Here is a 117,897-nt window from a genome sequence, read left to right as displayed (position 1 = left end):
GTCCCTCAGGGCAGCGTTTTCACCAATTGCACTCTCCAACCGACCATTCAAATCCTTGACTTTATCATCAAGATGGTAAATGGTGGATTGATCCCTCCGAGCAGCCTCCAAATTGCCTCCCCAAGCTTGAGATAGGGCACAAACCAACCTACCAAGAAGAAAGGGCAAAAAATGAGGAAAGAGGACTGCACGGGAAAAAACAATCTTATACAGAAGCCACATACCTAGTCATTATATCTTGAGTCCGGGTGGGTCCAATTTTTTGAAGAAACTGTTGGTCGGTAGGAAGAAGTACTGCCGGCAACCATGCCTTAGCAACTTCAGTGCCATCAGTTGTATTGTTCAAAACATAAGATCCAGCTTTCAAAGGTCCACTGGAAGGAATGTCAGCAATTTGAGTGCTCGGGGTATCCTCACGAGGAACAGAAGGGGAGGCACCAGCATCTACTTCAAACCCTGCAGCAACCTTTTTCTTGTTCGGCCTGGGAGGCCCAACAGGCACATCAGCCGATCTCTTCGGGCTTGATTGCACTTGTTTCTTTTTATCCGACCGAACACGATCAGACTTGGTAGGGATACGGGCTTCAGCCTCTTCCATATCCTCATCAGCTGCCCGGGAACAGGCTGCCCGATTAAGCATCACTGGGAAAAGATAAAAAGTTAACCCCGATCAATACAAGATGGCTACAAAATGAACATCTACAAACTATACCAACAACCAAAGATACTCACCAGGAAGGAACCCCCAATAACGTAGTATATTGGGATATTCCGGACAATGGCCGTGAACGGCATACATGTTCTTATCTTCGGAAGGAAGCCGAAGATTCTTCTCCCTAGCACGTTGCTCGGCTCCAGATAAAGTAGGGATGTCATTGGAACCTGTAGTCGGTCCACAAACCCAGAAAATGGGAAATGAAGGTTTGGACGGCGGCCGAACAAAGAAATATTTGGGACGCCAACCCTTGGTATTGGAAGGCAGAGTCCCCGTCCCGACAAAGTTACCCTCCCAACCACATTGGGAGAAGGTACATTTAGATAGGTAAAACCAACCGTCCTGCTCCTGCCTCTTCGCCATAAAGAAATGGAGGAACAAAGCCAGGGATGGTCGAACTCCTACCCTTTGGCAAAAACCCCAAAAGCAAATGAAATTGCGCCAACTGTTCGGCACAAACATTCCCGGACACATTTTAAAATGTACCATTATGCCTACAAACAGGGGGTGTACGGGAAGACAAAAACCACTCTTCAGAGCATCCTCATAAAGGGCAAATTCGCCCGGGGAAGGAGAGTTGGCACGCTCATATATGGTCGGTACACGTATTCTATGATCTGAAGGAATTTCATACTTTACTCTAAGGTACTCTAGACGTTCCTCTGTCATTTGGGAAGGTATGAAGTCGGGACCAGACGAATAGGGGTCATAGTCAATGTGATCGGGAGTCAACTCCTTGATCTGTTCGAGCTTATACTCCTCAAGGGTCAAACTATCTTTCCACCGTTGTCGCTCAGCCTTGAAACGAGCTCGAGCACTTTGACCGACTATAACAGGACGGGACTCCACTGCCTCCTCACCATCCCTGTTACGATTCTCTCGACCAATAGAGACCTCGGGTACATCTTCGGACCTACCATCATGGCTAAGGTCGGGATCTACAGGGTGATCAGGAGTTTCAGAACAAGAGGGTCCTTCTTCTAAGTCTCTCCTATGTTTCAAAATGGCAGAACTCCTCTTCACTATTACCATGATTCTTTAAAATAAAGGGAATATGAAGAAAAAAGGAGAAAAGACAGACAGAGAACAGAGAAAAAACAACACAAAGGAGCATATAAGACTCTGGCAAAAACGAACCATGCCTTCGAAATGCAGAGATAAAAATGAAGTTGACAGAAGACACTTACTTGTTTCAAGCAGACGAACGAGGAGATGGAGCAAAGAAGGCTAGAAGCTTTTAACCCAACTCTCGTATCTCAAACAAAGGAAGAAACTTCAAACACAACTCTCCAACTCCAAACAGTTGCAGAGAAAAAGAAGATGCAGACGAATACACAGAGAAGCAAAAAACAGAGATAAGTAATGAAAAGAAGGAAGGAAGGAAGAAGAAATAGTACTTATGAAAATTCGCAGATTCTAATCTAACGAATACGATAAGTCATCAGCTATGATAGGAATTTCAAAAGACTAAAAATTCCTATCTGACGGCCAAGGAGAACACTCAGATGAACGGTAGAAGATGAAGAGTCTCTTCATCATAATGACGAACATTTATTGTGAAACGACAGCTATGACACGTGTCACACACGTACAAACTTCGAAGGTCGTGCGTCGATATGTGTGCGTAAAAGACGGCTATGCAGGAGCAGGACGTTACAGATTTCGAGGAAAAATGTGTTGGTCGAACCGACCATACACCCTCTAAATGAAAAAAATACTCCCTTGAGCCGAGCACATAGTTCTCGACCACAATGGACTAGGGGGCTTATGTTAATGACTAAAATGGTCATTCTATATCCCCGGTTTGAACCGGTGGTTGCACGATCCGACCATGTGTGCAACCTAACAAGACCCGGCCAGGTGGTTCATGGTAGGACCGACCACACTAATAAGTCCATCCTTTGATAGATTCTACCCGTTGCTCGTCTTCTTCCTGACTTGTTTCTTGTTTTTCAACAATGAAGTCTTCCAGGGATTGAGCTTTGATGCTTGGTCGGGGTTTGAATTCTATTTGATGTTCGCTCAATTCCACTGCCCATGTCACCATCCTTCCTGCCAGGTCTGGTCGGTGAAGGATTTTTTTGAGTGGTAAATTCGTCAGCACTATAATGGGATGAGATTGAAAATACGGACGGAGTTTTCTGGCCGCTATAACCAGTGCCAGGGCTTGTTTGTCCACTTCTGGGTAGCGAGTTTCAGCATCATTCAGGACATGACTGACATAGTAGACAGGTTGTTGTATGTTACCCTCTTCTTGTACGAGGACTGCATTAACCGCTACCGACGAAGCAGCTAAATATAGTTGTAGCTCCTTCTTTCTGGTCGGCATAACAAGCAAGGGTGGTCGGGATAGTTTGTCTTTTAGGTCTTCAAATGCTCCCTGGCATTCATCATTCCAGATGTTTCCTTTCTGACCTGCTACCTGCTTTAAAATTTTGAAAAATGGCAGACATTTCTCCCCTGATCTAGAAATAAATCTATTCAGTGCTGCCACCCTACCAGTTAGGCATTGGATTTCTCTAATGGTTTTGGGTGCTTTCATATCCAAAATTGCCCTGATTTTCTCAGGATTGGCTTCGATTCCTCTTTGGGATACCATGAACCCGAGGAATTTACCGGAAGATACCCCGAAAGCACACTTTTCAGGATTGAGCTTCATCTTGTATTTTCGGAGTACTTTGAATACTTCTGCCAAGTCAGTTAGATGATTTTCTTTTGAGATGCTTTTCACCAGCATGTCGTCCACATACACTTCCATATTCCGACCAATTTGATGTTTGAAAATTTTATTTACCGCTCTTTGGTATGTCGCTCCCGCATTTTTTAGACCGAAAGGCATTACTTTATAGTAATAGCTGTCCCTATCAGTCATGAATGCCGTATGCTTTTCGTCATCAGGATGCATAAGGATCTGATTGTATCCTGAATATGCATCCATGAAACTGAGCATTTCGTGTCCTGCCATTGCATCTATAAGAAGGTCGATTCTTGGTAGTGGATAGTGGTCCTTTGGGCAGGCTTTGTTGAGATTTGTGTAATCAGTACACATCCGCCATTTCCCGTTTGCTTTTTTGACCATTACAACATTAGCTAGCCATTGCGGGTGGTCTGTGCGTTTTATAAAGCCAGATTGTTTTAGCTTTTGCACTTCAATTCGAATGGCTTCATGTTTTTCAATGGCGAAGTTTCTTCTTTTCTGAACAACCGGGATTGCCTGTGGATCAATACAGAGTTTATGCTCAGCCACCTCCCTGTCGATCCCTGGCATGTCTTCAGCCGACCAAGCGAAAACATCGTAATTTTTTTTAGAAACTCGGTGAGCTCGATTTGAATTCTCGCTTCTTGCTCGGAACCAATCATGGTACCTTGCTCCTTCTGGTCGGGATTGAAGTGGATTCTTTCTAGTTTTTCCACTGGTTCAGCTCTTTGCAAGGTTTCTTCATCGCGGTCGTCCCTAACTTCAATGGTCATGGTCGACTTCGTCCTTTTCTTTTTCCGCATGTAGATGTTATAACTTTGTCGGCTACTTTTCTGGTCGGCTACACATTCTCCAATTCCCTCAGTGGTCGGGAATTTCATTTTCATGTGTAGCGAGGAGACCACTGCTTCAAGTGCACAGAGGGTTGGTCGTCCTATGATTGCATTGTATGCTGATAAATCTCGTACGACCATAAAATTAGTCTGTATGATTCTATCTCGTGGGTGTTCTCCAATCCATAGCTCTAATCGTATCGTTCCTTCTGCTCGGGTTGATGATCCCGTGAAACCATAAAGCTGGGTTTCGCATGGGACGAGCATGCTTTCTTTTAGCTTCATCTTTTTGAACGCATCTAAAGATAATATGTCCGCTGACGATCCAGTATCCACCAGCACTCTATGAATTTCAGTTCCTTCCAGGAGAATTTTGACTACTAAGGCATCATCATGAGGGATTGCGATATCCCGTAGATCCTCGGAAGAGAAAATTATTGGCTCAGTAGATATATTTTTATGGGTTTCAGTATTCCCAATATATCGTACTTTTCTTTTTGCTTGTCGATTTGATTCTTCTGTCGGACCACCAAATACAGTATAGACTGGAGATCTTTTTCTTTGTTTTTCATCCACCTCAGGTTGGCGTTTGGCCGGACTTCTTCTTTCTTCTCTGTGGCTCGACCTTTCTCTCTTCGGGATAGGGTTGTCCTGTGGTCGGCCATCTTCTTTAGATTGGATATACTTTTTTAAGCGTCCTCGGGAGATTAAGTTTTCTATCTCCGTCTTTAGATTTTTGCAATCGTCCGTCCAATGGCCGTGATCTTTGTGATATTCACAATATTTTCGTTTATCACGTTTTCCTGGCGGTGCTCGGATTTTATCCGGCCACTTCATATGCCCTTGATTTTTGATTTGCATCAAGATTTCAGATATTCTTGTATTCAGTGGTGGAAGATTACTAATCTCCTACTTTTTTGGAGATTCTGCTCGACCTTTCTTGGTCGAGCTTATCCCTAACATCCTGGTCAGTTGAGCCCTTTCTCGAATGCTTCTTCTTTCGGCCCTTGGTTCTCTTTTTCGAGATTCTATGGTTTCCGAAATCTCTGCTTGTTTGTGACATCTTTCATTCAGTTCCGCATATGTTTTTGACATATCTTGGAGCAGTCGCTCTAGCAATCCTTCATGAGTAATTCCTTGGTATAACGCATGAAAGGCAATTTTCTCGTCCATGCTTTCAATTTGCATGGTAAGATTATTGAATCTCTGAAGGAAACTTCGGATAGATTCCGTTCTACCTTGTTTTATAGAAAACAAAGTATCTTCTCTTTTCTTCAATCCGACTCCTCCCTGGAAGCGCAGCACAAACACTCGTCCTAGTTGATCGAAACTCATAATCGAACCGCTTGGCAGTGCCAAGAACCAGTCCAATGCGGAACCGGTTAAAGAGGCTGCAAAACTTTGGCACATGGCTGCCTTATTATGCTTATAAATTGACATGGTCGATCTGTAGCGAGTGATGTGATGTTTTGGACATTGTGATCCATCAAACAGTATGAAAGTTGGGCATTTGAAACTCTTTGGTATTTCCGCCTCAGAGATAGCTTGGATGAAAGGATCCTCTTTTAGAAAAGCATATAGCTCTTCTTTCTTTGGATCGTTTAACTTGTTTACCTTCTCGTCTAACTCTTTGATTTGTTTGCTCAAACGATCTTCCCGCTTGTTCGGTCCGGACTCAGCCCTCTTGTTTTTTGGTTCTTTGAGAGGATCGTTGCTACTTCCTCGATTATGATCTTCATTGAACAGAGGATCTTAATTTGGAATTTCTTTCTCAGATGCCCGGGATTTTTCGCCTACCTTCTCTTTTGACTTCTGTCCGTCTTCTAGAGATGGTCGAGGCGTTCGATCAGGAAGGACCAAGTGGTTATTCTTGCTTCCCTCAAATATTTTTTGAGTATTTTTAGGATCTGCATTAGGGGCAATTATATGACCCACGGCCATCCTGAGTAGTTCATTCATGGAGGATAATTCCTCCCGAAGCTTTGTTTGTTCCTTCTGGAGTGTCTCAACTTGATTTGCTAATGCTCCATGATTCGGGTGTTCGGGGTTTTTCTCCCCTTGATCGGTATTTTTCTCCACCTGGTCGGAATTAATTTCCACCTGGTCGGGAATTACCGATTTTTCAGGTTGAGGAATTCCCTTCGAAGCATCATCCTCCACCTCCTTCTGATTTACAGCCTTCACTTTCGATCGCACCATGACTTTTTGATGCAATTCCCACAGACGGCGCCAATTGTTGATACGGAATCTCGCTCATCCTTCCCTGTCAAGAACCTGCAAGATACGAGCTCGACCTTGGAGGGTCGAGGTACGTCTCCGACGAACAAGTCAGTACCAATAATATGATCTCAACTACTCAATAGAGAATTCAAGTAATTGATCACAAGAAGTATGAATACCTACCTCTTAGTGTTTACTAGAGGTCTTTATATAGTGTATGGTGATGGAGTTATATTCGGAATAACCCTGATATGAGTTGTTATAGGAAAGTAACTCTTTTAGAAGAGTCCTTTTACCTATCTAACTCTCTTCTCCAGTTATTGGGTGGTAGGAGTCTATCTTCATGAGGCCATCTCATACAGTTATTCGGATGGACTTATTAGTGTGGTCGGTCCTACCATGAACCACCTGGCCGGGTCTTGTTAGGTTGCACACATGGTCGGATCGTGCAACCACCGGTTCAAACCGGGGATATAGAATGACCATTTTAGTCATTAACAATTATAAAATCAACTAAAGCTTTTTTAATGTTTAAGTTTGAAATTAAAGATGTAGGTTAAGGTAATGTGATTTTGGGGATCAAGATAATCAGAAGAGAAAATGAAATAGTTTTATCTCAAGCCGATTATGTAGAGAACCTTCTAAATGTAGTTATATTAATGAGATTTTTTTTTTGTTTTTTTTGTTGCCAACCCCGATTTCCAAGGCTTTGCCCCTGACTAATCCGGTGTTCGACCCGGGTCACACACCTGACTGTGGTGGGTGAGTCTCCCAACGGGGATTTTTTGCATCCACAAGGTTTCAATACCGGAACCTTGCTTAAGCGGACCAAGCTGCTAACCACTTGGACCAACCCCCGTTGGTTAATGAGAAGTTTTTAACAATTACATTAATGTTGAGTGGTATTCTATGAAAGATTGAGGGGGAACCAATTGCACAAAAGAAGCATCCACAAATAATAAAAAAGTAGTAATTCAGAGGGGTAACAGAAATTTCATAAAAAGTAGGCTCTTTTAGTAATAAAGCTATAATACAAGGGCAATAGTAATTATCCCCCTTTTTTTTTCTTTCTTTTTTCTTTTTTTTTCATTTTTTGTCCCTTGTGTGTTTTATTCATCTATGTTATGTTTTTTAAACTTGTGGAGGAATTGTTGGCTTTGGAAGGAAAAATAAAATTTCAAAAAGCATAATTGGTTGGTTGATGATGATGTGCATGGCTTGATTGCGCCTTATGATAAGCAATTAAGCATATCCATTTATTAAATGTATGGATAGTTAAATGAGTTGATCCATTTAGCTGACTAGATAGGATACGGGCTGATCCATTTATAATCCATATCCATTGGGTTCCAACCCAAGAAAGGTGTCACTTTGAGACCAATGGGTAGTGGGCACCTTTGGTGTCCTTGGCTAAGAGATGTCTCGTGGGGAAGACAAGTCTCTTCCACCAAGTGGTGCACCCTCCTAAGAGGTTTCATTCCTTTATAAATGGAGGGTCTTTCTAAGGATTCATAGTGGATTTTTTGTCTATACTTCTTCTCTCTCTCTCTCAATTTTCATCAAGCTACTAACCTAATGTTGTTTTTGTTACGATTTGAGCTCTCTCTCAATTTTCATCAAGCTACTAATGTTATATTGTTTTTGTTACGATTTGAGCACTAACTTTATTAGGCGTGATAAAGATGATTTTTCATCTTTTCCCTAATTGTCTCTAATTTGAATTCTTTCTATATCATTTCATCCTCTCATTTGAATTCTTTCCATATCATTTCATCTTCTCATTTGAATTCTTTCCATTCATAACTCCTCTCATTTGAATTCCTTCCATTCATCATTCTTTACATTTGAATTATTTCCATACCATATCATCTTTTCATTTCATCAATATCCTAATTTGGCTTTGGTTTAATTAGGTTTCTCTATTAAATTATTTCCATACAAACATTTCCATGTATTATATTTACATACAAACATTTCCATGTATTGTATTTTTACGTTTTATATATTTCTTTTATTGTTCATAGTTACCTAACAGCATGTGATGTATGTTGTCTATATATTTGAGGTTCTCTCATATGAAATCATTTAACTATTTTTCCCATTGAGATTGTTTCTTTATAAACTTAAAAAACTCGTAAAGAACTAATAGTAGCCGAAGTGCCCATTTACATTAGGAGGCTATAAAGGCTGTAGTATCGTGGAGGCCAATTTGCATTCAACCTGAAAGCACTAGTAGGAGCGTCTATGGTCTTAAGAAAGTGTCCGTTGGCATACCTCAGCCTATCATCTTGTCACTTCCTTAAACACTTCCATAACACATTTCTACAGTAAGATTTGATCTCATTTTCCCTCATTTATGAACAATATTCAATGATTTACTTATCAGAAAATAACCATCCCTAATTTCATGAGTTTCTAAAACCTTCAGCAGATAATGTTTCAGGAAAACATTGACTACCAATGCCATAATACCTTGAGGGTGGATACTCTTCGATTTATGCACAAAAAACAATAATCAAAACAAAGATGAAGTACCCGTTGCCCAGTATCAACAGTGTCATCGGTTTGGTTTGGAGTGGTTGATCTGGGCTAAGTGGTTTAGCTAAAAGCACCAAGCTCAAAGACGCCCGATTTGCAAAACAATGGTTTCGGTTTGGGTTCGAGTTGACTAAAGATTTGGTTTTGAGTTAGAGCAGTTTAGGATTATTACTAACCCGTTTTAACTTATTTCAAATTAAAATTCATATGGGTCTTGAAGCTTACCGCTTTGGCTTAAGGTCCAAACAAAGACTTTATTTTTATGAGAACAAATATTAGCATTAATAAAAGTAGTTATATACCCTAATCCCTAGTCTGTACATATAACCTGGACTAGCGTTTCTCACTCAGTCATCTAAAAACACTAAGAACACATGTGAATTCTAGAGATGGAACTGGGTAATCATGTTTTGCTATCCACTTCTTTTAATCATATTTATTTATTTTTAATTAGTCGATAATGTATAACAAGCTTGAGTAGATAAACCTTACGGCATTCGTAGGAATAATAACTTTTGTTTATCTCTTTGTTTTTTTTCTTCTTTTTTATAAAGTTTATAACGAAAAATCACAAGCCACAAACGGGTTGGCTCAAACCAGCCCGAATCATCGGTTTTTGACCCCTCAGCCCGTGGTGTGGGCCGTTCCAGTTCGATGGTCTAGTCTACAAACTGACTTCCCGACCTAAGATAAAATACTAAGAAAAATGGTGCCGACGTGGTTAAAATGCCTCGTCTATTAACACTTTTTCGTTAAGAAAAATCCTAAAAGAAGATGCTTTAGTTGTACGTCCGACATGGTGGTGCATGTGGTGTCCACTGTCAGATGCAGAGTTCGGATTGTCTCCCCTGACCGTTGTTGATCACAAATTACAAGGAGCCCACAGGGTTAGGTAATGGGGTTTATTTTTTTTAAATATATTATTATTTTTATTTGTGGGCCCCACATAATTTGTGGTTGTAACGTTGTCGGGGGAGATGATCCACACTCTCAATGCATGCTACATGTATTCTATTCAATTTCATCCATTCAAAATATGAATTGGTTCACTTTAAAAAAACGTTTTTGTATCACATAAGCCAGTCGTACGTGCACATAGTATTTTGCGCAGTTAACATTTAATAAAATAAGCAAGGCATGAATCTAAGTTTGGGCATCACCATGTCAGGCACATCATTGAAGCAAGATCCCTAAAAGAATTATCTTTTTGGGTGTAGAACCCATTCCGTAGGAAATGGGCCCCCACCCTATATCTACTGGGAATCTATCATCCTCCCTCCCTTTAGAATAGTAAATTTTGACTCCTAATATGATACTTTCTATGGGAAAAGAGCGATACTATATCTAGACATAGGAATCACACCAGTCACTCGACTATTGGGTAAGGCCGTAAGGGTGTCAATTCATATCATATGTTTTTTTGAAACTGGAGCTTTTTATATATTGGGGGGGGGGGGATTATATGCCGTCTGCAAGGATTGAACCATGACATCTTCATTGAAAAGTATGAATTTTATCACTCTATCAACTCTACATTAGCATCAATTCATATTATATAGCATATACTAAAACTAAAACCATGCCACTTATATAACACCATACCTAGCAAGTAAATATGGTACATTGTTGGTATGAGATAGTTATACCCAGGGGCAGACCTATGAAGGGGCCAGGGGGGTCATGCCCCCCCACCCCCCGGATTTTTTAAATTTTTATATAAATTCTCTTAATTCCCTTAATTTTGCCAGTTTTTTCTCTTTCAACATGTGAAATGTCGCTGTTTGCCCCCCCCCCCACCCCCCCAATATCGAGAACAATCTTTAAAGGTAAAATGATGGATATAAATGTCATTCCTGATTAAAAACTAATTCCTGAATCCCTATATATTCTCCCCTCTCTTTTCTCTCATCTTTTCTTCATATTTATTCTCTTTTGTTTCTATAAACGTGGGTTAAAGGAAATTTTTGAAAAAAAATCTTATTAGGTTTTCAAAAATCAAAATGTCATTCCTAATTAGAAACTAACTCTTCAATCCCTATTTATTCTCCTCTATTCTCTCTCTTCTTTTCTTCCTATTTATTCTCTTCCCTTTCTATTATAAGCCTGGGTTAAGAAAATTTGAAAAAAGATCTATTCTACAATTAAATACTCTTTCTATTTCTCAATTTATTTATCGTTTCTCCTTTTCTTTTTCTTTTTCTTTTTCTTTTTTTTTTTTTTGTTATTTTTTATTTTGTTATTTTTTATTTGATTTTATATTAAATGTTTCTTTATTTCTTCTGCAGTTTTTGTCATTGGATTTTGTATTGTGAATAAAATGTTTATTAACTAACTATCATTGGTTTGCATCTCTTACGTAAAAAAAAAAAAATTGGTTTACATCTTTTACCAAAGAAAATTTTGGCTTGCATCTAGCTTTTTAGGGTTGAAGTCATGTGTATATATATTTTTTTATATTGTTGCTTTAATTTTACCTATATTTTGTCAAAAAAAATATCATTAACAATAATTTTTCAAATATATGTAGGTCCCACAAAATATATGTGGAAAAAACGTTAGTGTTTCTTCAACCGGAAGGTTATCTGGATTTCATTCTTCGGCCCCCCCAATATTCCATCCTGGGTCCGCCCCTGGTTATACCATATGATAAAAGGCATGAAAAAATTTATATAAATGAATTTTACTGCACTAGTACGTTCACGAGATTAAAATCATTTTGTATCAAATAAATATATTATGATAATGGTTACCAAAAAAAATGATAGAATAATGGCATGACATACATAATACCTTTTTTTTGGGTAAGAAGTTAAACACTGCATTCATAAACTTGAAAGAAACTACAGAGACACATAGCAAACAAAAGAAAGAAACATAAAAGATAGATGCATGAAATCACAAGGTTCGATCCGAACCAAGGATTGGAAATTAACCAGATTGTCATACATGCAATAGACAGGGTCATCCAAGCTAAGGGATGGGTCGAGCCCAAAAAACCCTTAAAATAATGGTTGTAGCAGCCATAGTACCAATCAACGTCTGCGGCGACATATCACAAAGGCGGACACAGACACAGACACGCAGAGATACAACAACACGCCACAAGGGCGGACATACATAATACCGTTTGGTATTCGATACAATAATGAATTTAAGGTAATTTCAATTGATAGTATACCGATATTGTATTGAGTTGACACCCTTCTCATTGAGCATTATTTTTCCTAATTAATAAATATTACACTTGTTCACCTACAGGCTGCAGGGTTCCTCCTCTACCACCACAAAAGTTTCCATACAGAAGAATTCTTTCAATTTCAAATAGGGGTGTAAATGGACCGAATTCGGATCGAATATTGGTGATACCATATCTGCATCCTATTATATTCGGACGGATTCAGATAGGGATAATTAATATTCCCTCATGTACTTTGATTTTATTACTATTGTATCCCCTATACTTTTCAAAATTACTAATCCAACCTTTAACATTGTCTACAATTACTAATGTCCCCCTACCGTTAAGTGCCGTTAGTTTACTGATGATGTAGCATCTTTATATTTTCTCAAAAACCCCAAAATACCTTTATACTTATCTCTTTACTTATTTACCCTTTTGTCAAGTTACAATAGTACCCTTAATTAACTTGGATAAAACAGTAACTATAATCCGTTTTGTTCTTAAAAAAACAAAACCACCAGATATAGAAAAAATGATTGAATAAAACTCAAATAGAAACCGAAGAGGAAGGAAGATCGAATTCAACTCAAATTGAAAACTGAATATCACCTAAAATATTTTCAATTTAATCGTTAACTTCACTCACTTCGTTAATTCCTTCTCTCGCAAGATTGCAACAACCTATGTAGGCTTCGCTTGAATGAAAAAGACGAAGATGAGAAGGTGGAAACCAAATTGGATTTGAATTTTGCCCGTTTCTTTAATTCAAAATAAATGAAGTTTAGTGAAGGTGGGAAACCAAATCGGATTTGGATTTTGCTCATTTCTTTAATTCAAAATAAATGAAGTTTAGGGTAAATTTGAGATTTAATCTGGTTTTTATAAATGGGGTAGCATCATCTTTTGATTTCTTAGTTTTAATGAAGGACAAAGTAGACATTACATATTCAAACTTAACAGCTACTTAACTCAGTACTAAGGAAGGGGGCAACATTAATTTTGTAAAGAATGGGGTTTTATTAGTAATAAAATCAAAGTACAGAGGGGCAATAATAATTATCCCATTCGGATAATATCCTATCGATTTTCAGACGGATTCAGTCAGATTCGGAAGATAATCGGAGAGTTATTTTCTTAAGTAGATTCTTCTAAATGGGCATGAATACAAATCGAATGCAAGTTTTCGATGACCTGATTACATTTTTACCATTTTATTTATAAGGCTAGGTTTGAAATTTAAGAATTTAGTAGCTTTGATAGCTATTTTAGTAGAAAGCTAGATAAATATTCAGATATTATAGGTAAAACAATTATAAAATTAAGAAAAATAAATTTAAATAAGTAACTTAATCAGATAATTTTATCAGACGGATAATAATCGGTAAGAAAAGGGTAAATATCATATCCGCATCCTATTAGTAATCGAACGGATTCGGATACCCTAAATGGATGCAGATGCGAATTTGTTAACGGATTACACCCCTAATTCCAAATGCCATAATTTGGAAAGAAAAAAAAATGGAGGGTCTCTCTCAACCGTTTGATCTAATTCCAACGTTTTGGATGGAAGCCGTCATCCGTTAGTGTACTTCCTTTGGGCTTTTGGGGTTGGGTAGAATTGGTAAATTACATATTGATATCACGTAATAAGTATTTTGTGCTTGTCGAAAGTTCACATTTTCTTCCTGTACATAAAATAGAATATAAAGGTGCCTCTTGAAACTTATAAACTTACAGCTTGTGTTGCTTTTCTTCTTATTTTTCTTTCTTTCTTTAGTGGGTAAGATAAGTTGGGAATCTTTTTGATGGTTTGAGATGGAGTGGCACAACGAAGTTGCACTGGGTGGTAGAGATAAGAAATTTCTTATTTGGTGCAAATTGTTCGGTAAATTCAACTAATATTTTAAGATTCTCAAATGGTAATATTTGAAATTAAAATTTTGTTCATTTTTTTTATTGCAATTTCTTTTTGTTTCAGTCTATCAAAATAAAGATTAAATTTGCGATATTGGAGTCAATTGAAATGCTGTTGCTTATAGTATGAACATTTCACGTAAGTTTTTTCTAATTCTATAACAATATGAACACAATTAGATTATTTATTTGCATGAGTTGAATAATTGTCCAAAATCTTTAGGGTATGTTTGGTTACATGAATTCAGTATTTGAAATGAAAAAAATCTATGGATTCATAGTTTAATAAATTAACTAATTGATTAGCTTCAAATCTATCAAAGTTCGTAGAGTTCTATCCGGTTACTCCGCGTGAATTCGCAAATTTCATTCATTTTATATTTAAGGTAGAATTCATAGATTTCACCCAATACTCATGAATGGGTTAATTCACGTTCTTAGACAAAAAAGTGAAATTATTGAATTTCATGAATTAAAAGGGCAAATTGCATATAGACTCACTAGAGTTGCAATCAATTACATCTACTCCTCTCGAGAAAAAATCAATTACAAATGCCCCATACTACTAAGAATTGGGTTAAGTGATGATATCACTATTAAATAAAAATTCAAAAGGCCAATTTTACCCTTATTTGGTCAGGCATTTCTAATAATAGCAATTTTAACTCTAACAATAAATGACTAAAAATGTACTCAAAGATTAGTAAAGATTATTAGTGCAACACTAAAAAATTCTTAACCCGCTAACATGGAGAAAAAATAGTACTCAAAAGCCATCTTGCTCATAAATTTGAAATTTGATCATAATTAAAATATTTTACAGTTCATTGAAAAAGTAAGAAGAAAAACATAATTTACCAAAAATTGTTGTCGAAGTTGAACATTTATTATACAATCCCCAATAATGAGACTAAGTATGTACAATTCCCAATTTGGAGAATACTATAAAATTCTCAAATCATTAACGTGGAGAATAAATAGTACAAAAAATTATCCCACTGATAAATTTGAAATTATAACCTGTGATCATAATTAAAGTATTTTACAATCAATGCAAAAGCAAGAAGAAAAACATAATTTATCAATCATTATTGCCGAAGTTGAACATTTATTATACAATCTCCAATGATGAAATTAAGTACAATCCCCAATTTGGTTAAGGTTTATTTTCTCAAATTACTTCAACTTCATGTAACTCAGCACGGAGCCTCTGATCTTGAACTATTAATAGTCTCGAATTTCTCAAGGACTTTAGATCCTAGAAAAGCCATAAGGAGGATTGAATCAATCAAGAAATTAGATTAGAAAAATAAAATATTCATTAAATTTTATTAATTTAATCAAAATATTTCTTTAGATTCTAAATTAAATGTGTTCAATATTATAAATCATTTTAAAAGATTCAATACGAAACATTTAAGGTGTATAGAATGTAATTTTTTTAACACATTAACACTTAATGTTACCTCTTTCTAATTTGTTATTTAACTAATCTTCTCTTTCTGTTAGATTTGATGAATAACATTTTTAAGGTACAACAGTTACTTGAAAAACGATTCCACTTTTTACTAAAAATTACAAACACATGAGAACATGACAAACTAAAACAGATCTGTATAAAAAACATAATTCTATACCTTAATCCATTTTACTAGCTTAGGCATCTCTTAGGTCATATCATACTTCTGCAAGCCAATTAAGCACAAATCATAAGTAATATTAGTTTGTAGGAAATGAGCATGCTCAAAATTTGGTAAAGTTATATTATTGAAGTTAACTTGTCGAATTCGGTCTCATGCATGTCTAGAAGAGTTCAGAAACAAGGGACACCATGAAGATGCAATTATCTATCTTACAGAGACACTACCAAAAGAAGAGGATGAACTGTACAAAACCATCATTGGTGGTCTTTATCTACTCAATGAGGGGGATAATTAATTTAGAATTTCCTTGATATTGGACTACTCTAGTCTTTAAAGTTTACTTTTGGCACTTGTGTAAATTATATACTAAGGGATGAATCGGATTTGGATGAACCAAAGCGTTTCAGGCTGTATTGTTCTTTGAAGCGACCATCAATTTCTGAATTCTGAAGAGATCAACTTCTTATGCAGTCAAGCCTCATCCGGAGGATAGTATTGACCAACAAAAAATATTCATGCTAGTTTATGTTTATGTTGACCCTTGCTTCTTGAGTTGACAATGGGATTCATATATTCAATACAAAATATAAGTTCCGAATTTTCAGACGTGGATGTTTCATTAATGTTACCTTAGTCTAATTATATGGTAACTTCCTTTCGCTTAATAATGTGAAGCACTTAAACCAGATCAAGGAAATTTACCAACAATAACTAACCCATACTCTTCTTAAATCGCATATGAATCATGTGCATTTGCATGTGACATTTTTGTAGTAAATAAATAAAAGTAAAATGTTTGGTTTGTATCAGCGATTATAATAAACTCAAGTTTGAAGGAAATAATGACTTACCAATAGTATTCGTAGCCTTTATTAGTGAGTATGGACTCCAAGACAAGTGTCCCTGATCAAAAGTAGCTCTTTGAGTACATCCTTTATATCCATTCGATCCCATGGTGATTCAACTGGGCAGGTAATTCCAATTCTGATAATAGAAATAAGGCATTTTTGAACTCTATTCTTGATGAACGCTTGATTTCCAATGACATTTACTATCCCTGTTGCTTCCTCTCTTTCATCTTCTATTGAAAGAAGTGATTGATCAACGATGGTCATCACCTGATCATGCAAAGCCATCTCAGCCCAAGAATGAAGATTAAAGTTATCTTTGAACATTTCATGAGTAGGCTGCTTTCCTGTGAACATCTCTAACAAGAGAATCCCATAGCTGTAGACATCACCATGCGTTGAAACATCAACACCTACACCATACTCTATAACTAATGTATCTAAAGTTAGTATTTTCATGCCTAGTAGAAAAAAAAAAGAGAGTAAAGTTCATCAAACTTTATATATATAAGGCAAATATTAGATTAATTGTAACAAGTGAAGCTTAGTCACAATAAGAGAAATATATTTTCTTAGGTCAAGAAAAATTGTACCTTACCTGGTGGAATGTATCCAATAGAGCCCTTGAGTCCAATTGAGCTTGTGCAATTATAAGATTTACTTGTGGCTTTTGAAAGAATTCTTGAAATCCCAAAATTACCCAAACGTGCAATTAAATCACCATCAAGAAGAATGTTGCTTGGCTTAATTGCAAAATTACCCAAACGTGCAATTAAATCACCATCAAGAAGTATATGACAATGGTGATGAAGATAATCCAATGCCATTGCAATGTCGATGGAAATATTCAACCTTTGCACAAGGTTCAAGTGCTTTGGCTCATCATGTATGCCATTTGCATGTGGATGTAACCAGCTCTCCAAATTCCCACTTGGCATGAACTCATATACCAAAGCCCTAAAATCATTGCCTTCATAATCTATGCTTGAGCAACACGTTAAGATTTTTACAAGATTACGATGCCTGATCTTACTTAAGGATTCACATTCTACCATGAAACTCTTAGAAGTACCACTTTGTCTAATGTTGAATACCTTTACTGCGACTATTGTTTTCCCATCATTGAGAACTCCTTTGTACACTGAACAAAACTCCCATGTCCAATCAATTTTGAAGAGGAAAATCCATTGGTAGCTTTAAGGAGTTGGGCATAAGAGACATTAAAATGCCGATCCTCTATACATAATAAAGTGGATTTTTCTGTTTCATTTTTTCTTCAGTAGATAAAGAAAAAAATGATCATACAAATTAAACATAGAGAGCCCCAAAAACCACATATGATGGCTATCGGCTTGAAAACACGAGCTTTATCATGTGCTTCAGATTTTTTATACTGACATGTTGGTAGATGATGCTCTGGTATGCCTCCGCATAGCTTATTGTTTCCAATGATCGAAAATGCACTCAGATTTAAGTTTTGTACAAACTTAAATGATAAATTTAAGTTTTGTAAAAACTTAAATGTTCCCAAATATTTCGGGATAGAACCAGAGATATTGTTGTATGAAAGTTCTAATTCTTGAAGGCCTTTTAGAGAACTTAGAGAAAATGGTATTGATCCTTGAAGTAAGTTACTCTCCATATAAAGGCGTTCCAGGCTTATACAATCACCAAGGGTACTGGGAATTTCTCCAGATAAATTGTTCTCAGAAACATCCAAGGTTTCAAGATTAGTCAGCCGACCCACTTCCATAGGTAGAGAACCAATGAAAGAATTTGTGCCCAAGCCTAGTGCTACTAATGGGAAAACACCAAATATCTCTGTAGGGATGGTGCCATTGAAACTATTACCAGAAAAGAGTGAGGCCAACAAGTATTTGCAATTTCCAATACTATGAGGTATTTTTCCCTCCAAGTGATTGTCATGTAAAGCGAGTTCAACCAATGCTGTCAAGTTTCCAATAGAATAAGGGATTGGCCCTGTGAATCTATTCCCAAATAAATGAAGTCCATTTAGCGCTGCTAATCTTCCAATAGAAGTTGGAATATTTCCATGGAGTAAGTTTTGAGACTGTGCTAAGAATTGTAAGCTTACAAGGTTCCCAATCTCAACCGGAATATCTCCACATATATGATTATATGACACATACAACTCTATTAATTGGGTTGATAAGTTTGCAATGGACTTGGGGAGAATGCCAACAAACTGATTATAACCAAACTCCAAATGTATTAGCCTACTGCAATTAGTCATTGTGTTGACAAAAGTCTAGTCATCAACCCTTCCACTTCCCAAATGGTTGTAGCTCATTGAAACCAAACTGAGTTTTGATAGGCTTCCAAAATCGGTACCCGGTAAGATTATTTTTATGAAGGAAATGTATTTCAAGATTTGACAATATTGGAGATAGAAATTGGAACCGATCCATGAAATTGGTTTTGTTCAATCATAAGCTTCTGTAGATTAGGAAGACTGAAACTTATATTTGATGGAAGACTCCCTTGAAGTTGATTCATTCCAACATCAAAAATGCCAAGTAAGGAAAGATTATACATTTTGGGAGGGATCGTACCAAATAACTTATTGATACTAAGCCCAACAAATATTAATCTCGTCATTTGGCTAAAGGTATAGGAATATTTCCACTCAATTCATTGTCTGAAGCAGCAGAAATGTTTTGGAGTGATGAAAGATTCTCAAAAGAAGCTGGGATATGTCCTGTCAACATATTCTTATGCCAGGAAAAGGTGTTGAAGCTTTGACAAGGAACCAAGTTCTACTGGGATTTTTCCTACAAGATTGTTGTAACCCAAACTGAGCTGAATAAGGTTGGAGCACTGTGGTATATTGGATGGGATTTCCCCTTCAAATGAGTTGTTGGATAGGATCAAATAACGGAGACCTGACAAAGAGCTTAGTTCATAAGGGATCTCACCTTTGAAGCTATTGTTGTAGAGTAAAATCTCTCGAAGAAAACTGAGGTTTCCTATTTCTGGAGCCACGGATCCCACCAACCCACTGGACTGTAAACGCATGGCTCTAATCCTGCTTGGATGTCGGCGACCGCTGCATATGACGCCCGTCCAGTCACAATAGGGGATGGAGTCATTCCAGGACCTAATGACATGAAAAGGATCACTGGTTATCCGAGCCTTGAAAGCCAACAAGGCTAGGTGATCTGTTTCATTTGATCCTTTTGGCTGTGAGAGCACCAAACTCATGCAGCCGCAACACCAGAGAAGGAGAACAAAGAAAACCACCAAGATAAAACCCATTGATCTACTTTACTGATTCAGCTATTTGAACTTATTAAAATCTAGAGATGTAGATGATGCAGGAGCTAGGAGAATGAAGTTGAACTTTCCAATACGGACGTGGTGGTCGTTACCCAAAAAAAGGACAGATGGTCGGCAATAGGGTCAACATCGTAGGACATTTTTTATTAGATCTTGATTGGTGCTTCTGTTGATTTGAATTATTATTGTCCACATTCAATCTCGATCTCTCACATGTACACTGCGCACACCCCGTAACATATCATTTTATCATCTAAAACTTATGATTAATAGATAGTACCTATTAATATATCGAAAACTGACTCCTTGATTTCGAAGTGGGACAAGAGGAAAAACACACATTAAAATATAAAATAAGGATGAAAACACTTTAATTAATTTTAATTATTCCAAAAATCAGATCCATTAAAATTACAGTAACTCATCCCATCTCATGAGTGCAAAGTTAAAACTGCCGTGTGAGATGGGGTCAACAGCGTAGGTGGATTTCTTGTCATTAGGATCTATCGAGATTGCTTCGTGAATGTCCTATTGGTTCTTATTTCTAATTCCACCATTGCAAAAACCATGCAATAGGATTTTCAGATTCACCAAATCTTGGTTTTTGGCTGGTTTTTTAATTTCATTTTGTGAGGTTATTATTCGGGTCATCATTTGTAAATTTCAAAACTTTTTTTTAGTTGAACCGATATAATTACTATATTACTGTTGAATACCAACAAAAGTTAGCTAATTAAAGAAGGGGTTCTTGATGGATAACAATCAAGGTTTAAAGTATCAGTGTTGAGTATTGTATCGATCGAGTAATTTTAATTGATGTATCATCTAATATTGAGAACTGTTTAGGGCTAATCCTGTATATATTCTTCTATAATCCAACATGTGTCTTTTTAAAAAAGAAAAAGAGAAAAGCTGAACGAGTATACATCATATCAACTAGTCCCATTACAGGAGAGGAGTGAGACCCAGCAGTCATTTTGAGAATTAAGGTGGGAAGAAAAAAGAGAGGTAAGGTAAAGATTGGTTGAGGGTGAAAGAATACTCCCTTATTTGATCAGAATTTTTGACTTGTGCAATCGTTGCATTTCGCACCCAAATATTGTAGATGTGTGGTTCTAGGATTGATGCAAAAGCTAGCTGGTTGCTGGGCTGTTCTACCCATGTGTCGAACCAAAAATATGTTTCTCGTCTATTACCGATTTTTCTTGCCACCAAATTCTTACGGCTAGGTAGAGTGCTAGAGATGTTGTTCCAAGTCCAAGAACCCTTTTTTGATTGAACCTTCGGGTCAAACAAAGATGAGTTTGGAAAATATTTAGCCTTTAGAGTTTGGACCCATAGGGCGTCTTGATTGGCGAGAAGTCTCCAACCCTGTTTCAGAAGAATTGCGGTATTGACATCCTTCATTTTTTTGAATCTTAGTCCTCCATGCTCTTTGGGAAGGCAGCATTGGTTCCATGATATGAGTGTGAGCTGCTTTTGTTTATCAGGATACCCGAGCCAGAATTTTTGACACAGAGAATCAATTTTCCTGCAAAAGTTAATAAGAAATTTGAAAAATTGCGTGTGATAGAGTGGGTGCGAGTGGAGGACGGATTGAATGAGGACTCCCCTGCCAGCAAAGACAGATTTGATGCTTTCCAAGAGGCCATTTTATTTTTTATTTTGTGAAGGATGAAATGCAAAGATTTGGATTTTGCTCTTCCAGGAAAGAGGTTTGTTCCTAGATAGAGTGCCTCCTTATTCATTTCTTTGATGCCAAGAGTGGAAAGGAGGAATTGCTTTTGTTATTGTGGGACGTTCCTGCTGAGAAAGCTTCACTTTTGGCGAGATTAATTTCTTGACCCGTAATATCATAAAATAAGTCTAGAATTGCTTTAAGGGTCAGAGTGTCTTCAGTTTCTACACGACAAAACAGGAGAATATCATCAGAAAAAAACAAGTGAGAAATTTCTGGAGCCCTTCTCGGAATTTCTATTCCTTTGAAGAGTTTAAGAGATCTGTACTCGTTGAGCAATCTCGAGAGGATCTCCATAATTAAGATGAAAAGATAAGGGCTTAGAGGACATCCCTGTCGGAGTCCACGGGATCCAGAGAAACAAAGGTAAGGGCTACCATTGAGTTTAATGGAGAAGGAAGAGGTGGAGATCAAGGAGTGGATGAGGTCACACCATTTTTTATTGAAGCCAAGATATTGGAACAACTTAGTTAAGACTCCCCATTCAACTCTATCAAAGACCTTGGACATATCAAGTTTGAGGGCTATATAGCCAGTTTTTTTCCTTGTATTTCTCATGAAATGAAAATTTTCTTGCGCCAAGAAAATGTTGTCGGAAATTTGTCTATTGGGCACAAAAGCTCCTTGGTTCGGTGAAATGACATCCCTAAGTAGAGGTTTGAGCCTAGAGGCTAGAAGTTTAGCGAAGATTTTGTAACTAACATTACAAAGGTTGATGGGTCTGAAGTCAGTAACACACTTAGGCAGCTCTTTCTTAGGGATGAAACAGAGGATGGTGTGATTGACTCCAAAGGGTAGAGAGCACGAAGTAAAGAAGGAAAGAACAAAGTTAAACAAATCATTTTTTATAAGGTCCCAGTGATTACGATAAAACCAAGTGGTAAACCCATCAAAACCAAGGGCTTTGTGCAGACCTAAGGAGAAAACCATTTTTTTTAATTCATCAAATGAAGGGGGGATCGAGATTCTAGATAAAGGTTCAGATAAGGGCAATCTCGAGAATAGACACTCAATGGTCCAGGGGATTGCTAGAAGTGAATAAATTTTGCATGAACAAGGAAAAGGCTCCAGCAATTTCAGAGGGAGAAGAGATTTACTTCCCATTATGCTCCAGAGATTCTATCTTTCTTTTGCGAATATGAATTTTAGAAGACAGATGATAGAATCTAGTGTTACTTCAAAGTCTTTGAAGTAAGAACGCCACTTGTTAAGGATAGAAGGGCAAGAGGAGCATTTAGTTTCACAGAAGAAGACATGATTGGGTTTATGTTTTCTTAGGATCTTGGCAATACATTGCAGTGTGAATTTTCCATTTAATCCACGGACATTACAAGAAAGGATATTATCATTACAAGCCAAGGGAGAAGCACAAATAAAATGACAAGGATATCACTAGTGCAAAGTAAGAAAAGGTATACAAGATTAAAGAAAGAAACTATGAAAGATAATATTATAAGCATAAGAAAAAAAAGGGAAATAAAAGCTTAAGTGCAAAAAGGGTAGAAAAAGAGGATAAACATCCAGCAAAAAGGAAAAACCTGAGAGACAAAGACATAGGCATTAGTTATGCATAAAAACGATTAAAGCATCTAGGTTTCCTATAAGATTTGTAGAAAAGACAAAAGAGCCTATCAAAGAAAATACAGCAGTCAAGGAAAATCGACAAGAGCTTTAGATTTAAAGAATTCAAGTGTACCTAGGGGGCATTCAGTTCCTGGTTAGTAGTCATCTCTGCATAGTTGTTGGTTTCCTGATCATTTGCAGGTTGAGAGTTCAGAGGGGCCTCGGGCTGGATAGTATTATTAGCCAAGTGGGTGTTATGGTTTTGGTGGATATTGAGTAGGTAAAGGTAGATGCGGTTGCGGGCTTCCATTTCATTGAAGAAGTTGAAAAAGACAGTGAGTGGTTCATTGCAGGCACTGAGGGTAGTATCAAGGTTTGTCATAAGAGAGGCCAAAGGGGTGAGGCTTAAATTTGATTCGGCACTTCTTTTTCTCTTTTTGAGTTGAAGGTTGGTGATGAGCACATTTATGTGTGAAATGTTAGGGCATAAAGCATGCATTTTACACACTTAGAGTGGAGCTACCTTGGGTTTTATGTTGTTTTTGCAGATTTGAGGAGTTTTCAATATTTAAGCAAATATTTGGAGTTTTGGGTATGAATCATGCAATTTTACACATTCAGATGTCCATTCAAATTCTCAAATGCGAAAATGGGCCTAATCTGGAGCATGATGGGCTAGAGATGTGATTATGGGCCAACTCCGAAATATTTAAGAGATAAAGAAGGCAAATTTGATCTACGGCTATGATTATAAACAATCAAATCTACAGAGATATTATTGAGAGAGTCCAAATGGAGAAAAGAGTCCTTGTATACCTCAATATCTTATTTCCTATTTGTGATTTGATTAAAGAAAGAAAAAGAAGAAAAAGAATTATAGTCAAATAAGGAAGAAGGAAAAAATCCCGTTTTTGAATGTCTATGTTCAATTTCGATCAAGCCCTTCATCGAACGGTCATCCGGTGTCAGATCGAGCTGAATTTTGGAGGAAAGCTTCAAAACTTCTTGATTCTCAAATCCAATGGTAGAATTATGAATTTGATCTCTCTAAGTCAGTACGATTAGACGTTGAGTCAGATAGGAACCCTGAGTTTGATTCAAATTCTGTCAAGATTCGTATCCCATGTAAACTCTATAAAAGGAGAGCATACTCCATCAAGGGAGGATGTTTTTTAGAGCTTAGTAGAAGCACTCTTTCTTCTCTCTTCAGTTTATTTAGGCTTTCTCTAGTTTTCTTTGCTTGCATTTGTGAGATTTAAATTTCTAGATTGAATGTATAGGTTTAATTTTTCTATGTAATGCAATTTAAGTTCAAGTTTCAAGTTTTAAGATTCGCTTTTCTCTGGGTCTAGCAATTGCAGATCTAGATCATCATTTTAGATCTAGATCTGGTTGTTAAGGTTGGTTGAGATTCGAATCGTTTGTTCAATTCGCAAGTAAGTAACATTCTTCAATAATCTTCTCTCTTCCCTCCATTCCCGCTTCTATCTACCCCTCCATATTCTTAATTTAGGATTCACTTTCAGCATTTATTTATTATTCTCCCTTCCCCTGGGTCATTGATCAGAGATGACTACAGTCGTGCCTTTCTTTGGTTAAGATTCCCCTTTCCTTTTATTACTATGTTATTTACTTTTTGCAATTTATTTTCAGCATTTATTTATTGTTCTCCCTTCCTCTGGGTCCTTGATCAGAGATGTCTACAGTCGTACCTCTCTTTGGTTAAGGTTTCCCTTCTTTTTATTGCTTTGATTATTTCTTTTCTGCAATTTCTTTTTCTCTAATATCTGTTCCCCCGATTGGTGGACTGTAAGCTATGGCAAATGATCCACGGTCAAAGTCATTATAATTATACTCCCCTTCCCTAGATCCAGAGCTGACACTCGGATCACTTCCCTTTTATTTTTATTTATTTATTTTTCGCATTTTTTTCTGCCTATATTAATTATGCGTTGATTATCTTTGCTTTAATTTTCATTTCAATCTGATTGCATTAGATGTATGGATTAGGACCGTTCATTTAGTTCAATTAATTAATTAACAAATTTTAATCATTGCACTCTCGCATTATCATTAAGAAGTTAATTCTAAAGTGGCGTATCTCCTTGAGATCGACCCGTTAGTTACACGATACCGTGCGCTTGCGGTTACTTTTAATTTCACAAACAGCTGGTGTCACAGTCATCAGTAAAAGTCCCAAACTTCTCAGCAGAAAATCCATAAGCTTGGTTGGAGTTCGGGTCAACAGGAGGGCCGTTGACAGGAAGGGGAATGGATTGGGCCATATTCGCTAACTTCTCTAGACGATTGAAAATTTGAGATACCATTTCATCCGACAGTCCATCTTTGGGGAGATTTTTGACTTCTTGCAACCATTGTTGAGTGGTTTGGTGCTGTTGTTTTAACAATTCTTCTAGCAACCTTTGCTTGTTCAGCAGCTCCTTAAAATTTGAGATTGGTTCAGCCTCTTCAGAAGACTCCAATATTGTTTTTCCTTTATTATCAGCATAATCTTTGATTTCTCCAGTCTCAGTCACCTCTTGTGAAGTCGTCTTCTCCACCATTTTTCCTTTACCTTTAGTTGAAGGGTCTGCTGAAAATTTACAAGGTGGAGGACAAGCAAAATTCTCTTTACTGAAAGGAAAGGAGCCTTCAGGATCTTTGATTTCAGCGCCAGAAGAAATCACAGCAGGACTATGACAGCACATGGGTTCCAAGACATGACCGTCTTCCTTAATTTCTTCTTTATCCATTTCTTTTTTTCTTTTTAAACTTCTTCTACATTAACATCTTCATTCTCTTGTTGTGCTTCTTCTTCAATCCCTTGAGAAACCGATGAAGTGAGGTCCCCGAGGGTGCAACAAGAGGCATAGCCAGAAGAGATTTTTAAACAGAGGTGGGGAAACTTTTTGAAGAGCCAACAGGGAGATGATCAACAGTTAGACCATCGAAAGAGAGCCGGGGATTTGGTATAATATTTGATCATCACTAGCATACTTTTTGCATAAGCCTATTTGATGGTAGTCTTTCCACACTTATCACATAAGACTTTGACTTCATATTTAACTTCAACAGGAAGCCATTCATTGGAAAGGAGCTGGATGAAAGTTTGTCGAAGAACTAGCTTGTTGATATCGAAAACAATTATGACTCGAGCAACCTCACCTGCCAGACCCATATCCTTGGGATTCATTTGGATGTCAAGGACTTTTCCAACCTTGGAGGCTGCCAATAAAATCCCATTGTAGGTAACATTGTTGTATGGTATGCCCCATAGCTAAATCCAAATAAGAATCGGAGGCAGCTTAGCAAGTTTCCTGTTGTCTAGCATGGGAAGCAGAGCAAGATGAAGGATGAAATTTTCAAGCCACCAGGGAGACATAGAAATGACAGAATTTTGGTGAAGTTCAGATATGAAGACAACTTTGAAGTTATCTCTTCCAACAGCAGAAGCAGAGACAGCACCAAGATGAGACCATGCTGCAGCAAGACTTTTGCAAATGGTGGTGATGGGTTCTCTTGGGAAGCCAAGAGCAAAGCCATAGAGTACCAGATCAGCAGTGTTTTCCTCAAAAGGGAGAGACCTAGAGGGATGAAGTGAAGCTCCTGAAGGTTCCACTGCCTTCCAAGAGTCACTGCATAAGCCTCTATGGTTATCACAACCTTTAGGAGAAATCTTAGGAATGCCAAGGTTTTGGGGTCCATAGAAGCTACTTTGTCGGGGGCCAGAGGGTGGGCAGGGGTGTTGCCTGCTCATGTTGAACGAGTGTTGAAAGAGTGGGTTAGAGCTTTGAAGAACGTGGTTGGGGAAGTTGGGGAACAGGGAGATAAAAGAGCTTTTGGTTTTCTGAAATAGGAGTTTGAACTTTTCTATTTTTGGTGAAAGGAATTAACAGGGGGTAAATGTGATGTGATTTGGGTGGGTGGGAGTAAAGTAAATGAAGAAAAGAGGTGGTGAAAAGAAAGAGGCCGCAGCATCCAGATATTTCAAAACCTGCATAGACCAGAACCAAAACCATGCATTTATGACTTACCTTGCCTTCATGCCCCCCAGGCGAGAGTTTAACCTGCAAAAGAAAGGAAAAAGTAATACAGCAATGAAGAAGTAAAAATAGTGAAGGAAAACAGGGTGGATCAAATCCATTGAAAACAGGTGTAAGAAGAGGAATAAGTTATGCAGGTGAAAAGCGGCACATAGGATGTTTAGCTATCAATGCATAGAAGATGTTTTGTTGTCAATGCACATTCAGGATCGGGCACTCAAAGGGCTCAGGCATTCACAGAGGGTGATGTTGGTTGATAAAGACCCATTCATATCAATTAATGTGGCTATTGCATAAAAAAAAGATTCAACTGGGCTCGTACTTAAAGGATGATCAAAGCAATCAAGGGCAATTAGAAACGAAAAAGAAAAGAATCTGTTCAATTAAACAAGGAACTAGTAAAGGGAGAAGTCACAGAACAAAAAGAGAAAAAAAAAAGAGAAAAGATGACATTCAATTTCACAGCATGGACTTCTTCTCATTAGAGTTTGTAGTTTTCCGCGCATAGCGCCCCCCTTAAGAGGGCCCCAAAATCGTGCCTACCCCCTTAGACGGAATAAATTGCACAATGCCCCCCTTGGTTAAGTTCAAATATTGCAAGTTACCTCCTTAAAGGTCAAGCCTTTTGACCATTAAGTCTGGGTTATAAAATGTCTAATGTACCCTCAATACTATGTAAAGATGAAATTACCCTTAACTCACTTAAGTGACTCAACTCTAGGTGGGCACTGACCCACCTTCTTCCTAGACCCAGCCGGAAACCCCACATCGCCAACAACCACCACTCCTTCCTTGCCGGTGACAACCACTCCACCCCTCTGTTGGCGATCAGCCCATTCTCTCCAATTAAAGTTTTAAACCCAAAATCAACCCTAAGCAAAATGGACCTAATTTTCACAATTAGGAATGAGAGACTGAAGAGTCTGTAGCTGTTGCCATGTTCCAATCACCTGCTACACTTGAGTTTTGCATATCCTTCTTCAATCCAAAGGGTCGAAATGTTGAGAACTTTTACTTCTTAAATTTAATCGATTCATTTGTCAAAGCATATAATTTGGTCCAAATTGATTTGTGAGAATTTGGCAAAACATATCCTAACCCTATTCTCAGCACTAGGATGCTCATCTAAGTCTGTTTATCCTGATTCTTGAAATTGAACAACTCATCCTTTTCGTGAAATTAGATTGGCCGAATCTGATAGATGAGACTTTGCTTTGCTATGTTTTGATAGTAGATTTAGGGGGTTTTGGTACTAATTTACTTTACCTGTGCTTTTTTAGATCCGAAGAGTTTCAAAATTAATTCTTTGTTACATTGTTTTGTTTTTGCCAACCCCGGTTTCCAAGGCTTTGCCATGACTAATCTGGTGTTCGACCCGGGTCGCACACCTGGCTATGGTGGGTGAGTCTGCGGGGATTTTTTGCATCCACAAGGTTTCGATACCGAAACCTTGCTTAAGCGGACCAAGCTGCTTACCACATGGACCAACCCCGTTGGTTTTGTTACATTGTTTAGACAAGCTAAATTGTCACTAGAAACAGATCCAACCCCTTTCCCCTTCTCATCATCTCCATCAACTGAGCAACCGTCAAACATCTCTTCACTCCTCCGATTAGGCCAATCATTGAGGTCCCACTAAGAAAAGGAACGTGTTCCCTAAGGCAACTCGCCCCACTCTTCAATTAGTGGGCGAAATCGACAGAGACGCCTCTAGGTAATCATTATACAAACTCCATACTAAGATGGGGAAGGTATGAGACTCTACTCATCATCATTCTCTATGCTCTGAGAACCCTCTCAGAGCCTTCCATTGTTGCCTAGACTAACTTGAGAGTCGGAGGCGATCCCCCGATCAACACAAGGTCGGACCGCTCGAATTTCCTTTAAAGTGCAGGCATCACACTTACTCAAGTCACATTAGAGAAACTCTAAAGAAGTCATCCAACTACTTGGCTGATGTGAAGAAGGTCTAGATGCAACAATCAATTTTGGTTTGCTGGGGTTTAAGTCAAAGGTGATTTAGTTACTGAGAAAGTTCATCTCTTGTCAGCCTGAAGTTGACATGAACCTAGAGTATATATGCCAAACTCAGTCATAACTGGTCATCTTCTTGTTGAGTTGACCAGTCATGTAGGATGTAGACACCCTTTAATGGTGATAGCTGGTTGAGTTTATACCTAACTTTGGTCACCATAGTTAGTTTCATCCTTTGATTATTTGACCCCAGGAATTCAATATCAGATTTCTTTATTTGATCAGCACCATTTTGGGGATAATTTCTTGGTGAGTTACAAAAAGGAAAATTCAATCCTTGTTTATAAGATTCTTGGGATTCCTTTTCTAACAATCATGAAGACTGACTACTGCAGGCAAATTTCTAAAAAACTGATTTGGAAGGATCCAAAATCATTTAAAAAGAAGCAAAAAATATGTTACTGGAACTTTGCAAAGGATGAGTAATATAGAATTCTTGTTATGGTGGAAGGTCTAGTTCAAGTACCTATGGTTGTTGCAGCTGCCTATAAGTCCTTTAGGCCAGTTTCACATTCATGGCCTTCTTTACCTGATGGCACAGAGATTGAAGGGAGAGTTCTCCAGTTCCTTCCCGGTATGGTGCCTCTGAGCTTCTTCTTCTTCAAGGATTAAATATTCATGACAAAAATATTGAGTTAGAGGGAAGCAAAGATGAAAGGATAGTTGGAAGAACACAGCAGCAATTTCTTGCACGTATTGGGGCCATAGAGGTAGAGGGCAGAAAACCTCAGCCAGAGTCTTTGATGGATCAAAGATATACACTTTTTCCGTGGACGTACGGATGGTGTTGCTCTCCTAGTTTTGATTCTTGGACTTGAAGATGAGTTTGCCATTTCAAGAGCAGCAGAGTCAGATTGCTAATGCATCTATCAATGAACACATGCGTGTTTTCCTTCAAGGAAGCTCCTGGTACTAATAAGCATCTTGTTCGGCCACTTGATCATAACAGAGAGACTGTTAGCCCTTTTAGGAAAGAGAGAACCCTAAGTCAGAAAGGCACATATGTGTTTGTCTCTTGATGTATGAATAAGCCCATTAATTAATTTCAAGCCCAGCCCAGCCTAGAAGGCACGAATCTCGAGAAACATGAGTAGGTGGTTATGCAATTTAAGTATGCGTACCAAAACCGTTTGACCGTATCAAACAGTACCATCTAAAATTGCACAGTTCACGTACCGATACCGAATTTCTTGGGTACGGTTCCGGTTTTAGATACTCATACCATCCGTATGTACCGAAACCGTACCCAATTGGTACTGTCCCAAATTAATGGATATAAATGTTATTTTACACTGAAAACACTTTACTTTTACCCTATTCATAATTCCTTGTGGTAGTTTTTCGTTTCGTTTCTCAGTCTTCTTAAATTTACTTGTTTTGTCTCTGTTAGTATCAAATTCTATTGATTGTTTGGTCACAATTTCATTAGGATTTTGATGAACTAATAACAAAAATGGCATGGATTTGTTCGTACCAAAAGTGTATCGCACTAAATACCGTGTTTAAACCGTTTACCTATATTGATTAAATACTAAACCGTACCGAACCATTTTTGTAAATACCGAAACCGTACTATACCGTCGGTACTATACGGTTCTGATTTTCAGTATTTAAAGTTGGTACCCGATTTTCGGTATTTAAAGTTGGTACCCGAAACTGCCAATTGACACCTTTGACTACTAGCGATAAGATAGTCCCATATGGTCCAGCTTTGATGCTTTCTTCCGCTTGATAAAGTTGCAGACGCCTTCGCTTGTTGTCTCTTCGGAGACATCCGATAAAATTGGAACGATACAGAGAAGATTAGCATGGCCCCTGCGCAAGGATGACACGCACAAATCGAGAAATGGTCCAAATTTTTTTGGTATTTTTCCCCTGCTTAATTCTTACCTAATTTTGCTTTTTTCAAGTTCTTGTTTCCGCCTGTCTTGCTTTCTGGTGATTCTGTTTCGAATTGTTCTTCAGTTACTCTGGCGCTCTGGTATGTTTCTTGTCGTTCCATATTTCTGTTGTTCGTATACGGTTTCTCCCATCAGATTCTTTTCATGCATATTAAATCCACGCACAGGCAAATAGGCATCGAAAACTTGGATGAAGGGAAAAGAAATGAATATGAATCGATTCCTCACAGTTTGTAGTTTGTACCATTTCTTATTGTTTTGAGATAAGTAGACACTCGAAATTTGTGAATTTCGAAGTTTCCAGGTTTTACTCCCTTCTGTCTTCAATCAGTACAATAAAGTTGCTCGATTTGATTCCTTTGGGCTTCAGAATGAATTTTTGTCTGCTGCATAGCTTATTCATGGAGAATGGATTGTAGATTGAAGTACAAACAAGATATTTCTGGTTAATAAATATTATGCTATAGAAGAATTAAAGGTATGAGAGGGAGGAAGAATAGAGAGAAGAGAAATACTTCCACATATTTGTTTCTATTGAGCAAAACCCTAAGCTTTATTTCCACAATTCTGTTTATATTTCAGCTGCAACCATAGGACCTTATTTATTTATTTATTGTTTTGTTGGGGAGGGGAGGGGAAGGGGTCTGCATCTGTGCAAGGTAAAAGAGGGTATCCAGTTGAAATTCTCAATGAGACAATGACTAGAAGTAGAACAATCTGAAATGTCAAACATACCAATGAGAGGCTTCATGACAGTAGAAGGTATGTTGATAGTAGCTTCACTGCCTCAAATGATTCACTCTTTTTTAGGTGGGCATGGCTTTCCAAGGAAATGAGTAGTGAAATTGAACTTTATGTGCATAAGGGGACTCCTAGTTAGTCATTGTTGGATTCCGGAGGAGAGTTCAGCTTTACTTTGGAGGAGTGTTTACAGCATATGAAAGAAACAAATAGGTATGATTCCTTTGCTATTACATGGCTTTGGGAGTATTGTTGGTATCAACATGTTATGATATGCCATTTGATAAGAAAATAAATGCTTTTATGGTTTGAATCTATTCTCCTGTGTCCTCTGGGAGGGTAACTTACAGCCAGATAGCAGAACAACTCTGCTGGGTTACTCTGCCTACAATGTTGTATAAGATACATTAAGGTTCTATTGATACAACAAGGTTCTATCCCCACCACATGTTTTTTCTGTGTAAAAGCAGTCAGATTTGCATTCTTTATCTCGATTTGAACGGACAGAAATATTTTCCAGTAAATTCAGTTTTGTGACTCTTGTTACCTTTCTTAGTTGATCAGCCTAATTGACTTTTGAGCTGGTTGGCTTTTTAAAGTCACCTACTCTAAGCAGGAAAAGGTCCAAGTTTTGTTAAAATTGAATTTCCTTTGGAAAAAAGAAAAAAGGATTGATTTCAAATTCCATTGAAGAATATGTTTCATCTCTTCCAGAATCCTATAAAAGCAGGCCTGGATGATTTTACTGCAGAGAACCTTGATAAAGTATCCATCCACTCTAAAACTCAAGTTGCTGTTTATGGACATAATAGTGCATCACAACCTTGCATTTCAGCTGCTATTTATTTTTTATTTTCTCATTAATAGATTTGACTGGAAAACCCGATCACTGATATAAAATGCCAGTGATCATGTTGAGGAATATATGTTTTCTAAATCTTTAGTTCATTCTAATGATCTGTCTGTCTTGGAATACTTACAAATGGAAAGTATTATTCTAAACCATACAGTAGCTCAGACTTTAATGGGACAACATATTGCAGAAACCTTGTTTGCAATATCATTTTGGAATTATTATAAAGTGTTTGATTATAGGAATGATATATAATATTCTTCATTTCTATGATCACTGTTTTCTGATGTCTGAATCCAAGCATTTTATTCATTATCCATGCCACTTCATCTTGCTGCATTCTTAATGCTCTTTACTTGTACATGTCTTGGAGCTCCTTTTGCTTGCAAAATAACCACAACCTGCTTAAAAGCTCAAACAATCCAAGTTTTTTTATCTGCTACGTGCTTCTGTAGAAAGCAAAAACAGAGAGCTCATGAAAAATAAAAAAATTGGCCTCCTTGTCTTACTGGTGGATGATTGATGCTGTATTTATGCAAAGAAGAACTCCTTAAGGTTTGTTAGGGATTGAGGTATATTTCTTTTTAACCATAGACATTAAAAGAGGGAAATAGAAGTGATTTGGACACTGTATTCAACTTAATTCCTCTCTCTGTTTAATGATGTCATATGAAAGAAAAGGGATTATTCTTGAGGATTTATTATCTTATTGAACTTCATGTTTGCTTTGACTCTAAAATCACCTGATGTTTGATCTTTTTATGTTTTTGAATAGAGTTGTCTATGAACATTATATTAGATTGGATGATGCCTTGAATCTTGATTGTGTTGAATGTAGTGGTTGTGACGAGAGACATTAATTTCATTTTTCTTGACATTGAACCGCTTGTCATTGATGATGCATGACCTCTTTTGGGTGAACGATCCATAAACCAAATCTATTGTCATTGTTATAGATATAATTCTCCAGCCCATTGAAATCAGGGTGAACCACGCTAGCCAGCTCATTTGGCTCAAATCCGGTTTGTTGGATTCATCTATCACTTTCCGGCATCCAATTCTCAGAGGATTGCTTTTCGTGAGATTGTTGACTTAAAAGATAAGTTTCTATGATTGCCACCTGGTGCAATGGACTTACGGATATTCCCCTTGTCAGGTGCCCGAGAAGGTACATCTCGGCGGAAGTAATGACGTAAGGGAATTCAACATACATTTATCCAACGTCAATCAAAGCATTAAATTCAGCATTCAATACCTTGGGGCTCGTTAAATGCTCAACGCTTACTAGGAGGCTTCCCATTCGTTTGAGTTTTCTCGAGTATTGTTCCCTTACGTTTTGTCTACCAAAGTAAGTGTTAAATGTCACATCTGCACCCATGTGATTTTGAATGTCTAATCAATTTTGGATAAGGTGCAACTGACATGAAGCTTTTCCAAGAATATTAAACTCTTAACTTGGTGATTAAGTAAACCATCGTGTGTAATGTGAACCCTTCATCTTGAGCTGGAGTCTGGAGGTCTAGGATGCATCTTTGTTACCTCAAATGTATGAATTTGGTATACAAGCACCATACTTAGCACAAATCAAGGTAAGCTTAGTTATAATAACTCAACTCATGCATTTATTCTCCTACAAGTTCCAAGGAAGACATTCCTTCTTGGAACATTTACTCCTCCTTACAAGGATTCTGCTTTTTTGAATCTGACTTCATCATTGAAGATGGCTTCCTGTCCTTAGAGCTCACATGTTGTCACACCCCACCTGCCGGTCTCGGTTACCTGCCCGACAACCCGTGGGAGCGATCCGTCACAGGATCCACGGTTCTAGTCTATCAATAATAATAAATGCAAGTAAAGACAATCATGAGCAAGAATAGTTCAATAATTAAATAAAATGATTACAGGAGTCTAAATACTCAAATAAAATAATCAAGGAAAGAATAAATAATTAAAATGTAAATGAGTTCAGTGGAAGCAATCAAAAAGAGTTATATGATTTTCTTTCTAGTTTCCTTTTCTAAAGCTAAATAATGTTTTTCATGAATTTCTAGAAATTGGGGTCCTCCAGTTCTTCCCCATACGGTGAGCAAATTGTTTGGCAACTTGTCTCCTCCGCCCAATCAATGGGTGCTATAGGCGCATTCCATGCACTCGTAGGAGCTCCCGCACAGGCTATCTCCATTTTCCATTGTCGGTGCCACATCTTCTTAATACGGGAAGGTTCCTTCATAGGAAACCAATCCATCTTCCTGCGTTTTTTCTCCATCTGTACAAGCTAATAAAACATACACAAATAAATGAATGAGTTCTTGAGAACTCAATAAGAACAAAGAATGATTCCCATCCATATGTCAAACCAATTAGAAATGCATAAATGATATGTATGAATGCAAAGTATGAATACCGTTAAGATCTAACAATGCGAATCTCTATCAGTTGACATGTTTTAAAATATACACCAGCTCTCCTCTGGGTAGGTCTAGTCACTCTGATCTGGCAAGGACTGGTTACCTCTGTAGAGATCCTGGGTAAAATGGAAAGTCCACACTTGGCTCTCAAACCATGGCTAGGGTTAAGTCAACACTTTCTCACCACGACCATTGGCATGAGTACTGGCACATGTCGGGGTTTCTAATCCAATGCAGGTCATAATAGTAACATACTACATGAAGTCCAGATACATCCCCTATGGCACCAACCAACTCAGTTCAGTATCCTTCGCAACCTAGGAATGAGAACCCTCATGGAGTGGCTACCACTATTGGACTCCATTCCATAACCATATGGTCATCCACATATTGTTGGAGCGAAATGCTCTCATGACTCCTCACGACACCCGATCCGTTCCTTGGACGTCCATGAGCCCAACCATAACATATGCAACCCTACCATTTATATGACCAACAGTGGACCATCTTCACATCACTGTCATCACAGGTCATCTGGCTTCAATTCCCTTACCGAGAGGGTAGTAGCATGTGGGGTACCTAGCCATGCAACTCTAGACTCTACCTAGGTATGTCATCCAGTAGTTATGATAGAGCTAGAGACTTCAGCGAGCATGTGTCCCATACCACAGCCCTCTGATATCCCAAGCTAAGATATCCCAATGGAATACCCCTTCCATCAAAACCACAAACCAACCAACATCAGTAAACACATTCATAATCCACAAAGTATAATTAAAAACAGTACAAACAACATCATATCATAAGATCAGCATGCTAAACAAAGTTACAGCAGTATATGAAAAGAAAGAACAGTAATAATAGACACTGGACTAGCATGTTCAAGTCATTACATAAAGATAGGATTGTATGTCCTTACCTGTAATTATGGGAAATCCCCCAAAAACCCAAAAACAAAAAAAAAAAAAAAATTTTTATTAAAAAATAAATAAAATGTAATGCCCCGCATCTTTTTCTAGTATTATTTTATTATTGTGGGTGAACGTGTCATTGAGATCGAGGTCAGACATCGTTTGTGGGTCCCACAACAGTAGAATTAGACTGAACCGAAAGCGAAGAAATGATCAGCGTAAATTTCTGAACCCAGAGGTATGAATATCCACACCCCAAAGTGAGCCTTGTGTAAGTAAAAGAGAGGGCCCACGAGGCCATAAAGAGGCCCCCTTAGGTAACTATATATGTATATATATATATATATATATATATATATATATATATATTATGTTATTATATATATTAAATATAAAAAAAAATATATATATTATTAGGGTGAGTGGAGGGAAAGAGGGAGGAGGTGACACCTCTCACTCTCCCTCCCACTTACGTGTGGTTTTGTTAACCGACTTTAGTGAGTTTAAGGGAGGTAGAGTGACTTGCAGGGGAAGAAAGGTGGTAAGAGAAAATAGGAAAATACAGGGAGAAAGAGAAGAAAACAGAGGAGAGGAGAAACGTGTGGAAGAAAGAGAAGAGAACGATTTCAGGTGTTGCAGAAACTTTAGAAGATCGTTAAAGAGGAGAGAGAAAAGGAAAGAGGAAAGAGGAAGAGTAAGTGGAGAGGTGGAGAGTAGAGATGGAGTGTTAAGAGAGGGAGAAGAAGTCGTTAGAGGCGAGGTGAGATAGAGAGGAGAGAGAAAAGAATGAGAAAAATGAATAGTGGAGTGCGTCAAGTGCAGACCATGAGGAAAGAAAGAGGTAGAAGAAGAATAGGAGAAGAAAGGAGAGAGGAGAGAGATGAGAAAAGCAAGAGATGAGAGAAGAAGACTGTGAGGAAAAGGAGAGAGAAGGAGTGGAGTGGAGAGGAGAGAGAATGAGTGGAGAGAAAGTGAAGGGAAAAGAGAGGGAAGAGAGCAAGAGCCCGTAGGGAGGAGAGAGAAATGAGAGGAAAGGAGAAGAAGTGGAGAGAGGGGAGAGAGGAGAGAGAGGAAAACCGTGGGGAGGAGAGAGAAATAAAAGAGGAGAGAGGAAAGAAAGAGGAGAGAGAAATGAGAGGAAAAAGACGAGAAAGGAGGAGAGAGAGAGAGAGAAAATAATATAAAAAGGGGGAAAATTCCCTGTTGGCCCCTGCGTTTTCGTAATTTCCGTTGATCGATCGAGATGCAGGGAGAGCGGATTATGATGGAACCAAGGTCAGGACACGCACGGAACAGGTAAGTAATATTGACCAACCTATGTATGATAAGTTGGTGTTTTTCTTTCTTTAATAGATATGTAACATGCACATGGCAACATAAAGTTTATGTTATTTATTCGATGATGCAATTTATGGAAAGTGCATGATATATGTTTATGTGTATTGTGCGAAAATGCATGGATTGGATGACAACTCAATGACTTGATTGAACTGCTTGAAATGGAATGTTGATAGCATTCTTGAACTGTTAATTATGCATTTGAAAGAATGATTATGCATGTTAAATGTAAATTATCATGCTCTCATATTTAAATGATGGAACTACATGAACTGTGTTCAGATGAGATTGAATGATATCATGCTCTCATGTTTAAATGATTGAATTGTATGGAATTGTGTCCAGCTTTACTCATATGAGACTGAATGATGATTGAAATGAAAAATGTATATTGAAATTGGCAGAGTATGGTAATGCAATACTGGAATTGAAGATGAAAAGAGTAAAAGAAAAAGGAATAAAATGTAATGGCTTCTGTAAGTCCTGGTACTTATGTACCCAAATGGGAAGGCATGAAGCAAGACTGAAAAGTGAAAAGATTGAGTCTATGTTGATGGAAATCCATGAGGTGTACAAGGCCTTGTGCCTAGAAGCCACTTCGGTGGTGAAGAGACTGAAGCCACTTCGGTGGTGAAGAGACAGAAGCCACTTCGATGGTGAAGAGACGAAGCCACTTCGGTGGTGAAGAGACTGAAGCCACTTCGGTGGTGAAGAGACGAAGCCACTTCGGTGGTGAAGAGACAGAAGCCACTTCGGTGGTGAAGAGATATGTGCATCCTCTGGATTTGCCTAGGCTCAAGACTATAATGTCAGATAACTGAAATGCAAGTAAAAGAAAAGGGAAAAGGAAAAGGAAAAAGGAAAAAGAAAAGAAAAAGAAAATGAACAGGGAAAAGGAAAAAGAAAGGAAAGTTTGGAATGTATGATGTTATATGATTTTGATGACGGTGATGTGATGATTGATACATGATAAATTGCCCGACTTACTTACATGGTTGTCTTTATTGCTTACTTGGGCCGCAAAGCTCATTATTGTAAATGTTGATGGTACTCGGATTCATGATAAAGGCAAGGTGTTGCCATCTGTCAATGCCTTTAAAGTTGAAGATGTAATCTCATTCATTTCGTTACGATTGATGTTTGTATAATGGACAGTGAATGTATATATTTCTTTGAGACTGCATGTATTGATCTAGACAACGTTGAAAGGTCAAATGTAAATATAACCGGACTTTAGATTTGTGTACATATATATGTTTATGAGGCAAATTATCGGACAGGTTGTTTGTTTGTGCTAAAGAATGTTTAGTCTGGTTTTAGTAGTTAAAAAAACAGGTTTCTTTTAAGGAATGAAGCATCACGTGCCCTAGTGGAATGTACATGATGTGGGCCCCACCAAGCCTATGAAAATGGGGGGGGGGGAAAAAACCTTTATTGGGGGGTGGTTTTGGGGTTTTTGTAAGAAATAATTAAAATTAAAAAAAAAATTTTGTTTTGGGGGCCCTAGTTGGCGCGGGGGGGGTTGGGGTGGGTGTGGTGGGTGCGCGCCTCTTTCTTTGATCACTATAAAAAAAATTTTTTTTTTTCTTTGGTGTTTTTTTTGTTTTTTTTTTTTTTTTTTTTTTTTTTTTTTTTTGTTTTTTTCTTTTTTTTTTTTTTTTTTTTTTTTATTTTTTATTTATTATTTTTTTTATTTTTTTTTTTTTTTTATTTTCTTTTTTTTTTTTTTTTTTTTTTTTTAGCCATTTTCACGAAAGCAGGTTTCGTTTTCGAATCTGATCTCACCAAGATCAACAAAAAGATAGGTAGTGCAATAGAAGGATCAAGAACAACCAAAGGGAAACACTAATCTACTTTTATCATAGCAAGTGGTGAAGCACGAGTGGACAGGGAATCACTTACCTTAACCAGATTAACTATGAAAGACAGTAGAACCTTCTGGGCTAACAGCACTTCAGAACTACTTCCAGCACATCTAACCTCCAAAAACGGTAATCCCGAATATAATATTCGTAAAATAGGCGAGGGTTACTATTTATAGAAGTCAGGGGGCAAAATCCCACAATCAGGACCAGGCGGTCGCTTGGTTTAATCAATTGCCACTAGCAACCGCCCCCAAATATATTGCTATACAAGGGTGTTTTGCTCAGGCGGTTGATGTCCAAGGACAACCTAACCCTAATGAAGACACGGGGGAAGTCTTACCTTCATTCCGGACATTTCCAAACACCACTTGCCCTCCAAAAGTCCAACTACTAAGCAAGACAGGCTCTTCAACAAGAGGATCCAGATCGATGGGTTCAGGGTATAGATCATGGGCTTCTATCCGGACACTCCACAAATTTACCCGACTAGACCTTCGGGTTCTCGGACCTGCAATACGAATCCCGAGTTAGAAATACAGGGGTTGTTACACATGCACTTTCTTTGATCCTCAGGAATCAAGCTTTGACAAGCAGCGAACCAGACAGCGCATAGTCATATTTGGAACAACAATCATGCCAAAGGAACATACAATTGTTGCAACTGTAATGTAGAGGCCAACCAAGGTACAGTGCAGTATTTGATGTTGGTTCCAGCTCTCCATTAGCCGACCCTCTCTAAAACTTCACGATTCTAGAGAATCGTACCTTCGATCAATTCATCGAAGCCTTCCCTATTCTCTTGGCATCTATCCTCTCCTCCCTGGATCTTCGCATACCTTCGGTGATGATCCATCGAACCTTGCTCTGATACCACTTGTTGGGGATAACGGGTATACAACAACGAATAGAAAAAAACTCAAGCAAAACACATAAGAGGAATTTATTGTGGTTCGACAAATTCCTGCTTACATCTACCAAAGAAAGGAAGTTTTACTATTTCAAAAAACCTCACACCACTTTCACACTCACAAAGTGCTACCATTTGCTTGCATTGTTACATAGGTTATCATACATAGACTATTTATAAGGAAATCTAAAATCCTAATCACAATATAATTACAATTTCAACCTAGAAATAATAATTAATCCAAATCATATTTCAACTACAAATACAACTAAAACTATAACTACATGGACCCACAGAATACAAGATACCCAAATCCAACATATCTAACATTGCATTACTTGGATTAGTAGAATAATTGAAAGATGGATAGGGAAAATAGAGAGTGACTATACCCCTCCTAGGAGGGGAGATCTTACAAATAAGGGGTATTTGAAATTTATCCAAAGGAAATATTGTTTTGCCTACGTGAGGCCATTTGCATAACACTATGAAAGTGAGTATAGGTGCCGCAAGAATGGTGGCAATATCTTAAACCCCCTGTTGGACACTCCTTGGGGTATATATAATAGTGGTTGTGCTTTAGTGTTGCGCAATTAATGCATAGCATTGAGCTGTCTACGGTCAAGATTTAAAGTTGTGATCAAGATCACCCTTTTTTTTTTGTTACAATCGATGTAGTTAAATAAAAATAAATAAAAAAAAAATAAAAAAACACAACAACAACAAAAACAAAATGAGGGGTCAAGATCGAAACCTCACCACAAGTTTTGATCCTCACCATTCACAACTCAATGATGTGCATTAATTGCACAACACTAAATCTAGACACTATATATAGTAGTCCCCACCCACTAATATAAAGCAATGAGTTCCAAAAAATTAGCAAAAAAAAATTTGCATCAGGTCTTCTTTAGGTGAAAGTATTACATGTAACACTCTACCGGAACGACTACCTGCAATTCTCCTCCTTTTGGGCATCATTTCTTTTATTTTACAAATCACCTTTACTATGTAGCCTATAACCCAATGCTTAGCCATTTTCAAGTCTTAGAGGTCTTTATTTTTTTCTGAAGGTGTGAGCAAGCCCATCAACATGTCTAGCCCAGGAAACATAGATCTTGTGAGTACATGGTTTTGAATCCAAGTCCATAAAGTAGGAGACTATCAGCAATAATTGGTCCCCTATCGTTCAGCCAAAAGGATTGTTGTCACTTAATTATTTCGTACACTTCTTTGGATATTTTCTCTTTGGAGACGTGCGATATATTTGGAATAATACAAAGAAGATTAGCATGGCCCTTGTGCAACGATGACAAGGACAAATCAAGAAATGATTTAATTGTTATAAATAATATTTATTATGGATGTCCATTACCCCAAAGAGATTGTACTTCCAATTGAATATCTCAACTACCTCAGGATGCAATATTGGTGAAGTTCACAACCATCTCATTACACAATGTTAGCAGTCAATATTTCCATTCTATACACCTTCTATCTTGGGTGGTAATATATCCTTCCATATCAAGATTATCTTATTGTGTGTGAGAATCATATATTGTATTTCTTTGTAGACTCTGATATTACCATATCAGAGAAGATGCTAGTTCCATTATAAATATGTAATGACTAACTCAATAGAAATGCTGAACTGATCTTGTCTTTCTTCTTTGTATTCTATATTTTCTCTTTATTTTATAACATATTATCAACACGATTCCGCTCAAAGTATTGTGTTTTGAGAAGAAAGACAGCAGACTCTGTACCTCCTCGCGCATTTTTGTAAACAATGGAGTTTACCTTCTCCATCTAGAAATGTAAGTGCATTGTGATAGAAAGGTATGTATTTTATTGAATATAAGAATCAAATAACATATCAGGTGACCTTAACAATTGTGGTTTGTCATTAACCAATCTAAAAATAACGGTTTTATTTATTGTACATAGTGGTTGTTAGTCTTGCACCACAAATATTGTTAAATGCACCTGAAGTTGCAAGATTTGAAACTGTAAATGAATACAGTTCTACAGATGCACATGAAGTTGCAAGATTTGAAACTGTAAATGAGTACAATTTTGCAGATATACTTGAAGTTGCAAGATTTGAAACTGTAAATGAATACAATTCAGCAGATACACATGAAGTTGCAAGATTTGAAACTGTAAATAAATACAGTTCTGTAGTTTTTGAAATTAATTCTCTATTGAATTATAAGGAGAAAATATTATTCATGAAAATATGCCAGCAAATTTTCAAGTTTCAGATTTATTGTTACAATAGTAATATTGTAAAAAGAGTTTTAAAAAATACTCTAAATGATATCATGTCTATTTGTAGCTGAGTAAAATAATGGACTATCAATGAAAAATCATGAAGCTCATCCTATTTCTGCTTCATTCCCTGAAGTGAATGCAGAAGTTCATGATAAGCCTGAAAGAAGGCAAAATTCTAGTCCATGATCATACTATGGAAGTGGATGAAGCAAAAGATAGAATAATTACCGTTCTCATGATTGAAATAAATAAGAGAATAATAAATATTCTCCATATAACTCTTCAAAGAGTGAAGATAATATTTGTGATTAATGTGGTATGAAAGCCATTAAACATGTATCTGTCGTACTCTACAATATTTAGTTAAGCTTTGTCATGCCTTAATTGAAGAAATAAAACTAATGTGGAAATAAATTGGATTTTCCAAAATCATGATACTTGAGCAATTTTTGCCTATAAAACGGATGATTTTGATGGCCTCATAGATACTACACAACTAGATACTGCAAACTCCTTTGAAGATAATAATTGATGATTTGGTTATGTTACTAGAGTTCAAATAAAAATAGAATTGATATTATGATACTTTTGTAATTCTTTTCCACTCAAATCCCATCTCATATGTTAGTTTATCTTAAATTTAATCTTTTTTCTTTCTTTCTTCTTTTTTTTTTTTTTTTGTATTAATTTTCCATATATCTTTTAATATATTTTGTTTCACTTTGATGAAGAATGTGAATATTCTTTTATATGCCACGACGCATATTATACTGAGAGAAAATATATATATATTCTTATTTGATGATGCGGAAACCAATGTTCATATAATAATCGGTAGTACAACATTGATTGGAATCTCCGGAAGAGCTAATCTATTATTATCTAAGAGATAAAAATTGGCTATAAATAATTCATTATTTTGTAGTAAGTCTCAAAGAAACTTGTTAAGTTTCGAAGCTATTTGCCAAAATGATTATCAGATTGAGACTACAAATAATGGTGATATGGAGAAAATATGATCGAACCGGGTTCATACCTGGTTTGATCCTCGACTCCGGTCGAGACAAAAGGAATCGACTCGCTCCCGAGTGAACCGAATCCGTAAGGTGGCTTGCTAAGGAAGAAAACTTATTCAGCTACAAGCACGCCCTAATTCAACTTATGGATTAGGTTAATTACCCTAATGATGGCAAACTCGAATTGACGGCTGCGACTAATCATTATTGAAGGGATAAACATCGCATAACCTAAAGGTTATCTCAGGAGTCCTCTACTAGTCCAAACTAGTAGAAGTCTATCGCTCAACGGATCTAACTGTTAAGATCCAACGACTATCCGAAGAAGGCTCAAGTGCATCCAACGAAGGAGATTTGAAGGTACACTCTATATAAACCTCACTGCCATACGAGGTGAGGGACTGAGATTCAGATACAATACCGGTAGACGTAAACTATCAGAGGCTTACGATCTAGATCACCTTTCCCGCTTCTTCATTCCTTAGCTCTGTGCTTCTAGCAGAGCCGTTTGTGATTAAGTTCATCAACTGACTTAGCCTTCGGAGGTGGACTCCCGACCCCCGCGGTCGGGCCACATCTGACGCTTTCGTTTTGCAGGTCATCACGAGGAGATCTAAGGGCTGAGCAGATTTTGGACGCATCATTTGGCGCCGTCTGAAAAACCCTAGTTCTCTATCAACTATGAAAAACCCGATTAAATAAACCCCAAGTATTACTACTGCGCAGTTTACTCAAGGGGAAGGGGGAAAGAGATGAGTAATCAAAAACTCACTTGTTCAGAAGTTGATAGAGTTATTATTGGAGTACGAGGAATTCGGAAGCAAGCAGGAGGACGGAATGTCGCTTTAGCAATTCTAACTTGCAGATAGCAGGATAGATGGAGAGTACCCACGAAGGCTTTAAATAGCCTCAGGTATTAAGACGACGGTTGAGAGCTAAAGACAACCAATGGCCCAGATCGAAATGATGCTTCAAAATCCGCAACAAGCAAGATCAACGGTCGAAGGGAGGCCACATGGAAACATGAGGAGGCGAGCACCCGATGCAGGGATACCTCCAATCATCGCACCGCCATTGTGATAATGGATGTATTACCGATTCATTAGAAATAGTGAATGGTATACCAAAGCAAGGAAACGTTTGGACTTCGCAGATACCAGAAGGGAAACGTGCGGACTTTGCAGTAAATGAAGGAGTGGGGAAGATTAATGCATCTTTCCAAAACGTATCTTCATAATATCTCTACAAGATTATTATTCGTCGAGGAATGTGAAGTTAAGTGATAAGTTTTATCATTTATATTTTGATATTCAAGACAAGATTTCAGCAAGAGACGAAGAAATAGTAAGGCCAAACATGAAAAAAAAAAAAAAAAAAAGAGTGTCTATTCATTAGCAAGGAGGTCAATCTTTACAAAAAAAAAAAAAAAAAAAAAAAAAAAAAGAAGAAGAAGAAGAAGAAGAAGAAAGATAACTCCCTAAGCCTCTTCTTCATTGTTGCCCGAGGAGCCTTGGTCAGGAGGACTTTTCTCAGGATCCTGAGAAGAGCCTTCCTCAAGATTAACGTTGTCGAGTTCTCTTTAGCCAGCAGCTTGTGACTTTTCCTCTGGAAGTGCTTGCTCATCAGCCAGATATGCCCCATATTGTGGGTCAGCTGGAAAAGGATCATCTTCTTCCCGAGCCCAGCCTGGGAGATCCATGCCTAATTTCCCGAAGACCTCTTTATGGCACACCTCACGAAAGGGAGCAGTATCGAAGGAAGGGATTGATGCGAGAATTCGCTCCCAAACGTCATTCTGCCCCAAGCGATAAGCTTGGACGTTGTAAGCACCCAATAGCTGGGAGAAAGGTTCGTTGTTCAGGTATTTCCGAACACAATCCTTCTGAAGCTCTGGCTTGATGTGCTCGGGCTTGCTGGGAATCGCCAACTTCAAGTATTCTTCGTTCTCTATACATTTAAATTCAAGCCTGTCACCGAACAACGTGGCAGTTTCTTTTTGCTTCCTGGCCTCGCGCTCGGCAGCAACAGCACGAGCCTTTGAAGAATTAAGGGCCTCCTTGAGGGAGTTCACTTCTTCCTCGTGCTTCCTTTGCAGCTCCTCGGCAGCTGCAGTAAGCCGGTCTATCTCAGAATTGGCTTTGGCCAAATTCTCTTCACAGGTTTGCAGCAAGGAGCTGTTGCGGCCAACTCGGCTCAATGCTTCCATGTGTTGATAGAAGCTCAACACAACATTCCTGGGAAGGCAGAAATTATTAGAAGAAGTCATAAGAAATTGTGAAAAAATAAGTAAACAGGAAGACCGGTACCTTGTGGATTGACTAACAAGGGCAACGTCGTCCAGGGTTTCAAATTCTTGGCGATCAGAAGGAACAAGACTGAGGGAGCTCCACTCTGCAGCTTTCTCAGGATCCTGTGTCACCCTGTTGGTCAACTTCAGGGTCCATTGGGGGGTGAAGACCTTCTCACATTCCGTTGAATTTTTGGATTTTTTGTGGGAGGAAGCATCAACTGTATCGTGCCTCCTTTTGGTTCGGACAGAGGAGGAAACATTAGACCTCTCCACCATTGGCTTCTTCCCTTACCCGAAGCATCAGCCACGGGCCTGATATTCCTGATACCCCTACAAGAGGGGTCGGGAGAGGGAACAGAAGCCTCTTGATCAACGGTCAAGGCTCTAGGCGATCGTTGCTCGGCTGTCACAACGGCCCTAGCGGCCTTCACTCGCAGGTTCTCGGGGTTCATTCTTGGAGGCACTGCAAAGAAGAGTAAGAGTCAGAATTGAAGACGTATCACTTCAGTAAAATTAAAAGATGATGGTTAGAAGCTCACAATGAGCCAAGCCCCAGTACTGAAGAATGGAGTTATACTCCACCTCAAGTCCATGTATCTCTTGATACCATGGAATTTATTTGATCTTCCTGATGGCCGCCTCGTCTTCTTTTGATAAGGGTAGGCCTCGGTTATTCTCAGAAGAAGAAATACACCGCCTCCAGACGGTCGGGAAGTTAAGATCTGATGGAGGCGCTCGACAGAAAAAGAATCGTTCGCGCCATCTTTTGTGGTTAGAAGGGCAAGTTCCTTTGACAAGGATGCTACCCCTCCAATCAAGTTCAGCCTTATTGCGTTTGGACAGAAAAACCCACCCGGGAAGATGGGAGATAGAAAGAACATGAAAATGCACAAAGAGAGAAAGAGATGGCGTAATGCCAAGTTCAAAACACAAACCCAAGAAGCCGACGATGAGACGCCAGCTATTGGGAAGGAGCATTCCAGGACAAATGTCCCAATGATTCAGAACGACTGAGAACAAAGGATTAAAAAAGGGAAAGCGAACCCCGCTCTTCAGTGCATCTATGTACAGAGAAAATTCACCCGAAAGGGTTGAATCAACCCTCTCATCAGGATGAGGAGCCCTAACCTGATAAGAGGAAGGAAAATCAAAATCTTGGATTGCTGAAAGAAGGGTTTCCTCCTTGAAAATGGAGGGAATAGAGCCAGGTCCGCCATCGGACTTGGAAGTTTGAGGCTGCCTAGAAGACTCGGCAGTTACCCTAGAAGTCTTGGAAGATCCGGACTCAGGAAGGAGTAAAGGAGTTTCGGTTTTCTTCTCTAAACCTTTTTGAGAAACTTCAGCAAACTCGCGCAGAGGACAGTTAGGGTTTTGTTATCACTATCCGACTGTTCGGAAGGAGGAGAAGCAAAAGCTTCATTACCACTACTATTACTAACACTGGATACCAGAGAAACCCTATTATCCGCCATTACTTGTTTCAGTAAGGTACAAAAAGAAAAAGACCAATAAACTTACTGATTCAGTGAGACAAAAGCTTGAGAGCAGGAAGGCGCGAAGCAGACGACAAAGGTTCAAATTCCGGACAGGAAGAATGAAACCTACGAAGACAAAGAACCGCTTTTAAAAGCACCCGCACGAGTGTTCGGGAATCTGAACGATCGAGATTGATTCAAAATCAACGATCGAGATTAGAAGACGTTTTGAAAGTTTGAACTCACGAATCCGAAACAGGCGTTCAGAAACCGTCGCTTGGGTTACGTGAGCCACGACGGACTGACTGCGAGAAGACACGTGACATTACCCTCACAACGCTCGAGGAAAAGTGACCACCACATTAAATGTGATATGACATTTAATGGAACACGCAGAGGCTATTGCCTGACGAAGAACCCAGTTAAAAACCAAGCCCTCAGGATAGACCGAACGCTTGGTCTGAGGGGCTCGTGATATGGAGAAAATATGATCGAACCGGGTTCATACCTGGTTTAATCCTCAACTCCGGTCGAGACAAAAGGAATCGACTCGCTCCCGAGCGAACCGAGTTTGTAAGGTGGCTTGCTGAGGAAGAAAACTTATTCAGCTATAAGCACGCCCTAATTCAACTTATGGATTAGGTTAATTACCCTAATGATGGCAAACTCGAATTGACGGCTGCGGCTAATCATTATCGAAGGGATAAACATCGCATAACCTAAAGGTTATCTCAAGAGTCCTCTACTAGTCCAAACTAGTAGAAGTCTATCGCTCAACGGATCTAACTGTTAAGATCCAACGACTATCCGAAGAAGGCTCAAGTGCATCCAACGAAGGAGATTTGAAGGTACACTCTATATAAACCTCACTGCCATACGAGGTGAGGGACTGAGATTCAGATACAATACTGGTAGACATAAACTATCAGAGGCTTACGATCTAGATCACCTTTCCCAGTTCTTCATTCCTTAGCTCTGTGCTTCTAGCAGAGCCGTTTGTGATAAGTTCATCAACTGACTTAGCCTTCGGAAGTGGACTCCCGACCCCCGCGGTCGGGCCACATCTGACGCTTTCGTTTTGCAGGTCATCACGAGGAGATCTAAGGGCTGAGCAGATTTTGGACACATCAAATGGTGATGAGTAACTATGTATTACTACAAAGTGCTAGACATTTACCCCAAGTTTGTACTACACGAATATTGGCATGGTTGAAACACATGCTTGGGTAAATCAAAAGAACATTGATTCTGATAGTTTTATTATTTGGCATGACCGGTTGGACCATCCTGGATCAAGTATAATGTGAAAAATTATTGAAAATTCAATTGTAATCTATTGAATAACCAGAAGATTATTCAATTGAGTGAATTTTTTTATTCTGCTTGTTCTCAAGGAAAATCTATTATTAGATACTCACCAGCTAAAATTGAGACTGAACATTCTACGTTTTTAAAACGTATAGAGGGTGAAATAAATTGGTCCATTCACCCATCATGTGGATCATTCAAATAATATATGATTTTAGTAAATGCATCTATAAAGTGGTCACATGTATGTTCATTATGAACTCACAATTTGGTGTTTGCGAGATTGTTTGCTCAAATAATGAGATTAAAAGCATAATTTATGGATTATAAGATAAAAACAGTTTGGCTTGATAATGCTGTTGAATTTACATCTCAGGCTTTATGATTATTGTATAACAACTGAGATCACAGTTGAATAGCCTGTTGCTCATGTTTATATCCAAAATGGTTTGGTAAAATTATTTATTAAATGTCTCCAATTAATAGCTAAACCATTGTTTATGAGAACAAAGCATCATTTGTACGCATCAGGCCAAAAGGTTGTCATAAATTCTCTCTATTACAATTGGCTTATTGTCATAAATGTTTATGAGAACAAAGCAAAATATGTTCTAATTGCTCCACCACAGAGCACAAAGATGAGTTCCTAAATAAAGTTGGGAATATATGTTGGATATGAATCTCCTTGTATAATTCAATATATAGCCAATGATAGGAGATTTATTTAAAGCAATACTTGTTGAGTATTATTTTGATGAATTAGTTTTTCCAACATGAAGGGGAGAGAATAAACAGTTGGAAAAAGAGATTGATTGTATGCATTATCATTATCTTATTAGATCATCGCTTTGAGCACTGTGAACTTGAAGTTCGAAATATAATGCAATAAATATTATGAATCAACTGCCAGATTTGCTGACCTACTAAGAGTTACTAAATCTCATATTCCAGATGTAAATGCTCCAATTAGAATTGATGTCCCAGTAGGACAATCTATCAGTGCAAATGAAATTAAACCACGTTTAAAATGTGGGAGATCAATCGGTTTCAAGGATAAAATACTAGAAAAGGAAATGAGCAAATGACAAGATGGTTATAATATGGAGACAATTGATTATGAAAATCCTGAAAACATAACTTCTTATAAAACCCCAGAAGAGGTTCAGGTACCTGGAAATAATGAAGAGATCTTGATTTGTTATGTCATTGTAAGGGTGTCAATTCGGTACCGAAACCGTATAACCGCACCATACCGAACCGTTTAAACCGCGCCGTACCGTACCGTTTCCAAATTCGGTACGGTTTGTACCGAAACCGAATTTGGTAATTCGGTACGGTACGGTTTCGGTATACGGTACCATACCGTCGGTATGTACCGTATACCGTACCGGCAAACCGAATACCGTATACCGTTTGGTATACTGTATTGTGTACCGTATACCGGTAATAAATTAAAAGTTAAAAGTTAAAACCCTAAACATAACTTTGCTTTGTTCGTCAGTCGTTACATTCGAAGAGAACAGAGTACAGAGAGGCGAGGGCTGCGACTGCGAGAGTCTTCCTGATGGCCTGGCAGTGATGCCTCTTGTTCTTCTTTCCTCTCATTCTTCCTTCGTTCTTGTACTGTTTGCTTTTTATTTTCTACAAATATCGTTCTTCTTTCCTTCTTACCCTGGCTCGGGTAAGGACGACAATGGTAATCGGGTAAGCACATCGCCTCTCGTTCTTCCTTCTTCGAAGCTCCATCTAGTAAGGCCGTAAGTAAGCTGCAGCCTGCAACTGCATCTGTGCATCGCCTCTTGAGGCTCTCATTCTTCGTCTTCCTTCTTCTGTCTGACAGTCTGAGGCTCTGAGCAAGTCTGTTCATCGAACTGCTCTGCTCTGTTCGTCGAACTCCAGTGGAAGGCAGTCCGGGTGAGAATTTTTTTCTATTAATTTGTAAATTGCTGCTCCCTCTCCAAAATTTTAGGAATTTAAATTCCTTTCCAGTTTCCCCCCTTCATCACTTCTTACCCTCTTTTCTGGTTTAAATAAAATTTCTTTGGATTCCACACAACTCATTGTGAGTTGTTTATTTGCACTGTAAAGTAAGTCAAGATATTCAAATTGAGAGAGAGATTCCCACCTCAAGAGTCAAGACCCAAAAGCATAATGGTTAGGTGACTTTGGATCTCTCTCCCTATTTTCTTTTCTTTGTTTCTTCGAGGGAAAGGTCCAAAAGGACGGTACTTTGATTCCTCAATCACCGTACCACTACAATTATTCGATAACTAAAATGATACAAATCCAGTAAATTGCCATTATCGTGTCTCTGTCGCATGGACCAAATTTATTTTTCTTTATTTCTTTCTTTTGGTAACATGGCTCTTCTCTTTATTAGGTTTTGTTTAAGTTTGAATATAAGAAAAGTTTTCCTTGATTACTGTGGGTATTAATTGGGATAATTCATCTCAATGTGTACGTTTCTATCATAATTATCCTTTTTTCTACCATAGTTTTCCTTGATTACTGTGACTTTGGATCTCTCTCTCAGCTTGGTTTGACATAGAAGCAGACTTTATGTTGCTTTGCTTCATCCCTAAGAATGAGAATGCATCTTTTATTACATATTTTAGATAGATCAACTTTTGTATTGTGATTTATAAGATATATTTGTAGACTTAAAACTCTTATTGGTTATCAACTGATTCTTTTGTGATTTCATGTTTATCGTTCTTGCTCTTGTTTCTATTTTTTGTAAGAGTGTAAGAGGTGAATTGTCCTATTTATCATCTTTGCAGTTACTATTATATTTATCACTCCAACAAAATGAAAAACGTCGGTCTGAGATTTTCGAGCCACATGATGTTTCTGTTTTGGGTCCAGAACCTTCTCAGATTGAAAGAACTGTTGAGCAATTAGATAGCCAACAAGTAGAGACCCTTTCAGATTCAAATCAACCAACCAAAAGGGGCAAAGTTAAAACATCATTATGTTGGACAAGTAATTGGTTCAAAATGGTTGATCCTGATCCCAAAAAATATCAAGATGGAAGGCCTAGGGCAGAATGCACAAAATGTGGGAAGATATTTTTGGCTGACCCCCAAAAAAATGGGACCACTGGTCTCAATAATCACATGAAAAAGTGTCCTAAGGCAGATAACAAAGACATAAATCATATGGTGTTGCAACAAAGTGATGGGAACTTGGGGATGAAAAGCTTGAAAATTGACCCGAATGTAGTGCGTGATTTGGTTTTGGAGATGATTGTTAAGAATGAACTCCCTCTGAGATTTGTAGAGTATCCAACATTTAGGAAACTAATGTTATATCTTTATCCTGAGTACTCTCCTATTAGTAGGAATACTCTTTTGAGTGATATTCATAGAATTTTCAAGAAGGAGAAAGTTGCTATTAGAGAGGCAGTGAAGATATCATCTGGAAGAGTGTCAATCACAACAGATCTGTGGACTTCAATAGCTAATGATGGGTATATGACACTCACTGCTCATTATATTGATAACTCATGGGTTTTGCAGAAGAAATTGATCAAGTTTTCTATATTAGCACCTCCACATTCGGGTGCTAATATATGTGAGGCTGTTCACAAGATTTTGATTGAGTGGGGGATTGAACAAAAATTATTTTCAGTGACAATTGATAATGCAAGTTCCAATGATTCTGGGATTAATTATTTGAGGACCACTTTGAATTCAAAGAATGCATTGATTTGTAAAGGAGAATTTTTTCATATTCGATGTTGTGCCCATATTTTGAACCTTATAGTTCAAGATGGCATCAAATTCATAGATGCATCTGTTCAAAAGGTTCGAGATAGTATCAAGTATGTGAAGAGCTCACAAGCTAGGAAACTAAAATTTCAAGAATGTTATGCTCGCCTAGGAATGTCATTTAATAGGGGTTTGCATGGAGATGTAACTACACGATGGAATTCGACATTTCAAATGCTTAGTGATGCTCTATTTTATAGGCCAGTATTTGAGACTTTGGGATATTCAGATCGAAGTTATGCATTGAACCTTGACTCGGATGAATGGGAGAGGATTAAAAAAATTTTAAAATTGTTGAAGCCATTCAATGAGGTCACAAAGGTTTTATCGGGTTCTAAATATCCTACTTCAAATCTATACTTTGTTTGTGTGTTGGAAATTTACTTAACTTTGAATAATGGATCACTGATAGATGAATTTATGGCAGATATGTTAACAGCCATGAGACTAAAATTCAACAAATATTGGGAGAAATACTCTTTGATTTTGTCAGTTGCCATTATTTTGGATCCCCGATACAAAATGAGTATTGTTCAGGCTGCATTTGAATCAATCTATCAAGGAAACTCTTTCTTAGTGGAAGGTGAAATTCGACGTGTTAAGGGAGCTTTGGAAAAGCTCTATGGGGAATATGCGAACATGTCAAAAGATAAAGAGTCTTCTTCTTCTTCTTCTTCTTCTTCGTTATGATCTACGAGGCCTCTTCTGATTTTCTCAAGGTATATTATTATATGTCTTTGATAATTTGTGTTATCATTTGATTGATATTTATTAGTTTTTATGTTATATAATACCTTGTATGTCTATTTTATAGAATTTCCTTCAAAAAAATTCTGTGGAAAAAGTTGGGACAAATAAGACTGAACTGGATATGTATCTTGAAGAGCCATCCAAGCAATGGGCAAAGGATTTTGATATTCTTGCATATTGGAAGGTAGTTGAAGGACAATACCCTAATTTGGCACGGGTAGCTCGTGATGTTTTAGCAATTCCAGTGTCAACAGTGGCATCTGAGTCGGCATTTAGTGCTGGGGGTAGGGTGATTGATAAATATCGAAGTAAGTTACTCCCTAACAATGTTGAAGCCTTAGTATGCCTTCGAGATTGGATGTATGATGTGAACTTTGGAGGTAATATTTTTTTCTTGTTATTACTATGCGTATCTCTTAAAATATTGTTTTTTAACTCTAATTAGTTATTTTAATTGTTGTTTTTCTCATTTCGTATAGCTGAACCGGATCCAGATCAAGATACTGAAGAATTATCTGAAGCATTGCAAGATGTTTTTACAATGTATCCGGTTTCTACTGAAGGATCCTCAACTCCTAGCAACGTAGAGTAAGTCTATAAGAATATAAGATTGTTGTTGTATATGCTTCTGTTTTCATCTAAAAGTAATTGAAACTCAAGTTAATATTAATCCAAAGATGATATTCTAATTCCAAATTGCAGGGATTGATGTAGCGTGGAATTGTGAAAGGAGGATACATAGCAACAAAACATAGAGTTTATTTATAATTTCATCTAGTTCTTTGCTATGCATATGTTTTCATTAACTATATTTTCTGTTTAGATTATTCCTCCTCATATTGTATTATTGTCAAGAACTGGGGAACTTTGGATTACAAATTTGGTAGGTCCAACGCCTTGTGCCCATAAACGTAAAGCTGTTTACCCAAAAGATATTTCTGATTGTCTTCATGATTATCAGATTGAATGTTGCCTGGTAGAGTCTAAACTCTAAAGAGAACTTATTATTGGTATTAAGGCTCAGTACAAGAAGGGTTAGAAGAACTGCCAAATTTATGATTTATATGCTTGTAGAAACTGCTGGTGAATATAAGTTGGAAAGAGTACCCGTATTACTTGCCACATGTTTGGATCACTCCCTCTAATCCTCTATATGAAAGATGTAATTTTATGACCCTTTAAACTTTTGATTGTAGACCAACATACGCATGATATGTTCTATTGAAAACGAAACAATAAGCTGGGGAAATTAACTAGCAAACCGGTGGTTTTTCTCAATAACCGGTTTGGTTTCTATTGATTACGCCAACCTTCTCATTGTAAATTTGTAATAGCCTCATCTCATACCGATTTTCATACCGTAACAAAACCGAACCGTATACCAAACCGTGCCGTTTTTTCATACCGAATTATTACCGTTTTCATACCGTACCGTTTTAAAAAATACCGTTTTCATACCGTACCGTATAAATTCTATACAGTACGAAAACGGTATGAAGTTTTCAAACCCAAAACCGCGCCGGCCCCCCAAAAAAAAACGAAACCCCAACAAAACCCCACACCCAAATGAAAGGGGGGAAGGAAGGGAAGGAAAAAAAAAAAAAGAGGAGGAAAAAAATATTAATATAATAAAAAAAAAAAAAAAAAAAAAGAAGAGGGAGGTTTAAAAAAAAAAATTTGTTTGATATGTAAATAAAGAAATGATTGGCCAACGTAAATACGCAATTCAATCAATATTGAATTCGCTTGAAAATTTAAAGTTTTTGGACCTGTAGTTCAATATCTGAAGGTATAAAGCCAGTGGGGTACAAATGAGTTTTCGTACAAAAAATGAAATGAGAAAAAGAATAAAATTGTGATATATAAAGTATGAATTGTGGCACAAGAATTTTCGCAGAGGTCTGGCATTGATTACATGAAAACATGTTCTTTTGTGGTGGATGCAATCACCTTCAAATATCTTATTAATCTGGCAGTATATGAAAATTTTGACATACGTCTATTAGATATTATTACAGCTTATTTATAAGACTCACTCGAGTATGAAATTTATATGAAAATACCTGAAGGATTCAAAATGACTGAAGCATATAAAAATTCCTAGGAAATTTGTTCAATAAGGCTTCAGAGATGATCATGACATATATGGTATAACCTCTTTAGTGGATATTTACTAAATGAAGAGTATAAATATGATCCAATTTATTATTGTGCTTTTTTTATTAAAGGATATGGATCTGATTTTAATAAGTGTATATGAAGATGACTTAAATATCATTGGAATTCCTGAAGAATTTCCAAAAGCAGTAGATTATTTGAAGAAAGTTGAAATGAATATCTTAAAAAGACAATGTTTTGTCTTGACTTATAAATTGAGCATTTGACGAATGAAATATTCTTTCATCAATCAACTTATATATAGAATATTTTGAAACAATTTTTCATAGATAAAGTACATCCATTGAGTACCCCAATGGTTGTGAGATCGCTCAATATAAGGAAAGATTCATTTCGACCCCAAGAAAACAGTAGAGTATTTATTGGTCATGAAGTACCATACTTAGTGCCATTGGGGCATTAATGTATTTTGCTAATAATATAAGACCAAATATAGCATTTTCTATAAGTGTATTAGCAAGATTTATCTCTTCTCCAATACGAAGACACTAAAATGTTATAAAACATATATTTCAGTATATTTGAGAAATTATTGACATGATATTATTTTATGAATGTGGACATCAACTTACTTGTTATGCAGATGCATGATTTTTATCTGATTTATATAAAACTAGATCTCAAACAGACTATTTATTCACAAGTGAATGTTAGCTATTTTATATTTAGTTAAAATCAATGATACAACACATTAAGGAAGCATTCGGTCTTCTACTAAAAGAATGATAATGCTGCATGCATAACTCAATTGAAAAAATGATATATCAAAGGAGATAAAACGAAACATATTTCACCAAAATTCTTCTTCATTCATGGTCTTTAATGAAATGGTGAAATCGATGTTCAACAAACTTGTTCAAGTGATAATATGACAGATTTATCTACCGAGAAGTTGCATACTTCAAATCTTGAGAAGCTGAAATATGATATTGGAATGTACGTACTTAAAGATACTCAATGATGTTATCATAAGGGGGAGTAAAATACGTGCTGCACTATTTTTCCCTTAACCAAGGTTTTGTCCCACTAGGTTTTCCTGGTAAGGTTTTTAATGAGGCAGCTACCAATACGTATTATTTAGATATGTATACTCTTTTTCCTTTACTAAGATTTTTTCCCACAGGGTTTTTCTTAGTAAGGTTTTAACGAGGTACATTATCTATTGATGGAAATCCAAGGGAGGGTGTTATAAATAATATTTATTATGGATGTCCATTACCCCAAAGAGATTGTACTTCCAATTGAATATCTCAACTACCTCAGGATGCAATATTGGTGAAGATCACAACCATCTCATTACATAATTATAGCAGTCAATATTTCCATTCTATGCACCTTTTATCTTGGGTGGCAATCTATCCTTCCATATCAAGATTATCTTATTCTGTGTGAGAATCATATATTGTATTTCTTTATAGATTCTGATATTACTATATCAGAGAGGATGCTAGTTCCATTATAAATATATAATGACTAACTCAATAGAAGTGCTGAACTGATCTTGTCTTTCTTCTTTGTATTCTATATTTCATATTATTTTATAACATTAATATATATATTTGTTTTCCTTTAACTCCACATGATTCTTGATTATGATTTGAATCGTTTGACAAAAGTAATCAAATAGTTTTTAAAATTGGATCCATGAATTGGATTTGAAATCCAAAGAGTTGTACAACCAAACGCAATATGGTGATTCTCCTTGTAAATTTATATAAGACACTTAACATTTGATATAAGACACTTGAAAAGCACACTTACCAATGTCAACCATTCAATCAATCATGTATGCATGTCATGCTCTTGGGAGTCATGTTCGCCTTGATATCTCTCGAGCAATGGCAATTAAGAAAGCATAATTGTTTAAGTACTCTTAAATGGGGAGTTTTACCTCATTTATAAGACCAAGTGTAAAAGGGAATTTCTTGTTTGTGGTTTTTAAATATATGTAAGGATATCTTCCACTACAATGCATGGTATCAACATAGGTTTTTTGTTTTTTGTTTTTTTGGTAATGGTATCAACATAGGTTTTTTGTTTTTTGTTTTTTTTGGTAATGGTATCAACATAGGTTTTGGGGTCATATGAGTGATGTTTAACAATTATGATTGTGACTGAAATACCTCATGCCCTAACATTCTATATGGACCGAATCATGCAAGGGTTTAACAAGTATTGAAAAGAGACAGAGATGATTACGGAGTTTGGCAATATGCCTACTCTCCGGGATTCAGAATTGAATCCAACTGCACTAAACCAAGGATGTTACAGACAAAAAGAAGAAAGGAGAAGTTCATGAATACACCTGGTACAGGCAACAAAATGCTCCTAAACTACCATCGAGTGATCGCCCTTTCCTACTGATCAAAAGCCCTCAACTATCATCATCAAGATCCAAAGGAACTCAGAGTTGCAGGTGCTCGAACATGGCTGCCATGGAAGACCTCCAAGAACGCTCCAAGAAACGTAGAAAAGAAACCCTCGAAAATCAGAAAATGAATTTCATATTGCCTGAACCAAACCCAGCCCTCTCATATACAATGAGTTATGAACCATATGAACCCAACCGATTCGGGTCATGACTTAAAGAAAGACAATTACCAGATTACCCCCCAAGAATCTCCCCCTTAATTTGTACATCCAAAATGACTATAGTGAGCTGGATAACAACCATCATCATCCAAGTGTACCTGCACACACAAAACACAAAAGACCACAGTACAAAGCAAATAATAAAGATGCAAAATACCTAGACATATACTAACTATGTAACACTAAGGACTCCATGCAGATACACCATGCAACAGACTGCACCGGTTAGAGAAAACCCTAAACATAACTCATAACTCACTCATATAACTATGAAGTGCACACATGCACACACCAGGCAAATATCTCATAACTAAGACAAACAGAGAAAGAGTTATAAAAATTTGGGCAGCATCTCCCCTAAAAATGCAACAAATGCAAAACCTGATAAACAATCAAATAACAACAAGACACACACCACAATCTAAAAACAAGTAATATAGAACTCAAACTATAAAACATATGTACTAAGAGACAACATCACCAATTCCCAACAAATCAAGACAATGTAGAAATTTAGAAAGAGGCAATGATTTAGTACCACAGTCTGCAGGATTATGCTCAGTACTTACCTTTTCAATTAAAAGTGAACCATCAGTTATCTTATCCCTGAGAAAGAAGTATTTAATGTCTATATGTTTGGTTCTGTCATGATAAACATGATTCTTACATAAAAAGATAGCACTCTGGTTATCAATAAAGACAACAGGTTTAATCTTCAAAATACCAAGTTCACACAACAAACCATTCAACCATATACTCTCTTTAACACATTCAAATGCAGCAACAAGCTCAGCCTCTGTAGTGGACAAAGCAACTATAGGTTGTTGTTGCACCTTCCAACTGATGCAATTACCAGATAACAGAAAGAAATAAGAAGATAATGATTTCCTGTTATCTATATTACTAGCATAATCGAGTCCAGTATATCCTTCAAGAATAAGATCACCAGGTGTGGACTTGAACACTAAACCTTTATGAACAGTACCTCTTAAATACCTTAAGAGCCACTTGAGAGCAAGCCAATGTTCTTTACCAGGATTAGACATAAACCTACTCAGTACACTAACAACATGAGCAATATCAGGTCTGGTACATATCATGAGATACATAAGAGAACCTAAAAGACTAGAATAAGGGATCTTTGACATTTCATTCTTTTCAAAGTTATTCTTAGGACAATGATTATTCGAAAGTTTAAAATGTGCAGCTAAAGGAACATTTACATGTTTACAATTAAGCATGTTAAACTTCTCAAGCACCTTCAATAAATATAACCTCTGACCAATGAACATAGTATCCTCCCCCTTATTCCTATAAATCTCAATCCCTAAAATTTTCTTGGCTGTCCCAAGTTCTTTCATCTCAAATTCAGATTTCAGCTTGTCCTTAACATCTTGAATAAGAATAGAATCAACACAAGCAATCAATATATCATCAACATAAAGTATTAGATACAACACAATAGAATCTGAAATGAGAAAATATAAGCAACTGTCATAAACACTTTTCTTAAACCCTACACTCAACACAAATGAGTCAAAACGTTTGTTCCATTGCCTAGGAGCTTGTTTAAGTCCATAGAGAGATTTCTTCAACAAGCAAGCTTGTGATTCCTCTCCAGCTGCCGAGATGCCTAAAGGTAGTTGCATATATATCATTTTTTCTAAATTGCCATGAAGAAAGACAGTTTTCACGTCCAATTGCTCTATAGTCATTTTGTTCTGAGCAACAAGGGACAACAACAATCTTATAGTCTTATACTTGGCAACCGGAGAGAAAATTTCATCATAATCCACCCCTTCTCTTTGAACAAAACCTTTTGCAACAAGTCTGGCCTTATATCTTTTGGAATTATCAACTCCATCATCCTTGATTTTAAATATCCACTTACAAGGTAATAACCTTTGATCCTTAGGCTTTTGAACTAGTTCCCAAACCTGGTTCTTATTTAATGAATCTAATTCATCATTAATGGCTTGAACCCATATATCTTTATCTTTGGAACCCAAAGCTTCTTCATAGGAACTAGGTTCATCTAACCCAATATCAGAGACAGAAGTATCAGTCTCATGTGCAAAGTTGGCTAAATACCTTCTAGGTGGCCTAACCACTCTCCTAACTCTATCCCTTTCCAGTTGGTAACTACTCAGATCAGGAACTTCTTCCACCTCTCCAGTGGAAGTCTCAGGAGAGGGCAATGGCCCACTCTCAATCTCAGAAACTACAACCTCAGACTCTTTATTACCAGAGCTAGGTTGAGGGGAAGTCAAGGGTTCTTCAGGTATACTAGAATCAAGAGTCTGAGCAGGACTTAAGGAAACATCAGCCTGCCCTAAATCAAATTGAGTGAAGTCAGTCATTCTTTGATCAAGTGGGTTCAAATTGGTATTGTCAATGGAAAGACAAGGGAACACACTCTCCTTAAAGAGAACATCCCTACTAACAAAGGTCTTAACACCAGGCACAGTCCTATCCCATAGCTTATAGCCTTTCACCCCCTCAGGATACCCTAGAAAGATGCTCTTTTTACTCCTGGGTTCTAATTTACCAATGCTTTGGTGAGCAAAGGATTCACACCCAAACACCCTAAGGTAACCAAGACTGGGGGGTTTCCCCCACCACATTTCCTCAGGGGTTTTAAACCCTAAGGTAACAGAGGGACTCCTATTGATTAGGTGAACAGCTGTTGTAACAGCTTCACCCAAAAACCCTTGGGCACCCCTGAACTGATGAGCATACATCTAGTCTTGTTTAAAATTGTTCTATTCATTCTTTCAGCAATGCCATTTTGCTGAGGGGTATATTTAACAGTCCTATGCCTTTGAATCCCTTTGTCATTACAAAATCCATTAAACATTTCATTAACAAATTCTAATCCATTGTCAGTTCTTAATGTTTTAACTTTCTTTTCACTCAAGTTTTCTACCAAAGCAACCCAATACTTAAACTTTTCAAAAGTTTCATCCTTGGTCTTCAATAAGAAGATCCACACTTTCCTAGAGTAGTCATCAACAAGAGATAAGAAATAAGAGTTTCTACCATAAGACAAGACTGAGGCAGGTCCCCACAAATCAGCATGTACATATTCTAATATATCCCCAGATAAGTGAGACCCAGCTCCAAAGCTTAACCTATGCTGCTTACCTAGGACACATGACTCACAAAACTCTAAGTTATCAATAACATCCTTGCCAAACGGGCCTTGTTTACTTAGAGCTTGCATTCCTTTATTGCTTATGTGTCCTAGCCTAGCATGCCACACACTAGTGATAGTTGACTCACTTGACAAACAACAAATATTGGAGATATTATTTAGGAATGTACAACCATCAAAAACATACAAACCAGACTGAGAAATGCCCTTTAAACATACATGAGATCCCTTAGATACAGAAAGACTACCCCCAGAGATACAAGTTACAAACCCAGCACTGTCAAGGCTACTAATTGAAATCAAGTTTCTCTTCAAGTCAGGTATGTATCTAACATCATGTAAAGTGAAAACAGATTTATTGTGATTCATTAATTCAACAAAACCAATACCAACTACATCACATAAATCATTATTTCCCATCATAACTTTGGCATTATTTAACTCAGACAAGTGTGTAAACCAGTGGATGTGTGGACACATGTGATAAGTACAACCTGAATCTAAAATCCATAATTCTTGCCTAATAACCTCAGATATGGTAAGCACCTAACTGATGTCTTCATAGACATTGGCTTGACCATTCTTGGGTCCAAGCATATCAGAATGAGAAGTCTCCAATTCCTTCATTTTTCTCTTATATGCAAAGCAATTTTTCTTAAAGTGTCCTACTTTCTTGCAAAAGAAGCATCTCTTGAGGTTTGTATCAGACTTGTTGTTCCCATTATTATTCTTATTGTTATTCTCATGATTTTCAATTACTTTTCCCTTCCCTTTGGGTCTCCCTTGTTTGTAAGAGCCCTTGCCCTTAACAAACAGATTTTTCCCACTGCCCTTAGTCTTACCAGAAGCCAATAGTTCAGACTCCCTATTCTTTAAGGCATCAATCAGTTGTTCTAGGGAAATGTTTTGACAGGCATACTTGATTGAGTTCTTAACAACAAGATAATCATTATGAAATGAATTCAATAGGATAATAGACAAGTCCTGATTTTCCAATTTAGTCTTCTCCCCTGTATTGGCTAAGTCTTGAATCAACTTCTTAAATATATCTAGGTTCTTGTCAAGGGTGATTGTAGGGTCCATCTTAAACCCATACAACCTCTCCTTTAAATAAATTTTGTTACCTAGATTCTTTTTCTGATAGATCTGTTCAAGCTTATTCCAAACTTTAATAGGAGTATTGTCATCATCATCAAGACACCTGATAACCCCATCAGTGATGTTCCAGAGCATGCAACCAATTGCATTCTCCATCACTTCAGTTCTCAAGACTGGATCAATACTTTCAAAGAAAGCATCTGGGTCATCTATTGATCTTAGGAGCTTTTGCTGAGCATTAAGGCTCAAACCTTCCTCTTCCAAACCCCAAAATCCCCTGTGCCATCAAACTTCTCGATATCTACCCTGGAACCCCCCATAGGAGTATCCAAACTTAGGTAACTAGGACTTTCCCCTAGACCTACTGCTCTACTCGAGCCTGTGGTAACCCCACTGACCACACTGGGAGGAGTATCCTCCCCTGGTAGACTAAACCCCTTGCCTGGCTCCACTTTGAAGCCGGTACCATACAACAATCAGTATATAAGAATAGATATTCACAATACTGATAAACAATTCTGAAAAAATGAAGATTATTCTAACCAAGAGTTAAATAATCAAATATTAATTAATCACAAAATCATAAGCTCACTTTATACAATTTCAGCAGCCTTATTAACAGATGTTAACACAGCAGATTAATACAGACCAAGTATTGTATCAATATTAACAAGAAATTAGGACAGCAGCTAGTATAATCAGAGAAGCAAGAATTAATGAGATTAATTAAGCACTAAAACATATCAGAATTAACCTAATCATACTAGATTGTCACCCAACAGTTTACAAATACATTTACAGAATATACCAAGATCATACGAGACACTTTAACATGATTTTTCATAGAACCAAATCATATATATAACAGATGAGATCAGATTATATATATATATATATATATATATATAACAAATTGTATGAAATCTATGAGAATCGAATGTATTGAATCATATTACAGAGGTAGGCAGCGAAAGACAACAAAGAATCTGAATTTGTAAACTGAGACAACCTTAAACCGTATGATCACACCATCAATTTAGGATTTAAATGTTTAAACAAAACCTAAATTAAGCAGGGAACATGAAATCGATGGCTCTGATACCAATCTGTGACCGAAATACCTCATGCCCTAACATTCTATATGGACCGAATCATGCAAGGGTTTAACAAGTATTGAAAAGAGACAGAGATGATTACGGAGTTCGGCAATATGCCTACTCTCTAGGATTCAGGATTGAATCCAACTGCACTAAACCAAGGATGTTACAAACAAGAAGAAGAAAGGAGAAGTTCATGAATACACCTGGTACAGGCAACAAAATGCCCCCAAACTACCATCGAATGATCGCCCTTTCCTACTGATCAAAAGCCCTCAACTATCGTCATCAAGATCCAAAGGAACTCGAGTTGCCGGGTGCTCGAACATGGCTGCCATGGAAGACCTCCAAGAACGCTCCAAGAAACGTAGAAAAGAAACCCTCGAAAATCAGATAATGAATTGCATATTGCCTGAACCAAACCCAACCCTCTCATATACAATGAGTTATGAACCATATGAACCCAACTGGTTTGGTTCATGACTTAAAGAAAGACAATTACCAGATTACCCCCCAACAATGATGGTGAAGGAAAATTCACCATCACAAGATTGTTTAGCTGGTAATTACTAATGACAAACATCTCTTAGTGAAGAGGTCATGGATCAATTCTCCTTGATGGTTTTAATTGACATCCTCTCCCTCTATATATTAAAAACTTCTTCAGTACCAAAAAAAAAATCCCTTCACTCATTATAAATGTATATATATATATTTTTTTATGACCCATCTAGATGGCTCCATCTACTATGTTATTGCCCATTTTAGAAAAGAGAGAACTTTAGCTGGGAAGCGAATTTTTAGCAAATTTTGCCGGTTCACACCTTGGCGAACCCGGCGAATCCGAATTTCACTGAGAATTCGCCGATATTTGGAGCACAATTTGTGCAACATGCGTAAAATACAAAAAGCAATTAAGCAAAGTTGCAAAAACGGTATCCGATAAATTGAAAAAAAAAAAAAAAAAGAAGAAGAAGAAGCAAAACTTAAATGCCGTTGACGTTTGACATAAAAACCATTGACGTGTGACACTGACACCACATCATGATGAAATGTTTTTAATGGACTTGAAAAGGAATTCAAAAGCAATAAATTTAATTACAAAACCGAAGCCTAATGTGGTATTATTAAAGGGTTTGGTAGTTTTCGGTTTCGTCAATCCACTAGTGCAGACCACTGTTGTAGACATTGATCATTTGTAGGGCTTCTTCTTTAGTTCTTCTTCCATTGTCGGTGATCATTAGGAGTTTGGTCGTCGACTCGTGGGTAATAATTAGGGGTGTCAACAGTACAATTTGGAGCGGTTTCGTGCTGGGTCTAACGATTTCGGGCTGAGAAATACCTAACCCAAACATGGCCCATTAGTAAAATAACGGTTTTGGGCCAGTTTCGGTTTGGTGCGGTTTGGGTTTGGGCTAACTAACAATTTGGGCTAACGGTTTAGACTCGGGTTGATTAATGGTTTATGGTGTGGAAGAAAAAGAACAAGAAGGAATAATTGAACATCCTACAATAAAAGCCAAAATTCTATGAAAAGCAAAGTTGTTATTGGTCAATTTCCATTAAAAAAAATCCAGCCAATCTGTAGAAATCAAGAATCTAAATATTAACTAGTAGAAAGACTATTTGATCTTTGACTTCATGCATAATTTTTTTAATTGTCTATACCAACTACCTAGTGGTAATATAATGATTCAAATATTATTTAATGTAAAATTACAAAACGGGTTATAACGGGTTGCGATTTGGTTTCGGGTTGGTGCATGCTCCGCCACCCTCAACCCAATTACGGCCCATTAAGGTTCGGTTTAGGCAAGGTCGACTATAACGGGCCGGTGCGGTTTGGTTTTAATGGTTCGGGCTACAAATTGACACCCCTAGTGATAATGGAAGCTTGGATCGTTAAGAGGGTTTTCTTATTCTATTTGTGATTGCAAATTTGCAGATAACCGGTAATAATGGAAGCTTGAATCGACAGAGCTTCGGCGTTTCAAGCGATTCACCAGTATTTCAGGCGATATATTGCCAGTTCAGTGGAAAAATAACAAGATATTGCCAAAATTTCAGCAATATTTTGCTGCTTCGAGGTTCGCTATAGGTTTTGGTTCGCCATGAATTAAAACCATTGAATTTCGGCGATATTGCAGACCTTGCTATGAAGGCACCTATCTTTCATCTCTCGATGAATAAATAAGCCCATTAACTAATTTCAATTGCAGCCCAACCCAGAAGACACGAATCTCAAGAAGCAATATGGTTTTGCAATCTAAGGCTAGAGAGTAGGGACTACTGGCGATAAGATAGTCCCACACGGTTCAGCTTCGAAGCTTTCTTCCGCTTGATAAAGTTGCAGATGCCTTCAGTTGTTGTCTCTTCGGAGACATCCGATAAAATTGGAACGATACAGAGAAGATTAGCATGGCCCCTGCGCAAGGATGACACGCACAAATCGAGAAATGGTCCAAATTTTTTTCGCTTTTCTTCCAATTTTTTCCGTTTTCAGTCTTTCTTCAATTTTTATTCGAGCTTTGCGTCTGTCTGTGTAGCATCGTAGTGCTCGGAGGATTGATTTTCGCAGTTTATCGTGCTCTCTGGACATCTGGTATGCTCAAAGCTAAGAATCAAAGTTGTGCAGAACTTAACTCTAATTTTCTGTTCGGATTTTGATGTCTATTGATTTATGAGTGAAGAAAACCTATTGTTTGCTCATCGGATTCTTTTCACGCATATTAATTCAACAAACACACACAAAGCGCCGGGGCAGGCACGAGAACTCGGATATGAAATAGTTCTTACCATTTTCTTGTGATTTTATATATTTAGCTTGAAATTATTGTAAGATATTAATTCAACAAACACACAGAGCGCAAGGGCATGTTTCTTGAAAATTTTTCATTGAGTTACTGACTCATGAATATTGATAGTAGCTTCGCTGCCTTAGGTGACTCGCTCAGTTCCAGCTAGAGCTGCGTTTCCATGGGGAATGACCAAAGGAATTAAGTTTAATACGTTCAAGGAGATTCCTCATTAGTCATTTGTCAGATTGATAATTATGAAGGAGGGTTTCTGTACTTGGAGGAGGTGATCAGTGAATACAAACAGTGGTTAGACTTGCTTCAGGTGGGAGGGATTGTGGAGGTGGGGGGTTTGGAGTTGAGCTTACTGAATTTCTTTCTTCTGTCAAATAGGTATCGACAAAATAATAGTTTGGGACAATTTGCTTTATTTGGTGCCTGGTGTCTACATTAACCCTTTTTTTGGTGGGGGTTGGGGGGGGGGGGGGGTCAGGATACTGAGTTCCCGTTAAACTATTAGCCCTTGTTTGTTTGTGTTTATCATGAGTAATTTGAGTAAAAACATTCAATATGAGATCCCTTGGTGTATGCTTTTGTTAATGATATTTTATTGGTGGTTCATGGGTGAGACACAAGTAGATATTAATGTCAGTTTAGAACTATGGAGATTTTCGTTGGAATCTAAAGTTCTCAGGCAGAGCATAGGTGGAATTCATGGTTTTCAAAACTTTAGCACACCATGGAGCTTCATGAGGTTGTCAATATTGATGATAAGAGACTCCTCTTAAGTGATTATTTAGATATCCAGGCTCTAGCTTAAATATCAAAGGAGAATAAGGGATTATGTTTCCTGAAGAATTAAAATAGGATGAATGAACTGAAAGAGCTGCAGCATGTGTATCATGTGATCGACATGTTCCTTCAGAACTCAATTAAATGCCCAACTATGATTTATGAAGCGAAGTGTTGGCAGTTAGCATGGGGAAAGACAAAAGTGTGATGGAGAGAGGATGTTGAGATGGATGTGTAGCAAGACTGGGAAGGACTAAGTAAGGAATGACCATATCGAACTTAGTTGGGAGTAGCCCCTAATCCTAATAATGAGAATGAGAGAGCTGTTTGAGTTGGCATAGTCATGTTCAATGGAAGCCTTGGATGCACCTGTAAGGAGGAGCAATTTGATTCAGATTGAAGGATCTTAAAGAGCTAGGGTAAAATGATGCTAGGAGAAATAATGAGGAAAGACATGTGTAGTTTTGAATATAGCTATATGAAGGTGACTGATTAACTTTCCATGGAACCAAACCCATCTAGGTAAGATATCTCTTAATTTTTTTTGTTCATGATGTTGTGCTGTTCACGTTTATTGGTATGTTCAATTTTTTTTGGTCTTGGAAGGATTCATGTAGCCCGTCCCAGTTAGTTGGGTTCAAGGCTGAGTTTTTGCTTTGCATTTGGTGTGATGACTCTTAGGTGGGATCATCTAATGGTATTGCCTACTCCTATTATTGTGTCTTTTGAGGCATGCATTATTTGTTCCTTCTTATTAGAAATCTGAATTGTGTATCAAAGAGAAAAACTAAACAGGGGAATCTACAATCTTGTCTAGCCTTCTCAGGATGCCTAGGAAAATCAATATGTTATCTGTCACACAAGAACCTAGACAGGAGAACTGAATGGACTGTTCTCTTCTACTTGTTCTTTTCTGCTTTGAGGTCGGTATTATGTCCATCTTATTATGAATCTGTTGACTATCCCTATGCTGTCTCTCTAGTTACCTTATGATTTTCTGGATTTTAATTGATGGTTGCTTCGTGTTTCACAATCATGTTCTCGTAATGGTAGGAGTATCTTTCCCATACTCATGAACATATTCTGCAGGTCTGTACCGAACACACATGCTTCATGAACCAAAAAATTGTCAAACTGGAATGCATGTTTTTTTATTGAGTTTGGCTTCACCTAGTTTCCTGATACTTAGGCATTGTGGATGGTGACTGTTTGACTACAACTTGGGTCCTTGTCAGTTCCAGTGAACCATGAAAGCTTGGTCTGGAATTTGAAAATCCTCTTGGATCTGTTCATTAACTTAGGAAATTAAGGGGATTCACTTAAAAATTTCAAACCTTAAAGAGAAACATTTGTAAATATGCCCTGCATAATTATATCGTCAACTTCGTATTATTTCATATTTGGTTATTGAGTTTCACTTTATGTTGCATCCAAATCCCATGGGTTGGTAAAGAAGTAAAAATTATATCTTAGAAGCATCAAAATGGAATATGACTTAGAAATGTAAGTAGTTTAGACAATCGTTCTGGATCATGAATACAAATGTTTCCTTTTAGGTTTGTATAGTTTCAGTTTGCTTTCCTATTATATCATTTGCAACCTTCTACCCCAAAAAACTTAAAATATATCACTTGCAACCAAATGCTGAATTATTTGAGATCCATAAAAGGTGTGAGAGGGGAGTATTTATTGTGGTTGGTAGTAAAATATTGTTTTTGGCCTTCAATTTTTTGATGAGGCATTCTTTTCATGCTGTGTTCTTTCTTTCTACACTTGCATCAGTGATGTTTTAACTTCGTATTCATAGATGAAGTGAAAAGAAAAGAAAAGCAGGACCAGAAAGAAAGACTTGTCTAACATTAGCATTACCTTTGGCTTCATATATTGTTTCCTTCTCGTGTTAGTTGTGATGTATGACGATAGAGGATTCCATGAAACGAAGCATGCCCTCCAGCTGAACCAGTTAGCCCAATGAGAGTATGCATGGATGCATCAACACTGGCAGGACTTTTGCCTATCATTGGGGTGGATCAATCATTTTGCACCCCTTTGTTACTGGGAGCAGGGACCACACTGCAGTAACTACCACTAACCTTATATAATTTCAATAGCAAATGAAAATCTAAAATATATCTGCTATTTGCAATTATAGCTTACTTTATTTTCTAATGGGAAGAAGATGCCAATACATAGAAGAGATATAGAGTTTTATATGAAACCTATGAGTTGGTTCCAGCTTCTCTCTTACAAAGATGTTGTGTTACCATATTCGATTAAAAGGTGGATACTTCCTTCTGAAAAAAGAAAAGGCCCGAAGGGCCATCATCAGGAAACAAAGCCATCTTCACAGGACCTTCTGCACCTTGTTCAATAGTAAATATGCTACAACACTGGTGGTTAATGTCAGTTTGGACACAACCAGGACAGACACTATTTATGCGAAATCTGGGGAACTTCTTTGCCAGAATCCTTGTGTGGGCATTCATAGCTGCTTTAGACATTATGTAGGCAGACCAGCCTTGCTTTCCCTTGAGTTCCTTTAAAAACTTGTTCAACACATCATCTACTCTTTCTTCTGTGAGGCCATCCTCATTGCTAAGCACTTCTCTGGCCCATGTGTCGGTGACATTCTGCAACAGAAGATTATTTTAAAATCAGTTAAAACAGTTTTGCACCCATATTGAATGTTATCGTTATTAACTTTTTTATTTGTGAAGAGGGTTATAGTGAGACAAAACCATGCAGCTAACCCAAATAGTTTGTAGAAAAACTCAATAGACAGGACTTTTGCAGGGTGTTGGTGAATTATTTTATAAGGTCATTCAGTTTGGTTCCTCTACGTGAAAGTTGAATCCACATTGCAAGTGTAAAAGCTATCCTTAGACACAAGGCTTGCTGGCCTTTTGTTGATCCCTTGTTTCATAGAGCTGGAGTGCAACTTGAGGCAGTTTGAACAGGAAAGGAGAAGCACGGTTCAGATCTGGATGTTAGTGAAGAGGGAGCTTCTCAATATTTGTTCCATTTCTAAATTCCCTATCTCTTTGTTGGACGATCTTATTCAGGCTAGATGCCGGTTCTGATCTGGATGTCAGTGAAGAGTTATTCAGATTGTCCATAGTGGTAATACTGTATGCTCTTTAAGAAATTCAAGCAATTGTGCTGGAGGTGTTTCTGGTGATGAGCAGGGCAGGATGGTTTCTCTTTTAGAAACTCTTGGGTTATTATGTCAAATTTTGTAGCAGAATTCTGGGGTCTTGACAGTTGTTTTGGAGTATGCGGGTGAGCTTAAACTCTGCAAGCTGTGAATTGAGTGTGATTTAGCTGTAGTCACAATATTGGCCACCAGAGGTCTAGTCCCTTGATTTGTCACATAAAACTGGTCAAGTTCATCATTCCTACTCAATTCTTTGTAGTGAAAGTTGATTCAATGCTTTAGAGAAACAAACCCAATTACCCAATTGCAGATTTCTTGCCAAGTGTGCTGCTAGGTTACTGGATTCTTCAACTACTAGCTCCATGTTTCAAGGTCTAGATCTTGAGGCCCATCTCCCCAACTCAAGAAAAGATACTTTGCTCGTGATCTCACTGTGTTGGTGGAATTATTTCCCTAGTTTGAGGCTTCGACTTGAGGTGTATTAAAAGGCATTTATGGTTGAAACTTTCTGTCTAACCTATTTTAACCCTTCTGAACATACTGATGACCTCAGATTTATGAAAAAAGCTGTATAAACTTCAGACCCCAAGTGACGTATTGTACACATCATACTCATACATTAATGCTCAAAGTTTTCAAAATTCAAGCAAGTTCACAGTAAATTTGATATCAATCATCACAGTTAACTCAAGAATCAAGATTCGAGATACTACATGCTAAGCACATTGTCTCGTCTTGCACATCATCTCATTTTGCTGAATGGAAAAAGGAAGAGATCCTGTTATATGTCACTGAGATCTCAAGTGTTTTCCTAGCATGAGTATTTCCTCTATACAGTGCTTATTAATCTGTGATAGATGCTCACCACATACCTAGATATTATTATTAGCTTTTCAATTAGTTTGTTTGGTCTATTCTACCGAGGCCTTTTGTGTATGTGTTTGAGTCAAATCTTGCTAGCTTGCCTTCTTTTCTACATGAGTTTTTTTTTTTTTTTTTTTGCCTTCTTTTCTACATGTTTTTTTTTTTTTTTTTTTTTTTTTTGGGGGGGGGGGGAGGTGTTTAGCCTTGCCTTGTATTTTTTTTATTGATTCATTTGTCCTCAACAATGATTACTCAAAATAAGTAAATAAGTTTAATTTGCTTTTCCAAGGACTGCTAAAATTTCTTTAAATGTTGGTTTTTGTATTCTGTACCTGTAGCTTCCCCAGAGATGATGAAACATTAACAATTCTTGGTGAATCAGATAGCTGAAGGATGGGAAGTAGTGCTTCAGTCACTCTTTTGGTGCCATAGTAATTTGCTTTGATACATGCTTCTGCAACTTCATGGGCCACTGATGTCTCTGTAATTATTTTGATATATTTGGTCATCCTGACTTCTAGCTGCATCAGTAAAAACTGTTCAGTGGTTTTCGCTGTCATTCTCTAAACATTCTATCCACAGATCATGATTTTGGGATGGAGTTAAGAACATCATCTAAAAAGTCAAACTACAAGTTGAACTTGCAAACCAGACTTACAGGATCATCTACTGCCATCAAGTCTCTGTAAGCATCATCATCTAATCTAATTCCATTAAGTCCTGCGTTGTTCACCTGCCATAACAATATCCCATGTCAATTGAGAAATTTAATCAAGACTGAAGATTTCTGCAAATGGATTTTTGTTGACATACAGGTGCTCCACATTTTACCAAGATATCTAGCTTTCCAAACTGGGTTTGGATGAAATCGGCTAGGGAAGCAAAGCTAGGAGGGTTTGTCACATCAAGCTGATGAAAAATCAGATTTGAGAGTCCAGATCCTCTCAGCTTCTCAACAGCTTCAACACCCCTCTTCTCATCTCTGGATGTTAACACTACTGTTACCCCAACTGTTGCCAACTGCCGACATATCTCAAATCCAATCCCTTTATTGGCCCCTGTAACAACTGCCAATCTGCAACAGGACAGTTCAATTTTCTGATCATGGTTGGAGTCTGAAAAGAGTTTCACGAGGCAAGAAAACCAGATCGAGCTTAAATTACCTCATTGTTGTAGAATCTCTGTTGGATCTCAGCATTTTTGAATGTTGAGAAAGTACTCCATACGAAATTTTGTGTATAATCAAGAGACTACAATTTTCGCCGGCATAAGCGGCTTCTTTATGCGAATTTTTTATTGAAGTTGAGACAATTTTTTATTGAAGTTGAGACAATAATGCAATTTAAGCCTTAAACTGCAATCATTTTCGTTTCAAATATGAAATATTCTTGTGGTCCCAGGGGAAGATACCGTTAGACTGATTTCCTTCATCTATACTGATTTGGGTGCTGGTCCTGCTGGCTAGTTTATCAAATTCAGTTTGTGTCATTTGGATCTGATTCACACCAAAAAAAAATAAAATGGATCTGATTCATTTTATGATGGAATGTTTGATGTATTTGTTTGTCTTACATATGAGATAAAATTTGAATAGTTCTCTGGGATTTTGAGAGATTTAATCTAAGTTAGTTTTAGTCCAAAGATAACTATTTCGCATTTGCCCCTTGTGTGGTATTCTAAAAAGTCAGTAAAAGACATATTGTCATTTTTAAGACAAACATGCTTTTAGAGTTTTTTTAATTTCCTTTCTTCAATTTACCCACTCATGAACAAAAGTATGAAGTCTTACCAAAAAAAAAAAAAGAACAAAAGTATGAAGCACTAACAATTTGGAGTTAGAGTAGTTTTCTAATTGAATATGCTACTAGTTGGAGATATGAAGTTGAAAGCATTTTGGTCATTTAAATAATGATGAGTTCTTGATGTTTTTCTTGGATACCATAAGAGGGACAAGTGTAGGATGTCATTTTTTACATGGAAGACAAGATTTAGGTAAGGAGTCTTATGAGAATTGCAAATAAATAATTATCTAATTAAATTTGAAATTAATTTGTTAGACATTTTTTTCTTTCTTTTTTAGTTGGTTGGAACTAAATTTTCTCTAGGCCAGGTTGGAGGGGATGCAAACCATTAACTTAATAGTTGTGAGGCATTGGTCTTACCAATTGAGCAACCTCAAGGTTTCCATCAGACAAAATTATCAATTTTCTTGAGGTTTCCATTAGACAAAATTGTATATTTTTCTTTCAAATTCTACTTCATCACCATTAAATATACACCAAAGTGGGGTTGGGTGGAAGTTTGGCTAATTATTTAAACATAACACAGAGTGTGGTCATTCAGCTTATACTTGATTAAATCTTCCATGCTCCCTCTCTTTGTGTCTTGTAATTTCACAAACAACCGTTTCCGTTGTGCTTTTTTGAATTTTTTTGAATCATCAAAGAGTGGTTTACCTAATAGAATCTAATTGCACTCCTAGTATTTAAGAGAATCTATTTAATATGTTTGATAGAGGAACAACGATAATTTGGAGGAGAAGCAACAATTGAGGTTCATGTTTATCTCATGACTTGTTTATTATGTTTTGTAATCATGTATTCTTGAACTTTTTCTTTTTTAGTAATCAAATTTACTCAAGACGAGTTGAAAATGAGGCCGAACAAAGCTCTAACAGCCGCCAAGAGAAATTTGGCCATTTTGTCAACATCAAAATCGAGAAGAGCATTCTACCTAGGTGATCTGCCACAATGGTAGATTGCTAGAAACGTATGAAGCTTTAAAACTCATAACTTAACCCTTATGTAAATGGGAATGTCTATGGCGATGTTGTTCTCCACTCTGCCACTCAGATTGGGCAAAGGTAGAGACTAAAACCAAATAGAGATAAAAGTCCTATTTACTGGATAGAAAGGGATGGGGCAGATGTGTGAATAAACTGAAATAGTAAAGGAATAAGACAACAACTCTCAGGGATCATTGAGAGAAAATTAAAGTCATTCAAAAAAAGAATTTAAAATTAATCGAAATTATAGAAGTACCCCAACCTAAAACCACCGTGTGTGTCTCTCTCTCTACAACCATCTTCTCTGACAACTCATGTGAACAAAGGAAGAGCTTTATTCATTGGAAAATGAAAACGTCTTTATTTTGAAGCTCTTTTACACAATGCATGCACCTCTCAATCCTTCTCGCCTGGGTTCTCTATTCGTCAGAGCTGTCAGTCATTTTTATTGAAATGCAGAGGCTCATTTCGTTTCATTTTACCAGATAGTTTGTTTGGCTCGAAACGAACCGACTTTGCACAGTCCGAGTTAAAGCTAACTTAAAATTATTTTTGTTAAACTAAAGTTGCTTGGGTGATGCGCAATTAATGTGCAACACCTGCAAGAAACGGTCGAGATAGAGCGAGCATTTCCAGAAAGTGTATTATTAAACTTTTGAAAAATGGGCGGTTGAGATCAAAATCTCGACCTTTCGCAGCACAGATGCACAAGCAAAGTCGCAGTGCATTATTTAATTCTGAACGTTCTTGCTACAAACCCTGATTGACGGTAGAGATTTAATCCAAATCATTATAATGCACTGCTCCAATGCAAAATCATACTTTGCAGTGTTTACGCTGAGTTTACTAATTCGAATTCTGTGAGCGTGGGAATGAGAAGAAGAAGAGGTGAGCTGCCAGAGTGGGTACTTTAACAATCGCCCATCAGCAAGCAATCAGTCTTTGTCAGATTTTTGTGCAATAGAAAGAAAGAAAGAAAGAATTAGAGATGGAAATAAATGGGTTTTCTATTTCGATGGATGGATTTCCTTATAAAAACATAAGAGACTACTTCTCCACATTAGAATGGCCTCCGTCCTCCTCCTGGTCCTCCGATATGCAAGAAGACTCTTCTGCTGCTAAACTCAACGTGGATTCATCGTCAGATATACAGGGTTTCTCCTTCCCGATGAAGAATAATATTGTACCATAATCTTTACCTTCTTCAAATGTGGAAGATTTACAGCTGGTAGAGAAATCCCATGCAGAGGAGGTGCAATTTCCCTCTGGGTGCCAGGGAGGTGAGAATGGGTTTCTTATGTCTGATCTTCAATTAGGAGGAGAAGACTGCTTGTCCACACTAGAATGGCCTTCATGCTCTGACCTATAGATGATACCTTCAATTAAGCAAGAAGACTCTTTCGTTGCTACATTCAATGTAGAATCATCTTTAGATATACAGGTCTTCTTGTAACAACCCCCGTATTTCTAACACGGGATCCGTATTGCAGGTCCGAGAACCCGAAGGTTTAGCCGGGTAAATTTGTGGAGTGTTCGGATAGAAGTCCATGATCCATACCCTGAACCCATGGATCTAGATTTTCTTGTTGAAGAGCCTGCCTTGTTTGGTAGTTGGACCTCTAGAAGGCAAGTGGTGTCTGGAGATGTCCGAAATGAAGGTAAGACCTCCCCCATGTGTTAATTAGGGTTAAGTTGTACTTGGACTTCAATCCCCTGAGCAAAGCACCCTTCTATAGCAATATACTAAGGGGCGGTTGCTAGTGGCGGTTGATTGGACCAAGCGACTGCCCCAAGTGACCTCCTAGTCCTGGTTGCGGGGTTTTGCCCTATTTTTCCCCTAGACTTCTATAAATAGCAACCTCCGTCTATTTTACGAATATTATATTCAGAATTGCTGTTTTTGGTGGTTAGGCGGCAGTGGAGACGTGCTGGAAGGTGATTTGAAGTGCTGTTAGTGACCTGAAAGCTCTCTTGTCTTTTCTAGCTGATCTGGTTGAGGTAAGTGATTCCCTGTTCACTCATACTCTACTCTTGGCTATGATTAAAGAAGATTTGTTTTCCTCCTTGGTTGTTCATGATCCTCTTATTACAGTACCTACCCTTTTAATGTTGTTGATGAGATCAGGTCCGAAAACAAAACCCTGCTTTCGTGAAAAGGATTGATCTAATCAAGTGGAGGACTCTGGGTAACCAAATTGGTGTCAATTGTTAGGTTTTGTATTACCGTTAGTTGTGAAAATATTAGGTTTGAAATTCGGACTATGATCATTCAAAAATCGGATCTAAATTGGATGATGAAAAGCTTGAGTTTCATATCTGAAACGCATTGTTTTTGGGGCGGTCACTTGTGGCAGTCGCTCAGCCTAAGCGACCGGCTGGTTTCCAGTGACCAAGTAACTTTTGGATTTTGTCCGATTTGATTCATTCGACATAAATATTATTGTAACCCTATTTATAGGTGTCCTCTGTTTCAAGTAAAAGTCTTATAATTGTTTCTGGTTTGCAATCTAGAGGATTTTTACTTATTTACAGGTAAGGACATACAACTTCATCTTAATAAAATGACTTGAACATGCTAGTCCAGTGTCTTTCAATATTGTACTTTCACTTTATATACTGATGTAACCATGAATATCATGCTGATCTTATTATATGCTTGTTGTTTGTATTGTCTTTACATATGCTTTATCAATCATGAATGTGGTATGATGATGATGATGGTTTGTGATTCTGATGGAAGGGGTATTCCATTGGGATATATTGGCTTGAGATATCAGAGGGTTGTGGTATGAGACACATGCTCACTAATGTTTCCAACACTGTCATAACTACTGGATGACATACCTAGGTAGAGTCTAGAGTTGTGTGGCTAGGTACCCCACATACTACTACCCTTTCAGTAGGGGAATTGAAGCCGGATGACACGTGACAACGATGATGTGACTCTGTTTCATCCTACAATGGTAACCAGTCCGTGCGGAGACTCAGTGGTCCACTGTTGGTCGTACAATGGTAGGGTTGGGCTCATGGACGTCCAAGGAGTGGACCGGGTGTCGTGAGGAGTCATGAGAGCATTCTGCCCCAACAATATGTGGATGACCATAGGGTTATGGAATGGAGTCCAATAGCGGTAGCCAGTTTGTGAGGGTTCTCATTCCTAGGTTGCGAAGGATACTGAACCGAGTTGGTTGGTGCCATAGGGGATGTATCTAGACTTCATGTAGTATGTTACCATTATGACTTGCGTTGGATTAGAAACCCCGACATGCGCCAATACTCATGCCAATGGTCATGGTGAGAGAGTGTTGACTTAACCCCAGCCATGGTTTGAGAGTCAGGTGTGGACTTACCCTTTTACCCATGATCCCTACAGAGGTAGCCAGTCCTTGCCGGATCAGAGTGACTAGACCTACCCAGAGGAGGGCTGGTGTATATCTTAAAGCATGTCAACTGTTAGAGACTTGCACGGTTAGATCTTAGTAGTATTCATATTTTGCACGTCATACATATCATATATTCATTTCTGATGGTGTTGACATATGGATGAGAATTATTGTTGTTCTTACTGAGTTCACCAGAACTCATTCATTTATTCTTCTATGTTATATTTGTCACATCCACCCAGCCGGTACCCTATCTGGCATACCCGAGTGTGTGATCCACAAGATCCAGTAGTTAGTAAAATCAACCTCCCACATTCACAACAATATAATCAAGAACAAGACTAAATCAAGGTTAACAATATTATTCAAATGAATCAAAGTAAAGTAACAAGATAATCATCAGAGTGCGGAAATGATACCAATAGATATATAAAATCAAATGTAGAGTGAGGCGGAATCTCACTCCACGAGTACAGCGGAATGTAGTTCGAAAGTCAAAGGAGATTACAACTGATTCTAAAGATAAGAAAGAAATATATAATCTAACTAAGCTAAGTCTATTCTACTTTGTAAAGGACGTCGTCATAAACATAGACTTCATCAATAATGCTCAGACGTTCCCACTCCACAGTAGAGCTAATCTTGGTAACCAGTGAGACCACTTGAGGAATCCTCAAAGTAATCTTCATAGTCGCCAACACTTTGCGTATGGTACGCTTCTCCATCTTGCGCTTCCTCATAGTGCGCTTCATAACCATCAAGACCTATAGAATAATCTAACAAAAGATGTTGTACAAAAAGGAGTGAGTTTCAAAAGAAACTCAGCAAGGCAAGTTATTCCATAATAGCATAAATAACATAGTAACATAAACAAAGCATAAAGTGATATGATATGAGTCAGACAATGCATGTATGAATCTAACTCTATGTATGCTAGTCTCTATAGGCAGACATGCTTTAAGTCATAGCACCATACTTCTTTGGGTAGGTCTCAAATCACTCATCCTCGATTGGCAAAGGGTCCGTCATCCCTCTAGGACAATCCATGGCTGGGGGTTCAGTCACATCTCTCTCACATCACCGTTTGGTCTAAGTATTGGCGCATGTCAGGGTAAAGCCTAGCCCAATGCAAGTCTTCTACTTAGTTACATCAACTCAGATCCAGATACATCCATTCCTCCCCTCTTGGGATCCTTTTCAGTATCCTTCACACTAGAGTCAGCGTATCCGACTCTCTCAAATACGGACTCATCAACCCTATAGGTCATCCACATATAGTAAACGGGAAGCTCTCATGTCCTCTCACGGGTTGGTTACTGGTCTTGAACGCCCATGAGCCCAAGTCTATCCATATGCAACTCTACCCATACATGGTCCCCACAATGTGATTCATGATGAAGGTGAATGGATTCGCGATCCAGCTGAGCTACAGGCACATGTCACTGGATTTTATAAAAATCTATTTTCTGAGGAGCAATCAAATAGCCAGGTACTTCACTCCCTTCATTGCTTTCCTACATTAAATCATGATTGGTTATTGTCACTTGGGAAAATGGTTGATGATGATGAGGTCTACAAGACGGTTAGACAGATTAGTCCATGGAAGGCACCTGGTCCTAATGGATTCCAAGCTGCCTTCTACCAAAAATCTTGGAAAGTGGTAGGGCAAGCAGTCACTAGAATGGTGAAAGATGCTTTTGAAGGAAAAATAGATGCCAAATTGATTGAAACATATCTAGCCCTCATCTCTAAAGTGGACAAACCTGAGTTAATTTCTCAATTCAGGCCAATTTCTCTGTGTAATGTGAGCATGAAAATAAATATTAAGGTTATTACTGCTAGATTAAAAGAGTATATGCCAGGCCTCATATCTCCAAATCAAGTCAGCTTCGTTCCAGGGAGACATATACAGGAAAATATCATTACTGCACAAGAAATATTTCATACTATGTGCAAGAAATCCAACAAACAACTCACTATGGCCATCAAGATTGATCTTGAGAAAGCTTATGATCGGATTAGGTGGAGCTTCATACAAGAAACCCTCACATTGGACAATCTTCTGAGTAGTTTGATTGATGTGATTATGAAGTGTATAACCACAGCACAATTGGGTGTTCTTTGGAATGGGGAAGATACAACTTTTTTCCAACCCACTAGGGGCATTCGGCAAGGAGATCCTTTGTCACCCTATATTTTTGTGATGTGCATAGAAAGGTTATCACATTGTATACAGGATGTTGTAAGTGATGGGCGATGGAAACCTATCAAAATTGGGAGGACCGGGCCATGCATTTCTCATGTAATGTTTGCAGATGATATACTTCTTTTTGCTGAAGCCACAATTGAACAAGTAGCAACAATCAATGATTGTCTCAACAATTTTTGTATGGCTTCTGGTAGTAAGGTCAGTACTTCGAAAACCAGAATTTTCTTTTCTAGAAATGTCAATCGCAATCAAGCTAGAGACATCACCCATGTCAGCAAGTTCACTGAAACAAAAGAAATTGGTAAATATCTAGGAACCCAAATTTGGAATGGACGGGTTAAGAAGGAAAATTACCACCATATTTTAGCTAACGTGAAGAGTAGACTGTCGAATTGGAAGGTTAATTCACTTTCTTTGGCTGACAGAATAACCCTTGCTAAATCAGTTATTATGGCCATTCCAGTTTACTCTATGCAGTCAGGACCCTTACCAAAAGGAATACTTCAAGATGTTGAAAAATCAGCTAGAGGTTTTTTATGGGGTGATACTCAAAACAAAAGGCGATATCATCTCATTGGGTGGGACACTATCTGCAAACCAAAAGAGATAGGTGGATTGGGCTTTAGAAATCTCGTTAAGGTGAATGAAGCTTGCTTGGGGGTTCTTAAATTATAATACTATCTGGAAATCAGTTTTGCAGGCAAAATATGGAAGTAGTAGAAGAAAAGAGAAATTCAAAGCTAGTCCGAGTGACTCTCCCATCTGGAAAGCAATTTGTACTGTAGCTCCCAAAGTGATGAGCAACAACAAAGTTGATGTTGGCGATGGAACTTCAGCTTTTTCTGGGAAGATAATTGGCTGGAGGTGGGGCAGAACCTTAAGTCAAAAGCTATATATGATATATCTAGTGGAATGAGTAAGGAAAAAAAATCATCATATGTGGATGGAAATGGAGGTTGGAGAAAGGAAAAATTCGAAAATATATTACCTTCTGACTGTTGCATTAAAATTGAAGCATGCCCACCGCCAAGTACAGGCGGAGGAAAGGATGTATGGCTATGGAATCCATCACAGAATGGATGTTTTACAATAAAATCTGCATATGAAGTGTTAGAAGATTCCAATAGTCTTGGTGTGGACATTTCTTTTGATAACAGGTATTGGGAGGCCATTCGGAAGTTAAAGGTGCCGCAAATAATCTCTTGTTTCATGTGGGTTCTAAGTCTGAATAGGCTGCTAACTAATGATAGGGAGTGGAAAATGGGACTCATGAACCACTCATTCTGTAACTTTTGTCTTCATGAAGCCGAAACTAGTCTACATGTATTTAGAGATTGCCAATATGCGAGTGGAGTATGGAAACGACAAGGACAGTTCTTCAATTGTGATCATTGTGATTGGCTTTACCTAAACATTTGTGGAAATCTATCACAACAACAGAAAGGATGGTTAGCCAATTTCGCCATCACACTATATCTACTGTGGGGTTGGAGAAATCGTAATACTCATGAAGAAGACTTCACTCGACCAGGGGGAGGGGTGGAAATGATAAAAGAATACTACTCACATGTGGAGGCAGCTTGGACCCAGGAAAATAATCCACAATCATTATCACGAAGTGTTAGAAGAAAGGCAAAGTGGAAAAGACCAACGGAAGGGTGGCTAAAATGCAATGTAGATGCTGCAGTGGGTAAAGAAGATTTCAATCAAATTGGAGGGGTTTTTCGTAGCTCAGAAGGGTGTATTTGGGAGGTTTTGTGCATAGAATCCCCAAGACAAGTGTTCTTGAAACTGAGCTCCATGCTATTTGTGTAAGCATATGCTATGCAATAGAAAGAAATATGCTACCTGTTTACATGGAGTCTGACTCTTCACAATCAATCGATTGTTTGAAACTGAGTGCTCAAAATCAAGGAAGGATGACAAGGATTATTGTGGCGATTCGAGAGTTGGTAGATTTGCATGGAAATATCATCATTACTCATACTAATAGAGAAGCAAATATGGTTGCCGATTGGATGGCGAAGAGAACACCAACATTGGAGTCTCTTACGCATTTCTTTCAAGAACCCCCTCAAGGTATAGAGGAGTTCCTTCAGGTGGATCGTTTGACCAGCTCTTTTAAATTGATTTGGGTTTTTTAACCCCGTTTATGTATCAAAAAAAAAAAGAAGAGAAAGAGTTTTAACTCTATTGGATACTATAGTGGCTACAAGGTAGGTGAGATAAAGTAGAACTGATCAAGAGATGTTTGAGTCAGGTGAAACTCAATAGTTGAGAGAAAGAGTTTTAACTCTATTGGAGACTACAATGGTTATAAGGTAGGTGAGATGAAGTAGAACTGATCAAGAGAGGTTTGAGTCAGGTGAAACTCAATAGTTGAGATAAGGTGAAACTCAAGAAGACTGGGTAAGGTTGGATTTAGTGACCTAGTGCTTCATGTTTCATTGAGTTGGTTAATATAAACGTAGATGAAAGAATCGAGCGGCGTTGTTTTTTTCTTTAATTTTTTATTTATTAAAATTTAACCGGTGATAGAATGTTATCTTAATTAACCCATAAATAGTAGGAGAAAAATAGAAATTTTATGGGACGATTCAGATTTAGTCAACAGATCTGATGGTATAAATTAGAGTCGTTCAGTTAACATATTCACACATTTAGCTACCCCCTTCCCATATATAAATGTTTGATTAAGGAAAGGAGATAAAATAAAATGTAACAAAGGCATTCGATTGATTATCTATAAAAGTTCATGTTTCTTACAATTACCAATATTCCCTTGCCCAATATATTAAAAACTCCGTTATACCATTATTTTTCTTCTTAACTCATTATAGATGTAGGTTTTTTGTGATTGTTTAACGTTCTTCATAAAAATAAGTACGTATGGTAGATTGTTTTTCAATTGTAAAAATTTACACGTTGACCTTGTTAAAATGTAAAAAAAAAAATTGTTTGCAAAACAATATCACTTAAATTATATAAAAAAAAAATAAGAAATTTATGATGAAATCTATCATGCAGGACTCATGTATGATGATTCCACCTATATGGCTCAATCTGCTATTGTCCGTTTTAAGAAAGAGAGAACCTTAGGTGGAAATCACCTTTGTTTGGATTTTTATTTGCGGCTGCCGGCTGCTGCCATATTGCCACGTATGCAAACTTCGATCCAACGGTGTGTATTAAGAATTCGGGGGTTTAAATGTAAAAAAGTTTTTCTTGTTTTATACTAAAGGAGTTTATATTTTAACAATTTACAAACCCAAACCCCATAATATCAAATGCTAACGGTTCATCGCAAAGAATTTGGAGCGATGCCATCGAAGTAGGTAAGCAAGTTGATGGTCTCTCTCAAATGCCTTCGCTTTCCGTTCCGCCACCTCCAACCCTTCTCTCTACTCTCTACGAATGATTCTTCCGACATATCGCCGCCGATGTAATAAAGAATCTGGAGCGAGCCCTAACCCGAAGTGTAAGCATCATCGGGTCTTCACGATTAGCAAATATACAGCCGAATATCTCCCAACAAAGGTAAATCAGGGATTTTCTAGCAAACAGATCATGTTAATGGCCTTCCACTTCAATCCACACAGCCACAGTTACGATATTCTAATATAAGATGTTATTGCCGTCGATTTTGCAAAATCAAGCAAGAACCCAGATCAAAATCAGCCCGAATCGTTTGATTGATTGAACTGGCAGATTTGATTACTTACAGAAGACCTTCAGGTCTTCATCGTCAAAAGCTGGGACTTGACTGAGTGGCTGCAACAAAACAGGGGATTTGGAAACAAAGCTTTCAAGTAAAATAGAAAAGGAATTGAAAATGGGTTATGAGACTTACGATTGTAGGAGATGAAGGGTTCCTTCTCTTTTTTTGTTATTTTTTCCTTGGATTCTTCAGCAGCTTCATCTTTTCTAAGATTATTAATTTTACAAACCTTCATTTTACAGGATTTCTGAGGTGAAGAACCGAACTTGAGTTTTCGATGAACAATTAGCGTTTGATATTCAGGGGTTTCAATTTGTAAATTGTTAAAATATAAAACCCTTTAGTATAAAAAAGAAAATTTTATTTACATTTAAACCCCCGCATTTTTAATACACATCGTTGGATCAAAGTCTGCATACGTGGCAATATCTAGGCCACCGGCTGCTACCAGCGGCGGCGGCCGCAAATAAAAATCCCCTTTGTTTTGTCTCTCGGGTCTCGATGTAAGAATAAGCCCATTAATTAATTTAAAGCCCACCCCCGGAAAAGAGTCCGGATTCGCGACCCGACGGGGAAGCACAGAGTGCTCCCCCACGCTTCACGACCACAAAATGCGGTGGGGCCCACTGTGAAAAACACTTTTTGGAAAAAATAAAAATAAAAAAAAACTTTTTCACCAGTAGGACCCACTGCATTTTGTGGTCAGGAATGCATGGGGGAGCACTCTGTGCTCCACTGACGGGGAGAAGATCCGGATTTGATGGAAACACAAATCTCGAGTAGGTGGTTTTGCAATCTAAGCCTAGGGACTACTGGCGATGAGAATGATAAGATAGTCCCACATGGTCCATATGAATTCGGATCATCACCCCTGATGGGGAGCACAGAGTGCTTCCCGGCAGCTTTTCCACCACAAAATTGGTGGGACCCACCTGTAAAAAATAAAAAAATAAAAAACCCTCCCATCACCCCACCCCTAGGCCCCCTTGTTTTTATGGTGGTAAAGCCGTCGGGCAGTACTTTGTGCTACCCCGACGGGGAGCTGATCCGGACTCGGTCCATATGATCCAGCTTCGAAGCTTTCTTCCGCTTGATAAGGTTGCATACGCCTTTTTACCCAAAAAAAAAAGAGCAAATTGTACTGGCACCCCAAAATGGAAGCTGTAAAGCACTGACACCCCACTTTATGTTTAAAAAACACAGACACCCCAATTCAATAAACACACTAGTCCATTCTGTTAATGAAATTATTAACCTACCGTTAATTTTCTTTTAATTCCAAAAATGCCCTTAAACTGAGGAGAAAAAAATAAAATCAAAAATCAAACCCCAGGTTCCCAATCCATCTGCTTCACTGACGGCGCCGAATATGTCGACCCTGATCCAGGCCACTCTTTGGCTCCAGTCTCGTTCCTTCCATGTCTGGATTCGTCGAACAAGCTCTAACCATCTCCTCTAACCTCTCCGATGCAGTGATGAACGGCTTCCATCCTAAATCGTTACCCATCTATGAATCTCTGGTTCATGAGTTCGCCATCTTCGACCGATGGTTCTCTTCGATTCCTGGCTATTTGTCTACTCTGCAACTTCTCATGGGTCGATTAGCCATGTTAAGAAATAGCTTGCGCATGGATACCCACAGAAAACCATCTACGATTCCCTCCATGAGAATGGGATTGATTTTGGTATTTACTTTTAGAGCATCCCTGCCACTCTGTTTTACAGGAATTTACAGAAATCAAAATATATATATCTAAGTTCCACCAATACAATTTGAAGTTCAAGAGGGATGCCAGAGAAGGGAAATTGCCTAGCTTGACAGTGATCGAGCCAAGGTACTTCAATCTCAAAGGCTTATTTGCAAACGATGATCACCCTTCACATGATGTTGCCGCTGGGTAGAAGATCGTGAAGGAGGTTTATGAGGCTTTAAGATCGAGCCCTAATGGAATGAGACCCTTTTGGTAATTAATTATGATGAGCATGGTGAGTTCTTTGATCATGTTACTACTCCATATGTGATGGGAACACAGGCTCTGCTCCTGACTGTTTCAAGTTTGATAGATTTGGGAGTTCGTGTGCCAACAATCATAGTGTCTCCTTGAATCAAGAAACACACTAGTAATTTCAGTTTGATTTTATCCTTTTCTTTTCTTATGAATGATAATTTCCTGTAGTGATAAGTGCCCCAAAAGGTCCAACTCCGAGCTCTGAGTTTGAGCATTCTTCAATACTTGCAACCATAAAGAAGATGTTCAACCTCTCCTCCAACTTCCTGACTCACACAGATGCTTGGGCTGGTACGTTTGAACAGCTAGTGGGAGAATTCACGTTGCCTAGGCCTGATTGTCCAAGTATTTCTCGCAAGATCCTTTGCGTTTTTTCTTCCATCTTTATCCATACGTGGTCCTGCCGTGGAGGACGATGATGGAAAAGATTACCAATTGTGTTTTGCGGGGGTTTTGATTTGTTGCAGAGGTGTTAACAGACGTAGCTTCCCTTAGAAAAACATAAGCAAAAGAAGATGTGCAACGAAGAAAACGGTTGAACGGTTGTTCGCAGGGTTTTTTTTGTTTTGAGTTTTTTTTTTTTTTTTTGGGTAAATGAGAAAGATTTCTTGGAGAATAAGTCAAGGGGTATAATAGTCTTTGTAATAATATAACTAACCATTCTAATGGAATTGGACCTAGTGTTTTTTAAACATAAAATGGGATGTTAGTGTTTTAAGTCCTCCATTTTGGAGTGCCTGTGCAATTTGCTAAAAAAAAAAAAGAAAAAGATAAAGTTGCATACGCCTTCTGTATTGGCTCTTCGGTGATATCCTATAAATTTGGAACGATGCAAAGAAGATTAACATGCCCCTGCGCAAGGATGCCACGGCACGAATCGAAAACTGGTGCAAATTTTTTTCGCCTTTCTTCCCAATTAATTCCCTGTACACGTTTCTCTGTTTGTTCATCTTCGGTGATTCTTAGGGTTCCTTACCGTAAACCAAGTAGGGTTTGGTGAGCTTTCTCAGAAAATCTATCGGTAATCTTCTTCCTCACTCTCTTTTCTTTTGTTCTTCGTGTTATTCGTGTATGCTGTGTTTCTATTTTGTTTCTGTTCTCTGTTCACCATTGAGGAATTCTTAAATAGGGTTTCCAACGTTAGGGTTCTGATGTAACTTTCCAGGATAAGTATCTTCATCTCACCTCTGTACTTCATTTATGTTTTTGCTTCCAGTTCTGTTTTTATATATCGATTAATCATTTATCGATTTGTGTTTGAATTGTGAAAGCTATTTAGACCCTAACATTGTGATGATATTTATCCGCAACTAAAGTGCAAGATTACTACAGGAGAGGAAAATTATGCAACTGTGAACATACAATATCTCTTTAAGAATTCCACTGAAAATAGCTCCTCCCTATAGCGCTTCGATTTGAGGGTGAGGATGCTGTGTAATCTGCCACAGCAGCACCCACAGCAGCATTTTCAGTTCGAGAAGTAATATTATGTCAGGGTTGCAGCCAATGTAGGTGCAAGTTTTTGATCAGGCGTTAAGTGCTTGTTGAAACATGGGCTTTAAACCTTGGACGGAAATTTATAACTGAAAAACCTTTGTAAATTGTAATGGAAAACCAAGAACAAATCTGAAACTTTAGGGTATGGCAATGTGAAGAATATTGCAGAAAGAAGATACTGAACCTACAGTTTTCAGTGTCCAATTATGAACTTGATTTTCCTTCAGCTCATTGACCTCTATCTGGTCAAATACAAATTGTCAAAAGGTAATAGAGAATATATTAGGCCAAAAAAATATTACTCTAGTAGCAGAACACAAAATAGGTATTACTTTTAATGGTAGGTAACAGAAGAAGTAAAATTTCCCATTTGTCATACTTCTTAACGACTTAACCATTGTCTAGGTCAATTTATTTAATTGTTTTATAATGAACAAAAATTAGTAAGTTCTCATAATAGTTAAACGAATTATCTGAAGATTAAAGAAGTTGCCATTTGTTTCCCTTTAACCTTTTCCTTACAACACACATCCAGCCAAAGCAAGCCTTAGATGAATGAAATGAAAAGAGGGGCTTTAAAACCGACCCTGAGATCCAAAACAGTGAGACAAGTGACAATGAGGGCTGAGAGATCTGTAATACTGAATCATATAAAACTGTACACGTAGACACATAGTGACAATGAGAAAGCTAAGTACAAAGCGCATCTAGTCATTGATTGCAAATTTCTACTTATAATATAGTCTATTACCTCTAACCTTATTTCTATTGGACGAGCAATTGTCAACTAGAGGCCCTAAATACCAATTTCAATATCCTAAAACAGTCTAGGTCAAATAAGACAAAAAGGTGGGATTGGGAACAGACTTTGATAGAAACCCCATAGCATATTTTAAGTTGACAAGAAACTCTGACCTTCATAGAACAAAATTAAGGGCATCTCCTAAATAGCTCTTCCATCCATGTTGATGCGATATCATTGAAGAAATTTTACCAGAGACGAGAGAGAAAGAAAGGATGAAGAAGAGAGATCGTGTGTTCTCTCATTCTCCTATAATGCTTTATTTATAATGTAAGGTACAACCCTATATTATTTAGGAAAATAAATATTGATGAGGATTACGACTAAAAATAAACATAACAAATAAATCAAGATCTTCACACTCCAGCTTTGACTTACTCACTAAGTAACTTGCTGCCCAAGTTACTTCAACAGCCTCCTCAAGTTTGAGCATATACATTACAAAGACCAAGTTTAACACATCCAGACTTGAAAGAATCCTTATACAACTTTAGTAAATAGGTCTGCCAATTGATCATGTGATCGAACTAGAGGAGTACCAATGGTGCCTTTTAATACGTCATCTCGTACAAAGTGGAGATCCACTTGCATGTGCTTTCTATTCTTCCTAAAGACGAGATTACTTGCTATATAAGTTGCTGCTTGGTTGTCACAGAATAGTTTCTTAGGCTCTTCAATTTGAAACCCAGGTTCTTGCATAAGTCCTTTAATCCATTGTAGTTCTGACACTGTATGGGCCATTGCTTTGTATTTAGCTTCTGCACTAGATAGAGCCACAGTGGTTTGTTTCTTGCTCCACCAAGTAATAAGATTTTCCCCAAAGAAAGTACAAGAATCTGCAGTAGATTTCCTATCATCTACCGAACCTGCCTAGTTAACATCTGAATATGCCTGTATTGCAAACTAGCATCAGGTTTATAAATCAACCCTTTTCCTTGGGTACCCTTTAAATAATTCAAGATTCTGCACGCGGCTCCCAATGCTTCTTATTTGATGTTTGCATATGCCTACCCACAACTCCAACTGGATATGAAATGTCCGATCATGTGACCATTAAATAAATCAACTTCCCTATAAGTTTTCGATATCTGTGGGGTTCTTCATAGTCTTCCTCATTGTCATCATCAATCTAAATTTTTCATCCATTGGGATTTCAGGTGGTTTAAATTTAAGTTTGTCAATTTCAACTAGTAAATCAAGGACATATTTCCTTTGGGAGAGGCTTACTTTTGGCTTCTCGCTGCCTCAAATTCCCAGGAAATAGGTTAGGGGGTTGTATGACAATGATTATGTGCTAAATTTTTTAATTTGGCACAGAATGCACTTTTTATGCTTCTGTGCCGAATTGAACAAATTTGGCACATAATCTATACTAAAATCTTGTATGGTTAGACATAGATGGGCACGTTCTCTGGTAAGGCATAAAATCTTTTATGGTATGTACAAAATTAGGGTACAAAATGGGCACATTTTTTTAATAAAATAATTAAAAAAGGAAATACACATCAGTTGATCTACATATATATGTCACGCATAGATATGTAAATTGAACAACCGATTGAACTTGAAGTTGTTGTCATACTTGTGTTTTCTTGTAGTGCACTGTGATTATTTTTGCAGCAGTACATATGAAAATTGAACATTACATTGAAGTATTGAACTTGAATTTGTGGTCATATCTGGTCTTATCCAGGGTTTTCAAGAACAGATTTAGGTCTAATGAATCGAAGATGAGCCCACATCATTCCACTTAAAATCAGCCTCCAAACAGCTTCTTAGGGTTCAAAGAAATGTGAATTGTGTATCAAAGAGAAAAACTAAACAAGGGGAATCTACAATCTTGTCTGGCCTTCTCAGGATGCCTAGGAAAATCAATATGTTATCTGTCACACAAGAACCTAGACAGAAGAACTGATGGACTGTTCTCTTTTATTTGTTCTTTTCTGCTTTGAGGTTGGTATTATGTCCGTCTTATTATGAATCTGGTGACTATCCCTATGGTGTTCTCTTTGGTTACATCATGATTTTCTGGATTTTAATTGATGGGTGCTTCTTCTTTCACAATCCAATTCTCGTAATTGTAGGAGTATCTTTCCGATTCTCATGAACATATTCTGCAGGTCTGTCCGAACACATGCTTCATGAACCAAAAAATTGTCGAACTGGAATCCATGTTTTTTGATTGAGTTTGGCTTCACCTATTTTTCCCGACACTTAGGTATTGTGGATGGTGACTGTTTGACTATAGCTTGGGTCCTTGTCAGTTCCAGTGAACCATGAAAGCTTGGTCTAGAATTTGAAAATCCTCTTGGATCTGTTCATTAACTTAGGAAATTAAGGGGATTCACTTAAAATTTTGAAGGGAAGGGACGTAAAAATTTCTAACCTTAAAAAGAAACATTTGGAAATATGCCTTGCATAATTATCCTGTTTACTTTGTAATTATTTCATATTTGGTTATTGAGTTTCACTTTATGGTGCATCCAAATCCCATGGGTTGCTAAATAAAGTAAACAATATATCTTAGAAAGCATCAAAATGGAATATGACTTAGAAATGTAAGTAGTTTAGACAATCATTCTGGATTATGAATACAAATGTTTCCTTTTAGGTTTGTATAGTTTCAGTTTGCTTTCCTATTATATCATTTGCAACCTTCTATCCAAAAAAATAAAAATATATCATTTGCAACCAAACACTGAATTAGTAGAGATCCATAAAAGGTGTGGGAGGGGATTCACATCCTCTGTAATTCCTTTCCCTACAATTCCCTGTAATTCCCTTTTATGATTGTGCCACGTGGCATTAGGTAATCCAACGGTCACCCAATTCACTATCTCTTCTCTCTTCCCCAAATTCGGAAAACCTTGAATCCTTTGCGATTTTTTTCGTCTTTCATTGTCTCCTCCGTGCGAAATTCTGAAAAAGACCCTCTTCACTATCTCTCTCACTATTGGTTGTCGCTCTCTCCTCCTCTTCACGAAATTTAGAAAAGCCATGAATTGCAACAAATTTCTCATCCTCTGTAAGGCTCGCGACTCTCTCCACTCTCTTTATAAAATTCAGAGATATCTCTGGAATTGCAGCAATCAATCTCACTCTGTCTTCTATGCTCACGATAGGCGATAGAAACTCACTCTCAATTTATTTGCTCACTGCGGTAAAAGCCCTGCGATTTTCACATTGCGTTGTGGAAGATTTCTACCCTTTTTGATACTTGACAGGTTTTTTACTCAACTAAATTCTTGAGCTTTAATTTCATTGAGGATTTGCTGTTTGATAATATGTTTGGAACATTGGTACTTGGTTTAAAATGGTTTAAAATCGAGAAGTAATTCTTGTTTGATAATATGTCGTTGAGGATTTGTTATTTCATAATATGTCGATGAAAAGGAATTGCAAGGAGGTAATGGGGTTCTTGGGTGGTTAACATTGAAGGGATGATGTCTTTTTGGGTCGCCTTCGATGACTGGTGGGAAATTGAGAAAAGGAGTCGCAAAGGGTGATGATGGTATAGAGGGAGAGAAGGTTGTGTTGGTTGGGAAGGGAGAAATCGCCTTCGATGACTGTTGGAAGTTGCAACTAAATCAGGTTGTTTAATATCCAGGTAAGGAGGATTCTTGTAGAAGCAAGACCGAAGGGTTAAGTGATAATTTTAGGCAACCCTTTGGGTGGATAAATATGAAATTTGGGTGGAGTCTCCCTCGGGGTTAGAAAAGACTCGATCAAAAAGTTTCGGGTCTTAAGCGCTAGATATGTTTGGGCAAAATTCTTGTCAAAAAACCTTTCATATGACCTTCTAGAAGTAAAGAAAAATAGTTGCGGGTTCTTCAAAGCGGCAACTTACACGAGTAATTTGAAAACAAGTTTGGACCTTTTTTACTGGACTAGTTATGTTAGAGATTGTAAAATTTTCCTTGCCCCAAGGACTTAAATTAAATGTAGTTGGTAGTAGTAATACTTTTTGTATTAAATTAAATGTGATTCCAAGGAGAATGTCTTTTTCTGTTGGTTATTTTTTTTGGGGTATACTTTATAGTTCAAAATTTTTATTTCGATAATTTTCTTCTCATGTTTATTGTTCAGGTGGGTTATGGATAATCTAATGGATAAAGACATAGGCCTATATGATGAAAGTAAGCCTAAGATTGGAATGCAGTTTGATTATGAAAATGAGGCATTTAATTTTTATAATGATTATGAAGGAATTTTGGGTTTTAGTGTCAGAAGAGTTTTTAAATAGAAGTAAAAAAGATAAATCAATTATAACTTTAAGGAGATTCATATGCAATAAACAAGGCAATCGGCAAAAGGACAAGCGTGCTATTGGTATAACTAATCGTCGACCAGAGATGAGAACTGACTGTCTTGCTCATATGGCAATACAAATTATGAAAAATGGGATATACTAATGCTATAGTTTTGTTGAAGATCACAATCATGAGCTTCATATACCATCTACCACACACATGATGCGGTCATAACGGAAAGTTTCAGAAGTATAGGCATATGAGATTGATTTGGGCACTAATTTTGCATAGAAAATAAAGCCATGTTACAGTATATGAGTAAACAAGCATGTGGGGTGCAAAGTTTAGGTTTTACAACAGTAGATCATTACAATTATCTCCGTAGTAAACGTCAACGTAACTTGTGTGATGGTGAAGCAGGGGGTATGTTAATATATTTTGCAAACCAAACAAGGCTCAATCCTTCTTTTACTTATAGTTTTCAGTTGGATATGGAAGAACATTTTACAAATTTATTTTTGCCTGACGCAAGAATGGTAATAGATTATGCAATATTCGGTGATGTGGTTACGTTTGATACAACATTTGGTATAAACAACGAGAGTAGACCTTTTGGTATTTTTTCTGGATTTAACCATTTTTCCGGAGGGGATTCACATCCTCTTGCTACATGGCATTAGGTAATCCAACGGTCACCCAATTCTAAACCCACCCATATATACCTCTCTCCTTCCCAAATTCAGAAAACCACGAATCCTTTGCGATTTTTTTGTCTCTCCTTGTCTCTCCTCTGCGCGAAATTCTAAAAAAGCCCCTCCTCTCATTGTTTGTACCAAATGTTGTATCAAACGTAACCACATCACCGAATATTGCATAATCTATTACCATTCTTGTGTCAGCCCAAAATAAATTTGTAATATGTTCTTCCATATCCAACTGTAAACTATAAGTAAAAGAAGGATTGAGCTTTGTTTGGATTGCAAAATATCGTAACAAACCCCATGCTTCACCATAACACAAGTTACGTTGATGTTTACTACGGAGATAATTGTAATGATCTATTCTTTGTGAAACCTAAGCTTTGCACCCGACCTCGCTTGTTTACTCATATACTTTGTAATATGACTTTATTTTCTATGCCAGAATTAGTGCTCAAATCAATCTCATATGCCTCTACGTCTGAAACTTTCCGTTGTAACCGCATCATGTGAGTGGTAAATGGTATATGAAGCTCATGATTATGATCTTCAACAAAATTATAGCATTGGTATATCCCATTTTTCATAATTTGTATTTCCATATGAGCTGGATGATCAGTTCTTGTCTGCCTTTCGACGATTAGTTATACTAGTAGCATGCTTGTCCTTTTGCTGATTGCCTTGTTTATTGCATATGAATCTCCTTGAAGTTATAATTGATTTATCTTTTTTACTTCTATTTACAAACTCCCTTCTGACACTAAAACCCAAAATTCCTCCATAATCATTATAAAAATTAAATGCCTCATTTTTTTAATCAAAACTGTATTCCAATCTTAGGCTTACTTTCATCATATAGACCTATGTCTTTATCCATTAGATTATCCATATCCCTCCTGAACAAAAACCATGAGAAGAAAATTATCGAAATAAAAAATTTGAACTATTAAGTATACCCCAAAAAATAACCTAGAGAAAAAAACATTCTCCTTGGAATCACATTTAATTTAATACAAGAAGTATTGCTACTACTAACAACATTTAATTTAAGTCCTTGGGGCAAGGAAAATTTTACAATCTCTAACATAACTAGTCCAGTAAAAACGGTCCAAACTTGTTTTCAAATTACTCGGGTAAGCTAATGCTCTGAAAAACCTACAACTATTTTTCTTTACTTCTAGAAGGTCATATGAAAGGTTTTTTGACAAGAATTTTGCCCAGCCATATCTAATAGTTAAGACCTGAAACTTTTTGATTGAGTCTTTTCTAACCCTGAGGGAGACTCCACCCAAATTTCATATTTATCCACCCAGTTGGTTGCCTGAAATTATCATTTAACCCTTTAGTCCTTCTACAAGAATCCTCCTTAACTGGATATTAAACAACCTGATTTAGTTGCAACTTCCAAAATATAATCTACACTACAGTAACCTAATCTTCAAATCTAACCATTAAATCCTGGCTTTGTCCTAACTCTACCTTTCAATTAGACCTCACACTGAATTCTTGCTTTCCCAACCTTACCAGTTCATCCTAGATCCTGAATTTTGACTCCTATTTGGTTTTCTACCAAGCTTTCCCTATCTTATATATCCTCAGCTGGGGGCCTTCCAAACAGAAAAAGATAAAAGCATAAAAACAGAAAAGTAAAAATCACATACATATGACACACTCTTATCTAACATTGATTTAAATTCACTAGAGAATTAAGGGGAGTAGATAACAGAAGTGACTCGTGTAATATATAAGAATGAAGATGAACTGAGTCAAATTGTACCATAAGTGGGAATTCTATGTAACAAGCAGCATTCTAATATAAGACATCAATCATTACTGGAAAAACTATGTTTTTTTTGGTTCTATGGAAGTTTATGGGCACTCAGGAGTCATTGAAAATATGGCTTATTTCAGAGCTTTTGGTAAGTTACACTCACACAGGTAAAAGCTTCAATGCCAAAGGAGATCGAGAAGCTGCAATACCAAGTGAATTGCTGGGGTTGAGAAGCTAAAATCACAATAGATGGATAATGTTTTCCCTTGTCCGTTGGATATCATGGTTAATATATTGTTTCTTCTCATAAAATCTATTCTTAATGGCTTTGAAGACTGGTTAGGCTTCCTACCCTTTTCCAAGTTTGATTTGTGGAGCACAAGAAACAACAAAGATTGTATCAGTTGTCAACCCATAATCAGATAAAGTCAACATCAAAAGACGAGAAATATCCAAAGAGACACAGCAAGCAAGGGCAAAGGAAATCCAGATCAAAGCAATGGATCCAGTGAAGCCCCCATTTTTCTACGACCGCCACAAGAGTTATGGTCCCCTGCTTTCAGGTGACATTAATTTCTATCAAAACCAAGAACCCCCGCCGCCATCTCCTCTTCCCCCTGTTTGCAACCAACGCAACCTTGTCTCCCTCTATACCATCATCATCCCTTCAATGTTGACCACCCAAGAACCCCATTATCTCCTCACAATTCCTTTTCATTGACATATTATCAAATAACAAATCCTCAATGAAATTAAAGATTCAAGAATTTAGTTGAGTAAAAATACCAGTCAAGTATCGAAAAGGGTAGAAATCTTCCACAACGCAATGTGAAAATCGCAGGGCTTTTACCGCAATGAGCAAATAAATTAAGAGTGAGTTTCTCTAAATTCACTCCGTGAGATTGATCGCTGCAATTCCAGAGATATCTCTAAATTTTGTGAAGAGAGTGGAGAGAGCCGTGAGCCTTACAGAGGATGAGAAATTCGTTGCAATTCAGGGCTTTTCTAAATTTCGTGAAGAGGAGGAGAGAGCGACAGCCGATAGTGAGAGAGACAGTGAAGAGGGTCTTTTTCATAATTTTGCACGAAGGAGACAGTGAGAGATGAAAAAATCACAGAGGATTCAGGGTTTTCTGAATTTGGGGAAGAGACGGGAGAGGAATATATGGGTGGGTTTAGAATTGGGTGACCGTTGGATTACCCAATGCCACGTGGCACAATGGAATTGTAGGGAAAGGAATTACAGAGGATGTGAATCCTGTGGGAGGGGACTCAGGGGAGTATTTATTGTGGTTGGTAGTAATATTTATTGTTTTTGGTAGTAAAATATTATTTTTTGAGACATTCTTTTCATGATGTGTTCTTTCTTTCTACACTTGCATCAGTGATGTTTTAACTTTGTATTCATAAATGAAAAGAAAAGAAAAGCAGGACAAGAAAGAAAGACTTGTCTAATATTAGCACTACGTTTGGCTTCATATATGGTTTCCTTCTCTTGTTATTTGTGATAGTATGACAGATAGAGGATTCCATGAAACGAAGCATGCCCTTCAGCTGAACCGGTTAGCTCAATGAGAGTATGCATGGATGCATCAACACTGGCAGGACTTTTGCCTATCATTGAGGTGGATTGGTCATTTTGCACCCCTTTGTTACTGGGAGCAGGGACCACAAAGCAGTAACTACCACTAATCTAATTTCAATAGCAAATGGAACTCCAAAATATATCTGCTATTTGCAATTATGGGTTACTTTATTTTCTAATGGGAAGAAGGATGCCAATACATAGAAGAGATTATAGAGTTTTATATGAAACCAATGAGTTAGTTCCAGCTTCTCTCTTATGAAGATATTCGATTAAAAGGTGGATACTTCCATCTGAAAAAAGAAAAGGCCCAAAGGGCCATCATCAGGAAAAAAATACATCTTCAAAGGACCTTCTGCACCTTGTTCAATAGTAAATATGCCACAACACTGGTGGTTAATGTCAGTTTGGACACAACCAAGACAGACACTATTTATGCGAAATCTGGGAAATTCTTTGCCAGAATCCTTGTGTGGGCATTCATAGCTGCTTTAGACATTATGTAGGCAGACCAGCCTTGCTTTCCCTTGAGTTCCTTTAAAAACTTGTTCAACACATCATCTACTCTTTCTTCTGTGAGGCCATCCTCATTGCTAAGCACTTCTCTGGCCCATGTTTTGGTGACATTCTGGAACAGAAGATTATTTTAAAATCAGTTAAAACAGTTTTGCACCCATATTGAATGTTATCATTTTTAACTTTTTTATTTGTGAAGAGGGTTATGGTGAGACAAAACCACTCAATAAACAGGTTTTTTGCAGGGTGTTGGTGATTTATTTTATTAGGTCATTCAGTTTGGTTCCTCTATGCGAAAGTTGAATCCACATTGCAAGTGTAAAAGCTATCCTTAGACAAAAGTTGCTGGCCTTTTGTTGATCCCTTGTTTCATAGAGCTGGAGTGCAACTTGAGGCAGTTTGAACTGGAAAGGAGAAGCACGGTTCAGATCTGGATGTTAGTGAAGAGTGAGCTTCTCAATATTTGTTCCATTTCTAAATTCCCTATCTCTTCTTTGGACGATCTTATTCAGGCTAGATGCCGGTTCTGATCTGGATGTCAGTGAAGAGTTATTCAGACTGTCCATAGTGGTAATATTGTATGTTCTTAAAGAAATTCGAGCAATTGTGCTGGAGGTGTTTCTGGTGATGAGCAGCCGAGCAGGGGCAGGATGGTTTCTCTTTTAGAAACTCTTGGATTATTATGTCAAATTTTGTAGCAGAATTCTGGGGTCTTGACAGTTGTTTTGGAGTATGCGGGTGAGCTTAAACTCTGCAAGCTGTGAATCGAGTGTGATTTAGCTGTGGTCACAATATTGGCCTCCAGAGGTATAGTCCCTTGATTTGTTACATTAAACTGGTCAGTTCATCATTCCTGCTCAATTCTTTGTCGTGAAAGTTGATTCCCTGCTTCAGAGAAACAAACCCAATTACCCAATTGCAGATTTCTTGCCAAGTTACTGGATTCTTCGACTGCTAGCTCCATGTTTCAAGGTCTAAATCTTGAGGCCCATCTCCCCAACTCAAGAAAAGATACTTTGCTCGAGATCTCACTGTGTTCGTGAAATTATTTCCCCAGTGTGAGGCTTCAACTTGAGGTGTATTAAAGGCATTTGTGGTTGAAACTTAACCTATTTTAACCCTTCTGAACATACTGATGACCTCAGATTTATGAAAAAAGCCGCATAATCTTCAGATCCCAAGTGACCTATTGTTTAGCCTTGCCTTGTAATTTTTTTTATTGATTCATTTGTTCTCAACAATGATTACTTTTTAACCATACACATAAAATAAGTAAATAAGTTTAATTTGCTTTTCCAAGGACTGCTAAAATTTCTTTACAATGTTGGTTTTGTATTCTGTACCTGTAGCTTCCCCAGAGATGACGAAACATTAGGGGGCGTTTGGTTCCGCAATTCTGTGGAATCGGGTTCAGAATCATGTTTCTAGGGAATCATGAGTCTGTGGAATTAGGTTCTGTAGAATCATATTCCTAAAAAAATCGTGTTTGGTTACCCTGATTCTGACAAGTGAATTTGTCAAAATCAGCATTTGGTTACCCTGATTCTGAAAGTGAATCTGTCAGAATTAGCATTTGGTTACCCTGATTCTGAAAGTGAATCTGTCTGAAATCCTGTTTCGTTACCTTGATTCTGAAAGTGAATCTGCTTTGTTATTTTATTTGATTAACCAAAGAGCATAACAATAATTTACAAAATTCAATACATCAACCATGAAATTATTGAAACACATTTATTGGTCAAGATTAAATATCACTAATTAAACATGAAATTATTAGAACCCAATTATAGGTTCCAACTTAACTCAGTACAGCTGTTAATGAGTTCATCCTAAGCTTTTTGAACCCATGGTTGTTAGCAAGTTTTGGTGAAAGTGATGTCACTAGGGTTTTAAGGTATTTGATCTTCTAGCATTAAAATGGTTTTTTTTCTTGGGTTTTAATTATCAATCACTTATAAATAATCTGTAATAATTCTTATTCTGTGTAAGCTTCTTGAAGGGCTTGCAAAGCTTTTCAGAGGAAGAGAAGGGAAATCAACCACATCACTCAATTTGGGACAATCACAGATGTAAGAAGCTCACACACCCATGAAGAGGTTAGCTTTATCTGGGCAGTAAACAATCTATACCAAATATTTGAATGTTCAATAGTTTCAAGTTTTCAATTTAAAATTGAACATGATTAAGAGAGCGAAGGTATCCATCTATCCAGGAGCTTTTTGAACCAATGCAGTTCTCCTTAAAATCATTGAGGAAGCAATATTTAGAAATACCTTACAATTTGTCAACATAATCCACAAACTTAAGCAAGTAATTCAATCCAATCCATCAATCTCATTAAGTTATAATAACTTAATCCATCTACTTAAGCAAGTAATTCCTTCCAACTTACACTAACAATTTATCTGATGATTGTGTGTGTGAGCACTACTAAAGGAGGGGGGGGGGGGGGGGGGAATCATTTAAGACAATGATAAGCTAGAGAGATTACCTCCTCCAACCAGACATAAGTTACACCATTCCTAAGGCACAAAGAAACAACCCAAATAATGAGAACTACCCACACACAGAGACTATACTTATAATAAAATTCTCACTCTCTCTCTTACTCCATTTGTATTGAACATAGTTGACTCCATTGAATGCAATTAGTATTAAAAAGTTATCTCAGTTAGGATGAGGGTTACTTTAAAAACTATAATAAACTAGAAAGCCTCAATTACCAGTCAAACAAAAAGTTGTGAATGGTGAGATCATTTACATTGAATTCTTCATCAATACATTTAGTACTTATCTTCCCTTCCCAGTCAATTATTGGGATATGGAAGTCTATTAAATCATGTCTGGTCCCCCACGACCCAATACAGTAGAAAAAGGAGATTAAACTTTGTAATCACTGTTGACCATTCATTTCAGATATTGCATACTTTGAGCTACATTCAATAGTATCTTTTCTGTACAATTCAAGTTTGCATGACAGTAGCTCTTTGAATCCCATGTTATACTTCAACTGGACCAGTCACACCTTCGAACCTTGAACCTTGAACCTTCGAAAGATCATCACCAATCTTGTGGTTTATCCATGACATCCACCGTACCAACCTCTTACATAGAAATGAATATAACCAAAAGGATGTTGGTGAAATCCCAGGCACCCAGATGTGCCTAAATTGAGTGTTCTGATGTACCTGAAAAAGTAGGAATGGAGAGAAAAAATGTACAAGAATGCTGTGCCTCTGCTAATGTAAAAAAAATGTACCCTTCCCATTTCATATTTTTCTAAATAAGCAGGGTGTAGGATTATGGCAGGGGCTCTTGTCTATCTCCCAGACGACACAAATGAAGGTAGGCATCAGTTCCTGAACAAAACATCACAGATCTCTGTTTTAGGATGTAAAGCATTAATAAAATACCTATAACAGCAAACTACCATGTCAAAGGCTGTGATTAGGTGGGATGCTAATCCAGATTTTGAAAAATACAGCAACTCAACTAAAATAGGTTTTGAAGCTACTTCCAAAAAAATTTGTGATTTGCCGAATACAGCAATCCACAAAATCTAGGTGAGATATAGTATCTCTAAGATGGGATTCTAACAGGAAATCTAACCCAAGTCAATATTATCCATGAGTTCAAAAGAAATCGAAACAGGATGCTGTTTTGAGAAATCAGGGTTTTTGCCCTAAACATGTAATCTCCATAAATTTTGAAGATTATTAATTGTTATTACTCAACAAGAGACTTGTGTCAACCAAAAAATATTCAAAACCTAGAAAAAAAAAGTTTTATGCATGATTAATTGTACGGTAAAGTCTTCAAGTGTTAGATGAGAAAAGAGAAGCATTCATAGTAATCTATCAATATATTAGATATTGGCTTAATTCAGTTCCAAAGGAGAGAAGTTGCAAGCAGATTAGCAGAGCCACGTTCAAACAGGACCATTCAAGGAGAAAACTGATAAAGCAAAGAAGTCATAATGGTGCTTAGTCCAGATTTTTTTTTTCAAAAGCCGAAGAAGAAGATGAAGAAGGTGGGAGGCTCGTACAGCTTGACTCCCTTCTTCCTGACCTGCAAATAAGAACACATGTTATAGGTTGATGATTAAATCTAAATGAAACATGGAATTTTCCTTGTTAAGAGTTGCTCACTAGATATGGAAGCAACTCTGGTCAAATGGGGCAGTTCCTATATTTAAAGGCTCAAAGGTCCCCTCACACAGATTTCACTTAACAGAAATTTATAACTCAAAATCCCTCACCTGTTCAGAAAAACATGGTCAATTGATCAAATGATTAAACTAGCTCATGTTAAGGCATGCATGTCTCATGCCTTCTAAAGCGTTGAAGCGGGCTATCTGAGTTTAATCAATAACTCTCAATTAATAATAACCTAAAAACAAACAAGTGTTGCATGTGTTCCATAGAAATGTAATTGTGGTTCTTCATCAAATTCTTTTAGGGCTAGATTTAAAATTATGTTATCTGAGGTAGGGTACCTATAAGCATCCTCTCCTCATGGAAAAACCAATCAAAAAGCAGCCCAATGTTCTTATTCTATACAGAACTATTTACTTTGGCAGCAGAGGATTCCATTTAATTTACCGAAATTCAGATTGATGCCAATAATGAAACTCATTCTAGAATTTGATGACCATATATCCCTGAATTCTTCAATGAAGGTTTAAGCCTTGGGTGGTTTCGAGGGTGTAGAGCTTATTTTTTTCAATTCAATGTAGCTCTTGTGGGAACACAAATAAGAGGTGATTCTTGGGGATAGCAGACATACTTGCCATGTTGACTTCATTGTAAAAACCAATGTTCAACATATCAAAAAGAAATCCTAAATTGATTTTGGTATTGAATCTTGAAATGCTTCTTTGGGTTTTGAGGGTTTCTATAAGTCTTCATACTTTTAACTGACAATTAATGATCAATGATCCTTAGAATTGTTCTATGGAAGAATTTCACAATTTCACTAACTACTCAAATAAGAGAATGAACCAATAGAGAAAGAAAGAAACACATTGTGCTTCAGCAATGATCAATGTATTCAACACTGGTATAAAAATAGGTAAGCCGGTTTTAAGAGAAAGAATAGGCATGAAAAGCCTAACAGTTAGATAAACAACAATATGTTAGAATACACAGAAATTGTAAAAATGTACATATTTGAAAGCATCACTGAACACAGAATTGTTTACAGATGAGAGACACTATTTATACTCCCATCAACAGTAGGCTAACATCAGTGTAGTATGTATAGACAAGAGGAAGAGGGAGGTAGCAGATGAAGTAGAAAACAAACATAAGCAAATGGATGTTACCATGATTCTAGGAGCAGTTTACAAGCAAGAAAGGACTAGGAGAAAAGCAATTTTTAACTATTTACAACTCACCCTGACGAAGGAAAGTATCTATATTCCTACGCTTAATCAATGATTCCATAAAATAAAAATGGTGGGTGTGACTTAACAGTGAGAGGTTGAGCTTGGTTCTAGCCTTCTAGGTGTGGGGATGGGTATCCGTCCAAACTCGAATTAGACAGTTACCAAAATATCAAAATATAAATGATAAAACTTATCACTTAACTTCACATTCCTCGACGAATGATAATCTTGTAAAGATATCATGAATAGATGTTTTGGAAAGATGCCTTAGCCTTTATTCTTCCTTACTCCTTCATTTATTGCAAAGTCCACACGTTTCCCTTCTGCTACCTGTGAAGTCCAAACGTTTTCTTGCTTTGGTATACCATTCACTGTTTCCAATGAATTGGTAATACATCCATCATCCCAATGGCGATGCGATGGTTGGAGGTATTCTCGTATCAGATGCCTATCTCCACATGGCCTCCTTTTGACCATTGATCTTGCTTGTTGCAGATTTTGAAGCGTCTTTTCGATCTGGGCACTATTGGTTGCCTTTGGCTCTCAACCGTCGCCTTATTACCTGAGGCTATTTAAAGACTTCGAGGGTACTCTTCACCTATCCTGCCATCTGCAAGTTAGATTTGCAAAAGCGACATTCAGTCCTCCTGCGTGCTTCCGTATTCCTCGTACTCCAACAATAACTCTATCAGCTTCTGAACAAGTGAGCTTTTTGCTATCACTAATCTCTTCTCCTTCCCCTTGAGTAAACTTCACAGTAGTTATACTTGGGGTTTATTTAATGGGTATTCTGAGTAATCATATCTGATAGAGAACTAGGGTTTTCCTTTGTTTCTTATGTTGTTGGATTTTTGTACTGATACAGCTCTTTCTGTGTACACAGTGGCTCCCAGAATCAATCCGAACTTTATCAGAGCGAAATCTTGTAAGAAAATCGTTCTATCGGCGGCGGTGGGGGCCAGTGAGGTGGTTTCATCTGGTGAATCCTCTAAGCGTAAGGTGACTGCTGTTGGTGAATCCTCAAGTCGGATTCCCACATTTTCTATTGATGCCACCCCTACGCCTCTTCTTCCTGAAGTGATCGCTCGTTCTTCCTAGGAAGATCTTGATCACTCCGTTGTTGATGGCGCTGCTGATGCCCTTGCTGCAGAGACCGTTCGTGTATCCCCGAAGGAGACCCTTCGGGCATCTGAGGCAACTATGTTGGCATCTGATGAAGGTGTGGTCCCAGCAGGTGCTGCTTCTATTTCCAACTCTAGTGCTTGTTTGGTATCCTCTGCCTCTCATTTGAAGCCGGAGGATTTTGCCACTAGGAAGCGTCGTCGGTTGGCAAGTGATGAAGCTCATCCTTCTCTTGATGTAGCTCATCCTTCTCATCCTTCGCCTGAATTAGTGTCAAACAAGTTTGACAAAGCTTTGGAATGGTGTACTGCTGCTCGAATGCTTTCTGAGGGCGCAGTTCTTCCAAACTTCCAAATGAGGTATTTTTGAAGTCAATGGTGATGTAAGTCTTTCTTCATTATCTTTGATTCTGAAGGTTACTCTTTTGCTCCTGTTTAACTCGGAAGTTGTTTGCAGGAGTCTTACTGGTAACTTCCACAACCAAGTGGAAGCAGCCTCTAGGCTCAGTAGGCTGAGCAATGAAGTTTCCAGGCTTCGGGAAATCTTTGAAGCTAAAGACGCTGAGATTGCTTGCCTTAGGAAATCAGCTTGGGAGGTTGCAAGGGAAAGGAATTCGATGATCGAACGTCTTCGGTCAAACTTGGATGATGCCAGGAGTTGGAAAGTCAGGAGCCAAAGGATCTGAAGTGTTACCTCAAAGGTAAGCTGTCATTCCTTTGCCCGAATCCCTTCCAACTGATGTTCGCAGAGCCTGCATCTTCAAGTATTTACACAGTAAGCCCTTTGTTGATATGCTGAATGCTTATAACTTGCAGGCGTACCGGGATGGTGAGAACGAAGTATGGGAATCGATACTAAGGAAAGATCCTCTTTTTGATATGACTCCCTACAATGCTGTTTGCCATCCTGAAGTATTTACCGACCTGGGTCTTCCTTCTCCCTGCTGGACCAAAAATAAGACTGATCCTCCGCCTTCTGATCCGGATATTATGCATTATCTGGAAGATTCTCCTGTTTATTCTCCCTTGGAAGGATTCAGTTATGAAGAGCTCGCCTTGAATGCAAGTTTGGTCGAGGACCATATTTCTCCTGGACAAGCTGGACAAAGAGTATGAAATTGCAGAGGATTTTATACATACTGAAATGCTTTTTGTACTCCTAATTTCTCCTCTTCTTTTTCTTGAATCCATACCGCGGCTTGACTCATGTGTTTGTTCTAGCAAAGCTGTGCTGATCTTGTATGACTTCTTAATTATCACCAATGATGACTTTCTTTTCTGACCGAAGATTGTATCCAACTCTTGTAATCTCATTTGATGTAAAGATTGGCCTTTTTTGGTCCTTTGAAGAAATAAGAAATTAACTTCATCCTGAACTTTGCTAGTCACTTGAATCGCTGTTGCACTAGGTCTTAGTTGTTTAGAACAATGCCTTTACTTAAAGATTTCCGGAGAAATTCAATAAGTCTTTGAAGGAACTCACTCGGGGTTTAAACCGATGCCTTGTTGAAGGACTCATTCGGGTTTTAAACCGATGCCTTGTAGAAGGAACTCACTCGGGTTTTAAACCGATGCCTTTACTTAAGGATATTTCAAAAATTCAATAAGTCTTGAAGGAACTTACTCGGGTTTCAAACCGATGCCTTGCGGAAGGAACTCACTCGGATTTTCATCCGATGCCTTGACTTAAGAAATTCCGAAAAAATTCCATTAGTGTTGAAGGACCCACACGGATTTTCATCCGATGCCTTATAGTCGGATCTTGTTCTTGAATGTGGTGTATGATGCCCCCCAATCAAAAGATAATTTCTTGAAAGCCAATAATTGCATTGATTGAGTTGAAAATGGTTACATCACGAACTAAATTGAAATCATCATCAAGGATAAATTTTTTTGAGATGCCTGGCATTCCACGAACGATCCAACTCTTTCTGGGTGTTGATGTTCTTCAGCCTGTAAGCTCCTGAACCGACTGGTTTTACAACCATATAAGGTCCTTCCCAGTAAGGGTCCAATTTTCTTTGGTGGCATGGATCTGAAGCTAAGGTGTTTCTCAATACCAAATCTCCTGCTAAGTACCGACGATTCTTTACTCTGGTATTATAATGTGACGCTATCCTTCTTTGATAATGTTGACTTCGTGCTATTGCCTTTGCCTGAACTTCGTCCAACAAATCAAGACTATCAAGCAGTCCTTGCTTGTTCGCTTTTTCCTCGAACTCTCGGTCCCGTAATGTCCCCGCCATTATCTCCACAGGTGCCAACGCTTCGGACCCATATGCTAACCTGAATGGAGTTTCTCCTATGGGTGTTCGAACCGTAGTTCGATAAGCCCACAGTACATTATGAAGTTCTTCGACCCACAGGGCCTTGTCAGCTTCAAGTCTTCTCTTTATCCCTTCAAGCAGCGTTTGGTTAGTAACTTCTACCTGTCCATTGCTCTGGGGGTGTGCCACTGAGGACATACGATGCTCGATCATGTAAGTTCCACAAAACCGCTCAAATTGTGGACAGTCGAACTGAGTACCATGGTCAGTAACGATAATCTTTGGAATCCCAAAGCGATATATGATTGACTCGAGCACGAATTTCTCCACTTTTTTCTCATTGATTGTTGCCAGAGCACTGGCTTCAACCCATTTTGTGAAGTAATCAATTGCTACTATCAGATATTCCCATCCGCCTGACGCCTTGGTGAATTTACCCATGATATCAATTCCCCACATCGCAAAAGGGATGGGATCTAGAATTGAAGTCATGGTTTCCGCTGGGCGCTTCGATACCGTAGCATGAATTTGACAATTGCTACATCAACGAACATACTCCATAGCAGCCTCTTGGATCTTAGGCCAATATAAACCAAGTCTTAGAATTTTGTGTGCCAAGGCTCGTCCACCCATATGAGCTCCACAAATTCCTTCGTGAACTTCAGTCAAAGCTGATTTTGCTCCTTCGAGACCTAAACATCTCAGAAGGGGTCCAGCATAAGATCTTTTGTATAGTCTTTCATTCTGAATGACAAATCTTGCTGATCGTATCCTGATCAATCTTGCCTCTTTCGGATCCTCGGGTAGTTTGTCATCTCTAAGATACTCGACTATCGGATCCATCCAGCAACGCTCTGCTTCAATATAGGAAATTTCTTTCTCATGATAACTTGGAAATGTTATCTCTTCAATGTAGACCGAAGGGTCTAGATTTTTTTCTTTGGCATTGGCTAATCGGGATAGCTCATCTACCACTGTGTTTTCAGTCCTCGGAATCTGAGATATCTTCAAATTCCGAAATTGCTTTTGAAATGCCTGCACAATCTCTTGATATTTCTGCAAGCGAGGTTCTTTAATACCATACTCCCTTTGGACTTGGTTGACTATAAGTTGAGAGTCATTATAAATAGTAACATCTGCGATGGACAATGCTTTTGACAACCGAAGTCCAGCTATCAGGGCTTCATATTCTGCCTCGTTATTACTAGCTTCAAAAGCAAATCTCAAAGCATATCGAATGATAAATCCTGCTGGACTTTTCAATAGAATTCCAGCTCCTGCTCCATCCTTATTACTCGAGCCATCCACATATACCTCCCAACTGGTTGGTATAACGGGATCTTCAACAGTGGTCTCCACTGGTGCAGTAGTTTCTACTACAAAATCGGCTAACGCCTGAGCTTTGATTGCCGTTCTGGGCTTAAAGCTCACTTGGAACTCACTGAGTTCGACCGACCAGGCTACCATCCTTCCAGACAAATCAGATTTATTAAGAACTTTACTAAGAGGGAAAGTTGTAAATACCTCTATTGGATGAGCCTGAAAGTATGGCCGTAGCTTCCTGGAGGCTATCATGAGAACCAAAGCCTGCTTCTTGATCTGCGAATATCGTGTCTCCGCATCAAGTAATACGTGGCTCACATAGTAAATTGGCCATTGTTTCTTATCCTTCTCACGAATAAGTACTGCACTGTCCGCTGAAAGGGATGCCGCTAGATATTGCTGTAAGATTTCCCCCTTCTCTGGTCGGGACAAAAGTGGTGGTTGTCCCAGTGCCTCTTTAAACTCTTCAAAAGCTTTATGGCACTCTTCACTCCACTTTGCTTCCTTGCTGCCCTCAAATCTTTGAGTGCCTTGAAGAATGGTAAACACTTCTCTCCAGATTTGGAGATGAAACGATTCAAAGCGGCAATTCTACCTGTTAAACACTGCACATCACGAACAGTTTTGGGAGCCTCCATGTCAATCGAGCTTGTATTTTGGCAGGATTAGCCTCAATACCCTCTCGTGACACCATGAAGCCCAAAAATTTGCCCGAAGAAACTCCAAAGGCGCACTTTTCTCGGATTCAGCTTCATTTGATACTTTCCAAAGATCTGAGAATACCTCAGTTAAATCAGCAATATGATTTGCTCTTGTAAAGCTCTTTACTAGCATGTCGTCAACATAAACTTCAACATTCTTCCCAATTAAGTCCTTGAAAATCTTGTTGACGGCCCTCTGATATGTAGCTCCTGCATTTTTCAGGCCAAATGGCATGACTTTGTAATAGTAGCTTTCACGATCAGTCATGAAAGCCGTGAACTTCTCATCTTCCTTATTCATAAGGATCTGATTATACCCTGAGTAGGCATCCGTGAAACTTAGAGTTTCATATCCTGCAGTCGCATCTATCAAGAGGTCAATCCGAGGCAACGGATAGCAATCTTTAGGGCAAGCCTTGTTGAGGTCTGTGTAGTTTGTACACATCCTCCACTTCCCATTTGCCTTTTTGACCATTACCACGTTGGCTAACCAAGTTGGGCATTCAATTGGTTCTATGAAACCAGAATTCTTCAGTTTTTCAACTTCGCCACAAACGGCCTCGTATTTTTCAACGGAGAAATTTCTCCTTTTCTGGATAACTGGTTTTACCTTGGGATCTATCCATAGCTTATGCTCTGCGACGGCTCGATCGATTCCTGGCATGTCTTCGCGCACCATGCGAATACGTCACTATTCTAATGAAGAAAAAACTTCAACTCCTCCTTGAATTCCTCTAGCTGCTCAGACCCGATATAAGTAATCTTTTTTTCATCCTCGGTACACAGTTGGATTTGTTCCAGCTTTTCCACTCGCTCGGGCCTTTGCATTTCTGCTTCTTCCCAATCATCTCGGATTTCTATTGGTAGGGCAGTCACCTTCCTCGGGCCTTCCTTGTCTTTTAAGTAGGCACCGTAACATTGCCGAGAGATCCTCTGGTCAGAGGAAACTTGACCAATTCCCATATCAGTCGGGAATTTCATCTTCAGGTGCTTCGTTGAAACAATAGCACCAATCTTAGACAAAGATGGTCGCCCGAGGATAACATTATAAGCTGGCAGTTCTCGAACCACCAAAAAATTGATTCAGACGGTTGCCTCCTTGGGAAAACTTCCAATAGATAAGTCCAACTGGACAGATCCTTCCGCTACTGCAGATGATCCTGCAAAGCCATACAAATGCGTGGATGATGGCTCCATCAAGTCCTCATCCACCTTCAGCTTTTAATACACTTCATAAGAAATTAGGTCACTTGCAGACCCTGTATCAACCAAAACTCTATGCACTTCTCGGCGCGCAATCTCTACCTTGATGACTATGGCATCATCGTGAGGTAGACAAACACCTCTTTCATCCTCCTCGCCAAAGGTGATAGAATCTTCACCATTTGGCCTTTTCCGCTTCTGCGTCTCTCCGGTTCTGACAAATTTAGATTTTGTCTTTAATCTCTGGAGTGATTCAGGTTCTGGACCTCCGAAAATTGTAAGGATCGGTGATCGAGTAGCATCAATCACCTCCTTGCCCTTCTTAGACTTCGGAGCCTCCTTCGATCGTTCTGAACTAACCGAATGATCCCTTTTAGGGGCAGCCTCGCGTGGCTCACGTGGCTCCTCCCTCCTTCTTCTGCTAACAAAGTTGGACAAATGTCCCTGAGATATTAATCTCTCAATATCTGCTTTTAGATGACGATAGTCATTTGTATAATGACCATAGTCCTTGTGGAATCGGCAATATTTTTCTCGATCCTGCTGCTCTCCAGGCTTCAAAGGAATTTTGGGTGGCCACTTCAAAATATTTCGCCTTTGGATGATATTCAGAATATCAGCCCGAGGAGCATGCAATGGAGTATACTCACTTTTACCGGGAGATCTCTGCCGCCAGGCCTGGGGTTTTCCAACCCGATCGCGAACATTCTTCTTTGGCTTCTGCTTTTGCTTAGGAGCCTTATGTTCCTTAGTGGAGGCTTTGTTGTCTCCCTGGCGTGCATCTAAGATCTCCATGACTTCAGCCTACTTTTGGCATCTCTGTACCAACTCAGCATAAGTAGCAGGCATATCCTGTAGTAATAACTCCAGGAGTCTTCGGTTAGTGAGTCCAGTGAATAGAGCAGGTTTAGCTACTTGCTCATCCAAATTCTCTATCTCCATCGTTACTCTGTTGAATCTTTTCAAATACTCTCTGATTGATTCGCTCTTTCCTTGTCTGATGGTAAACAAGGTTTCTTCCGTTTTCTTAACCTGGGATTCCACTCGGAAACGCCCTATGAATTTGCTCGCCAACTCATCAAAGTTTACGATCCTTCCAGATGGGAGGTTCAAAACCACTTTTGTGCTGCTCTGGTTAAAGATGAACCAAAAACCCTGTAGAGAATTTCATCAGAATTACGTGCAACTGCCATGGTCTGTTGGTAATAGCCAATGTGGGCCGTAGGATCTCCAGAGCCATCGAATGTAGAAAAGGTAGGCAAAAAAAGTTGTGGGGAAACTGATATCCCGCAATTGGCTCGGCAAAGGGGGTCTTCCGAATAACTGAATAAATATCCTCAGTTATCCTTCCCCTAGCCAACTGCCCTAGTTTTTGATTGATGTTGGCCAATTCCTGACCAATATGAGTCGGGTGATCTTCAACATTATGATCACGACCTCGAACAACATGATCATCACGAGCTATTCGATCATCATGAACGGCCCGTCCATCACGAACATTCCACTCATCGCGAACTGCTCGATCATCACGAACGGTTCGTCTAACAGTCGGCAAGTGAGTCCTCACCCCTGTATCCAACCTTGTATTTGAGTCGGTTGTAATTTCTTGTGGTCTGTCGAACCGATCGCCCCGCCTAGGTTGATCGTCAATCCTCCTAGGCCCTCAGTCACCTTCACGAAAGTTTTGACCAAAATTTCGATCTTCAGTCAATCTTTGATCACGTGGCAATGCACGCCTCCTTGAATCGAGATGATCAGGTTCTTGTGGTAATACCACTCGTCTGGTGAGCACGCGGAGTGCTTGACTCCCCTCCAAGAGTTGAATCTTTACCTGATTCAATTGATCTTGGAATGTCTGTGGAGGATCATGTCCTCCCTAACCTCCATCTACCTCCATAGGTGGTAGACTTCCCTGGGGAATATCTGGGTTATTCCCTCCAGGAATTTGAACACCGGTATCACGTTGTGCAACGGCTGCTACCGATCTAGTTACCATGGCTGAAGTCTTTCCCATAGACGGCGCCAAATGATGCGTCCAAAATCTGCTCAGCCCTTAGATCTCCTTGTGATGACCTGCAAAACGAAAATGTCAGACGTGGCCCGACCACTGGGGTCGGGAGTCCACCTCCGAAGGCTAAGTCAATTGATGAACTTAATCACAAACGGCTCTGGCTAGAAGCACGAGCTAAGGAAAAATGGGGAAAATGATCTAGATCGTAAGCCTATGATAGTTTACGTCTACCAGTGTGTATGTGGATCTGAGTCCTCCTTACCTCGTAGTTAAGTAAGGTTTACATAGAGTGTACCTTCGAATCTCCTTCGTTGGATGCACTCGAGCCTTCTTCGGGTAGTCGTTGGATCTTAACAGTTAGATCCGTTGAGCGATAGACTTCTACTAGTTTGAACTAGTAGAGGACTCCTGAGATAACCTCTAGGTTATCTGATGATTATCCCCTCGATAATGATAAGTGACAGCCGCCAATTTGTGCTTGCCGTCATTAGGGTAATTATCCTAATCCATAAGTTGGATTAGGGTGTGCTTGTAGCTGATTTAGTTTTCTTCCTCAGCAAGCTATCTTTTGGATCCGGTTCGCTCGGAAGTGAGTCGATTCCCTCCACCTTGATCGGGGTCGAGGGTCAAGCCGAGTATGAACCCAGTTCGGTCATATTTCCTCTGTATCACTACTAGTTGGAGATATGAAGTTGAAGGCATTTTGGTAATTTAAATAATGATGAATTTTTGATGTTTTTCTTGGATACCATAAGAGAGACAAATGTAGGATGAAATAATTCTGATATTTGGTTTTGAATGCTCAAGACTTCACATTAGCTTGAGTATTGTATTTATAGTGTAATCAATTACATGAATAGGAAGTTGAGATATACAGGAAAATAAACTTAAACAGAATACCAACTCTTAAGTAACTAAGTGAAATATAATTCAAATTTTAAACTAAAGAGTTTGTCTCTCACTCAAACTCTGGTTTATCATCCCCCGCAAACTATGGGGCAGTAGCCACAATAGTTTGGAGCGTAGCTGGAGAAAAGTTGTTGTAGGTAGACCTTTGGTAAAAAGAAAAAGAAAAATGTGATACGCCCACGTTGTTGTTGGTAGTGCTGTTGTTGTAGAGAAGATTGCGGTTGTTGTTGTTGTAGCCAGTGGTGTTGTGGTTTTGGCTGCAAAATCGGTTGTGGTTGTGGCTGCAGAGTCTGTTATTGTTGTGGCTGCATAATCGGTTGTGGTTGTGGCTGCATTGTCTATTGTGGTTGTGGTTGTGGCTGCAGAGTATGTAGTGGTTGTGGCTGCATTGTTTGTTGTGGTTTTGGCTACTGCAGAGTCTATTGCATAAACCAATTGTGCTCTGTTGTGGTTGTGGTTGTCACAGTATTGTAATGCTTAAATGAGAAGAAGAATTATAATTGCATAAACGAGAAGAAGAATTAAACTAGGTGGCTCATACTGGTTTTCTGATTGATTACTATGTAGAACTTGAGAATTGGGCCCAGACTGTGGTTGACATGGATAACCTTGATTTATAATGATCTGAGGCTGCATTGTAGCTGGTTGGATCTGTTGTTGTGGGGAGGCATGCCTACTGTTGAGGCTGCCGAAGTTGTGGATGCCCGTGGAAACCATAATTGGCATCTCCAGTAGATTGTCTAGCTTTGTTCATACGACGCCATTATGGTTTCCACGAGAAACTACTGCCATTGAGAAGTTAGAAAGGGAATAAAAAAAAAAAAAAAATTGCAAGGTTTTAGGATTAGTGGCTGTGATACCATGAAAGAATTATGATATTTGGTTTTGAATGCTCAAGACTTCACATTAGCTTGAGTATTGTATTTATAGTGTAATAAATTACATGAATAGGAAGTTGAGATATACAGGGAAACAAACTTAAACAGAATACCAACTCTTAAGTAACCAAGTGAAATATAATTCAAATTTTAAACTAAAGAGTTTGTCTCTCACTCAAACTCTGGTTTATCATAGGATGTCATTTTTTACATGGAAGACAAGATTTAGGTAAGGAGTTTTATGATATTTGCAAATAAATAATTATTTAACTAAATATGAAATTAATTTGTTAGACGCCTTTTTTTATCTTTCTTTCTTTTCCCTTTTTTAGTTCGTTGGAACTAAATTTTCTCTAGGCCAACTTAGTGGGGATGCGAACCATTAACTTAATAGTGATGAGGCATTGGTCTTACCAATTGAGCAACCTCGAGGTTTCCATTAGCCAAAATTATCAATTTTTCTTTCAAATTCTACTTCATCACCATTAAATATACACCAGAGTGGGGTTGGGTGGAAGTCTAGCTAATTGTTTAAACATAACACAGAGTGTGGTCATTTAGCCTACACTTGATTAAATCTTCCATGCTCCCTCTCTTTGTGTCTTGTAATTTTACAATCAACACTTCCTTTGTGCTTTTTAAAATTTTTTTTGAATCATCAAAGAATGGTTTACCTGATAGAATACAATTGCACTCTTGTTAGTTTTTTTTTTTTTTTTTTGGTACAAAGGGGCTTATTAAGCCGGGGATGGGGATATTGATATGCCTTAGCAAGATTATTTAAGAGAATCTATTTAATATGTGTTGATAAGGAAGCCTGCTTGTCCTTTCCTATCAAGTTCCCGAAAAACACGTGCTCGACCTTGGGGGGTCGAGGTATGTCTCCGACGAGCAAGTCAATACCAATGAGATATGATCACAAATACTTAATAGAGAATTCAAATAATTGATCACCCAGGATATGAATACTTACTTTCTTATACCTATTTAGGGTGTTTATATAATATTAAGTACCACGGAATATAACTCTCAGAAGAGTTGTTTTACCGGCTCGTCTCTCCTTGTAGATACGTAATAGGAATATTATCAATCTCTGGATTCTCTCGTGGTGATGGTCGGACCGCACTTTTATACCATGATCGGAATTATTCCTCTCAACACGATGGTCGGACCGGTTAGGGTAGAATCACCATTTTAGTTATTAGCATAAGCCCCCTAGTCCATTGGTGTTGTGAACAGTGTGTTCGACCCAAGGGATTACATTATGCCCGGGATGTATGTTCTTTGATCAGTCCGAGCATGTCTCTTGCTCGGAAAATGTAATGTCTTCAATGATGAGATAGCCATCACTGATGCACGAGTATCGACGCACATTCTTCGAGAACCCCACGCGCTTTGCCACTTGTCATCACCATCACATCGCATTAATTACCACTGTAAATTTAAAAAGTTCACCTCTTAATCACCGTCCATTTGTTGCCTTGATGACCATTGGATTTGAATTTGAAATTATTCAAATCAAGACCGTTGATGTTGAGTTCGCAGATTTCTTCAGATGGGAATCTTATTTTCCTATAAATATCTTCCCACCTCCTTCGTTTTACTCTTCTCCATTTTTCTCTGTTATTTACTCTCTTCTGCGATTGTGAAGAACAGCAACCTATAACCTCCTTGAAGTTTTCTTCTATATTTGCATCACATCCCTTCATTTTCTTCAGTGAAGCTTGTACAAGTAAGTTCCTTTTCCCTTTTCTCTCATTTTCATGTATTTTTGTGTGTTTGTGAATGGTATGGTCTACAGTTGCAGAGCCTTATGTATTTTTGTTTCTTTCCGTCTTTGTTTGTCGTATTCTACCCTGTTCCATCATGATAATTGTCTCTTTACTCTTAGAAGATCATGGTTATAGTAAAAATGGCTTCTAAGGCTTTCGGACTTAGAGGAAACTTAAGTAATGAAAGACCTTCGGCTTTTGTTTCTATGGATGATTTAGAACCCGACCATCATCCTGATCCCAAACAAAATTATGTTGATCGGTCCGAAGACCCCTCAATTAACCTTTTTGACTGGGATCCCTCTAGTAATGTGGTGAGGAGGTTGACAATGATCCCCGCCCCGGGGTTATTAGAGAATCCATGAGTGCCTAGGCAAGGTTCAAAGCCGAGTGAAAAAGGTGGAAAGACAATCTTTCCCTCGAGGAATACAAGCTCGAGAAAATTAAGGACTTGACTCTTGACCATATAGATTACGACCCCTATTCCTCTGGTCCTCTTGCCAACCCATATGACTGAGGAACGACTAGATTACCTTCATCAGAAGTACGAAATTCCTTCAGATTACATAGTTCGTGTCCCGACCAATGATGAGCGAGCTAACACACTCTGTCCTTGAGAATTTGCCTTGTATGAAGATGCCTTAAAGAGTAGTTTCCGTCTTCTCGTCCATCCCCTTTTTAGAAAAATAATGTTGCATTTTCAAATGTGCCTGGGGATGTTTGTGCCCAATAGTTGGCGCAATGTTATTTGCTTATGGGGATTTCGCTAGGGAAAAAAGGTTGGAGTCCGACCATCTCTTGCTTTATTTCTTCATATTTTTTTATGGCGAAGAAGCAAGAACAAGATGGCTGGTTTTACCTTTCCAAGCGCACCTTTTCCCAGTGTGGTTGGGAAGGAAACTTCGTTGGGACTGGAAGTCAACTATGGGTCATATCAGTGGAAGATGTGGTGTTTGACCCATAACCCATGGAGATTGATGATGGTGTCCCATACTTGGAGACTTTGATGGATTTGGAAAAGAGACTACACATTGATGAAGAGAAGCATAGTTGATGAACTTACAACTTGGTTAGAGATGGTTTGAAGGCATTCCTCTATGCTAGGTGAGTTGTAGGTTGAGTTGTGAGAAGCCCATTTGATTTTGATGAGAGTTGGACCTTCATTTCCTTGAATTGGGCTTGTTGACAGCCTGGGTCGACTGGGTGGGTCAGTTGGGTCAATCAACCCAGCCAATCAACCCACAGTGACAAAATCTGTGTAAGATCCTCTGTTTAGGTTTTTGATGCTCTACATAATAGAACTTCGAGTTTCTTAGCCTCCTTTGTTTCTAAAACTCCTAGAGAACATGGAGAACTCCTCTTAAAGCCTCCCTTGGTGTTGAAGAAGATCTACTTACAATTCTCAAGCTTTCATCTCCTGTATCTTCAATCAAAGGTTAGTAATCTCTCTTATTTGATATTGATTTACTCTTGTATTGATTTAACCTCTATACTGTGATTATGAAGTAGGTATTGCATCCTTGCAAACACCTCTTCTACAGTCCCTAAGTTGAGAATGAATCTCCGTTCATTCCAATGATCTTCATACTTGATTTTAGCCATGAATTCATATGATTTCTTCATGAAGCCTTGATCATTGTTTCAATTTGTTTTCTCTAACATATCAGATCTGAGTTTATGTTAGATTCATGTATGATCTACTGTGATATTCCTCTAAAATGAATCCTTGTTTTCTCCTTTGAATCCATGGTTGATTTTCATTGCAAACCATGTTTTGATCAAATTAGAAAGTCATGTTTCTAAATTAGAAAGTCATGTTTATGATCATTGTTAGTGTCTAATCTATGTTAGTTAGTCTTAGATTACTATTATAGAGATTGCCTCCAAGTTTCGTAGTGAATTGAATCTTGTAGAATGAGTTTCGGATCAAAATTCAAATTTCTGTTGCATACTGTTCATTGGGTCGATTGGACCAATCGACCCAGCCAGGCTTCCCAGGATGACAACAATGGATTTCTTTGTCCGTTTGATGTCTATTCTTTTAGGGTTGTTTCCTAATGACCGTATAATGTTTGTTTGCTAACTTTGGATCCATTCTCTTGTTCATCTGAAATATCTTCGAAGCTAATTAAGGTAAGGATAGGTGTTTCCATATTAACTTAGATTGTGTGAATCTTAGTTTCTAATTTGGGAAACTCATAGATTTGCTACTGTTATTATAGTTTCTAATTATGATATTACTGCTGCAAGTACAGTAGGACCTTACTCTTGCATTCTTTTATCTACTTGATCATGTATGGATAATTACTCATGTATGTTACTTATTTAATTGATTATGTCAATATGTATCTTTCTATATGATGAGATATCAGTTGTGTATGTTATGGCTGAATTGGGAATGTGACTGATTAGGTATAATTTGGGAATGGGGAATGTCCTTTTGACGTTTCTGTCCTTGGACAGCAATGGAAGTGGTATGGGACGCTTTCCTATGGTGCCCTTTGATGCTTTCTTGGATCATTGGTTGTCATACCTAAGGCTTGTCTTGCAGTGTTTGGTTATGATGTCTCTGTTATATCAGACCTTATTCGGAAGGGTATTAAGACTGAGTAACCCATGGTAGCAATGGGGATTTGTGGGCGCTCAAGATAGGTAACCAACCCGTGAGAGAACATGAATCACATTGTGGGGGCCATTCATTGGTAGGGTTGCATTTAGTAGACTTGGGCTCATGGGCACTCAAGACTAGTAACCAACCCGTGAGAGGACATGAGAGTTTCCCATTTGCTATTTGTGGATGACCAATAGGGTTAATGAGTCCGTAGTCTGAGTTGGTTGTAGCCATAGGATACGCTAACTCTAGTGTGAAGGGTACCAAAAAGGATCGTTCAAGGCGAGGAATGGACGTATCTGGATCTAAGTTGATATAACTAAGTAAAAGACTTGCATTGGGCTAGGCTTAACCCTGACATGCGCCAGTACTTAGACCAAACGGTGGCGTGAGAGAGTGGTGACCTAACCCCAGCCATGGAATGTCTTGAGGGATGCAGGACCCATTACCAACCGGAGAACCCATACCAAGATGGTTGAGAGAGAGTGATTTGGACCTTACCCAGAGGAGTATGGTGCTATGGCTTAAAGCATGTCTGCCAATGGAAACCAGCATACATAGAGTTTAGATTCATACATGCATTGTCTGTTTCATATCATATTGCATATGCTATGCTGTGTTATCATGCTTTACTAAGTTGCTATGGAATAACTTGCCTTGTTGAGTTCTTTTGAACTCACCCCTTTTTGCAAATATCTTTGTTAGATTATTCTACAGGTATTAACGACTATGACAGCCAGTATGATGAAGTGCAAACTGATGAAGCATACTTCACTCAAGGTGCTAGCAGTTACGAAGATAACGGTGAAGATCCCTTTTGTGATCATGCTACATAACAGGATTAGCCCTGTCTTGGAGTGGAAGCGATTGTGCTTCGTTTCTAAAGTTTATGTTTATGAAGACATTCTTTATAAAGTAGAAGAGACCCTCGTTTAGTTAGATTATTGCTTTCTTTCTTTTGGAATCAGTTGTAATCTTCCTTTTGACATTCGATCTACATTTCCGCTGTATCTGTGGAGTGATATTTGGCCTCACTCTACATTTTGATTTATACTGGTATCATTTCCGCACTCTGATATTATTTTATTTCATTGTTCTGATCTCTCAATTAATATTGTTAGCATTGATTTAGTCTTGTTCTCGATTATATTATTGTGAATATGGGAGGTTGATTTCCTCGATACTGATCTTCAGGGCTGTGGATCACACACTCGGGTATGCTAGATAGGGTACGGCCGGGTGGATGTGACAAGTATTGTTTGTTTCGAACTTTTGCATTGTAGTATGTTGCAATTCTTCGTTGATATTCTTAGAGTTGAAATTGTGCTTTATCTCTTACTTCATCAATTAGATCCATACTTGTTTTGATCCCTTCAATGTTGGCTTCTTCTTCGAATTCTTTTTCCCATAGTGTTTCGACTTGGATTTCCACTGGGACTCTTGCTTCTGCTCCATAAGCCTAACTGGAATGATGACTCTCTTGTGGTCATCCTAGGTGTTGTTTTGTACGACGAGAGTACACTTGGTAATTCGTCCACCCACCTTCCTTTGAGCTGTTCGAGCTTTTTCTTAAGTCCGTTGAGCATAGTCCTGTTAGTGACTTCAACTTGGCTGTTACTCTGGGGATATGCTATCAACTAGAATCTGTGCTCGATCCCTTGTTCTTTACAAAATGTTGTGAAGGCTGTATTTTCAA

The 117,897-nt window shown here is 38.0% G+C and overlaps 1 protein-coding gene, 3 long non-coding RNA genes and 4 other non-coding genes across 10 annotated transcripts; 6 read left to right on the top strand and 2 right to left on the bottom strand.

The window, feature by feature from the left end:
• The first annotated feature begins 31,023 nt into the window (after nt 1–31,023).
• On the top strand, nt 31,024–31,126 carry LOC149022823 (U6 spliceosomal RNA). The gene has a single exon (XR_016172556.1). It is a non-coding gene; the product is annotated as a U6 spliceosomal RNA (small nuclear RNA).
• Nucleotides 31,127–41,431: 10,305 nt separating this feature from the next.
• On the top strand, nt 41,432–41,534 carry LOC149022822 (U6 spliceosomal RNA). The gene has a single exon (XR_016172668.1). It is a non-coding gene; the product is annotated as a U6 spliceosomal RNA (small nuclear RNA).
• Nucleotides 41,535–65,430: 23,896 nt separating this feature from the next.
• LOC149022820 (uncharacterized) lies at nt 65,431–71,699 on the top strand. 2 transcript variants are annotated; one of them, XR_016172469.1, is made up of 3 exons: nt 65,431–65,793; nt 71,179–71,481; nt 71,612–71,699. It is a non-coding gene; the product is annotated as an uncharacterized LOC149022820 (long non-coding RNA). The 2 variants fall into 2 exon arrangements; XR_016172470.1 differs by having other exon boundaries at nt 71,135–71,481.
• Nucleotides 65,560–65,662, top strand: LOC149022821 (U6 spliceosomal RNA). Its single transcript, XR_016172546.1, has one exon. It is a non-coding gene; the product is annotated as a U6 spliceosomal RNA (small nuclear RNA).
• On the bottom strand, nt 69,052–72,061 carry LOC149022819 ((+)-neomenthol dehydrogenase-like). 2 transcript variants are annotated; one of them, XM_089150726.1, is made up of 5 exons: nt 71,960–72,061; nt 71,610–71,871; nt 71,455–71,529; nt 71,129–71,317; nt 69,052–69,408 (listed from the first exon to the last, which is right to left on the bottom strand). In XM_089150726.1, the coding sequence occupies exons 1-5, from the start codon at nt 71,992–71,994 to the stop codon at nt 69,052–69,054; spliced, it is 918 nt and encodes a 305-aa protein (XP_089006852.1). In that variant the 5' UTR covers nt 71,995–72,061. The 2 variants fall into 2 exon arrangements, with proteins under 2 accessions (XP_089006852.1, XP_089006853.1); XM_089150727.1 differs by having other exon boundaries at nt 71,628–71,871.
• Nucleotides 72,062–85,676: 13,615 nt separating this feature from the next.
• On the top strand, nt 85,677–97,360 carry LOC149022817 (uncharacterized). The gene is made up of 3 exons (XR_016172471.1): nt 85,677–85,921; nt 88,893–89,152; nt 96,265–97,360. It is a non-coding gene; the product is annotated as an uncharacterized LOC149022817 (long non-coding RNA).
• Nucleotides 85,694–85,799, top strand: LOC149022818 (U6 spliceosomal RNA). The gene has a single exon (XR_016172679.1). It is a non-coding gene; the product is annotated as a U6 spliceosomal RNA (small nuclear RNA).
• A 1,508-nt stretch (nt 97,361–98,868) lies between the features above and the next one.
• Nucleotides 98,869–101,543, bottom strand: LOC149022816 (uncharacterized). Its single transcript, XR_016172038.1, has 3 exons — nt 101,492–101,543; nt 100,065–100,087; nt 98,869–99,378 (listed from the first exon to the last, which is right to left on the bottom strand). It is a non-coding gene; the product is annotated as an uncharacterized LOC149022816 (long non-coding RNA).
• Nucleotides 101,544–117,897: the final 16,354 nt, after the last annotated feature.

Source organism: Hakea prostrata, chromosome 3, assembly GCF_041222555.1.
Source record: "Hakea prostrata isolate BN-2017 chromosome 3, UWA_Hpros_2, whole genome shotgun sequence".
Lineage (NCBI taxonomy): Eukaryota > Viridiplantae > Streptophyta > Magnoliopsida > Proteales > Proteaceae > Hakea > Hakea prostrata.
This window is presented reverse-complemented; position numbering and strand designations above follow the sequence as displayed.

Excerpts from the sequence above, each read along its gene's own strand:
- LOC149022819 (XM_089150726.1), bottom strand. The coding sequence starts at position 71,994 with ATGCTGAGATCCAACAGAGATTCTACAACAATGAG. Across the intron at positions 71,872-71,959 it reads AGAGATTCTACAACAATGAG|ATTGGCAGTTGTTACAGGGG; the intron begins GTAATTTAAGCT and ends GTCCTGTTGCAG. Across the intron at positions 71,530-71,609 it reads TGGTAAAATGTGGAGCACCT|GTGAACAACGCAGGACTTAA; the intron begins GTATGTCAACAA and ends TTGTTATGGCAG.